This window comes from Eurosta solidaginis, chromosome 1, assembly GCF_040869045.1.
Source record: "Eurosta solidaginis isolate ZX-2024a chromosome 1, ASM4086904v1, whole genome shotgun sequence".
Taxonomy (NCBI): domain Eukaryota; kingdom Metazoa; phylum Arthropoda; class Insecta; order Diptera; family Tephritidae; genus Eurosta; species Eurosta solidaginis.
The window spans coordinates 97,454,448-97,580,498 of NC_090319.1; the positions used below are offsets into that span (position 1 = coordinate 97,454,448).

The 126,051-nt window shown below is 40.4% G+C and overlaps 2 protein-coding genes across 2 annotated transcripts in view; one reads left to right on the forward strand and one right to left on the reverse strand.

Moving 5' to 3' along the window:
• Positions 1-15,776, forward strand: part of LOC137236559 (alpha-tocopherol transfer protein-like) — a 22,861-nt gene extending 7,085 nt beyond the window's left edge. Inside the window, exons 2-5 of the mRNA XM_067759318.1 lie at positions 3,028-3,135; positions 8,570-8,714; positions 8,785-8,998; positions 11,223-15,776. Coding sequence (XP_067615419.1) covers positions 3,028-3,135; positions 8,570-8,714; positions 8,785-8,998; positions 11,223-11,377 — 622 coding nt within the window. The 3' untranslated portion in view covers positions 11,378-15,776. The remainder of the gene's footprint in view (positions 1-3,027; positions 3,136-8,569; positions 8,715-8,784; positions 8,999-11,222) is intronic.
• Positions 15,777-56,900: 41,124 nt separating this feature from the next.
• Positions 56,901-113,262, reverse strand: Zmynd8 (Zinc finger MYND-type containing 8). Its single transcript, XM_067759296.1, has 8 exons — positions 112,160-113,262; positions 99,346-101,149; positions 99,102-99,280; positions 92,895-92,976; positions 73,090-73,267; positions 69,646-73,013; positions 68,202-69,101; positions 56,901-59,508 (listed from the first exon to the last, which is right to left on the reverse strand). The coding sequence occupies exons 2-8, from the start codon at positions 101,077-101,079 to the stop codon at positions 59,182-59,184; spliced, it is 6,768 nt and encodes a 2,255-aa protein (XP_067615397.1). The 5' UTR covers positions 101,080-101,149; positions 112,160-113,262; the 3' UTR covers positions 56,901-59,181.
• Positions 113,263-126,051: the final 12,789 nt, after the last annotated feature.

Sequence of the window (126,051 nt, forward strand, 5' to 3'; positions counted from 1 at the left end):
TAACAAGTTGGTAGCAGTCCGATAAAGGATCGATTACTTTCCGATGACAATCCGATCACTTTTGATAACAAATCGATAACTTTTCGACAATAAATCCATAACACGATGGTAACAAATTGTTAGAAATCCGTAAATAATCGATACATTTTTTATAACAAACCAATAAATAACAATTGCAAAATTTCAACAGCTTTTCTTAAATAATAGATACATAATTTTTCGGTAAAAAAATCGATAACTCTCGATTAATTCCATAACTAGTCTAAAAACGAATAACACCTTTGTTATCGATAGAAAATTTATAACACTTTGATAACTCATCTATACCTCCCGATAACACACATATAACAAATCTTTGATTTCTTTTACTTTCCTCCATTTGACTTTAGTGTCCTTGCCTTACATTGCCAACTGATTTCGGTCATATCAACTATACCAAGTACATTGTTACCACATTATGCTGCATTGTAATGACTACACTTGCGCTTCAATTTTGTATTCCCACTCCCCCACACTACGCCCACAGTTCCCTTACGCGTACATTATATATTGTGACGAATATTACCATCTCTAAGGTTATTATCTAAAGGCACAACAACAGAAATATATGAAAAATATGTGTACACAATTTCATTACGATATGTTAATTTTTCTTCGAGTTACGGCGGTGCCACGCCCATTTTTTTAAATTTGAAGTTTTTCCTATTTATTATGAGAAATCCACTTGGGAAATGAAATACCATTGATATAAAGCTCTTTTTTGCAAAGATATAGCTTATTTTATTCGTCCACGACCTTTTTAAAAATCAAATATATAAAAGTGGGCGTGGTCCTTAACCGATTTCGTTAATTTTTCTTCAAAGCATTCCTTATAGTAAAGGCCACCTCTCTGCCGAATTTTATTACGATAGGTTAAACGATTTTTGATTTATAATAATATTTGTAAAATTGAATTTATCACAAGTGGGCGGTGCCATGCCCATTTAAAAAAAATTACAAGCTACATAAACACATAATCATCATTTACCCACATACATACAAGGCAACGAAGAGATAACTAACATGCAGATGTGGTCATCAGCGAAGTATTACTCACATATACACGCGCATATGACTGTGCGAGAGGCTATAAACGCGTATCTGTAGTTTATAGCTGGTAGCGTATAGCTGGTAACCAAGTAGAAAATTCTACCAGAAGAAACGTCTAGACATTTGGGCACAGAGTATAAAAGCAGGGAAAGCTGAGTAATCTGTATTCAGTTTGATTTAAGCACGCTATCAATTGCGAAGTGAAGTTTAATTGCGAAGTATTTTCAAAGTAGTCTAATAAAGACCATTTTGTAATACAATATATTGGAGTGTTTTATTCAACAGTTTAGCGACACGAACGTAAGCAGAAGTTGCGAATAAGCGGAGTTTCACTAAATTCTTTACAATATTCCCTCATACCGCCAGCAAAGATGTTTACAAATCATGAATTGTTAAAGATGAACCGAATTCAAAAAAATTTGACGTCTTCAATAAAGTAAACGGTTTGGAAAAAAGTAGCCGGGTCTAAGAAAGTCATCGGTATGGAAATTATTCGAAAAGTATGTTCAAGGTCAGCCCATCGAAACTCCAAACTGATCCAGAAACGATCGAAATCGAATCTCAAATAATTCTGTACTCGTTTCATATCGCAAACTTATTTCCAAATGAAGCAAAGATATTCATCACTAACTGTAAAATATTATGAAATCATTCTGCAAACATTCCTGACAATAATAGGGCTTTTATTTTCTTCTTAAGATGTGCAAAAACCATAAAAAAAATAAAAAAAAAATTCTGAGCAAATGTTTTGAACATGTATGTATGTATTAGACAAGATTAGTCATCTAAAATAAAAATATGCCTAACACCCCTTCAATTTGAAGCAAACGTTAAAAGCGTCTCGGCACTCTTTTTGCTATCCTTGCAAGAACCGCCAAAGTTGTGTTCTTAACTGAAACTTTGCTACCTGAGAAGCTCTACATTTTCTTCCAAAGTCCTTTTGAGCTTTGCAGTCGTTTTAACATTGTCGTTTGTTGCATCGAGAAGCATACTAAAAGGTGTTACGATTCGTTTAGAAGAATAACCATGAAGGGAAGTCAGTAACTAGTGGTACAATTGTCTGGGTCGGGACTAGACCTAAAGTGCCAAATAAGTACTAGTTAGTTAGTAGTTATATTTTCTTCAATTATAAAATCGACAATTTGGATTTTTATATTTCTTATTTAACATACACATACATATTTGACAAATACGTCACCAACAAAAAACTGCTACCAGCTTAAGGAGCTTGTTGTTGTTGTTGTTGTAGCGATAAGGTTGCTCCCCGAAGACTTTGGGGAGTGTTATCGATGTAATGGTCCTTTGCCGGATACAGATTCGGTACGCTCCGGTACCACAGCACCACTAAGGTGCTAGCCCGACCATCTCGGGAACGATTTATGTGGCCTCATTAGACCTTCAGGCCATTCCCTCCCTCCCCACCCCCAAGTCATTGAGGAGCTTGGGTCGCCAGAGCCTTGTCTGTTAGTGAAACAGGATTCGCCGCGGATAGGTGAGGTTGACGATTGGGTTTGGAGAAGCTATATATTGCGCTGGCAACCTGAAGGGTTGCGCTACACAGCCCCTTGAATCTGGTATTTTAGTCGCCTCTTACGACAGGCATGCCTACCGCGGGAATATTCTGACCCCCTAACCCGCTGGGGTCTTAAGGAGCTTCGACTGTGAGTATGCCTTCTTTCGCACACTTTCCCACCGGTTCGGAACTATCGAAAAGGGGAATAATATCGTACTTGAAGCAACATGTAGAAATGTTACCAGGAAAAGAACTAGATCTGAACTGTAAATTTTTGCAGTAGTTTAGATACATACATCCTCAAAACATGGATATAGGAGCCAAAAATATATTGTCTATTTATATATATCCTTACATTTATTTTTTTTTTTTTATTTATATATATCGTCTATTAAGGTTTATATATCTATCTCTTATATTTTCAGCTCAATTTGCCCTTTACCACAAACAACGCCGGAAGGTTATCGTGTCATAGTTGGAAAATTAACAGACACTAATGCATCACATTTTAACTTTGCGGATTGCATGAAACTGTAAGTTAATGATTTTAGAAGTTAAATCGCATAAATCTTCAAGGGCCGTTTTCACCATCTGTAGTTAGTCACTTATATAGAAAATATCGAAATTCTCGTTTTCTCCATGCTAACTGAAGCTACGCACCTCAGTTAATTGCAAGGAAAAAGTGTAAATAAAAGTCAAGTGTTTGGCTAGCTTTCGTGTATTGACAATCCGATTTGTTCTAAAAAATATTCACAACTATAGATTTAACGGGGGGTTGGTCATTCTATCTAACAGATTGCTAATTGGAGATGGTCCTAAAAAAAGAGGTCAAATTCAAAATAAAAGGGCAGCATTATCATCGACGACCTCGAAAACGAATATCTTATAACTTTAAACGAGCAATTCTTGTTTGTTTGTGTAGCCGAACGATCTCGGGAACGGCTCAACCGATTTAAATGAAATTTGGCACAGAGATAATGTATCACCTTCTAAGACTTTCTAGCTCGATGTTGCCACTCAGAATGTTTCAAAAGGTTGCCACCTATTTGAAATTAAAAAAAATTGCATGAGCATGAGATATGCCGATATGGGTATCAAACGAAAGGTATTTCACTCCGCATTACAATCGGGACATTTTTGAGTAGGCTTGCCATTTAGGGTTGCCACCAATTCGAAATTAAAAAAAAATTGTATGAGATATGCCGATATGGGTATCACACGAAAGGTATTTTACTCCGCATTACAATAGGGAAATTTTTGAGTAGGGTTGCCACCTATTCGAAATTAAAAAAAAAATTGCATGGGATGTGCCGATATGGGTATCAAACGAAAGGTATTTCACTCCGCATTACAATAGAGATATTTTTGAGTAGGGTTGCCACCTATTCTAAATTTAAAAAAATTGCATAAGATATGCCGATATGGGTATCAAACGAAAGGTATTTCACTCCGTATTACAATAGGGACATTTTTAGTAGGGTTGCCATTTAGGGCTGCCACCTATTCGAAATTAAAAAAAAATTACATGAGATATGCCGATATGGGTATCAAACGAAAGGTATTTCACTCATTACAATAGGAGCATTTTTGAGTAGGGTTGCCATTTAAGTTTGCCACCTATTCTAAATTAAAAAACAAAGAAACGTTGCCAGCACAACGAAACGTTCCGAGCAAAGCTCGGTCGCCCAGGTACTAAGGTTATTAAAAACCAAAATCTATAACAGTTTCCCAGGACTTAACAGTATTTCAGTTAGAAATTTTTTATCTGAAAAAATCTGAAATTTCGAAATTATGACTACCTCCGTGCCTCCCAATTCAATACCTATAGAACCGTTCATTCGATTTACTAACCACTTATCACCGATAAAAGGCGTTGTAAAAAACAACCATTGCATGAGCGCATATAGGAGAGGAAGCCAGTTTACTGAATATTGCAGGTTTTTTAGTTTTTAGTAGTGCGTGTGCGATTTCAAAAGGCAGTTTATGGGACCCTAACGAACATTTCCAAAATCGGTCTAATGCAGAGGTCGTCAGGTAGTGGAATATTTGTTTGTGCTCATTTCATACATATTGTAACGAATTTTGGAAAATTCGTGTTATTCCAAACCTTCTGCTAACGTTCGAATCGCTAAACTGTTGAATAAATAACTCCAATATTCAATAATGCAAAATGGGCTTTATTAGACTACTTTGAGGGTATTTCACAATAACACTTATACTTCACAACCAATAGCGTGCTTAAATAAAAACTAATTCTGACTACTCAGCTTGCGCTGTTTTTATACTCTCCGTTGCTTCATTCGCATATTTCTACTAAAGTCTAGACGTTTCGCCTTCTAGAACTGCTGTATCTCGTGCTTGGTAATGGAGCTACATATATGCGTGTGTATGTGTGAGTAACAACTTCGGCTGATGACCACATATACATATGTGTGTGAAATTTCTCTTCGTTGCCTTGTATGTATACGTATAAATGATGACTGATGTATTCATGTATAAAAGTGTTGCTTGCTTCATATTTTTGTTGTTGCGTGATTATTTACTAACAGCCTAGTGATGTCAACATTTGCCACAATATTATTATTCTCTTTCGTTTGGTAGTCGCTGAACAAACAGAGCATAGTTTAAAGCAGAGTAGCAACATCGAAGGAAGGTACTATTTATATGCTCATTTCCAACAGCATATTTTGCAAACAAACTCTCATGTGCACATTGTTTTAACCCTTTAATGTTTGCGATATATTTTGTTTTAGTTTTTTGTTAGACTCAAGCACTAAAATAATATTTATAGCATATTAACGATATTTTTTTGGGTGTTAACAAACATGCGTGCATACGTCTAGCCTCTTTGCTAGTTAATCAGCGACTTAATCACTACAACTACTATGATTTTACTCTTACCAACACAGCCACAGTTTCCACTTTAGTGACCACAGCTCTACATCTTGCGCTCGTACCAACACTTTTAAATTTTCTTCCTCTTCCCCCTCGATCTCTTTATTTTCCCGTTTCCGTTATCCGTTTTTTCTTCTACTAGACAGTCATTTATATGTTTTTGGGAAACAAATCTGATAAGACCTAATCAGCCTGATGCAGTTTTTACAAAGCTGGTCTTCGCTTATTGTAATTGTATGACAATAACTGCCTGTTTATTCGATTCTATAGGTTTGCTTCCTTAAGGTCCCGATTCAGTCCATCCTAGTGAACTATGTAGCTATGCCCTATTTGTCAGAGTGAGTTTAAACTCCAGTTAAAATTGAAACATCAAAAATTTAGAAAGCAGTATTTCTAAGCGAGGTTGTCCTTTTATTTTATTTGAATATATCATACACATATTTAGCAGGCGAAGCTCTGGCGACCCGAAGTTTCTCATGGAGATGGTCGGGCTAGTACCTTAATAGTGATTTGTTACCGGAACATACTCGGGGAGTGTCTTTATCGTTAATATAACAACAGTCAACTTTAACGAAGTTTACACTAGCACTAAAAAAACGGGCCTTCGTGAAGTAACAGTTCGCACACGGGTCAAATTTAACTGTCAAACTGTCTAGGAACCAAGATTTCAATATTTAAAAAATGTTAGATGAAGCTTTAGCAGGCTAATTAAGTGATCATATATGTAAATATAACTTCGACGTGAATTCGCATTCGCGTGCAATCTAAATTAAAGTTGAGGTTAATCAATTATGAGAATATGATAAAAATATGTATGCAGTTTAATTTTTTGTATTTACTTATGCATCTAGTTTTGGACTAATTCCCTTGGGAAGAGCACTAAAAAACTGTTCGATTAGCTACAAGAACTGTAATTGCGCCCTGACTTAGTCTGTAAAGAAATGACGTTTATTTAATCAAACGAAAGTTAAACGGGAACCTCACTTTTTATAACGTCCATTGCCCTCTCCATTTATAACCAACTCGATGGCAATGTTGTCTCGATTAGTCTGCTATGGATGCATCGAGACTTAAAATTGTCATTCGAGAGATCTGGACTGAATCTTCAGGTAAATAAGTTGTGTTGATTTGGCCCGTTAATAAGGACTTTACATTGCCTCTTACCAGAATTTGTTCGACGACTAAACGGAAAATCCCCAATTAGTTTACAGGACTTATGTTATAGAAGAACTCCGTCCTCGTGGCAAATACTAAAACTTTTCTAAGAGCTAGCTTATTTGCTGCCTGGAGATCTAGCAACTCCCGTCCCTAGTAGCTAGAGCCTTGACCTGGCGAGCACAGAACATGAACACAGAACGCCCTCAATTGTTTCTTTTTGCAGCTAGCACTTCCTACATCTGCTGTTACTGACGAGGCCTAACCTATAAGCAGGTGACGCCATAAGGCAGTGTCCAGTTATTATGCCCGTCATGAGCCTCAAGTCTTCGCTCTTTAGAGATATAAGCAAGTTTGTGGGTCCAGTTTCGTAGGATTTGCACATAATTTTAGAAATTTGTTTGTTTCTACCAAACGGATTGGGACGTTTACCGCCGATTCATACCCCTCCTTTACCAACTCATCTGCCTTCTCGTTACATTCTATCACTTAATGACCGGCAACCCAATAAAGATGTATGGCCCTGCCTGCGCGAGGTCGCTCCAATGGTTATTTGCATGCCATGACACTTCTTGATGGAGTACTGTGTGAGGTTATTGCCTTAATCCCAGCCCGACTATCATATATATGACGCGAATTCCGTTTAAGTATAATATCTCCAGAGTTCCTGCTGCTTTCTTCACGGCTACAATTTTCGCCTGAAAGTCAAGCAGTGATCTGGCAGCTTGTAGGATCTACCTATTTCTGAAGCGACACAGTAAACAGCAGCTTCGACCTCTTCCGTTAATTTCGAGCCATCGGTATACACGTGTATAGTATGTTCTCCCATTTCTGTACTCTTTCGCCAACCCTCCGACTCTATTGTGGCACCAAGAATTGTTTCGAAAGTTGGGCCCTAGATTCGATGGCGCTGTACTACTATGGCCATATGACCTACACTCAAGCAGCCCCGAGACCTTTAGCCTGGTCCGCAGACGGGATGTGTAGAATAACATGCAAGGCTACTGTCGGGGTAGATTTTAGGGCTCCTGTTATGTTAATTGTTGATTATCTGCATACTCCCTCTAGTTTTTTGGCAGCTAAACCATTTCTAACTTAATTTTAATCAACTCAAATGTAACCTCACAAATCCTTGACATGGCGACCAAAAAATGTTTGGATCACATTTGTTCGATACTTTGAGAAGCACGGCTTTTCGAAACAACAGTCTTCCTATGGAGGTTACAGAAAATAAGTTTGGGAGAACCCATGAATCAAATAACAGATATTTGACGCTTAAACGGTATCCGTCGCATAAATGACATAATAAAGAAAGAGATAATGTTGAAATACTTACTTCTTTGGCGCTTAAATGTTTAATCAGTATTTGGTTTCCAATAAATTGTCTTAGTCACTTGTATATTCTGGAGCCTGCCGTAAATCGGGAACTTCCAGAGTTGTTAGATCGCTCTTCACTAAGTACTGCCTCCCAAGTCGGGTTATGATAAGAATACCTGCTAGGCTGGTGCATGTTCGTCCACATGGCCAACCAAAGCAACAGCTGGGTCTGAATTTATCGAACTACGTGAATGTCTACGTAAACGCATACAGCTCATCGTTAAATATTATTCGGTAAGCGCCGGCGCCAGCTCGTACACGTCGATGAAACTTTCGAAAAACTCGCTCCAACACGCACCATACAATCTCATCTTCTGTTGTCAGCGTGAATGCGTTTTAATCTTAGTTGATTGTTATCATCATATTAACACCGCATTGGTATGATGACCAAAAAATCTTTCAAGACCTAACTATGTAAATCATATGAAAAATCGTTCTATAGCACATTTCAGAGCTAGAAAAGTAAACTCATTCCTGAGCTAAGCAGGCTAATTTGCAAGATTAAATTTAGTTCATCGTTCATCTAATCTCGCTTTCCAGATACTGCATGATTTTTGATCATTGGATGTATGAGGATGGCATACGACCCGGTCACATTATAATTATGGACTTGAAGGGCGTGACTTTGGGCCATGTCGCACGCATTGGGCTCTTTCAGGTGAAGAAGTTTCTGTTCTATTTGCAGGTGAGTAATTTTTTTTTTTTTAATTTTGAGTAATTTAGTTTTACATAACGGTTATTCATTCGCTTCACAGGAAGCAGCTGCCATTCGCCTAATTGGGTTCCATTTCATTAACATTGTACCGTTCATGGATCGAATTTTGGCTTTAATGACGCCATTTATGAAGAAAGAGCTCACGAGCGTTCTCTATGTGCACAGCAATATCGACGATTTTTTCAAACATGTGCCGCAGAGTATTATGCCTAAAGAGTATGGCGGTGAAGAGGCGGAATGTTCACAACTGAAAGGTAAATGGTATTATTAAGCTATAAACTAGAACGAAGTATGCGATTACCATAAGAGCTAAGCATTTTTCGGTCAAGAGGGAGAACAATAAACTCCACACACCACAAGTATCTAAATCCTTCCTTCCATCAACTAAAGAAATCTCTGACCAGCAACTTATGCAATTGAGACTTGCACAAAATATAGAGAACCACATGTAAAAGTATGTTCTTCTTGATTGACTTTTACTCACCTAGTGGTATCTAAGCCCCAAAAACTTTCCGGATATACGAAAGTTTTTCATCTTAAACCTAATGTAACCCTTTGGCAAGCACACCGAGTGTGTTTCTGCCATGAAAAGCTTCTCAGTGAAAACTCTTGCAGATGCCGTTCGGAGTCTGCGTAAAACATTTACATAAACCGCTCGGCCTAAAATCTCTTCGGAGGCTATCGCGTCTTGCATTTGTGTATTTATTTTAATCCTTAACAAACTAAAGATGCTTTATATTAAAATCCTTTTTGGACTGTGGGGACGAAATAATACCTGATGTGCCTTTAAATGTTTTTATTTTGAGAAAGCGTCTCTTTTCCCTCTTCGCATCACGAAAGTGCTGGTATACAGCTTTGCTGGTTCCATACGCAGTGCTGTCAAAGCGATTCGACCAATTTTCGGACTCTGGAACCCTCTCTTATCCACAGCGGTGGTATATAGTAAGTAACAAATGTGCACGTATTGTTGTTAGTTCGACCATAAGATATCAATGAGAGCCAAGTAGAGATATAATTAGCTGTGTGTTTAGCGAGTAGCTTCTCAGGGGCAAACTTTCTCTCTATCACCAGGCGCACTGTCTTAGGAGCACAAAGGAATGCGCGTATCTTGTATACGAAAAGTTAAAGATTCGAGTGGGTCATCATAGAGTGCGCTCATCCACTATGCCGGCTATCGATCTCGACGTAATCGATTATGTTTTGTGTTCTGTGATCAGGAGATAGCCAAGTAAATTGATGAATATTTTTATGCTAGAGATCAGCCTCGTCCCCGTTAGAGTCGTTGCATAGTGGATGATGAAGGTTCCGCCTCTGTTACCAAAGACCTCTTGCTTGCCCATTCTGGCGGTCAAGTCGCCAATGTGGTGGGCAGCGATATTTTTGTTGTTATTGTAGCGATGTGCAGCCATCGTACGCATTTTCAGCCTTCCACTTATATCCTTCTGGTCACTATGATAGCCGTCGCAAGCCCCTTTACTCTTTCTGCCGCTCCCCGTGTATCGTCTTTGCTGTAGAGCGGTGACATCAGCCTTTGCCTTCAGATCGGCAGCAGGTACATGTGCTCAAATCATAGTCCTTCAAATGTAGTCCGTTTTTACGTGGTGGCCCAAGCTCAGGATTAAATAGCAGTCATAACTTCACGCAAGATATCTCCGAGACTAAGGCCAAGCTCCTCCATCGATCTGTAGTGAGCTGCTATTTCATACAAATTTCTTCTGGCAAAGCTTGGCCTTAATCTCGGAGATATCCTCAATTGGCAAAACAAGGCCTGCCAATCCACCAACATATCCCCAGCGGGTTAGGGGACTTGGAATATACCCGCGGCAGGTATATCTGTCGTAAGAGGCGACTAAAATACCAAATTAATTCAAGGAATTGTTTAGCGCAACCCTTCCAAGGGATTTCCAGCGCAATATGTAGCTTCTCCAACCCAATTGTCAACCTCACATGCCCGTGGCGAATCCTTTCTTTAACAGCCGAGGCTCTGGCGACCCCGAGTTCCTCATGGATCAAGGGGGTGGAAGGGTACCTTAATGGTGCTTATTTCAGGAACATACCGGATCTGCATCCGGCAAAGGACCTTCAACATCGATAAGACTCCCCAGGGCCTTCGGGGAGTGTCCCTATCGCTACAACAACAAAAACAAGCACCAACATTTGAGCAAGAATTTTGATATTAAATTTCCCGTCGCTCGAGTCAGCGGCCATTGGTTAGTTGGCCCAATACAGTACCACTTTAGCTGCTTTAATTGACGACAGATATGCGTATGCCTTGTTGCAGTCCGTCGAGGTTGTCCGTGTAGATCACTTTTATCATCTCCCAACTTTTCTCATCTCCCTGATGATGACGCTCTAGATGTTTTAAAAGGTTCCACAGTTCAAGCAGCTTTTGCATAAATGTGACTAGTAATCATAAAGAGTATATCATAATAAATATACATACATAGTATATTTCTTTGTATTGTTTTTTTTTTTCAGAAATATTTTACAAGAAGCTCAAAGACGATCGTGCTGAGATATTGGAGTTCGAGAAACGTCACCAGGTCAATGAAAAATTACGTCCCGGAAAGGCGAAAGATGCTTCCGACTTGTTTGGCATTGAGGGGAATTTCAAGAAATTAAATATTGACTAGAATGTATAACTTATAAATAGTTATATTTAAGGAAAGTAGTTTCATTTAAGAACAGTGCTGCCAACTAAAAAATTTCGCCGCTTAATGTTTACACCCTGAGCTACTTACGCTGAGGAAATAAAATGAAAAAAAAAACTTTTTTAAAAATAAGCTCTTATTATTGGTTAATAAAATTAACTAAAAAGTAAAAAATAAATTGACTGTAAAGAACTATAACACCTTATAAGTTCTTTGTAACCTTTAACGATAATTAGGCTTTTTCGTCTGCGACAAAAAAATTCCATATTGTACATAATTATATATTTTTAACATTAAAACTTTACACTTAAATTATTAAATCTTACAGTTTATAGCACAGTCCTAATTGTTCTAATAAAAAGCGTGTTAAATTTTGATGGTATGATTAAGAACATTTAGGACCTCCTTTTCTTGCTATCACAATGTAACACGCTTTTATTAGAACAATTAGGACTGTGATATAAACTGTAAGATTTAATAATTTAGGTTTAACGTTTTAATGCTAAAAGTATATAATTATGTACAATATGGAATTTTTTTTGTGGCAGACGAAAAAGCCTAATTATCGTTAAAGGTTACAATGAACTTATAAGGTATTATAGTTCTTTACAGTCAATTTATTTTGTACTTTTTAACATAAATAAATGTAAGGCGCGATAACCTCCAAAGAGATCTAAGGCCGAGCTTCTCTTCCAATTTGCGTCGTGCTCCTCTTGATTTTCCCTATAAATTGGCCGGACTACATGTTTTATGCCGACTCCAAACGGCATCTGCAAGGCAGATGAGTTTTCACTGAGAGCTTTTCATGGCAGAAATACACCCGGAGCGCTTGCCAACCACTGCCGGGGGGCGACCCCGCTTAGAAAAAATTTCTTCTAATTGAAAAACCGTATTTCTAAAATTTTGATGTTGCTTTGTCCAGGGTGTGAACCCAGGGCATACGGTGTGGTAGGCGGAGCACGCTACCATCACACCACGGCGGCCGCCAATAATGAAAGCTTATTTTTAAAAAAGTTTTTTTTCTTTAATTTTATTTTTTACTTTTTAGTTCGTTTTATTAACAAGTAATATAAGCTTGTTCTTAGAAAAGCTTTTTTGTTAAATTTATATTTCATATTTCTTTATTCAGTATATGATTTACAAGAATCTTACAGACTATATTAAACATTATTAAACATAAGGTTTATTTACAGTAAAGTTAATTTAAAATGGAAAATAACATATTTTTAAAACTTCGACGAGATATCGAAAAATCAATACAATAATTATTATTGATTGAGTTAATAGCAATTAGAGCGTGAGTGATCGGGCCATTAAGTGCGTAATTAGATCTAAACTGGTCAATTACAAACATAGTATATTGGTGCAAAGTCCGTGATGGAACATAAAAGTTCAAAGACTCTAACAGTATTGGGCAATCAATATTGCCATTGGAAATATCATAAATAAACATTATAGATGTAATTACTCTTCTAGTTTCTAATGTGTGAAGATTAATTAGCTTACACCTAGAGATATATGGAGGAAGAAGCAGATCGAAGTTTATATCGTATAAACAGTACTTCATGAATATTTTTTGCACACGTTCGACTCTCTTATTGTGTACCTCATAATAAGGGCTCCATATTATGGAACCATACTCAAGCCTTGACCGTACAAAGGCATTGTATAATAGTTTTTTAGTATATGGGTCCTTAAACTCGGATTCATTTCTTTTAATAAAGGCCAGTAAGGAATATGCGTTGGGGATAATAAAATTTAAGTGCTCGCTGAATGTAAAAGACGAATCAAATACAACACCTAAATCCCGAATTTTATTCACCCTAAATAACGGCTTATTAGAGACATAGTAAGACGAAATCAATTTATTACATAATTTAGAATAAGTTATGTAGTAACATTTGTGACATTCAGCGCAAGCTTATTTTTACAGCACCACTCATTAAAATTATTTAACTCAGATTGTAGTATGAGAGTATCAGACTCGTTCTTGATTCTGAAAAAAATTTTCAAATCATCAGCGTAAAGGAGATAATTGCATTGCTTGAAACAAGCATTTGCATCATTGATAAAGAGAATAAAGAAAAGCGGGCCAAGGATACTACCTTGGGGCACACCTGAGGTTGCTACGTAAGGTGATGACTTTACGTTGTCAATAACAACAAAATTTATCCTATTGGATAAGTATGAATAAATCCATTGTAAAAATGTTGAGTGGAAACCCATTTTTCGCAATTTAGCCAAGAGAGCTTTGTGCGAAACTCTGTCAAAAGCTTTGGATATGTCGGTATATATGCAGTCAACTTGACAACCATGAGTAAAAGACGAGATGCAGTAATTCGAAAAAATTAATCACCCCTATTCTGCATTTCGATTACGTTCCCGTTCCACGCTCCGCTTTAATCCAAGTTGGGTATTCTGCATTACGACGGAATCGTAACGAGAAGAGGAAGAACAAATGATTTTTCGAAATCAGCTGTTTGTACGGAATGTGTGAACATTGGAACAAAATAAATTAAAGAAAATTTGTAAACAAAACACTGAAAAACGTTAATATTTTATTATCCACGCAATTTTGTACAAAAAAAAGCAATAGTTATATTTTTTTGAGTGAAGTGCTTTCCTAATTGTAAGTGCGTTTTTGTCCTTCTTTTGACTAATTACCTGCAGTGGCCACCAAGTTTTGTTAAAACGGATTCCTGTACGAATATAGTTGACATTTTCCGAATTTTATGGATGCTAATTTCATTGCACTGGCCTAAAATACTTTATGAAGATTTATTTATTCTTTCCGCAAGGATTGTTTACGTTTTCGCTTCATCTTCCTCTACTCCGGCAGCTTGCTTTGGCATATAACTGAACCCAACGAACAGACACAAATTATAGCTGTCTATTATAATGGAATCAATAGCCGCGGCATTATTTGTGGAGTTGGAAAGCAACGCATACGAAAATGGCCAGGCGAGAATGGAAAGGCAAATATTGCGAGATTTGTGCAATCCGTTTGAGATGAGTGACGAATTGTAAGAAATTGAACTTAAAAGTGGTAAAGTTTAATGACTTATTTTCTTATTTAGGTTCAAAAAAAAACTTTCGACTTAAGGATGCTTTCAAGTATGTGTTAGATACCTTTGCGGGGCAAAGGTCCAAGGACTTCGACATCGACATGTTGATTTTGACCTGGATTTATATAATCACCATCAAGCCTTCTACGTTTCTTAACAAGTTTTACTTACTTTTTTGTTAAAAATCTATTATAAATTAATAAAAACTAAAAAGAAAATATTTTTCCGCCACCTAATTTGCAACTTAGAAAAACGGAACTACGATCGAAATGCAGAATACGCAAAATCGAACGATTCGAAGTTGGATCGAAAGAGATTGGAACACAGAATACCAAATTTGCTAAATCGAAAAAATTCCAATCCAAGTCGAAATGTAGAATAGGGGTGAAGTTTTTTTAATTTTTAGTAAATTAAATATTGTTTAAATTAGTTATGTAATCTTTACTTAGTTATTTGTAACGTTTCTCATCATATCCATTTCTTTTAATGCGTGAACATTACAAGGTTTCTTCGAAGTCAACTTTGAACAGTCAAGTTCTTCTATTCGAGTGTTAACTAACTTAAAATCATATTTTATTTTGACTTTGCCTATGTCGCGTTCAATTTACAACTACTGATTGCAGATCTCTGCTCTGTTCCATCGCCAAAAATCTGTAAAACAAAATCAAGTGCGCAGAAAAGTATGCAACAAAAGTATGCAACAAAAGTATGCAACATTTAGCGATAACAGCCTAACTTCTACGTTTCTTGCATACACAAACAAAGCGAAGTTACCTGCGTTCTTGAGGACTTAGGCTTTTATTCCCTTGTGAATACAAATCTTTACCGATAACTCTGTTATCGATTAATTTATCGAATTATCGCAAAGTAATATTGCATTGTCATTGGAGTTATACATGTGTGCAAAATTTCAGCTCAATCGGACACCGGAAAGTTTATCAAATTTAACTTCCAAGTTTTGATTACAAACAACAGCCAAGTGAAAGTAAATAAAAGCTTATAAAATAGGAAAGATTTTAATTATTTTGACGAGACTCTAAAGAAAATGGAAATCATTCCTTTCATAGAAATATATAGTTTGCTGGAATTTATATATGTACATACTTAGTTAAAAACAAATATCTGGCAGCACTGGCTCATATATTTGTCACATGATGGTGATAGCTGAAAAAATATATTTACATTAGTTAATTCGTTTAAATAAATGTTGAAGAATAAAATTGGTATTACTTCAAGCCTGTAATGGCATTACTTCAAGCATGTTGGTATTGCAGACGCACCGATGCGTTATTGAATTGGGTGACATAAGGTCAACGGCCGAAAGGTCAATTGACGCTTCAAATGGTCATAACATCAATTACGCTTATGACCCATTCAAATGGTCACAAGGTAATAAATAGCTGTATATTGGAACGATTTTCCGTTATCCCTTGTCAAATTTTGTTTTGAGACAAACCGGTTTCGGCGTTTCTCGTGAACGAAAATCGACACTGATGATGGCACAAAGCCGAAACCGGTTTGTCTCAAAACCAAATTTGACAAGGGATGACGAAAAATCGTTCCAATATACATCTTTTATCCACCCTGTTCGAAAATCAACAAAACAAAATAAGTCAGTAATAAATAGCCTTTGTGGTCTTTCTTTATATGACTTAAAGGCCATTTAAGAAATTTTCGTTTGGTCTTATGACCATTTCGGGAAAATACAGCAATTTCAAATCAGCACAAAAGCAAAAAACTTATGCAGGATTGGTTTGACGATAACTTGTTCTGGTTATTTCAAAGGAATCCTCACCGGCTCAGCTTTTAATCCGATTTTGCACTTCTATGAAACCAGAATTAGGAAATAAATAAAAAATGGGGGTGAGACTTTTCACTAGAATGGGAGCAAATATAGGAAAGGGAGCGCCGTATCCGAAAATTTCAACAAAAAAATGCTCTTTTCATTCGACTGCACAAAGATTTAGCGAAAACAGTAAAAAATAACTGTAATTCAATAGACGCACGGTGGGGTATTTGATCAATCTAGCTGGCTAAAAGTCGATTTTTCAAAACATTCCAATTTTTTTTAAATATGTATACTCCCTGGCGTTCCTAATAGTATACATACCCCAAAACTCATCTGCAACGTCAACGGAGCTAACCGCACGCATCTTAAGTTGTATAAAAATTGCGTGCAGTTCGATGTATTTTTGGATTAAAATGCAATATACCCTTCTAACCTAAATACTTGTTCACTTGTTTAGCCTTAATCAAATCTAGTTACATCATTTTTTAGGACAGGTAAATGTGTTTTTAATTCGTATGTTAGGTTTTTATACCGCATGTTCAGAGTTGGGATTGTACCGGGTATTTACCATTGCTATGGGTAAGTACCAGGAAAATATACGGAATATTCCTTTTTTGTATCTTTTTTTGGGTATTTAAAAATCATTTGAATCGAGGCTGCTTGGTATTACAATTAAGCAATTAAATTTATACGTCATTTGAAATTAAAAAATGTTCGTTTTGATTTTAAACAAACAACCCAGCAATCACTCGGTGGCAACAATTAGTCCGAAAGGAGTCCAAACTTTGGATCGTTTGAACTCGTTATGAACTCATTTAGGAGCCTCTCACATAAGTCTTATACAGGCCTCCTTCCGATATCAAATATGAGCCTTATTGGCCTCATATACTGCCAATTTTGAGTTCTTTAATGACACTACTTCAGGGCTTTTATGAAGAATTTTTTACACATATCCAAAGCGGAAAACATAGGGGAGAAAATTGTGATAAAACTCCCATGAGGATAAGATAGAAATGAAATAAGTATTAGTTAAATTAATTATTTATTTGGAATAAATTTTCGCAGAAAAATTTCTGAGTTTTTATTCCAGAGCTGCCTACATAGTTTACTGATTTTAATATTTTTCTTTTGTTTCATATTCATCAAGTTGGAGTCATAAAAGGCTCTAAGGTGATAGCATTTTTGAAGCTGATAGAGAATGTTTATAGGATACACACATTTACGCAAACAAAGCTACCCCTCAAACATGCTCACGACGCTCATAATTTAAGAATCACAAAACGAGTCCAAAATAAGTGGGCAATGTAGGAATCAGAAAAGAAACACGTAGGAGGGTTAAAGAAAATTTAATTTTTTCCATTTATTTAACGGCTTGAAATCTCCTAACCTATCATGCAAAAATTGTCATTTATCAAATATTTATGTTCGTCAAAGCGACAATTTTTCATTTTAATACAAAATGAATTACATTTGTACATAATTGTTCCCTTGCTATTCTTTTTTTGTATAAGCATTGACGTTTTTCCGCTCATGGATGCTTCTCAATATTTTTAATGTGACCGCAAAGTTGCCACGCTCTGTCCTGGTGTGTCGAGCTATATATGCCCCCAATAAGCGCTGACGTTGCCTAATAAATAGGCCATATAGGTGTCAGATAATCACAGTTTATTAGAGTTAAAAATGGCACCAGAGAGTTCCAGTAAATTATAATATGAGCTGTTAAAAAACGTTTTAAGACTCATGTCGGACTCTTATTTAGGGTCATATAGGTCATAGAGGACGACCTTCCAAGAAGGGAAATACATTTGTTTCGGTCTCCCAAATGAGCTCATACCGACTGTAAACGCCCCAATTTAGATATTTTTCCCGACTCTTTCTTGACTTAAAATGTTTACTTGGTAAACTTAAATTTTTGCAACGGCATATATTATTGGCTAAATATTTTTGAAAAACGCTGGATTACAGATTAACACTAATTCAACCGATAGCGTAATGGATAACTACCCACCAATATAGGACAAATTGGGTACATTTTGGATTGAATTTGTGTGTTTGTTTCCCATAATTTCCAATAGATTATTTTTACCCTTCTTTTGAGTAAATATTTGGGTATTTACCCATTTTTACGATATATAATCAATTTACCGGGTATTTACCATTTGGGTATTTACCCCTTTCCCATCTCTACGCATGTTTTAACTGAGTTATTCTACTTGTAATACTACTACATTTAAATATTAAATTTTTTAAAAATCTTGCAAACAAAAAGATATATCTTTTTTTCATGACATATCATGCCAATAATTTTTTGGCAATACATAAACTTGTGTTTGTTTCTAAGTTTAATAACAAAAACGGATGCGCATACCCGTCCATTTTTTGAGTGGTGATCAATTTTGTAAGAGACTGATACCCTTATTGGCATAAGGTGGCAACCTTGTGAAATCATCCTCAGTGGCAACACCTAGGTGAAAAGTCTTAAAATGTAATACTATACCGATGTACCAAATTTGATTCAAATCGGTTAAGCCGTTTCCGAGATAGTAGTGGATATACAAAGAAATATAAAAAAGGTGAGGTGGCAACCCTAAGTGGAACCCTGCTTAAAAGTATCAATGGAAATGCGGAGTAAAATACCTCTCGTTTGATACCCATACTGACATACATATCTCATGTAATGCCAGAAAATGAACCCGGGTCCGTCCGAAACCAGGAGATCGATCCATAGTAATTCTGCGCGGAACACTGTGAATTTACTGCCCAATTTTTCCTTTCATAACAATGAAGTGAGACAACTACTTTTTTAACAGAAATAACTGCTGTTTTAGTTTTGGGCAGCTAGATTTATCAAATACCCCACCGTGAGTCGTTAGAATTTTACTAAGTGAAAACGGGCGGAACAAAAAAATTGACCTGATGCCAACTTGAGAAAAAAGGATTTGACCTTATAACCATTTTGGTAAAACAGGGCAGTCAGTCAACATCGTTGACATTGTAGCCATTAAAAATTTTACATTATGACCGTTTCATATGGTCATAACTTCAATTGGCTTTGAGGCCACTTGAAGTGGTCATCACTCCTCCGCGTTGTTGTGCTCTAGTTCTGTGGAAACAAATCAGGCGCACTATGTAGCTTCGCGGTTCTCTGTAACCTCAACTGGACGAGGAGAATTGTACTGAAAGAAATCTCTTCATAGCTAAGACAGTCTATCAGGGCTATTGTTTTCGGAATCGGATTTAAAAACGACAAAATAATTACTTTGGTGTCATGAAATCCAATGTTATCGGCTTAATGTTCGAATTGGAATTAGTGTCGGTTTTAGGTGTCACAGAATCCGATAATATCGATTTTGCTATCGGAAACAATCCAATCAGTTAAATGCTGTTGGATTTCATTTTTTTCTAGTTGTATTTCTCTTGTAGTTAAGTATTTTCTAAAAATGTAAGTAAATAAAGGTTTATTTTATAAAAATAAATGTAAATTTACATATATTTTCATTCTTAATAGGGGAAAGCATAACAATTCAATGCAAAACAGTATTTTGATTGAATTTATGGAGAAACATCCAGATATTGCAAAGGGCTTCACGAAGCACATCATCTAAAATCGTTGACACCGTGCTTCTTCCTACACTCATGTTAGAATCCTTGCCAACTGATCTTTGATAGGATCCTTCAGCTAAAATCGTAACGTAGCTGCTAGTTGCAGCACTGGCAGAACTTTCGAGCGAGTTAAGCGTCCTTCAATGGTGTCGAATACCATTCGGAAAGCGATAGTATGCAATGTAACTGCAAATACACTATAAACCCACATTAAGAAATATTTTTAATTACACTGTCTCTGGAAACACAAATGGATTGCTGCGATCTCTCTAAATTTTCCTTTGGACCTTCTCGCAACTTTCTTCTTCCAATAATATAAATGCTACAATTGCTGATGCCATTTTGATGTCAATAAATTTGTTTATTTCTGTTTAAATGCACAAAACCACTATTTTATAAAATTTTGCCAAAAAAATTAACATAAAAATTGCCGGTGCACTGCAAAACAGCTGATTCGAACATCGGTTTTATTTACATTCGAAAATAGCAGAACCAAAACGTTTTTATGACACCAATTTAAATCAATATTGGTTTGTAATTCCGACAAAACGCAAAACCGACTTGGATTCCATGACAGCCCTGTATATTCGCTTTTTATTGTTGTTGTGCGATAAAGACACTCCACGGAGGTTATGGGGAGTGCTATTGATGTGGATTGACCTAAATCCCTAAGTTCTGCTCCTACTTTTTTCACGAATAACAAAACAAGCTCCGGTTTTGTGGTGTTCACTTTCAGTCCACTTTGCCCGTACCATCGCGAAATATCGCAAAGTACCGGTTCCATGAGCTCATTAATCGTTGGAAGCAAGTGATCAGTATCGTTAAGCTGTCAGCATATGCGACTACTCTGGGTTATTTTGCTTCAAATTTTTCTAGGATTTCGTTAACTACCAATATCCACAGGAGAGACGACGCCCCCGGGTAATCATTCTACATACCGACACAGCGCCTTAAGTTGCGTTGAAGCCCCTACTCCTTCGCATATAACCAATGCATGCAACTATAGCCTTGGGTTCTAATACCTACAACTGCCCTGCAAACGGCCTACGTTTTAACAACTTCCCTGTCCAATGAGTCATATGTGACTTACAAGAGCGAATTGAAATAAGTTCATGAGTCACATATGACTCACTTTTTTATACAACTTAAAAACACTTTCTTGGTACGGACGTGTCGTTATATATTTGTGAATTCTATGTGAGCGTATATCAAAAGACCTAAACTTTAGGAAAATGAAGGAAAATTTCGAAATTTTTTTTCTGATACCTTTTTCTCATTTTCTTCGATTTTTGTATATATTTCTAACTTCAATAACACGAAAAAGCACACTAATACACGCTTTTGACATTTATATATCAATTTACCGTTATTGTGATTAAAAAACTTAAATTATTTCTTATGGTCCTATATTTTCACATGTGACTCATTAAACGTGGTAAACAAAATTGTTTTTGCTACGTTCAGGAGTCACATTTGACTCACAAAATAAAATAGCTAAAATAAGGTAAATATATGTCAAACTATTTATAAAAATACTAGCCTTTACCCGCGGCCCCGTCCGCAAGGAGAAAATAAAATATATGTGCTATTCACGTTAGCCTGCTTATCAAGTTGTCTGTTTAAAAATTTTTTCTGTCAATGTATTTTGATTTTTAATACAGTAAAAAAAAGAACTAACTGAGCTGATGGGCACGCTTACATGAATAGTACAATACACTTTTTTCGAATTAAAAAAAATACATTTTGTTTCTAAGTTAAATTAATTGATATGACAGGGGTGAAAGAATTACTACTCATAGAACAAAGGAGTGAAACTACAATTAGCTAAAACCAAAAAGAAGTTTTTAAATGAAAGCAGTGTTGCTTTTTCGGGTATTTAGTTGGTTAAAATATTACAAAAATTTTAATTATAGTTGTAATAGTTCGTTACAGGATTCATTTAAAAATAGAACGAAAAAGCTGTGATATATTAAAGATAAAACATACCGAATTTTAATTACGAATAATTTACCGTAAATCCACGGCCATGTGTGCTGAATTACCGGTTTCGAAGAGACCTAAAATGATCCCGGAAGTGTCCCTAAATGACACCAAATAGTCACGAAATGATGCCGACGGGATCCTGGACAAATCTCGAAAACTATCCAGAAATGATGCCGGAAGGGTCCCAAAATAATCCCGAAGTAGTCACGAAAAGTCCCGAAATGACCCTGACGGGATCCCGGACGGATCCCGAAAACCATCCAGATTTGATTCCTGAACGGTCCGCAAATGATCCCGATATAGTCCGAAAAAGTCCCGAAAAAACTCTGACGGGATCCCGGACAAATCCCGAAAATCGCCAGAAATTATCCCGGAGGAGTCCCAAAATGATTCCGAAATAGTAGTCACGAAAAAGGCCCGAAATGATCCTGACGGGATCCCGAAAACCATCCAGAAATGACTCTGGAGGGATCCCCAAATGATCCCGGAAAAGTCCACAAACCATCCAGAATTGATCTCTGAAGGTTCCGCAAATGATCCCGAAATAGTCCCGAAAGTCACGAAAAACTCAGACCCATCCCGAAAATCATGAAGAAATTATCCTAGAAGGGTCCCAAAATTACCCCGAAATAACTCTGACGGGATCCCGGACAGATCCCGAAAATCATCCAGAACTGAGCTCTGAAACGTCCCCAAATAATCCAGAAATAGTCCGGAAAAAGTCCCGAAAAAACTCCGTCGGGATCCCGGACAGATCCCGAAAATCACCCAGAAATTATGCCGGAGGGGTCCCAAAATGATTCCGAAATAGTCCCGAAAAAGTCCCGAAATGACCTTGAGGGGATCCCAGACCGATACCGAAAACCATCCAGAATTGATCTCTAAAGGGTCCGCAATTTATCCCAGATAAAGTCGCGAAAAAACTACGAAGGGATCCCGAACAGATCCCGAAAATCATAAAGAAATTATCCCGGAAGGGTCCCAAGATGATCCCGAAATAGTCCCGAAAAGGCGCGAAATAACCCTGACGGGATCCCGGACGGATCCCGAAAACCACCCAGAAATGATCTTTAAGGGCAACTGACCCCGAAATAGTCGTGAAAAAGTCCCGAAATTACCCCGACGGGATCCCGAAAACCATCCAGAAATTATCCCTGAAGGATCCCCAAATGATCCAAGAACAGTCTCGAAACTCCCTGACATTTTCCCGAAAAAGTAAAAAAATAAACCCGACGGGATCTCGGACGGATCCCGAAAACGATCCAGAAATGATGCCGGAAGGGACCCCAAATGATCCCGAAAAATTCCCGAAATTCCCCCGATGGGATCCCGGACGGATCCCGGACCATCCAGAAATGATGCCGGTTGGTACCCCACAATGATCCCGAAATAGGCCAGAAATTACCCCGTCGGGATCCCGGACGGATCCCCAAAAGTATACAGAAATGATGCTGGAAGGTGAAATGATCCCCTTAAAGAAAGATGAAAAATGAAATGATCCCCTTATAGTTCCGAAATGATCCCGGAAACTATCCAGAAATGATGCCGGAAAGGTTCCCAAGTTATCCCCAAATAGTCCCGAAATGACACCGACGGGATCCCGGACGGATACCGAAAACCATCCAGAAATGATGCCGGAAGGTACCCCAAATGATCCCGAAATAGTCCCGAAATGACCACGACGGGATACCGGACGGATCCCGAAAACCATCCAGAAATGATGCCGAAAGCGTCCCAAATGATCCCGTATTCGTCGAGAAAAATTCCCGAAATGACCCCGACGGAATCCCGGACGGATCCTCAAAACCATATAGAAATGATGCCGGAAGGTACCCCAAAGGATCCCGAAATAGTTCCGTAATGAACCTGACGGGATCCCGGACGGATCCCGAAAACCATCTAGAAATGATGCCGGAAGGTACCCCAAATGATCCCGAAATAGTCCCGAAATGACCCCGACGGGATCCCGGACGGATCCCGAAAACCATACAGAAATGATGCCGAAAGCGTCCCCAAATGATCCCGTATTAGTCGAGAAAAAGTCCCGAAATGAACCCGACTGGTTCCCGGACGGATCCCGAAAAGCATCCAGATATGATGCCGAAAGGGTCCCCAAATGATCCCGTATAAGTCGAGAAAAAGTCCCGAAATGACCAAGACGGGATCCCGGACGGATCCCGAAAACCATCCAGAAATGATGCCGAAAGCGTCCCCAAATGATCCCGTATTAGTCGAGAAAAAGTCCCGAAATGACCCCAACGGGTTCCCGGACGGATCCCGAAAAGCATCCAGATATGATGCCGAAAGGGTCGCCAAATGATCCCGTATTAGTCGAGAAAAAGTCCCGAAATAACCCCGACGGGATCCCGGACGGATCCTCAAAATCATATAGAAATGGTGCCGGAAGGTAACCCAAATGATCCCAAAATAGTTCCGAAATGACCCTGATTGGATCCTGGACGGATCCCGAAAACCATCTAGCAATGATGCCGGAAAGTACCTCAAATGAACCCGTATTAGTCGAGAAAAAGTCCCAAAATTACCCTGAAGGGATCCCGAACGGATCACGAAAACCATACAGAAATGATGCCGAAAAGGTCCCCAAATGATCCCGTATAAGTCGAGAAAAAGTCCCGAAATGACCAAGACGGGATCCCGGACGGATCCCGAAAACCATCCAGAAATGATGCCGAAAGCGTCCCCAAACGATCCCGTATTAGTCGAGAAAAATTCCCGAAATGACCCCGACGGGATCCCGGACGGATCCCGAAAACCATCTAGAAATGATGCCGGAAGGTACCCCAAATGATCCCGAAATAGTCCCGAAATGACCCCGACGGGATCCCGGACGGATCCCGAAAACCATCCAGAAATGATGCCGAAAGGGGCCCCAAATGATCCCGTATTAGTCGAGAAAAAGTCCCGAAATGACCCCGACGGGTTCCGGACGGATCCCGAAAACCATCGAGAAATGATGCCGAAAGGGTCCCCAAATGATCCCGTATAAGTCGAGAAAAAGTCCCGAAATGACCAAGACGGGATCCCGGACGGATCCCTAAAACCATCTAGCAATGATGCCGGAAGCTACCCCAAATGATCCCGCATTAGTCGAGAAAAAGTCCAGAAATGACCCCGACGGGATCCCTGATGGATCCCGAAAACCATCTAGAAATGATGCCGCAAGGTACCTCAAAGGAACCCGTATTAGTCGAGAAAAAGTCCCAAAATGACCCTGAAGGGATCCCGGACGGATCCCGAAAACCATTTAGAAATGATGCCGAAAGGGTCCCCAAATGATCACGTATTAGTCGAGAAAGGGCCCCGAAATGACCCTGACGGGATCCGGACGGAACCCGAAAACCATCCAGAAATGATGCCGAAAGGGTCCTCAAATGATCCCGTATCAGTCGAGAAAAAGTCCAGAAATGACCCCGACGGGACCCGGACGGATCCCGAAAACCCTCCAGAAATGATGCCGAAAGGCTCCCCAAATGATCCCGTCTTAGTCGAGAAAAAGCTCCGAAATGACCCCGACGGGATCCCGGACGGATCCCGAAAACCATCCAGAAATGATGCCGGAAGGGTCCCCAAATGATCGCGAAATAGTCCCGAAATGATTCCGGAATAGTCCCGAAAATGTCCCAAAATAATCCCGACGGAATCCCGGACGGATCCCGAAAACTATACACAAATGATCCCGGAAGGGTCCCAAAATAATCCCGAAATAGTCCCGAAAAAGTCCAGAAATGACCCCGGCGGGATCGCGGACGGATCCCGAAAACCATCCAGAAATGATCCCTGAAGGGTCTCGAGATGACCCAAACGGGATTACAAATAGGGTGAAGATAATTATAAAACCATGTTAATAAGGCAACAGGCGCGTTGGAGCGAATGAAGAGTTACAAAGAAACATACAGGTAAAGCTAATAAAAGCGTGCTAATAAAAGCAATTGAAGGAGGGCGGATGGCGGGAGGAGGAGAGTACCACTGATCGTTTTTCCAAAATTGTTTAGATCTCGATCTGTATGAGCCAGATACCAAAAATTATTGATTTTAGGACAAAATTTACATTGAGTTATAACAATTTATAGATTTTGCACGAGAGGGGAAAGGGGGGGGGGGGGGGGGGGGGGGGTGTATCACTGCTCACTTTGTAAGCCCTCGACTTATTTCACCCATTGAGTTTGTAATATTGGTGAAGGTCAGTATACGTAAAGTTATAAGGTGTGAAAATTGTTTAAAAAGTAATTATTCAAAGGGGTCGTGGGACCCCTTCCCCCCTTTCCATGTTCGAAAAAAATTTCGCCAGTAGCCTATTATCTCTGTCCCAAATTTCATCAAAATCCGTGAAGCCGTTCTGGCGTGATTCAGTCGCAAAGACAAAAAAATATAATAATTAAATTATAACTGTTCCTAGGGGGCGGAGACCACGCCCCTTTAGAAAAATATATAGCTAGTAGATCCTTCTAGACTATTGGCTATATGCATGCCAAATTTCATACAAATCCGTCCAGCCGTTCTTGCGTGATTGAGTCACAAAGACAAACGTCTGGACAAACATCCAAACATCCAAACATCCAAACATCCAAACATCCAAACATCCAAACATCCAAACATCCAAACATCTAAACATCCAAACATCCAAACTTTGCCATTTATAATATATATTAGACTAGCCTTTACCCGCGGCCCCGTCCGCAAGGAGAAAATGAAATATGTGGGCTATTCACGTTAGCCTGCTTATAAAGTTATCTGTTTAAAATTTGTTTTCTGTCTAATGCATTTTATTTTTGTAATTGAGTAAAAAAAAGAACTTTATGAGCTGATAACCTGATAGGATCCCAAAATGATAACGAAATTATCCAGAAAAAGCCACGAAATGACCCCGACGCTATCGCGGACGGATCCCGAAAACCATCCAGAAACGCCCCGGAAGTGTTTCCAAAAGTTCCCGAAGTAGTCCCAAAAAAACCCGAAATGACAACGACACGATTCTAGACTTATCCAGATAACCACACAGAAATGATGCCTGTAGGGTACCAAATTGATCCCGAAATAGTCCCGAAAAAGTTCCGAAATTACCCTGACGGGCTCCCGGACGAATCTCAGAAACCATCCAGAAAATATCCAGGAAGGGTCCCTAAATTATCCCGACTAACTCCAGAAAAAGTTCCGAAATGGCTCCGAGAGGATCCACGATGGATCGCGAAAACCATACAGAAATGATTCCGGAAGGATTCCAAAATGATCCCGAAATAGTCCGGAATTGACACAGATTGGATCCCGCACAGATCCAGAAATGATCCCGGAAGGGTGCAAAAACTATCCCGGAAAAGTAACAAAAAATCCCGAAATGGCTCCTACGGCATCCCGGACGGATCCAGAAATGATCTCGGAAGGGTCCCAAAATGATCCCAAAATGGTCCCGAAATGACCCTGATGGATCCGGCAAACCATCAAGAAATTATGCCGAAAGGGTCCCAAAATGATCCCGAAATAATACAGAAAAAGTCACGAAACGACCCCTAGAGGATCCCCAAATGATCCCGTATTATCCCCGAAAAGGTCCCGAAATAACCCCGACGGGATCCCGGACAAATCCCGAAAACCATCCAGAAATGATGCCGGAAGGAATCCCAAGTGATTCCGTAAAAGTCCCGCATTGATTCCGACGGGATCCCGAACGAATACCGAAAATCATCCAGAAGTGATGCCGAAAAGGTCCTCAAATGATCACCTAATAGTCCCGAAATTACCCTTAAGGGGTCATGGACGGATCCCATAAACCATCCAGAAATGATCCCGATATATTCCCGAAGAAGTCCGAAATGACCCTGACGGGATCTCGAACGCACCCCTAAATGACCCTGACGGGATCCCGGACAGATCCCGAAATCCATCCAGAAATGATCTTGGGAGGGACCCCAAATGATCCCGAAAAAGTCCCGCAATGATTCCGAGGGGATCCTGATCGGATACCGATAACCATCCAGAAGTGATGCCGGAAAGGTCCTCAAATGATCACCTAATACCAAAATGACCCTGACAGCATCCCGGACTGATCCCAAAATCCATCCAGAAATGATCTTGGGAAGGTCCCAAAATTATCCCGAAATAGTCTCGGAAAAGTTCAGAAATTACCCTGACGGGTTCCCGGACGAATCCTGAAAGCCATCTCTAAATGATCCCGAAAAAGTCCCGAAATGACCCTGACTTGACCCCGAAAGGATCCCGAAAACTATCCAGAAATGATGCCGGAAATGTCCTCAAATGATCACCTAATAGTTCCGAAAAGACCCTAACGGGATCCCGAACGGATCCCGACAACTATCCAGAAATGATACCGAAAGGGCCCGCAAATGATCCCGTATTAGTCGAGAAAAAGTCCCGAAATGACCCCGACGGGATGCCGCGCGAATCCCAAAAACCATCCAGAAATGATTTTGGAAGGGACCCCAATGATCCCGAAAAAGTCCCGCAATTATTCCGACGGGAATCTGAACGGATACCGAAAACCATCCAGAAGTGTTGCCGGAACGGTCCTCAAATGCTCACCTAATAGTCCCAAAATGACCCTGAGGGCATCCCGGACAAATCCCGAAATACATCCAGAAATGATCTTGGGAAGGTCCCAAAATGATCCCGAAATAGTCTCGGAAAAGTCCAGAAATTACCCTGACGGGTTCCCGGACGAATCCTGAAAGCCATCCTTAAATGATCCCGAAAAAGCCCCGAAATGACCCTGACGGGATCCCGAAAGGATTCCAAAAACTATCCAGAAATGATGCTGGAAAGGTCCTCAAATGATCTCCTAATAGTTCCGAAATGACCGTGACGGGATCCCGAACGGATCCCGACAACTATCCAGAAATTATGCCGAAAGGGTCCGCAAATGATCCCGTATTAGTCGAGAAAAAGTCCCGAAATGACCCCGACGGGATCCCGGACGAATCCCAAAAACCATCCACAAATGATGCCGGTAGGTATCCCAAATGATCCCGAAATAATACCGAAATGACCTCGTCGGCATCCCGGACGGATACCGAAAATTATCCAGAAATGATGCCGGAAAGGTCCACAAATGATCCCCTAATAGTCCCGAAATTACCCTGATGGGATCCCGGACGGATCCCGAAAACCATCCAGAAATGATGCCGGAAGAGCCCCCAAATGATCCCGAAAAAGTCCCCAAATGACCCCGACGATATCCCGGACGGATCCCGAAAACCATCCAGAAATGATGCCGGAAGAGCCCCCAAATGATCCCGAAAAAGTCCCCAAATGACCCCGACGAGATCCCGCACGGATCCCGAAAACCATCCAGAAATGATGCCGGAAGAGCCCCAAATGATCCCGAAAAAGTCCCCAAATGACCCCGACATACTCCAGAAAAGGTTCCGAAATGGCTCCGAGGGAATCAACGACGGATCGCGAAAACCATACAGAAATGATTCCGGAAGGATCCCAAAATGATCCCGAAATAGTCCGGAAATTACCCAGATGGGATCCCGCACAGATCCAGAAATGATCCCGGAAGGGTCCAAAAACTATCCCGGAAAAGTAACAAAAAATCCCGAAATGGCCCCTACGGCATCCCGGACGGATCCAGAAATGATCTCGGAAGGGTCCCCAAATGATCCCAAAATGGTCCCGAAATGACCCTGATGGATCCGGCAAACCATCAAGAAATTATGCCGGAAGGGTCCCCAAATGATCCCGAAATAAAACAGAAAAAGTCACGAAACGACCCCTAGAGGATCCCCAAATGATCCCGTAATAGCCCCAAAAAAGTCCTAAAATGACCCTGACGGGATCCCGAAAGGATTCCGAAAACAATACAGAAATGATGCCGGAAAGGTCCTCAAATGATCCCCTAATAGTCCCGAAATGACCGTGACGGGATCCCGACAACTATCCAGAAATGATGCCGAAAGGGTCCGCAAATGATCCCGTATTAGTCGAAAAAAAGTCCCGAAAGGACCACGAGGGGATCCCGACCGAATCCCAAAAACCATCCAGAAATGATGCCGGTAGGTATCCCAAATGATCCCGAAATAGTCCCGAAATGACCTCGTCGGCATCCTGGACGGATCCCGAAAATTATCCAGAAATGATGCCGGAAAGGTTCCCAAATGATCCCCTAATAGTCCCGAAATTACCCTAATGGGATCCCGGACGGATCCCGAAAACCATCCAGAAATGATGCCGAAAGGGTTCCCAAATGATCCCGTATTAGTCGCGAAAAAGTCCCGAAATGACCCCGACGGGATCCCGGACGGATACCGAAAACCATCCAGAAATGATGCCGAAAGGGTTCCCAAATGATCCCGTATTAGTCGTGAAAAAGTCCCGAAATGACCCCGACGGGATCCCGGACGGATCCCGAAAACCATCCAGAAATGATGCCGGATGAGCCCCAAAATGATCCCGAAAAAGTCCCCAAATGACCCGACGAGATCCCGGACGGATCCCGAAAACCATCCAGAAATGATGCCTGAAGAGTCCCCAAATGATCCCGAAAAAGTCCCCAAATGACCCCGATGATATCGCGGACGGATCCCGAAAACCATCCAGAAATGATGCCGGAAGAGCCCTCAAATGATCCCGAAAAAGTCCCCATATGACCCCGACGAGATCCCGCACGGATCCCGAAAACCATCCAGAAATGATGCCGGAAGGGTCCCCAAATGATCGCGAAATAGTCCCGAAATGACCCCGACGGGATCCCGGACAGATCCCGTAAACTATACAGAAATGATCCCGGAAGGGTCCCAAAATGATCCCGAAATAGTCCCGTAAAAGTCCCGAAATTACCCCGGCGTAATCCCGGACCGATCCCGAAAACCATCCAGAAATGATCCCGGAAGGGTCTCGATATGACCCTTACGGGATTACAAATAAGGTGAAGCTAATTATAAAACCATGTTAATAAGGCAGCAGGCGCATTGGAGCGAATAAAAAGTTAGATAGAAACATACAGGTAAAGCTAATAAAAGCGTGCTAATAAAAACAATTGATGGAGGGCGGATGGCGGGAGTAGAGGAGAGGACCACTGATCGTTCCTCCAAAATTGTCTAGATCTCGTTCTGTATGTACCAGATACCAAAAACTATTGATTTAGGAGAAAATTTAGATTGAGTTATAACAATTTATGGATTTTACACCAGAGGGGGAGATAAAGGGGGGCGGGCGGAGGGTGTCACTGCTTACTTTGTAAGCCCTCGACTTATTTGACCCCTTGAGTCTGTGATATTGGTGAAGGCCAGTATACGTAAAGTTATAATGTGTAAAAATTATGAAAAATAATTTCTCGAAGGGTCGTGGGACCCCCACCCCTCTTTCCATGTTCGAAAAAAATTTCGCTAGTAGACTACTGTCTGTGTCCCAAATTTCATCAAAATCCGTGTAGCCATTCTGGCGTGATTCAGTCGCAAAGACGAAAAAATATAATAATTAAATTATAACAGTTCCTAGGGGGCGGGGACCACGCCCCTTTTGAAAAATATATAGCTAGTAGATCCTTCTAGACTATTGGCTATATGTGTGCAAAATTTCATCCAAATCGGTCCAGCCGTTCTTGCGTTATTGAGTCACAAAGACAAACATCCAAACATCCAAACATCCAAACATCCAAACATCTAAACATCCAAACATCCAAACATCTTAACATCCAAACTTTCCCATTTATAATATATACTAGCCTTTACCCGCGGCCCCGTCCGCAAGGAGAAAATGAAATATGTGGGCTATTCACGTTAGCCTGCCTATAAAGTTATCTGTTTAAAATTTTTTTCTCTGTCTAATGCATTTTATTTTTGTAATTGAGTAAAAAAAAGAACTTTATGAGCTGATAACCTGATAGGATCCCAAAATGATAACCAAATTATCCAGAAAAAGCCACGAAATGACCCCGACGCTATCGCGGACGGATCCCGAAAACCATCCACAAACGCCCCGGAAGTGTTTCCAAAAGTTCCCGAAGTAGTCCCAAAAAAACCCGAAATGACAACGACACGATTCTAGACTTATCCAGATAACCACACAGAAATGATGCCTGAAGGGTACCAAATTGATCCCGAAATAGTCCCGAAAAAGTTCCGAAATTACCCTGACGGGCTCCCGGACGGATCTCAGAAACCATCCAGAAAATATCCAGGAAGGATCCCTAAATTATCCCGACTAACTCCAGCAAAAGTTCCGATATGGCTCCGAGGGGATCCACGATGGATCGCGAAAACCATACAGAAATGATTCCGGAAGGATTCCAAAATGATCCCGAAATAGTCCGGAATTGACCCAGATGGGATCCCGCACAGATCCAGAAATGATCCCGGAAGGGTGCAAAAACTATCCCGGAAAAGTAACAAAAAATCCCGAAATGGCTCCTACGGCATCCCGGACGGATCCAGAAATGATCTCGGAAGGGTCCCCAAATGATCCCAAAATGGTCCCGAAATGACCCTGATGGATCCGGCAAACCATCAAGAAATTATGCCGAAAGGGTTCCAAAATGATCCCGAAATAATACGGAAAAAGTCACGAAACGACCCCTAGAGGATCCCCAAATGATCCCGTATTAGCCCCGAAAAGGTCCCGAAATAACCCCGACGGGATCCCGGACAAATCCCGAAAACCATCCAGAAATGATGCCGGAAGGAATCCCAAATGATTCCGTAAAAGTCCCGCATTGATTCCGACGGGATCCCGAACGAATACCGAAAATCATCCAGAAGTGATGCCGGAAAGGTCCTCAAATGATCACCTAATAGTCCCGAAATGACCCTTAAGGGGTCATGGACGGATCCCATAAACCATCCAGAAATGATCCCGATATATTCCCGAAGAAGTCCCGAAATGACCCTGACGAGATCTCGAACGCACCCCTAAATGACCCTGACGGGATCCCGGACAGATCACGAAATCCATCCAGAAATGATCTTGGGAGGGACCCCAAATGATCCCGAAAAAGTCCCGCAATGATTCCGAGGGGATCCTGATCGGATACCGATAACCATCCAGAAGTGATGCCGGAAAGGTCCTCAAATGATCACGTAATACCAAAATGACCCTGACGGCATCCCGGACTGATCCCAAAATCCATCCAGAAATGATCTTGGGAAGGTCCCAAAATTATCCCGAAATAGTCTCGGAAAAGTTCAGAAATTACCCTGACGGGTTCCCGGACAAATCCTGAAAGCCATCTCTAAATGATCCCGAAAAAGTCCCGAAATGACCCTGACTGGACCCCGAAAGGATCCCGAAAACTATCCAGAAATGATGCCGGAAATGTCCTCAAATGATCACCTAATAGTTCCGAAAAGACCCTAACGGGATCCCGAACGGATCCCGACAACTATCTAGAAATGATGCCGAAAGGGCCCGCAAATGATCCCGTATTAGTCGAGAAAAAGTCCCGAAATGAACCCGACGGGATGCCGGACGAATCCCAAAAACCAGCCAGAAATGATGCCGGAAGGGACACCAAATGATCCCGAAAAAGTCCCGCCATAATTCCGACGGGATCCTGAGCGGATACCGAAAACCATCCAGAAGTGATGCCGAAAAGGTCCTCAAATGATCACCTAATAGTCCCAAAATGACCCTGACGGCATCCCGGACAGATCCCGAAATCCATCCAGAAATGATCTTGGGAGGGTCCCAAAATTATCCCGAAATAGTCTGGGAAAAGTCCAGAAATTACCCTGACGGATACCGGACGAATCCTGAAAACCAATCTTAAATGATGCCGAAACAGTCCCGAAATGACCCTGATGGAACCCGGAAAGGATCCCGAAAACTAACCAGAAATGATGCCGGAAAGGTCCTCAAATGATCTCCCAATAGTTCCGAAAAGACCCTGACGGGATCCCGAACGGATCCCGACAACTATCCAGAAATGATACCGAAAGGGCCCGCAAATGATCCTGTATTAGTCGAGAAAAAGTCCCGTAATGACCCCGACGGGATGCCGAACGAATCCCAAAAACCATCCAGAAATGATTTTGGAAGGGACCCCAATGATCCCGAAAAAGTCCCGCAATTATTCCGACGGGAATCTGAACGGATACCGAAAACCATCCAGAAGTGATGCCGGAACGGTCCTCAAATGCTCACCTAATAGTCCCAAAATGACCCTGAGGGCATCCCGGACAAATCCCGAAATCCATCCAGAAATGATCTTGGGAAGGTCCCAAAATGATCCCGAAATAGTCTCGGAAAAGTCCAGAAATTACCCTGACGGGTTCCCGGACGAATCCTGAAAGCCATCCTTAAATGATCCCGAAAAAGTCCCCAAATGACCCCGACGATATCCCGGACGGATCCCGAAAACCATCCAGAAATGATGCCGGAAGAGCCCCCAAATGATCCCGAAAAAGTCCCCAAATGACCCCGACGAGATCCCGCACGGATCCCGAAAACCATCCAGAAATGATGCCGGAAGAGCCCCAAATGATCCCGAAAAAGTCCCCAAATGACCCCGACATACTCCAGAAAAGGTTCCGAAATGGCTCCGAGGGAATCAACGACGGATCGCGAAAACCATACAGAAATGATTCCGGAAGGATCCCAAAATGATCCCGAAATAGTCCGGAAATGACCCAGATGGGATCCCGCACAGATCCAGAAATGATCCCGGAAGGGTCCAAAAACTATCCCGGAAAAGGAACAAAAAATCCCGAAATGGCTCCTACGGCATCCCGGACGGATCCAGAAATGATCTCGGAAGGGTCCCCAAATGATCCCCTAATAGTCCCGAAATTACCCTAATGGGATCCCGGACGGATCCCGAAAACCATCCAGAAATGATGCCGAAAGGGTTCCCAAATGATCCCGTATTAGTCTCGAAAAAGTCCCGAAATGACCCCGACGGGATCCCGGACGGATCCCGAAAACCATCCAGAAATGATGCCGGATGAGCCCCAAAATGATCCCGAAAAAGTCCCCAAATGACCCCGATGAGATCCCGGACGGATCCCGAAAACCATCCAGAAATGATGCCGGAAGAGCCCCCAAATGATCCCGAAAAAGTACCCAAATGACCCCGACGATATCCCGGACGGATCCCGAAAACCATCCAGAAATGATGCCGGAAGAGCCCTCAAATGATCCCGAAAAAGTCCCCATATGACCCCGACGAGATCCCGCACGGATCCCGAAAACCATCCAGAAATGATGCCGGAAGGGTCCCCAAATGATCGCGAAATAGTCCCGAAATGACCCCGACGGGATCCCGGACAGATCCCGTAAACTATACAGAAATGATCCCGGAAGGGTCCCAAAATGATCCCGAAATAGTCCGAAAAAGTCCCGAAATTACCCCGGCGTAATCCCGGACCGATCCCGAAAACCATCCAGAAATGATCCCGGAAGGGTCTCGATATGACCCTTACGGGATTACAAATAAGGTGAAGCTAATTATAAAACCATGTTAATAAGGCAGCAGGCGCATTGGAGCGAATAAAAAGTTAGATAGAAACATACAGGTAAAGCTAATAAAAGCGTGCTAATAAAAACAATTGATGGAGGGCGGATGGCGGGAGTAGAGGAGAGGACCACTGATCGTTCCTCCAAAATTGTCTAGATCTCGTTCTGTATGTACCAGATACCAAAAACTATTGATTTAGGAGAAAATTTAGATTGAGTTATAACAATTTATGGATTTTACACCAGAGGGGGGATAAAGGGGGGCGGGCGGAGGGTGTCACTGCTTACTTTGTAAGCCCTCGACTTATTTGACCCCTTGAGTCTGTGATATTGGTGAAGGCCAGTATACGTAAAGTTATAATGTGTAAAAATTATGAAAAATAATTTCTCGAAGGGTCGTGGGACCCCCACCCCTCTTTCCATGTTCGAAAAAAATTTCGCTAGTAGACTACTGTCTGTGTCCCAAATTTCATCAAAATCCGTGTAGCCATTCTGGCGTGATTCAGTCGCAAAGACGAAAAAATATAATAATTAAATTATAACAGTTCCTAGGGGGCGGGGACCACGCCCCTTTTGAAAAATATATAGCTAGTAGATCCTTCTAGACTATTGGCTATATGTGTGCAAAATTTCATCCAAATCGGTCCAGCCGTTCTTGCGTTATTGAGTCACAAAGACAAACGTCTGGACAAACATCCAAACATCCAAACATCCAAACATCCAAACATCTAAACATCCAAACATCCAAACATCTTAACATCCAAACTTTCCCATTTATAATATATACTAGCCTTTACCCGCGGCCCCGTCCGCAAGGAGAAAATGAAATATGTGGGCTATTCACGTTAGCCTGCCTATAAAGTTATCTGTTAAAATTTTTTTCTCTGTCTAATGCATTTTATTTTTGTAATTGAGTAAAAAAAAGAACTTTATGAGCTGATAACCTGATAGGATCCCAAAATGATAACCAAATTATCCAGAAAAAGCCACGAAATGACCCCGACGCTATCGCGGACGGATCCCGAAAACCATCCACAAACGCCCCGGAAGTGTTTCCAAAAGTTCCCGAAGTAGTCCCAAAAAAACCCGAAATGACAACGACACGATTCTAGACTTATCCAGATAACCACACAGAAATGATGCCTGAAGGGTACCAAATTGATCCCGAAATAGTCCCGAAAAAGTTCCGAAATTACCCTGACGGGCTCCCGGACGGATCTCAGAAACCATCCAGAAAATATCCAGGAAGGATCCCTAAATTATCCCGACTAACTCCAGAAAAAGTTCCGAAATGGCTCCGAGGGGATCCACGATGGATCGCGAAAACCATACAGAAATGATTCCGGAAGGATTCCAAAATGATCCCGAAATAGTCCGGAATTGACCCAGATGGGATCCCGCACAGATCCAGAAATGATCCCGGAAGGGTGCAAAAACTATCCCGGAAAAGTAACAAAAAATCCCGAAATGGCTCCTACGGCATCCCGGACGGATCCAGAAATGATCTCGGAAGGGTCCCCAAATGATCCCAAAATGGTCCCGAAATGACCCTGATGGATCCGGCAAACCATCAAGAAATTATGCCGAAAGGATACCGATAACCATCCAGAAGTGATGCCGGAAAGGTCCTCAAATGATCACGTAATACCAAAATGACCCTGACGGCATCCCGGACTGATCCCAAAATCCATCCAGAAATGATCTTGGGAAGGTCCCAAAATTATCCCGAAATAGTCTCGGAAAAGTTCAGAAATTACCCTGACGGGTTCCCGGACAAATCCTGAAAGCCATCTCTAAATGATCCCGAAAAAGTCCCGAAATGACCCTGACTGGACCCCGAAAGGATCCCGAAAACTATCCAGAAATGATGCCGGAAATGTCCTCAAATGATCACCTAATAGTTCCGAAAAGACCCTAACGGGATCCCGAACGGATCCCGACAACTATCTAGAAATGATGCCGAAAGGGCCCGCAAATGATCCCGTATTAGTCGAGAAAAAGTCCCGAAATGAACCCGACGGGATGCCGGACGAATCCCAAAAACCAGCCAGAAATGATGCCGGAAGGGACACCAAATGATCCCGAAAAAGTCCCGCCATAATTCCGACGGGATCCTGAGCGGATACCGAAAACCATCCAGAAGTGATGCCGAAAAGGTCCTCAAATGATCACCTAATAGTCCCAAAATGACCCTGACGGCATCCCGGACAGATCCCGAATCCATCCAGAAATGATCTTGGGAGGGTCCCAAAATTATCCCGAAATAGTCTGGGAAAAGTCCAGAAATTACCCTGACGGATACCGGACGAATCCTGAAAACCAATCTTAAATGATGCCGAAAAAGTCCCGAAATGACCCTGATGGGACCCGGAAAGGATCCCGAAAACTAACCAGAAATGATGCCGGAAAGGTCCTCAAATGATCTCCCAATAGTTCCGAAAAGACCCTGACGGGATCCCGAACGGATCCCGACAACTATCCAGAAATGATACCGAAAGGGCCCGCAAATGATCCTGTATTAGTCGAGAAAAAGTCCCGAAATGACCCCGACGGGATGCCGAACGAATCCCAAAAACCATCCAGAAATGATTTTGGAAGGGACCCCAATGATCCCGAAAAAGTCCCGCAATTATTCCGACGGGAATCTGAACGGATACCGAAAACCATCCAGAAGTGATGCCGGAACGGTCCTCAAATGCTCACCTAATAGTCCCAAAATGACCCTGAGGGCATCCCGGACAAATCCCGAAATCCATCCAGAAATGATCTTGGGAAGGTCCCAAAATGATCCCGAAATAGTCTCGGAAAAGTCCAGAAATTACCCTGACGGGTTCCCGGACGAATCCTGAAAGCCATCCTTAAATGATCCCGAAAAAGCCCCGAAATGACCCTGACGGGATCCCGAAAGGATTCCAAAAACTATCCAGAAATGATGCCGGAAAGGTCCTCAAATGATCCCCTAATAGTTCCGAAATGACCGTGACGGGATCCCGAACGGATCCCGACAACTATCCAGAAATTATGCCGAAAGGGTCCGCAAATGATCCCGTATTAGTCGAGAAAAAGTCCCGAAATGACCCCGACGGGATCCCGGACGAATCCCAAAAACCATCCAGAAATGATGCCGGTAGGTATCCCAAATGATCCCGAAATAATCCCGAAATGACCTCGTCGGCATCCCGGACGGATACCGAAAATTATCCAGAAATGATGCCGGAAAGGTCCACAAATGATCCCCTAATAGTCCCGAAATTACCCTGATGGGATCCCGGACGGATCCCGAAAACCATCCAGAAATGATGCCGGAAGAGCCCCCAAATGATCCCGAAAAAGTCCCCAAATGACCCCGACGATATCCCGGACGGATCCCGAAAACCATCCAGAAATGATGCCGGAAGAGCCCCCAAATGATCCCGAAAAAGTCCCCAAATGACCCCGACGAGATCCCGCACGGATCCCGAAAACCATCCAGAAATGATGCCGGAAGAGCCCCAAATGATCCCGAAAAAGTCCCCAAATGACCCCGACATACTCCAGAAAAGGTTCCGAAATGGCTCCGAGGGAATCAACGACGGATCGCGAAAACCATACAGAAATGATTCCGGAAGGATCCCAAAATGATCCCGAAATAGTCCGGCAATGACCCAGATGGGATCCCGCACAGATCCAGAAATGATCCCGGAAGGGTCCAAAAACTATCCCGGAAAAGGAACAAAAAATCCAGAAATGGCTCCTACGGCATCCCGGACGGATCCAGAAATGATCTCGGAAGGGTCCCCAAATGATCCCCTAATAGTCCCGAAATTACCCTAATGGGATCCCGGACGGATCCCGAAAACCATCCAGAAATGATGCCGAAAGGGTTCCCAAATGATCCCGTATTAGTCTCGAAAAAGTCCCGAAATGACCCCGACGGGATCCCGGACGGATCCCGAAAACCATCCAGAAATGATGCCGGATGAGCCCCAAAATGATCCCGAAAAAGTCCCCAAATGACCCCGATGAGATCCCGGACGGATCCCGAAAACCATCCAGAAATGATGCCGGAAGAGCCCCCAAATGATCCCGAAAAAGTACCCAAATGACCCCGACGATATCCCGGACGGATCCCGAAAACCATTCAGAAATGATGCCGGAAGAGCCCTCAAATGATCCCGAAAAAGTCCCCATATGACCCCGACGAGATCCCGCACGGATCCCGAAAACCATCCAGAAATGATGCCGGAAGGGTCCCCGAATGATCGCGAAATAGTCCCGAAATGATTCCGGAATAGTCCCGAAAATGTTCCAAAATAACCCCGACGGGATCCCGGACGGATCCCGTAAACTATACAGAAATGATCCCGGAAGGGTCCCAAAATGATCCCGAAATAGTCCCGAAATTACCCCGGCGTAATCCCGGACCGATCCCGAAAACCATCCAGAAATGATCCCGGAAGGGTCTCGATATGACCCTTACGGGATTACAAATAAGGTGAAGCTAATTATAAAACCATGTTAATAAGGCAGCAGGCGCATTGGAGCGAATAAAAAGTTAGATAGAAACATACAGGTAAAGCTAATAAAAGCGTGCTAATAAAAACAATTGATGGAGGGCGGATGGCGGGAGTAGAGGAGAGGACCACTGATCGTTCCTCCAAAATTGTCTAGATCTCGTTCTGTATGTACCAGATACCAAAAACTATTGATTTAGGAGAAAATTTAGATTGAGTTATAACAATTTATGGATTTTACACCAGAGGGGGAGATAAAAGGGGCGGGCGGAGGGTGTCACTGCTTACTTTGTAAGCCCTCGACTTATTTGACCCCTTGAGTCTGTGATATTGGTGAAGGCCAGTATACGTAAAGTTATAATGTGTAAAAATTATGAAAAATAATTTCTCGAAGGGTCGTGGGACCCCCACCCCTCTTTCCATGTTCGAAAAAAATTTCGCTAGTAGACTACTGTCTGTGTCCCAAATTTCATCAAAATCCGTGTAGCCATTCTGGCGTGATTCAGTCGCAAAGACGAAAAAATATAATAATTAAATTATAACTGTTCCTAGGGGGCGGGGACCACGCCCCTTTTGAAAAATAAATAACTAGTAGATCCTTCTAGACTATTGGCTATATGTGTGCAAAATTTCATCCAAATCGGTCCAGCCGTTCTTGCGTTATTGAGTCACAAAGACAAACGTCTGGACAAACATCCAAACATCCAAACATCCAAACATCCAAACATCCAAACATCCAAACATCTAAACATCCAAACATCCAAACATCCAAACATCTTAACATCCAAACTTTCCCATTTATAATATATATTAGATTAGATATTAGACTAGCCTTTACCCGCGGCCCCGTCCGCAAGGAGAAAATTAAATATATGGGTTATTTACGTTATCCTGCTTATCAAGTTAAAAAAATAACTAAATGAGCTGAAAACCTGAAAGGCACGCTTACGTGAATAGTGCAATACACTTTCCTCGAATTAAAAAAATACATTTTGTTTTTAAGTTAAATTATTAAGTTATATTTGTTCCCAAACTAATTATGTGATCTATTGTATACTGTCATAAAACCAACTTAAATACGGAAAAGCACACATACCCCACTTATTGAGTTATATTTGCTCCCAAACCAATTATGTGATCTATTGTATACTGCCATAAAACCAGATTAAATACGGAAAAGCACACATACCCCACTTATTGAGTTATATTTGTTCGCAAACTAATTATGTGATCTATTGTATACTGCCATAAAACCAACTTAAATACGGAAAAGCACACATACCCAACTTATTGAGTTATATTTGTTCGCAAACTAATTATGTGATCTATTGTATACTGCCACAAAACCAGCTTAAATAAGGAAAAGCACACATATCCCACTTATTAAGTTATATTTGTTCCCAAACTAATTATGTGATCTATTGTATACGGCCATAAAACCAACTTAAATACGGAAAAGCACACATACCCCACTTATTGAGTTATATTTGTTCGCAAACTAAGTATGTGATCTATTGTACACTGCCATAAAACCAGATTAAATACAGAAAAGCATACATAACTCACTTATTAAGTTATATTTGTTTGCAAACTAATTTTGTGATCTATTGTATACTGCCATAAAACCAGCTAAAATACGGAAAAGCACACATACCCCACTTATTGAGTTATATTTGTTCGCAAACTAATTAAGTGATCTATTGTATACTGCCATAAAACCAGATTAAATACGGAAAAGCACACATACCCCACTTATTGAGTTTTATTTGTTCGCAAACTAATTATGTGATCTATTGTATACTGTCATAAAACCAGATTAAATACGGAAAAGCACACATACCCCACTTATTGAGTTATATTTGTTCGCAAACTAAGTATGTGATCTATTGTACACTGCCATAAAACCAGATTAAATACAGAAAAGCATACATAACTCACTTATTAAGTTATATTTGTTCGCAAACTAATTTTGTGATCTATTGTATACTGCCATAAAACCAGCTAAAATACGGAAAAGCACACATACCCCACTTATTGAGTTATATTTGTTCGCAAACTAATTAAGTGATCTATTGTATACTGCCATAAAACCAGATTAAATACGGAAAAGCACACATACCCCACTTATTGAGTTATATTTGTTCGCAAACTAATTATGTGATCTATTGTATACTGTCATAAAACCAGATTAAATACGGAAAAGCACACATACCCCACTTATTGAGTTATATTTGTTCGCAAACTAAGTATGTGATCTATTGTACACTGCCATAAAACCAGATTAAATACAGAAAAGCATACATACCTCACTTATTAAGTTATATTTGTTCGCAAACTAATTTTGTGATCTATTGTATACTGCCATAAAACCAGCTAAAATACGGAAAAGCACACATACCCCACTTATTGAGTTATATTTGTTCGCAAATTAATTAAGTGATCTATTGTATACTGCCATAAAACCAGATTAAATACGGAAAAGCACACATACCCCACTTATTGAGTTATATTTGTTCGCAAACTATGTGATCTATTGTATACTGCCACAAAACCAGCTTAAATACGGAAAAGCACACATACCCCACTTATTAAGTTATATTTGTTCCCAAACCAATTATGTGATCTATTGTAGACTGCCATAAAACCATCCAGAAATGATGCCGGAAGTGACACCAAATGGTCCCGAAAAAGTCCCGAAATGACCCCGACAGGATCCCGAACGTATCCCGAAAACCATCCAGAAATGATGTCGGAAGGGACCCCAAATGATCCCGAAAAAGTCCCGAAATGACCCCGACGGGATCCCGGAAGGATACCGAAAGCCATCCAGAAATGATGCAGGAAGGTACACCAAATGATCCCAAAAAAGTCCTGAAATGGCCCCGACGGGATCCCGAATGGATCCCTAAAACAATCTAGAAATGATGGCGGAAGATACCCCAAATGATCCCGAAATTACTCCGACGGGATCCCGGACGATCCCTACAACCACCTAGAAATGATGCCGGAAGGTACCCCATATGACCCCGATGGGATCCCGGGCGGATCCCGAAAACTATCCAGAAATGATACCGGAAGGGACCCCAAATGATCCCGAAAAAGTCTCGAAATGACCCCGACGGGATCCCGGACGCATCCCGATGACCATCTAGAAACGATGGCGGAAGGTACCGCAAATGATCCCGAGATACCCCGACGGGATCCCGGACGGAACCCGAAAACCTTTCAGAGATGATGCCGGAAGGGACCCCAAATGATACCGAAAAAGTCTCGAAATGACCCCGCCGGGATCCCGGACGGATCCCGAAAACCATCTAGAAATGATGCCGGAAGGGACCCCAAATGATCCCGAAAAAGTCCCGAAATGACCCCGACGGGATCACGGACGGATCCCGAAAACGATCCAGAAATGATGCCGGAAGGGATCCCAAATGATCCCGAAAAAGTCCCGATGGACGGATGGATCCCGGAAACTATACAGTAATGATCCCGGAAGAGTCCCGAAAAAGTCCCGAAATGACCCCGACGGGATCCCGGACGCATCCCGATGACCATCTAGAAACGATGGCGGAAGGTACCGCAAATGATCCCGAGATACCCCGACGGGATCCCGGACGGAACCCGAAAACCTTTCAGAGATGATGCCGGAAGGGACCCCAAATGATACCGAAAAAGTCTCGAAATGACCCCGCCGGGATCCCGGACGGATCCCGAAAACCATCTAGCAATGATGCCGGAAGCTACCCCAAATGATCCCGTATTAGTCGAGAAAAAGTCCAGAAATGACCCCGACGGGATCCCGAACGGATCCCGAAAACCATACAGAAATGATGCCGAAAAGGTCCCCAAATGATCCGGTATTAGTCGAGAAAAAGTCCCGAAATGACCCCGACGGGATGCCGGACGAATCCCAAAAACCATCCAGAAATGATGCCGGAAGGGACCCCAAATGATCCCGAAAAAGTCCCGCAATTATTCCGACGGGATCCTGAACGGATACCGAAAACCATGCAGAAGTGATGCCGGAAAGGTCCTCAAATGATCACCTAATAGTCCCAAAATGATTCTGACGGCATCCCGGACAGATCCCGAAATCCGTCCAGAAATGATCTTGGGCTGGTCCCAAAATGATCCCGAAATAGTCTCGAAAAAGTCCAGAAATTACCCTGACGGGATCCCGGGCGAATCCTGAAAACCAATCTTAAATGTTGCCGAAAAAGTCCCGAAATGACCCTGATAGGACCCCGAAAGGATCCCGAAAACTATCCAGAAATGATGCCGGAAAGGTCCTCAAAAGATCTCCTAATAGTTCCGAAAAGACCCTGACGGGATCCCGAACGGATCCCGACAACTATCCAGAAATGATACCGAAAGGGCCCGCAAATTATCCCGTATTAGTCGAGAAAAAGTCCCAAAATGGCCCCGACGGGATGCCGGACGAATCCCAAAAACCATCCATAAATGATGCCGGAAGGGACCCCAAATGATCCCGAAAAAGTCCCGCAATTATTCCGACGGGATCCTGAACGGACACCGAAAACCAACCAGAAGTGATGCCGGAACGATCCTCAAATGATCACCTAATAGTCCCAAAATGACCCTGACGGCATCCCGGACCGATCCCGAAATCCATCCAGAAATGATCTTGGGAAGGTCCCAAAATGATCCCGAAATAGTCTCGGAAAAGTCCAGAAATTACCCTGACGGGTTCCCGGACGAATCCTGAAAGCCATCCTTAAATGATCCGAAAAAGTCCCAAAATGACCCTGACGGGATCCCGAAAGGATTCCGAAAACAATACAGAAATGATGCCGGAAAGGTCCTCAAATGATCTCCTAATAGTCCCGAAATGACCGTGACGGGATCCCGACAACTATCCATTCCGAAAGGGTCCGCAAATGATCCTGTATTAGTCGAGAAAAAGTGCCGAAATGACCACGACGGGATCCCGGACGAATCCCAAAACCCATCCAGAAATGATGCCGGTAGGTATCCCAAATTATCCCGAAATAGTCCCGAAATGACCTCGTCGGCATCCCGGATGGATCCCGAAAATTATCCAGAAATGATGCCGGAAAGGTTCCCAAATGATCCCCTAATAGTCCCGAAATTACCCTGATGGGATCCCGGACGGATCCCGAAAACCATCCAGAAATGATGCCGAAAGGGTTCCCAAATGATCCCTTATTAGTCGCGTAAAAGTCCCGAAATGACTCCAACGGGATCCCGGACGTATCCCGAAAACCATTCAGAAATGATGCCGGAAGTGCCCCAAAATGATCCCGAAAAAGTCCCCAAATGACCCCGACGAGATCCCGGACGGATCCCGAAAACCATCCAGAAATGATACCGGAAGAGCCCCCAAATGATCCCGAAAAAGTCCCCAAATGACCCCGACGAGATCCCGGACGGATCCCGAAAACCATCCAGAAATGATGCCGGAAGGGTTCCCAAATGATCGCGAAATAGTCCCGAAATGATTCCGGAATAGTCCCGAAAATGTCCCAAAATAACCCCGACGGGATCCCGGACGGATCCCGAGAACTATACAGAAATGATCCCGGAAGGGTCCCAAAATGATCCCGAAATAGTCCCGAAAAAGTCCCGAAATTACCCCGGCGTAATCCCGGACCGATCCCGAAAACCATCCAGAAATGATCCCGGAAGGGTCTCGATATGACCCTTACGGGATTACAAATAAGGTGAAGCTAATTATAAAACCATGTTAATAAGGCAGCAGGCGCATTGGAGCGAATAAAAAGTTACATAGAAACATACAGGTAAAGCTAATAAAAGCGTGCTAATAAAAACAATTGATGGAGGGCGGATGGCGGGAGTAGAGGAGAGGACCACTGATCGTTCCTCCAAGATTGTCTAAATCTCGTTCTGTATGTACCAGATACCAAAAACTATTGATTTAGGAGAAAATTTATATTGAGTTATAACAATTTATAGATTTTACACCAGAGGGGGAGATAAAGGGGGGCGGGCGGAGGGTGTCACTGCTTACTTTGTAAGCCCTCGACTTATTTGACCCCTTGAGTCTGTGATATTGGTGAAGGCCAGTATACGTAAAGTTATGTGTAAAAATTATTGAAAAATAATTTCTCGAAGGGGTCGTGGGACCCCTACCCCTCTTTCCATGTTCAAAAAAAATTTCGCTAGTAGACTACTGCCTGTGTCCCAAATTTCATCAAAATCCGTGTAGCCATTCTGGAGTGATTCAGTCGCAAAGACGAAAAAATATAATAATTAAATTATAACTGTTCCTAGGGGGCGGAGACCACGCCCCTTTTGAAAAATATATAGCTAATAGATCCTTCTAGACTATTGGCTATATGTGTGCAAAATTTCATCCAAAACGGTCCAGCCGTTCTTGCGTGATTGAGTCACAAAGACAAACGTCTGGAAAAACATCCAAACATCCAAACATCCAAACATCTAAACATCCAAACATCTTCACATCCAAACTTTGCCATTTATAATATACTAGCCTTTACCCGCGGCCCCGTCCGCAAGGAGAAAATGAAATATGTGGGCTATTCACGTTAGCCTGCTTATAAAGTTATCTGTTTAAAATTTTTTTTCTGTCTAATGCATTTTATTTTTGTAATTGAGTAAAAAAAAGAACTTTATGAGCTGATAACCTGATAGGATCCCAAAATGATAACGAAATTATCCAGAAAAAGCCACGAAATGACCCCGACGCTATCGCGGACGGATCCCGAAAACCATCCAGAAACGCCACGGAAGTGTTTCCAAAAGTTCCCGAAGTAGTCCCAAAAAAACCCGAAACGACAACGACACGACTCTAGAGTTATCCAGATAACCACACAGAAATGATGCCTGAAGGGTACCAAATTGATCCCGAAATAGTCCCGAAAAAGTTCCGAAATTACCCTGACGGGCTCCCGGACGGATCTCAGAAACCATGCAGAAAATATCCAGGAAGGGTCCCTAAATTATCCCGACTAACTCCAGAAAAAGTTCCGAAATGGCTCCGAGGGGATCCACGATGGATCGCGAAAACCATACAGAAATGATTCCAGGATTCCAAAATGATCCCGAAATAGTCCGGAATTGACCCAGATGGGGTCCCGCACAGATCCAGAAATGATCCCGGAAGGGTGCAAAAACTATCCCGGAAAAGTAACAAAAAATCCCGAAATGGCTCCTACGGCATCCCGGACGGATCCAGAAATGATCTCGGAAGGGTCCCCAAATGATCCCAAAATGGTCCCGAAATGACCCTGATGGATCCGGCAAACCATCAAGAAATTATGCCGAAAGGGTCCCAAAATGATCCCCAAATAATACAGAAAAAGTCACGAAACGACCCCTAGAGGATCCCCAAATGATCCCGTATTAGCCCCGAAAAGTTCCCGAAATAACCCCGACGGGATCCCGGACAAATCCCGAAAACCATCCAGAAATGATGCCGGAAGGAATCCCAAATGATTCCGTAAAAGTCCCGCATTGATTCCGACGGGATCCCGAACGGATACCGAAAATCTTCCAGAAGTGACGCCGGAAAGGTCCTCAAATGATCACCTAATAGTCCCGAAATGACCCTGACGGGATCTCGAACGCACCCCTAAATGACCCTGACGGGATCCCGGACAGATCCCGAAATCCATCCAGAAATGATCTTGGGAGGGACCCCAAATGATCCCGAAAAAGTCCCGCAGTAATTCCGACGGGATCCTGAGCGGATACCGAAAACCATCCAGAAGTGATGCCGAAAAGGTCCTCAAATGATCACCTAATAGTCCCAAAATGACCCTGACGGCATCCCGGACAGATCCCGAAATCCATCCAGAAATGATCTTGGGAGGGTCCCAAAATTATCCCGAAATAGTCTGGGAAAAGTCCAGAAATTACCCTGACGGATACCGGACGAATCCTGAAAACCAATCTTAAATGATGCCGAAAAAGTCCCGAAATGACCCTGATGGGACCCGGAAAGGATCCCGAAAACTAACCAGAAATGATGCCGGAAAGGTCCTCAAATGATCTCCCAATAGTTCCGAAAAGACCCTGACGGGATCCCGAACGGATCCCGACAACTATCCAGAAATGATACCGAAAGGGCCCGCAAATGATCCCGTATTAGTCGAGAAAAAGTCCCGAAATGACCCCGACGGGATGCCGGACGAATCCCAAAAACCATCCAGAAATGATTTTGGAAGGGACCCCAATGATCCCGAAAAAGTCCCGCAATTATTCCGACGGGAATCTGAACGGATACCGAAAACCATCCAGAAGTGATGCCGGAACGGTCCTCAAATGCTCACCTAATAGTCCCAAAATGACCCTGAGGGCATCCCGGACAAATCCCGAAATCCATCCAGAAATGATCTTGGGAAGGTCCCAAAATGATCCCGAAATAGTCTCGGAAAAGTTCAGAAATCACCCTGACGGGTTCCCGGACGAATCCTGAAAGCCATCCTTAAATGATCCCGAAAAAGCCCCGAAATGACCCTGACGGGATCCCGAAAGGATTCCAAAAACTATCCAGAAATGATGCCGGAAAGGTCCTCAAATGATCCCCTAATAGTTCCGAAATGACCGTGACGGGATCCCGAACGGATCCCGACAACTATCCAGAAATTATGCCGAAAGGGTCCGCAAATGATCCCGTATTAGTCGAGAAAAAGTCCCGAAATGACCCCGACGAGATCCCGGACGAATCCCAAAAACCATCCAGAAATGATGCCGGTAGGTATCCCAAATGATCCCGAAATAATCCCGAAATGACCTCGTCGGCATCCCGGACGGATACCGAAAATTATCCAGAAATGATGCCGGAAAGGTCCACAAATGATCCCCTAATAGTCCCGAAATTACCCTGATGGGATCCCGGACGGATCCCGAAAACCATCCAGAAATGATGCCGGAAGAGCCCCCAAATGATCCCGAAAAATCCCCAAATGATCCCGACGATATCCCGGACGGATCCCGAAAACCATCCAGAAATGATGCCGGAAGAGCCCCCAAATGATCCCGAAAAAATCCCCAAATGACCCCGACGAGATCCCGCACGGTTCCCGAAAACCATCCAGAAATGATGCCGGAAGAGCCCCAAATTATCCCGAAAAAGTCCCCAAATGACCCCGACATACTCCAGAAAAGGTTCCGAAATGGCTCCGAGGGAATCAACGACGGATCGCGAAAACCATACAGAAATGATTCCGGAAGGATCCCAAAATGATCCCGAAATAGTCCGGAAATGACCCAGATGGGATCCCGCACAGATCCAGAAATGATCCCGGAAGGGTCCAAAAACTATCCCGGAAAAGTAACAAAAAATCCCGAAATGGCTCCTACGGCATCCCGGACGGATCCAGAAATGATCTCGGAAGGGTCCCCAAATGATCCCAAAATGGTCCCGAAATGACCCTGATGGATCCGGCAAACCATCAAGAAATTATGCCGGAAGGGTCCCCAAATGATCCCGAAATAAAACAGAAAGTCACGAAACGACCCCTAGAGGATCCCCAAATGATCCCGTATTAGCCCCAAAAAAGTCCCAAAATGACCCTGACGGGATCCCGAAAGGATTCCGAAAACAATACAGAAATGATGCCGGAAAGGTCCTCAAATGATCACCTAATAGTCCCGAAATGACCGTGACGGGATCCCGACAACTATCCAGAAATGATGCCGAAAGGGTCCGCAAATGATCCCGTATTAGTCGAAAAAAAGTCCCGAAAGGACCACGACGGGATCCCGGACGAATCCCAAAAACCATCCAGAAATGACGCCGGTAGGTATCCCAAATGATCCCGAAATAGTCCCGAAATGACCTCGTCGGCATCCCGGACGGATCCCGAAAATTATCCAGAAATGATGCCGGAAAGGTTCCCAAATGATCCCCTAATAGTCCCGAAATTACCCTGATGGGATCCCGGACGGATCCCGAAAACCATCCAGAAATGATGCCGAAAGGGTTCCCAAATGATCCCGTATTAGTCGCGAAAAAGTTCCGAAATGACCCCGACGGGATCCCGGACGGATCCCGAAAACCATCCAGAAATGATGCCGAAAGGGTTCCCAAATGATCCCGTATTAGTCGCGAAAAAGTACCGAAATGACCCCGACGGGATCCCGGACGGATCCCGAAAACCATCCAGAAATGATGCCGGATGAGCCCCAAAATGATCCCGAAAAAGTCCCCAAATGACCCCGACGAGATCCCAGACGGATCCCGAAAACCATCCAGAAATGATGCCGGAAGAGCCCCCAAATGATCCCGAAAAAGTCCCCATATGACCCCGACGAGATCCCGCACGGATCCCGAAAACCATCCAGAAATGATGCCGGAAGGGTCCCCCGAAAATGTTCCAAAATAACCCCGACGGGATCCCGGACGGATCCCGTAAGCTATACAGAAATGATCCCGGAAGGGTCCCAAAATTATCCCGAAATAGTCCCGAAAAAGTCCCGAAATTACCCCGGCGTAATCCCGGACCGATCCCGAAAATCATCCAGAAATGATCCCGGAAGGGTCTCGATATGACCCTTACGGGATTACAAATAAGGTGAAGCTAATTATAAAACCATGTTAATAAGGCAGCAGGCGCATTGGAGCGAATAAAAAGTTAGATAGAAACATACAGGTAAAGCTAATAAAAGCGTGCTAATAAAAACAATTGATGGAGGGCGGATGGCGGGAGTAGAGGAGAGGACCACTGATCGTTCCTCCAAAATTGTCTAGATCTCGTTCTGTATGTACCAGATACCAAAAACTATTGATTTAGGAGAAAATTTAGATTGAGTTATAACAATTTATGGATTTTACACCAGAGGGGGAGATAAAGGGGGCGGGCGGAGGTGTCACTGCTTACTTTGTAAGCCCTCGACTTATTTGACCCCTTGAGTCTGTGATATTGGTGAAGGCCAGTATACGTAAAGTTATAATGTGTAAAAATTATTAAAAAGTAATTGCCCGAAGAGGTCGTGGGACCCCCACCCCTCTTTCCATGTTCGAAAAAAATTTCGCTAGTAGACTACTGTCTGTGTCCCAAATTTCATCAAAATCCGTGTAGCCATTCTGGCGTGATTCAGTCGCAAAGACGAAAAAATATAATAATGAAATTATAACTGTTCCTAGGGGGCGGGGACCACGCCCCTTTTGAAAAATATATAGCTAGTAGATCCTTCTAGACTATTGGCTATATGTGTGCAAAATTTCATCCAAATCGGTCCAGCCGTTCTTGCGTTATTGAGTCACAAAGACAAACGTCTGGACAAACATCCAAACATCCAAACATCCAAACATCCAAACATCCAAACATCTAAACATCCAAACATCCAAACATCTTAACATCCAAACTTTCCCATTTATAATATATATTAGATTAGATAATTAGATATTAGATTAGATTATTTTATAATATACATATATTCATATTATTCAATTAAGTAATACAAAAAATTAATGGGCGTGGGGCATTCTCAAAGCGCTTTGTATGGGGACAGGGAAGTTGTTAAGGTTATCGGAGCCACCCTTAATGTAGAGGACTTTCCAGGGTGAACTCATTATAATTCATAGATTTCTCTATGGCGAGAGGTTTTTGGCCAATTTGCATTTCCGGTATGGGTGCTGAGATGCATTCATCCATCGAAAATAAGCATTGTCCCTTATGTGCAAAACTATCGAGTATCTATATTTCAGGATGAATGAAGAGAAGCTTTAGGTTTAGTTGTCCTGTTTCTAGTAGCATTTTGAAAAAATGCCAACTTGAAATAGTATCAACTTGTGGACAGCTGCTTACAACATGGCCGGTATGGTATCACCCCATCTGAACCCTTCGTTTTGTAAGTCTCGAATGACGTAGTTGTGACGTCGGGTTTAGGAAAAACCCCTTTTCTGGTGATGTGACGTACAAAATAGAACTTGGCATTACAGGGGTTGTGTAGGCGTAGGCTAACCCTTTCAAGGGGCAACCCCTTGCAATTGAAAGCTTCTACAATCTAATTGTGACCTCACACGTGGCAAATCCTGTTTATCTAGCAGCCGAGGCTCTGGGGAACACAATTTCCTCAACGAAAGAGGAGGTTGAATGATCTAGAAGTTTCGACGTTGTTGAATCAAATCGTTTTCAAGAGGGCCGGGTTAGTATCTTCATAGTAAGGGACTATCAACATACATAAAGTTCTCCAAAACCTTCCTGGAGTGTCCTTATCGCTACAAGAAGAAAAAGAAGGCCTTAGGAGTTTTCTGTCTGGTCATAATTCTTCTTTATGCCAATTGGAACACCGTTTGATGCAGATAGTAGTTTCCGAGTTTTTGATGTGCCATTTATTGTATCTAGGTTTTCACAGTATTGCGTTTATGATTTCATCTGTAAGCAACCCAATCCCCTTCGAGTCGGTTATTTTTAACTTTGTTAAAGATCTTTCTCGTCATTGACCTAAGTTGCCCTAGCACTGCGTTTCACTTAAATGCCTAGATTGCATGGTCTTGTTTGGGAGTAGCAGAGTTCAAAGGGGTTCGTCAGTATCGTTGTTAACCAATTTACCGCCATGTAAATATTCCCGTACCCATGAAAACCTGTTTCAAAAACACCTTATCTCAGCTCAAAATATATTGAAATTCGGAGAAGCTATTTTTGAAAGAAATTTTGAACTAGACCTTCTTCAAACAAATTCAAATATAGGACGTTTTTCAAGAGCCTCCTTAGACAGGGCGTTTCCGGAGCGGCAGCCGAGATAGGGTAACATTCCACTCATCCGATTTTGAAACTTTTTTTGGTCAAGTACTAACCCGGATATGAACTGCGCTACTAATTTCTAAAAACCTCAATAAGTAGACGATGATATGGTCATTCTCAATCAGCCAGCACACTACATGCCAAATATAAGATTTTTTATATAACGAAAGATGACACTAAAGAGGCACAATGCCGAAACCAATTTGTGTCTTAACCAAACTTGGCAAGGGATGACGGTAGAACATTCCAGTATACACCGTTTTTAGATACTGTAAAATATTGCCGATTGAGTTTTTTCTGGAATCTTCTATATATTGTAACGAATTTACTGCAAATCCTCTTATTTGCAACCTTCTGCTAAGTTCGAATCACTAAACTGTTGAATAAATAAATCCAATATTTAATAATGCAAAATGGCTTTTATTAAAGTACTTCACAATAAATAAATCTACTATTGCTCGACAGATAGCTTGCTTAATCAAAACTGATTGTAGCACCTCTACTGTCGCTGCCTTTTATACTCTTTGATTTCCTCGTTGCATCTCCTAGGCGCTTCTGTTCTAGAATCTACTAGTTGGTTATCTGTTATAATTATAACTACTGGTTCTTATACTGCATAATCCTTCTCTGCATATCGATCCTGATGTCATAGTCAACTAAGAAATCCACTCCCAATATGACTTCATCAACGATCTCTGCCGCAACGAATTTGTGTAGAACCATGACCTCCCCAATTAAGACTTCACATACCACTTCTCCCTGGACTTGGTTATACTCACCAGTAATCGTACGCAATCTTGCTCCAGGTAATGGCTTTACTCTCCTGTTGACCAAATCGGATCGGATTAAAGATTCGAAAGCTGGGGCAAGTTTTCGATCTTTACATTTGACTCGCTCTTGCTTATCTCCTCCAGCTTTGCGTTTACGACCAGCCAAGTTGGAACTACCGTGACCGGTGCTGCAATGACGTGCAATGTGACTTGGGTTACCGCACTTGAAACACTTCATAACTCCGGCATTGTTTTGTTGTAATCCCTTCAGTGCTTCCAAAATTGTGTCTACCCAATCTGGCCTTTCCACTTCCACGCGATGAGCTTTGTATGCGGGCTTACTCAAAAGTGACGCTGTTTCCTGAGTCAGTGCATGGGATACCGTTTCAGCAAATGTTGGCTTTGGGTTCGCGTATGTGGCTCGCTTCGTTTCGACGTCCCGTATGCCGTTAATAAAACTCTGAATCTTTACCCTTTCAGTGTATTCCACGGGTGCGTCCGCATTTGCAAGATGAGCCAATCTTTCAATATCCGAAGCAAACTCCTGTAATGTCTCATTTGCTTTTTGGTAACGGTTTTGCAACTCAATTTGGTATATCTGTTTTCTATGCTCGCTTCCATAACGTCTCTCGACAGCGACCATCAATGCTTCATAGTTGTTCCGCTCTCCTTCGGGAATCGTCTGTAGGATTTCGGCTGCTGGCCTTTCAATGCTACGAATAGAGCAGCAACTTTATCTTCAGCATTCCAGTTGTTCACTGGTGACGTCTTCTCAAATTGAAGCTTGAATACCTCGAAAGGAACAGAGCCGTCAAAAGATGGAGTTTTTACCTTCGGATTGCTCGCTGGAACAGCTGGGCGATTTAGTTGTAACTGTTGCATAAGACATTTCAACGCTTCTATCTCGGCATCAATTATGTCCTCGAGTTGTAAAATTTTTGCATCCTGCTCTTCCAGTTTCCCAAAGAGCTGCGATGATACCTGTTCCGAAATTTTTGTCTACATTCCAGATATACGTGCCTCTTGCGCTTCCAGTTGAGATGACATATATGTATGTCTTCTGTTCTTCCAATTGAGATGACATTTGCGACGCCATTTCTGAAATGCGTGCCTCCTGTGACTCCAGCTGAGATGCCATTGTCGATGTTTGTACAGATATTGTGCTCATCACTGTCTGCGGTGTTTCATTTTTTTCTTCCATTTTTGTTGTTGTTTTGTCGCTATCATAATGAAAGACATACTCCTCAGCATTGATGATTCCTTCAAATATCATAGGTACACTTAGTCGTTTTTGTAGCTGGGATTTATCGCCAAAAGTAGCCAATCCACGGACTTCCAACTCCTCCTTAAGTTGCTGGATCGTCAATTCACTCAATTTTGCCATGTCCAAATTGTATTCCCAATCTTCGGAATTTATTCAACAATTCCTCTTCTGACACCAATTGTAACGAATTTACTGCAAATCCTCTTATTTGCAACCTTCTGCCAAGTTCGAATCACTAAACTGTTGAATAAATAACTCCAATATTTAATAATGCAAAATGGCCTTTATCAAAGTACTTCACAATAAATAACTCTACTATTGCTCGACAGATAGCGTGCTTAATCAAAACTGATTGCAGCGCCTCTACTGTCGCTACTACTCTTTGATTTCCTCGTTGCATCTTCTAGGCGCTTCTGTTCTAGAATCTACTAGTTGGTTATCTGTTATAATTATAACTACAGATGTACGTGTATAGCTCTCATATGCGCGTGTGTTTGTGAGCGACACTTCCACAATTATAATTGCATATCTCAGATAAGATATCTGCATGTGTTTGTGCGTTGCTTCTCCGCTGCGTGTACGTACATATGTGTAGACATAATGATTGATTCGTTTATGTAGATACATAATGATTGATTTATGGATGTGCATGCAAGGCGCTGCTTAGCATCGCTTAGAGATGACAGTACCCCTTAGTGTTTCTAATATTCGTAACAATATAAAAAATAGGGCGTGATGATAGATCGACAGATTGTTCATTTTCATTGAGAACCTTTCTTATAACAATAAAAGTCTTCTTTCAACTTTCAATACAATATGTTAATTTACACGAAATTTGTTGCAAAAAGGTACGTGCAAATAAATTGTTGACGGCTGCACAGGGGCGGACGAGCATTATTTTTGGTATAGCTCCTAATGATTTCTCGGTAGCCGCAACCCAAACGTAAATCGAAGCCACAACGCAAATTTAGCGATGGTAAAAAATGTTTAAGAATACAGATTTTTCAGTGATTGTCGAAATTTAGCCACTAGCAATGAATGTTTTGGTGATAGTGTACAACTTTTTTTCAATACCATTAAATTTTGAGTGAATATCTAACACCTTTAATATTTTTATTTGTATATTAACCCAGCCAGCATTTTTTGAAAATTTTGATCAAAAAATATTTAAATACCACACCCCAAGATGATTAAAAGCGTTCAAATTTAAAAGCATTTTCTGTGCGAAAATTAATGTATCGTCGGGAGAAAAATGTACCTTAAATGTGATTATTCTTGAATAATCATTTATGATTCCTATTTCGAAACGCTTTTTATTCATATTTGATATCATTGTAAAATTCAGCTTTAATTGTTTTAGAGTAATATTTGACTGCTTTTCACAGTCAGTCTGATCATATTCGTGAACATATCTCAATCGTTTTGGTTGAGATTTTTGAATAATTTATGAAGTGAGCGGAAGTGAGCTATTTGCACCACAGGTCACTCGCAAACAAACTTGACTGATATTATCCTGCGACTACAACATCCAATATCAGCTGTGATCGTCAATATCTTAAAATAAGATACGGTACGGGATGTCCTTTGTATTGTCCAACTTATGTATTTTCTGGGAAGCGGGAGGATGAGAAATATTTGGGGAAATCTTCGGTCGAGCAGCATTTGCATTATATTGTGTCTTAGAATTTCTTAATAATAAAATTTTTATATATGTATGTACATATTTTTTCTGAACTTCGTGATTGAAAAAATGTGTGTATGTGAAAAAAATAAGATTTTTAATGAAAAGTAAAATTTTAGCTAGTATAAAATTCATTATTCTGTCAACAAATTTGGTCAGAAAAGATTCAGAAAACTGAATTAAAAATGATTATGAATTTTTGATCACCTAAAGTAAACACATTTGATTCAAATATGATTCCAAAATGTGATTGAAAAACTATACTCAGTTTTTGATCATCAAAGGTAAGCATATTTGATTATTCTTTTTGTTGGTTTTTATAAAATATTAAAATTTAATCATCAAAGGACTTCAAAAATGATTCCAAAAAGTGATCGAAAAATGCTTTTCAGATTTTGATCATCAAAGGTATGCATATTTGATTATTTATTTTGTTCAATTGTATGATAACTCATTATTTAGTCAGAAAGAGTAATCAAATTGTATTTATGTGTAGGGAAATTCAAAATTTAAGCATCTAAATGCTGAATTGAATCTAAAAATGTTCCAGTTTTATTTTAGAAAGAGTATGTCGGGCTTTAGAATAGTCAATGGGATGTTAGAAAGTGTTAGCTGGATTTGCGAATCGTTAACTTGGGTTCTAAAAAAAAGTCGTTGGATTTATAAATAATCAGATTTACGCGTGTTTTTTCGGAAGCGATTTTAGAAATGGTCAATTGGTTTTCTCAGAAGATAAAAATTTTATTTTTTTAACATTTTTTAAAATTTTATTTTTTTCTAAATTTCAACTGACTCTTAATAAAATATAATTGGAAATAGTTTAGAAAGTAATTCATGTTCATAAACTTCACATAAAGATTAAGTTTTTTTTAACTAAAAAATAAGTTAAATAACGTTTATATTTTCATTTAATGCTTCATCTTTTATTTTATAGTAGCAATCATTTAAATCCACAGATTTTAACTTCATTACTTGATTATTTTGTGAACTTTTTATTTGTAAATTAACCTTTTATTTTTTTTTTTACACGCGGAAAACGAGTTTTTGTAATATCTTATACTCATATTATTGATGTTTAAACTATGTAGCACTTAGTAGTCATAATAATAATAAAAATATGTTATATGTATTAATTACATTTACTTTTTATATAGAAAAAATACATCGGTGTGTTTGTGTTTATTAAATATCTTCGGCTTGGAGTGCAAAACTGCTAATTTACATATCAGGCAGAAAACTATTTAAACCTTTCATTGAAAGCATATACAATGAACTCATCAAAAAGTTGATTTACTTTGTGTTTGGCCAATATTTGCTATTACGATGCATTAGCTCCTGCTCTGCAAAACTGCATAAATAAGAAATTTTTGGAAAAAGGGTACTTAGCAGGTTCGCACTCTAAGCCGACGATATGTATGTATTTTTTCATGTACTTCTATTTTGTGTAGCTCCTCAGCCAAAAATGCATATGCATGTGAAACTACAGATTTTACATAATAATACTGCACACACAGTATTTATTTATTTATTACTGCCCTAAGCCGTGTTACAAGTGTGATTCATGAAGAATTCAAAGTTAAAGGACTAGCATTTTCAAAAACATTATATAAACATTAAAGTTAAAAAATCTTAAATACATGAAACGATTTTGTGAATGCGTAAAACTGCAGTCTTTTTCAAAATAAAATTCATAGTAAAAATCTGCATGCGCCAAATAAATATATAAAGTCTATAGTAACCCATGCATATTTTCTATCGCAAATCGTTTTATAAAAAATATAAATAACATATCGACGGTCAAGCGAAAGATCGATGGATCCAACTCAGATGGAAGTTTGGAAAAGTAAACGCACAATACAAACATCCGGTTCCAGAAGACCCTACCTCTTATTTGTTTCAAAAGACGCTCAATGACAGCTGAGAACTTATTGAGTTACATTCTAAGTTACAGTCCCTTCCCTGATCGAGCGATCTTTGCTCAGCCGTCGATACATGCATACATAAATACATATGTATGTATGTGGTGTGTGATATTTATATTTGATACTATTTAAGGTTAATTATAAATACATATTTCGTTTCAAGTTTAGCCATACTTTTAAAATAATTAAACAAAATAAACACTATAAATATTCTTTTTTAGTTTCATTGTTATGTAGTGTATATATATTTATATTTTGTATATATATGTATGTCAATACGTTGCAGTGTATTCGTGTTTATGTACATATGATATATATATGTATATGAATATGCACATGCAAGCTTTGCTTCTGTAGTACTTCTCGATGAATATGAATATGAGTATGACAAATTTTATTGTATAATTTTAGCCATAAATGTATGTAAGTTTGCTAGTATGTATGTATGTCTCTGTATGTTTCAACATACAATTATAACTTTTTAAAATTCAATATACTTTAATTACGAAAATATGACCACTTATTTACAAATACTTATAATCTAAAATAAGTAGTATTATCTAACATTAAAATTAAATCAAAATGCGGTATTAAATAAATAAATTATGTCGGTAAATATTTACATAGTCAGAGTGCACAGCACTTCGTTGTTTTAGTGTTGATATGAAGGTAAAATAATACAGCTAAACTGATCACACTTCAAAGTGTAATACTCTGAAATTAATACAGTACGACTTTTGCCTTCCATTCAACTCTCATCCAGCTTTGTAGTGACCTACTCATGAGAGAAATCGACATGCGGCCGCAATTGCCCGATCAAGATGGGTTGATAAACAATTTTTTCCATTGCTCCTGCAGCTGATACAGCAGCTCCTCCTCATCCTTCTCCCCCTGCTGAGCCGGATGCTGCTGCCATTGCTACTGCCTGTGCTATCATTGCATTTTTGACTCTTAATGCCATTAATCGTCCTGCTCCGTTACTGTAGCTGCTGTTCGATCTGCTGCTGCTCGTATTTAATACATTTTGTGTAGTACGACTACCGATATTTACATTAGACTCGATTTCAGCGCATAATCACATTTTTGTCGGCCGGATAACACCACAAGACGTTGCAGCTGTGGATGATCCACCACTTGTGGCGGTGCCATGCATTGTTTGTTGCATAGCAGCTGAACGATTTCTCGAATTTCCCCTGGACATTGACATATTTGATGTTCCACCACTGCCACTTATCATTCGCTGTTGATGTTGTTGCTGAGATGTTAGCTGCGATAATGCCGGGCTTACATTTGATCCTGGTGCAGTTAATGTAGCCATGTTTGTAATACCCGTATTGTTGTTTGGTGCAGCACTTGTCAATTCCCAACTACTGCCGCGTTGCACCAGTGCTGTGATGGGTAACTGTGCGCCATTAGAAATAAGAAAAATAGGTTTTAAACAAATATATATATATATAAATATGATTTTAGAAAGAATGTATTTTAGCAGACTCGTTAGAGCTTGCCCCACGACAGCCAGTATTATTCGGCTTTTATCCGACCAATGGTCGGTATTTTAGTATATTCCGTTTAATCCGTTCATGAACAGCCACCAGCTTAGCATGTTAAAGTACTGCAACAACAAGAATAACCTGTTCTGTCCAAACATTTACCTGTCTGTCTATTCTACTTTCTCGTTCCCCTCATTTCCACCTTAGTTATTCCCACTCTACCGTCCCTTTTATGTCTCTACATCCCCTATCATGCACTTACTCTTAACTTCTGTACGTCCCTCACTACATCTCCTATTTCCTCATAGGTTTGCATAACCTTCCGGAATAACTCCATCCCATTGTCTCTCTATTTCTCTCTTCTCCATTTTTCCTGAACTCTCAGTTTTTTTCTATTCTCTATCCCTACCCACTCCTCTCCCCGAATTTTTAAATCTTACATACTCTCGCCCTCTTTCAAAGTTATACTCTTTTCTATCTGCCCTCTCCCCCTCTCTCCTTCTCAAACTTCAACCCCTCTGCTATTTCTTCCTTTTCCCATCTCTCTGTGTCTTTCTTTCCCTCCATACCTTTTTTCTCATTATTTCTCCTTTTTCTTCTTGTAGCAGTACTCATCGGTTCTCATCTCTCTCTTTCTCTACATACTTTCCGGCTTGCTATCTTTTTTTTACTATTTCTCTCTCCTATATATGTTCTATGTCCAAATTTCTGCTTCTATTCTATTGCACACAGAGTATATTAACTTTGATTGCATAACGGTTGGTTGTACAGGTATAAAGGAATCGAGATAGATTATAGGCTTCCATATATCAAAATCATCAGTATCGAAAATAATTTGATTGAGCCATGTCCGTCCGTTTGTCCGTTCATCCGTCTGTGCGTTAACACGATAACTTGAGTAAATATTGAGATATCTTCACCAAATTCGGTACACGAACTTATCTGGACCCAGAATAGATTGGTATTGAAAATGAGCGAAACGGATGATAACCACGCCCACATTTTAAATATACAACATTTTGGAAAACAAAAAACCTGATTATTTATTAAATAATACACCAAGAATGTTGAAATTTGACATGTGGACTGATATTAACTCTTGATAAAAATTAAAAAAAAAATGCTTAAATGGGAGTGGCACCGCCCACTTGTGATGAAATCAATTTTACAAATATTATTAATCATAAATCAAAAATCGTTAAACCTATCGTAACACAATTCGGCAGAGAGGTTGCCTTTACTATAAGTAATGCTTTGAAGAAAAATTAACATCGGTTAAGGACCACGCCCACTTATATATAAAAGATTTTTAAAAGGGTCGTGGACGAATAAAATAAGTTATATCTTTGAAAAAAAGAGCTTTATATGAATGGTATTTCATTTCCCAAGTGGATTTATAACAATAAATAGGAAAAACTTCAATTTAAAAAAAAATGGTCGTGGCACCACCCCTTTTATGACTAAGCAATTTTCTGTTTCGGGAGCCATAACACGAAGAAAAATTAACGGATCGTAATAAAATTGGGTACACAAATTTTCCGTATAGTAGAAAATATTTCTGGAAAAAATGGACGAGATCGGTTAAAGACCACGCCCACTTTTATATAACAGATTTTTAAAAGGGTCGTAGACGAAAATAATAAGCTATATCTTAGCGACAAAGAGCTCTGTGTCAATAGAATTTTACTTTCTAAATTGAATTATAACATTAAATTGGAAAACACTAAAATTTTTGAAAATGATTGTGGCACCGCCCTTTTATAACTAAGCAATTTTCTATGTTTCGGGAGCCATAACTCGAAGAAAAATTATAGCAGAAAATATTTCTAGTAAAAAAGGACGGGATCGGTTAAAGACCACGGCAACGTAGATATAAAACAAGTTTAAAAGGGTCGTAGACTAGAATAATAAGTTATAACTTAGCAAAAAATTGTTTTGAATCAATGATATTTCACTTATCAAGTTGTATTGTAAGAGAAAATGGGGAGACATTTTTTTTAACGGACGGTACCACGTGTTATGTAGAAAAGTAATTTATCTGAAATGAAATGTACAATTGAAGCTCACGCTGAGTATATAATGTTCGGATACACCCGAACTTAGACACCTTTACTTGTTCATTGAGTTGCAAAATGTGCCCCCTGCTCCAGAAAAAATTGAATTTTCCACCGATTCGAAGTACTTATACGACATGGCCCATGCAATTTCTAGCGGCGTGGTTCCGGTGGATCTGGCTAACATCAAACCAGGGAAAATTGTACATTCTCGGAGGCTCACCAAGGCCGCTAGATTATTGCGATTATATGTGACAACGGAAAATCCAGATGCAAATTTAAGAATTCTGGTTGAATTTATAATTAAATGTTATGTGCCAATGTACTTCAATATCAAGTATTACAGCTCTGTCGTGTACGGCAGTGCATTATTTTTCAAGTTCATTGGTTGGTCACGATTTCTAGAACCTCGTTTAAGCAAAATTGTCAATCAAGTAATTAAAGATAATTCATATTATGCGTATTCGGAAATATCTTGTTATCAATGTTGTTTGATGATAGCAAAGAAAAGCGCGACTGTGCCATCAAGAAAATTCTACGCTATCGAACCGATGTTGACGAGCCAATGGAACTTAGAGTTTATAAAAAACCAGATATAAACTTTAATTGCACAAGTTATACGGAAATGATCAATTTGAATGATATAAATATCGTATTTGAACCACCATTCACGCGAAGCATTCCGTACGATACATTGAAAGAATATTTAAATCAAGATGATCCACCGTTTAATGATCCAAAAATTCCATCACACATACAAGGAACGGAACGACATGTTCAATTGCTAGCTAGCGTTTCCAAACGGGTTATACCGGAAAATGTAGAGGCTGTTATGGCGACGACATTAGAGAGCCGTGCGAAATTGCCCGGACTTGAAAGTAAAAGTCTTCAAACAATAATTTTTTTTGGTTTCTTTTCTATAACTCACTTAAATTAATATATATATTATTCTGTTTTATGAGCTCTAGGCCTGTTTTAAATAAAACAACTCCGTTTGTTGCTTATATGTATTTAATTTCGATATTTCGATCTCAATCTGAGATCATCATCAGGAATCTTCCGCTGTGATGCAAACAGGCCTAGAGCTCATAAAACAGAATAATATATATATTTATTCATTAACGGCCAATAAACAAATTAATTATGTCACTTAAATTAATTTTTTCATTTACATATGTTCTGACTAAATAAATTTCTTAAGAGAAAAAATAGATATTATAATAAATAAATAATAAATATTATTATAAATAAATAAATGAAAATAAAGAAAAAACATAGCCATTTAGCTGATTTTTTCATGTAAAGTGCAAAACCGGCGATTTTTTGAAATGTTTGTATGGTGAACCCCCAGGGGGGTTCCAGGGGGTGTGCCACTGGCATCGGTGGGTCGGGCGTCCAAAGATAGTGGGGTCGGTCATACATTTGGACTCGATTGGAGCACCGCTTCCCAAGGCAGTCGGTTCTATGTACCGGAGCGACTCGGGATTTTTCCCGACCAAGGACTGTCATTTCAGTGTGACCCCATTTAATTTGTTTCGTCCTTCCCACAAATTGTTACCCTCCCAGCAGCTCCTTGCAGCAGGACTGCATACATATTCTCTTCCTCCGGGAAGGTATCGAACCCAATCCGGGTCCGTCTCCTGACCCCGGTCCCTAGAAATGGTTTTGCTGCATTTGCCAGAAAAGAATCTTTTTAGGACGGTCATATTCTGTTCAGTGTGTCTCGTGCAAGGGATGGTTGCATCGGACAGGTTGTTCTGGGCTTGATCGCAAAACCCGACGTCCACGTAACTTTTATAAATCTTTTGTGGCTCCTTGCTGCTCACGCCCAAGGGCGTCCCGTAGTCTACGCCTAAGCGCCCCCCCCCCCCCCCCCCCCCACTACCTTCTAGCAGCCTCGCTGCTCAGCAAGCCACAACAAGTACCCGCTGCTGCTCGCGCCCCACGGCGCCAACAACTCAAACAGCTGTAACCACTCATAACTACTACCTTCGTAGTAAAGCTGGTAGCAATGCTGAGCATTAGCCCCTGCCCCCGTCTTATTCTCCCCCCTCTTTTCTGGCAGCAATCATGCAGGTCAGGGAAACAGACTCTTAATCCCTACCTCCGTTTGCACGGTCTGCCAGCACAGAATATATAGGTTTGCGACATCCGCTCAATGCAGCTCCTGCCTTGGGTGGTGCCACTTTCCTAGATGTTCTGGTCTCCGCGACGGCAACCCCTCGACGGGTTTCATCGCGCCATGTTCCCTAGAGTGGCGGCGTCACCCCTCATGCACTTCAGAATTCTGCAGTTAAACTGTAATGGACTAACTGGGAAGATTACGGAGATAGTCGATTTCATGAAGCGGCACAACATCCGCATTGCTGCGATTCAAGAGACTAAAATCACAGCAAGATCTGCATTGCAGACCTGCTCTGGGTATAATGTCCACAGGAAAGACCGCGAGAGCGGAAATGGAGGCGGCCTTGCGTTTATTATACACCACTCTGTGCAATATTATATATTTGATCCTGGCATCGACCGCAGGGACAATGTCTTAGAACGTCAAGGCCTATCTGTTCGGTCAGGCGATGCAAATCTAGAAATCATCAACATCTACATCCCTCCTGTCACCTGTTTCCCCAGTGGATACCGCCCTAATATCGAGGCCTTACTCACTGGCAACAATCGCATTATCTTAGGCGATTTCAATGCCCATCACGACCTATGGCATTCAAACTTGCGGGCGGACAGTAGGGGTGAGATGTTGGCGGATCAAATAGAAGAAACGACGTTCTGCACAATAAACGGAGACGCCCCCACACGTATGGTAGGAAGCTGTCATAGCTCGCCAGATATCTCAATCGTGAGCGCAGAACTCGTAAACTGCGTCAACTGGCAGCCGATGGCAACATTGGCATCCGACCACCTGCCCATACTTATTTCGTTCGAGCGTACCGCCGACTTCATCGTCACCGAAAAACGCACTTTCATAAACTTCAAAAAAGGAAAGTGGGAAGAATATAAATCTGCAACAGACAGCAGCTTTGCTGCCCTCCCTATCCCGACTGATGCCCGCCAAGGGGAGCGTGCCTTCCGTAAGGTCATTGAATCCGCCTCGGCACATTTCATTCCCGCCGGGAGAATTCCCGAAATCCGGCCCACTTCCCGGCGGAGGCCGCGAGCTTAGCGAGGGAATGCGACCTTATAAGACAGCTTGATCCAGGCGACCCCCAAATAAGGGATATAAACCAACGCATCAGATTGCTTGTGGACGAACACAAGCGGGCGAAATGGGAAGAGCACCTAAGAGGTTGTAACCTCTCTACCGGTGTAGGTAAACTTTGGTCCACCGTAAAGTCCCTATCGAATCCGACTAAGCACAAAGACAAAGTTTCCATCGCCTTTGGCGATAAGGTGCTGTCGGATGCGAAAAAATGCGCGAGCGCTTTCTGCCGACAATATATAATGCATCCTACGGTTGACAAAGATAGACGGAGAGCCAACAGACACGCACATAAACACAAATTCAGCGCGTCACCAGTCACCATCACCGCTAGAGAGGTTGAGGACGCCAGTGGTCGCGCTAAACCATCCAAAGCAGTGGGCCCAGACGGCATAGCCATGCCGATGCTTAAAAACCTAGGGAAAGAGGGTTTCAAATATTTAGCGCATGTCTTCAACCTGTCTCTTTCCACCTTTGTCATACCCGAGAAATGGAAAATGGCCAAAGTGGTCCCGCTACTAAAGCCTGGGAGACCAGCTAACATAGGTGAGTCATATCGTCCGATATCTCTCCTATCGCCAGTGGCAAAGACGCTTGAAGCCATTTTGCTCCCTTATTTCCAAGCACATTTGCAGCTAGCCCCTCATCAGCATGGCTTCAGAAAACTCCATAGCACTACCTCCGCGCTAGATGTCATTAGCACCCAGATAAATTGCGATTTGAATCAATACCCCCACCATAGAACAGTACTCGTAGCGCTAGACCTATCAAAAGCCTTTGATACGGTCAACCATGGCTCGTTACTGCAAGAACAGGAAGGGTCTACCCTTCCCCCATGTCTTAAAAGGTGGACCGCAAATTATCTGGGTGGTCGGCAGGCATCGGTGCAATTCAGAAACGAAACATCAAAACCAAGGAGAATTAAACAGGGGGTGCCACAGGGTGGTGTCCTATCCCCACTTTTGTTTAATTTCTACATATCTAAGCTACCTTCACCACCGGAAGGAGTCACAATCGTTTCCTACGCCGATGACTGCACAATAATGGCCACAGGCCCAGGCCCAGAGATCGATGAGCTTAGCAATAAAATAAACGGCTATCTCCCTGATCTCTCCAGTTTTTTCGCCTCGCGAAACCTGGCATTGTCACCGACTAAATCTTCCGCGACCTTATTTACAACATGGACGCCCCAAATGTCGACCATATTGAACATCCACGTCGATGGCACTACGCTACCGACTGTCCTACACCCCAAAATCTTGGGTGTGACGTTTGATCAGGATCTACATTTTGGTGCGCACGCAACCGCAATTGTTCCGAGAATTCAGAGCCGTAATAAAATCCTCAAATCCCTTGCTGGCAGTACCTGGGGAAAAGATAAAGAAACGCTCATGACCACATACAAAGCAATTAGCCAGCCGATTACGTGCTACGCGTCACCCATATGGTCGCCAAGCCTAAAAACTACCCACTGGAAGAAACTACAGGCCTGCCAAAATACTGCTCTCAGAATCGCCACGGGCTGTCTTCTTATGTCCCCAGAACACCATCTGCATAATGAGGCGAGAATACTCCCCATCAGGGAGAGAAATGAGATGCTGACCAAGCAGTTTCTGTTGAATACCCAGAAACCTGGGCATCCCAACAGACATCTGATTGACGAACCAGCACCGCCTAGGGGCCTAAGGAGTCATCTCCGTAAGCATTTTGAGGAAATACGGCACCTGAGAACCCAGCCGTATGAAGCGAAAAAACACAAGCAGGTCCTTGGTGAACTCCATAGACAGGCGTCGGACCTTTATGTCGGGAATTGCCCGGTGAATCCAGTACTTGAAGAAAAATATCCAGAACTCGCGGAAGAGGAACGCATACTCCCCAGGGAAACGCGTGTCACTCTTGCTCAACTTCGTTCTGGATACTGTAACAGGTTAAACTCTTACCTATCCAGAATCAACCCCGACATACAAAATGTATGCCCCGCTTGCAATGTGTCCCCACATGACACCAACCATCTCTTTAATTGTAATGTGGAACCAACGCCTCTAACACCCCTTTCCTTATGGTCCACCCCTGTTGAAACGGCAAGTTTCCTTGGACTCCCGTTAGAGGATATTGATGACAATTTGTGATCGGTCGCGGCTATTAGGTGGGGCGAGCATTGCTACAACAACAACAACAACATTGGAGCACTCTAAATGGGTCAAAGTGGGATTTTTCAAAATTTGCCCCTACCCAAAAGTTCGACCCAAATTGGGGGACATCAGAATTCGTTTTAGAGGTATGGTTCCTTCGGCAAAGTTTCTTATTTTGATCCCTAGAATCGACCCGGCCTATTGTTGAATCTCTAGTTCACTCATAACTCTCTATCTCAACTGTGGTTTACTTGGCCGTGTGGTTGCTTTGCAAGGAAAGCCCTGATAAAATTACTACAGCTGGTTTGTAAATATGCAGTTCAGGGAGTAAATTCTCTCCCAGACTCATACCGTTATTATAAAAGCCTTCGTTGAAAGACCGGTAACCTTAAGGGCCTTTTGACTTATTTTTTTTCTGGGCATATCAAAGAAAATCTATGGCGTGTGGACCGCCTAGCCCTTAATTCTATTTCAAAAATATTGCTATCAAACGAAGGTTATTGGGAAATTTAAAACAAACAAAAAATAATAATTTCAAAAGAAGGTTTAACCAGTTTCGTAGAATTTGACTTAAATGTGATATGGAAGGATTGCTGCAGAAATTTAGGACAAATAACCAGAGAACTGCAAAAATCACAATTTTCTTGATATAATCAAACACTAAAACTTGCATTCACATTCAATCATGCGAATAAACTCATAATTGAATAAACTCAGCATCTGTCTTTACTAGACTCCGTTAGCATGATTGCGATCGAATGACCGAACAGGTTTTGCGTACGATTGTATTGATCAAACGAAGTCAAGCGGAGAATATAATCAAAGCACGAGAATTAGTATCGTTTAGTTCGGCAAAGAAACAGAATCGAAAGCAATGTTTATATGTAGCTTGTCGCCGTGACGTAAAGGCAGAAGAATCATGCAAATATTCAGACGCACGGAGTTTTCATATTTGCCTTTCCATTCCGATGAATGTAATCGCTGTTGAGGCAAACGAGCAAACGCCTGAATTGATTATATTCACGCATGCAATAAGTTGGTTGATTTTAAATCAATGTCGATTATGTTCGTTTAAGCAAGTTGGATCATTGAACACGATCATGTTAACGAATGTAATCGAACGTTGTAGTGTTCGATTTTTGTTGTTCTCTGAACATAACATCTGCTGGCTCTTCGAGTAATCGTAGTAAACACAAATTTCCATTACTTACCGGTATATTGACACGTTGCACTGCATAAGTTGAGCCGCGTATATTAGCACCACCAGCACTACTGTTATTATTGTTATTATTACCACATTGTGGCACTGTACGTAAATATGTATTCGAAGGTAATTTAAGTAATTCATTTGCTGCGCTTGCCGCCACAGACACACCAGAAGCATTTGAAGTGGCTATTGTGGCCAATGTATTGCTAGCAGCAATAGAATTTGCAATAGATAGCTGATGAACTATTTTAGACGATGTATGTTTATCTTTTTTGTTGTTGATCATTGCACTTTTATTGTAATGCGTTATCGTTTGCTGGTGTGCCATAGCCATTGAAGTTGTTGATGGCGTTACAGTCAATATGCCACTACTTGAAACCTTACCCACAGCAATAGTTTGTTGTTGCACCTGTTGTTGTTGATGGCCAAGTGTCGATACAGTTGTTGTCATAGTGCTGGCTGGTGGTTTTGCTAAACTATCTGCGGCACTAACAGTTGTAGGGCGTGTTTGTGCGCATGTTCCTGAATGACGTGACCAATGCATTTGCTGGCATGGATAATCACAATATGATGTATTCCAACAACAATAAAATTGTGCTTCACGTCCACAATTCGAACACCATTGCTTCTTTTTAGTCTCCTCAATGGAACGTAAACGCTCTTGTTCACATTGCTTGCGTATCTCGTTGGCAATGCGTGTTTTCTCATTTTCCATACTTTTACGCATTTCACAAATCATCAAATCTGAAGTACGTTTAAGTTCTGAAATCTCTTGTTCATATGTCTGTTTGGTGCGTTCTAACTCCATTTTCAGCAGCGTAATTTTTGCTTGCAAGACGGGTTCTTCTCCAACAGACATCTCAACCATTGTGTCCTCCATGACTGATATGAAAAAATCCGTTAGCTAGCAAAGAAATAGATACATTTTATAATGCAGAAAGTACTAAATCAAAGTTGTTTCATCTGTTACTCAGAGTAAGATTGTAAAAGTAAAAAATCAAGGAATTAATTTACAAGATTGCGGGCTCGAATCGAGACGCTTTGATAGCTGAATGCTTAAAACAGCGGCGCCTAAACGTTGCCGATGAAGGAATTTAGCAGTTCCCGAAATGGATCTATACAACGAGCTTTGGCAGTTGTCTAAATTTTTTCTTTCTTCTATTCTAATTAAAAAATTTTTTATTTGCAAAAATAATTTATCATAACAATAGTGATAAAATAATTATTGTTAGGCCTTGTAGCTCGATTCGAACCCGCGATCAATAGGACTATATAACAACAAGAATTAATTTACTCAACCTCCATTGTTTAGGCGGTCCACGTGACCACCACACCACGGCGGCCGCGGTTTATAGGTAATGATAACAGTATAATAATATTTAGGATGAGACTCAAATTCTACCCTGATTTTGCTTATAAAATCTAAAAATTAACTGAATCCCACTCACCTTGTGCGCATTATCTACCAACGTTTGACAGACCGGCCCCGCTTGCGAGGGAAACATTGTTGCGCCTTCCGATTGCAAAGGACCATTGGGACGTTTTATCATTTTTGGTGGGCCACGACAAATCGCATCAGTAACCATTGCCGCCATTGTGGGTGTCACAAAATCAGTATACGAGGTACTTGCCATTCCGCTTATGCTGCTCGTGCTGGCAATAACTGTCTGTGCAGATAACTCAATTGCTGATGATATGGATATGGAGCCGCTAATGTTACTACTGCTACTACTTATGTTACTGTTGGTGCCCAATATTGGTAAGCCAGCTGCCATAGAAACGACAGATGTGGGCGCTAATATATTGATAGATGGTTGTGAGAGACCAGCCAATGGTGGTGGTGCTGACATGGTGAGCGGTGTTAATAGTGTTGGACCATTTGAACCCAAAGTCCCATTGCAGCTGACGATTGGAGTGGCTATTGGTGTACTATTGATAGTAACATTGCCAAAGGAGGTGGAGGAATTGCATGACAAATTTGCATTATGGTTAGTAGTCGAATTTCCTGTAATATTGTTGTCACCACTCAAGGAAGCCACAACTGTGGGCATCTTGGAGACAGCAGTTAATGGTGGCACTGGAATTGAATGCGTGCTGTGGCTGGCGGTATTGTTGCTGTTGCTGCTCACGTTGGCATTACGTTGTGATGATTCATGCGGCGACCACGCTTGCCTTGGTATGGATACCATACTATTCTTTAGCAATGTTCGTTTCATATCGTTGTTCGGCATACAAGGTGATGTCGAAGGTGTCGGCAAACCTGTTGGTGATGGCTGTGCAGCCACAGAAATTATTTTGCTCGCCGGGCTAATATCGGGTGTTACACGATTCGTAAACGATTTTCGTGCGCGCTGCTGCGAAACTTGCAATGAGGATGTTAAGGGTGCGTGCACCGGTTGTGCTATCACTTGTGGCGGTGCTGTTTGTTGTTGTTGCGGCTGTTGTTGCTGCACTAGCGTACGATTTGTTGTATTATTAAATGTAACTGTACTTTTTTGTGCCGGTGTATGTGCCACCGCCGATGCTGGCAACGGACCATAGGGGACACCACGCGCAATCGGTCGTCTGACAGGCGGGCTTGTATTCATAGCTGCTGCAACAGCTGCTGTCGCTGCATCCATTGCAGCAGCCGCTTCTTGTGCTACCTGCGCCTGTGATTTCAATGCAATTAAAGTTGGCTGCATGCTACGCGTGTTTTTTACATTAACACGTTGGATCATAGTATCACCCACACGTACTGCATCCGTCAAAGTAGGTGGAATCGCTGCATTTGTTGTTTGTGTTTCGCATGCCTTATCGCCAGGTTGCGCTGACACACTAAGGGACATTTGCGTAGTAGAAGCAGATGATGAACCGGTTGCTCCTACGGCAGCGTTTGTCGCCAATTCCTCTTCATCGGACATAACTTCCTTCTTCACTAATGATAAGTTCGGTTGCAAAGTTGATGATGCTGGATTAGGTAGCAGGGGGGCCGGCATAGCCGGTTTCGGTGCCGGCACAGCTACTGTGGCAGGTGGAGCGGCAGTTGTTGCTTTTATTTTAATGTCCGCGCTTGTACGCGTCTGCTTGCCCGATTTCGCAGGCATTTGTATATCCGTTTCATCATCCGAAGCAACTTCTTTTTTTATTTCCACAAATGGCACCAAATCTTTGAGTATATGTGTGGTAGCTGCAGATTTTCCCGCAGTTGCACTATCATTCTCCTTTTTAAGCGGGCAACTAGTAGCACTGCTATTGGCTTTCTGTTTGTTGCCACTACTTGTGTTGTTGTTGTTATTTTGTTGTTGTTTACCATTTGCCGGATCTACTCCTGGATTGTTTTCTTCGGCTGGTAACTGCGCCTGAGCGTTATTTGTATTTGCAGTCGCCATTGCTGATATCATTGGTTTAGCCGGTTCACCATGCGACTTCTTGCCTCCATCTTTTGATATTTTCTTAATTGTCACACCATGCTTATTTTTCACTAATATTTGCATCATCGCTTGAGCATTCTTCGTTTGAGGCGTTGCTGGTGACGTTTGTACTGTTGCCGATATAAATTCTTCCTTTGCTACATTCGTTGCCGTTATCATTGTCGGTGTTTTCCCTTCCCTCGTTGTTGCATCCAACTTCGCTGAGCTAACAGTACTATTGTTAGAATCAGATGTTGCTGCAGGGGGAGCTGTTCCTTTCGACTCAACGTCAGAGACCAATTCATTTGCTTTCGTCTTAAGTTTAATCAATGGTACACGAGGCGGGGTCTCGTGTTTCTCATGTTTCGCATGCTTCGAACGATGACGCTCAGTGTCAGCATTTTTAGTCGTAGCACTGCAGCCACTACCAACACTACCAATGCTTGTATTTGGGCTGCCAGTATCTGTGCCAAGCTTCCGCTTGCCGGTCGCAATCGTATTTGCGCTGCCACTTGCATTGTTCACGTTTACTTTCTTTCTGGTAGCTCCTTCCTCTTCATCAAATTTAATCATTTTCGGCAATGGTAACTCTAGATCTTCGCCACCAGCCTCTTTTTTTCGTTCGCTACTCGATTTTCGTTTTAATATCACTGCAGTCACTTTTGATGTATTACTTTCGTCGGAACTAACTTTATTAACAACCTCATATTTAGATGCAATCAATGACGGCTTTATTTCATTAACACTGCCAGAAACACTGTTTGCGCATGTGCCGCCGCCACCACCCGATTTTTTACTCGGACTACCAGAATTGTCCGAGTCATTTCCTGATGATTCTGTAGTGCTTGCTTTCTTAATAATCGACAAATGATTGTCTGCCGTTTTTACAATTTTATACTGCAGCGGAGGTTTTGGCAGCAAAGCCTGTTGCTTCTTCATATACTCTGTTACACCTGGCATCATCATTTCCAATTGTTGTAACTCTTCGGCTGGTTCGTATGGTGTTTTTAATTTGGCATACTTGAACGTACCGACTTTTGATTTTATTTTTGCAATATGCAATTCCACTTCTTTAATGCAATCGGCCAATTCGCGTGCAGATCGCTTTCCGGTTTGTGTATTTGGATCCTGTTCAGAGTAGAGGAAGCAATCTTTCACTGGCACAAACGCCCGATCATGTTCGCCAAAGAAGCGTACATTAACATGTGACAGTCCTTGTCCCGGTCCCATAGCTTTGGCTGGCCAATAGGGAAATCCTTTCAATTTTGCCCAAAGTAAGAGATGTGGTTGGGAGCATACATCTACAAACCAATCGGTACGTGTATTGGCATTTAAATAACATTCACCGCAAGTGTCGATTTCATTGGTTTCCTGACGGCATACCTTGAGTATGGCCTTGGCGGTGAACACTTCTTTGCTGGAGGCTATATTTGGGAGGGTAAAGGCGACATTTAGTTAGGAATGATATTCGGTTCTGTTTTTTTCCTATTGATTACTTACTGCCGCTGCTTAGTATAAGTGCGTTATGCAAAATCCATTTCGTTTCGTTAAGAAATTCTTCGGGACACCGAAAAACGCGTTTCTCTATCTTATCCTGTAATGTTGTGAATGTAACTGGATTTACAATGTACTTGGAGTAATGCATAAGATCCTCCTCGGTGTATAGGAACATGGAGTACTGCAAAAAAGAATTAAAATTAGCCCTGGCCAAAATATGCCTTCAAGCATTTATAACCTAACAGATAGAGTATAATGTACTAAAACCCTCATTTTGGTAGTAACAACAAAAAGAACGCAGTCGACCTCTCGTTCACTTGGTAGTTCCCCTCCAATTAAACTCCTATTCTCCTTAGGCCCGGTTTTTCAGTAGTTGGTTAAGCTAAGCTTAAACTAAGTTTGCTTAAACTCTAGTCAAATTTAAACTCCAGTTAATCTACTGAGCAGTTTTTCAGTCACAGTTTAAGGCAGCCTTTGAGGTATGCTTTTTTGTGCGGCAACATTGGTTTTTTTATTATCTAGATAATTTGTAGATACTGTTGACGTGCTGGATTTTGTTTACCCAACAAACATGAAAAAAAAATTCTCCAGCGAAATATATATCTAGTTCCGGAAGTGATATCTAACATCTTTATTTAATTATCTTTAAACCAGATAGTTCTCGAGCTGATATCCAACTTCATTCTCTAATCACTATCAACTTTTGAAAAATTTTTTGAAATTAAAAGTTTTTGAGTTGATCTCCAACGTCATTAATATTTTCCAATTATTATCCTAATTTCGACAGATTTTGAGAAATGTACAGTTCTCAAATGTATATTCAACACATTTCTCAAGTTGATATCCTACTTTGCATATCGAGCTGAGGTGGAGTTGAAAAAAATCTCCCAGGTGGTACCACCAACACCATTGTCAGAAATACGCCTGGTTGATAGTAGTAATGAAGCGTAATTAATCAGTTTTGCCATCAGCAATACATTTTTTTATAATGGCGCGCTGCAAATTCAACAAAACTAACAGGTTAAGCCTAACGAGCGTTTGCATGTTTTGAAGCCGACTTCTTAGTAGAGGTTTACGCCGATCACTTTATTGGCGGTGGCGGCGCCCTCACGTTAAACAACTTGATTTTCTTATTTGAAAAAAAAAAAAAAATATTTAGGAAAGGTTATGTTTATATGTAGGTATTAAAAGAAATCGACGTTTTGGCCATTTTGGACCTCCCACGGCAACCGGTTCTATATTCTAGAGTGATCCGGGGTTTTTGCCAGGACCAATGGCTGACATTTCAAGATAATGCGGTTCAAATTCTTGCGGATCGATCAAAAAATTTCAGGAGTAGATCCTTGCGGAGGGACTGTATTACATTCACTTACGCCGTGGTGTGATGGTAGCGTGCTCTGCCTACCACACCGATGATCCGGGGTTAACTCTCCGGCCAAAGAAACATAAAAAATGGTTGAAACAAGTTTTTTCAATTAGAAGAATATTTTTCCAAGCAGTCGCCCCTCGGCAGTGAAAAGCTCTCAGTGAAAACTCATCTGCCTTGCAGATGCTGTTCGGAGTCGGCATAAAACAAGAAGGTCCCCGCCAATTTGTAAGAAAAATTAAAAAGGAGCACGAATCAAATTGGAAGAGAAGCTCGGTCTAAAATCTCTTTGGACGACGTCTACCACGCGATTTCTTTAAATCGTTTGTGGCTCCTTGCTGTTCACGTAAAAAGGCAACATACGGCCACTATTAATGGTCTATTAATCGTCATGATTCTCGTGGCACAGTCTTAACGATTAGCATCAATGCTAATTGTAGATCGCGCCAAAGAGCCCCACCAGTTTTTCGGCTGTTTTTAGAGCTACAATTTCCGAAGTTCAAACAGCGGCAATCCCGACCACCAGTCACTACCGCGCCTCCTAGCCCCCTATGTCAGCACATAACCTATAGGATTGCGACTTCAGGTGTAGCTCCGAAGACTTTCTAACGGATGTTTAAGTCGCGCTATGCTGTCGACCTACATAGCGCACAAGAGACTATGCGCATCACCATGGAAACACCTTGAAACGTTATGGGGAAGCTATTTGGCCAAGGATGCCGCCCTCTAAATCATAAGCTGTCTAAGTGAATACCATTGCGTAACTCATGGCTGAAAATCGTATAATCCTCGGCGCATTCACGCAATTTCAATTTGACAAGGACCTTGTATACACATTTTTAAATATAAGCCAAAACTTGCAGACGTTTGTGTTTGAAACATTGATTTCAACAGTCATCGTTAAATGAAAAACATATTTTAAAATGAAAGTCGAATAATTTTAAGTTGAAAGATGTTAATGGATATATGGTTAGGTTAGGTTAGGTTGCAAGGTCTGAGCTGGACACTATGGTAACAGCTCACTACTTAGGTCACCAATGGGCCCATTGTAATACCCTATACCGGCTCAAAGAGGACCCCTACCCTGCCTAAAGCGGGTCTAACCACCTCGTGGAAATTATAAATTTTGCTTCATAGCAAGAGACCTCAGCGAGGTCATGTAGAAAAGGTTTACCAAGGATAGCCATCCTACGCCTACTTAGCGCTGGACAGTGACAGAGAAGGTGCTGGACGCTCTCTTCCTCTTCTGTACATCTGCAGCTGCGACAATAGTCGAAGGTCGTTACCCCCATTCTAGCACCGTGCGTGCCTATTAAGCAATGCGCTGTTAGAACCCTTATCAGGGACGATAGAGCTGATTTGTTTAAAATCAGAAGCGCTTCTGTGCGCCCCTTGTCATATGAGGACCAGTTTTGCCTGGATGTTTCACACGATGATATGGCTGACCATAGTCCATTTGCAATTCTTATAGTGCTTGCGTTCACACGAAGCCTGAAAGTGGCCATGGGTATACCTACCGAATTATTTCCCAGAAGGATATGGTCGGTGGTGCTTCTTCTGGCCAGCTCGTCTGCTCTGCAATTGCCTTCAATATCCCTGTGCTCAGGTACCCATATAAGGCTGATACTGAAGTGCTAAGCCATCTCGTTAAGAGATCTGCGGCATTCAGTGACGACTATGCGTTGTCGACGAATGAGTCCAGGGCCTTTAATGCGGCCTGGCTGTCTGAGAAAATAAACAGCAGTTTACCATCATTAGGTATAGACCCGAGATGGTTCACAGCCCTGTGTATTGCCAGAATTTCAGCTTGGTAAACACTACAGTGATCTGGTAGGCGAAAAGAATCCTCTGGACCCAGATCCGGCGAAAAGAGGCCTGCAAGCTTAGAACCATCCGTGAATATGTTGATGGCACCCGGTACCGTATGTTGTCTGGTATTCCAGTCCTGTCGCGATGGTATATATATACTATAGTTTTTAACGAAGACGTTCTTTGGCGTGCAGTAGTCAGTGCGCACCGGTATTGGGACTGGGACGTTTATGCCCAGGATTGTTGCGTGTCCACTAGATCCATTTGACCAGAGACCTGTTTCCCTTATGCGCAGAGCGGCGATGACCGCTATTTCCTTCGCCTTTCCTTTGGAAGGTATAGCATTGTGTGGAGTGCTTCTGATGGAGTGGAGCCGAGAGCCCCGGTGATGCAGAGCCCCGAACTCCGTTGCACCTTTTGAAGCGTTTTAAGATAGGTAGTTTTAGCTAGTGCAGGCCACCAGACAAAGGCACCATAAAGAAGAATCGGGCGCACAATGGCTGTATACATCCAGTAGGTCACCTTAGGGGAGAATCCCCAGGGGGTGCCAATTGCCCTCTTGCAGGTGAACAGCGCTGCTGCTGCCTTCTTGCATCGCTCCACTATATGGTCACTCCATAATAGCTCCCTATCCAGAATGACTCCCAAATACTTTACTTGATCGCTAAACGCTAAAAACGTACCCCCAATTCTTGGCGGTGTTAGATGTGGTACTTTATACCTCCTCGTGAAGAGGACAAGCTCGGTTTTATCCGGGTTGACTTCCAAACCTGTGGCTGTGGCCCAGTGCGAAATTTTGGATAGTGCCCCTTCCATTAGGTTGCAAAGAGTTTGCGGAAATTTCCCCCGCATGCTGACGCAGATGTCATCTGCATACGCGATCACTTGGTGACCTTCTGATTCCATGAGGCGTAGTAGTTAGTTGACGATAACCACCCAAAGTAACGGAGAGGAAACAGCTCCATGCGGAGTGCCTCTGCCGACCGGTCTGCGGATAACGCATCCACCCAGCTCAGTTTTAATCTGCCTACGCGTAAGCAGATTGTATATAAACTCCACCAGGCACGCGTCCACCCCCAGATCGGTAAGCGCCGAAGTGATGGCCTCCGGGAGAACGTTGTTGAAGGCACCCGCTATATCTAGAAATGCCGCCAATGTGTATTCCTTGAGGTCTAGTGACCTTTCGATAACGGATACCAGTGGGTGCAAGGCCGTGTCAGTTGACCTGCCCTTAGTATAGGCATGCTGAGCCTGCGAAAGAAGCGACGGCTCAATCCTCCTCCTTATGTAGTCCTCTAGGAGTCTTTCGAGTGCTTTAAGCAGAAAAGAAGATAAGCTTATAGGCCTATAATCATTTGGTTTAGAGTGGGCGGGTTTCCCTGCCATGGGGATAAAGACCACTTTGACTTCCCTCCACGATACTGGTACGTAATTGAGCCTAAGACAACCTATAAACACCCCTTTAATCCAGGGCCTTATAAGTTCGGCAGTATACTGTAGCTGAGCCGGAAAAATTCCATCCGGACCCGGCGATCTATAGGGCTTGAAGGTCTGTAAAGCCCAATCTATCCTTTTATCATCTGTGATTTCGCTTATCAACTGATCATTAGGTGACCCTCCGCTGACAATACTTGAAGACACGCCCGCACTTGCTGGGAAGTGCGTATCCATTAGCAAGTTTATGGTTTCAGCGCTGGAGTCCGTCCAGTGCCCATCCGGCTTTTGGACGTGACTTAGCTAAGTTGGAGATTTCGATAGCACCTTCCTTAATCGAGAGGCCGCGGATGTGGATTCAATCCTGCCGCAGAAATCCCTCCAGGAGGATCGCTTTCCATTTCGGATTGCTTTTTTATATATATTTATTTTCACTTTATAAGCAGCCCATGAGGATTCATGTCCATCATGCTTTGCTTTATTAAAGGCCGCCCTACATGACTTCCTAAGCTTATCAAGATCGGACGACCACCATGGTGGTTTGTGAGTTACCAAAACCTTTTTAGTCGGGCAAACCCTATCTAAAGCATTCCTACATTTTTGACTGAAATTATTTACAAACACGTCTAGCTCCTCCTCGCTTTCTGGGGCTCGCACCTCTTCAGATAGCTTTTTACCTATTATCTTCTTATAGTAGCCCCAGTTCGTTCTTCTAATATTTTGTAATGGATATAAGCTCGTCCAAACTGTTTTTACCGCCTTTATGCTATAAGAGTTCATTATGGGTGACCGAGTAGCTTCAGTTTTCCGACTAGTTAGACTGTCCACTACGTAAAGTTAGTTCATTTGTTCGACTGTCTTGGGAAAGCTTTTGCTTTAGCCCTTTAGAGCCTTCATAGGAAGGCCAAAGCCTCACCTGGTAAATATACATGCCTACATATTCACATTTGTAAAAGAAGCCGTAACGTGTAGATGATATATAAACTTGGTTAATAGGCTATAATCAATGTAATTCGCTCCAAGAGAATAATTGGGAAAAGGGCCGCCAACTTCAAGAAATGTCAAACCGGGAGATGTGAATTTTGGTAATAATCAAGTGTGAAAATCGAAGTGAACATTTCCGACGCTATTTTATAGTTTCGCAAATAAACAACAAAGGTTTCAATAAAATGCCAAGAGATTTTTCAAACGCTTCTCGTACGCACTTATATCTTCAACTTAAGTATGAGATGACAATCATTTCAAAAGGGTATTTAAACCCCATTGAGTCTCCAGGCGAAAACCTGAGGGCTGGCAGCCCTGGTTGGAGTAACTGTAGAACAATAGTATCCGAAAAGAGATTAATCTGTGGTACCCTTTTTTGGGAAGGAGTTACACAATTTTTTGCAGGGATGCATACATGCAAATGCAAAATTCTTCCAAATGCGTATTTCGTATTTTAGATATGGATCGCTCCATGTCAACTAAACCTACCAAAGGACTTGGCATTTCGACATAAACAATAGACGGCCTATACAGTCTTAACCCTTTCGCCCCTACTGGGACAATACGTCCCAGCAAACTTCAAATATGTGTATAACTTTTAATTTTTATCCAATTACGCATTGAAATAAGCCCAAAAAACCTTGTAGCCTTCTTTGATGATCAGTAACCGCATTCCGTCATTATTGACATCAAATTTCCCGTTACGCAATATTTTGCAGACATGTCGGGAAATTTCATCAGTAACGCGTTGTATTTCAGTGTGAAACGTCTATCTGGTACCGTTTTTATTCGTAATATACCGCTTGTTGTAAAGTTTAGGTATGAATAAATATTATTCCTTCGAAATTGGAAAGAAATTATAATGAAAAAAGTAAGTTTTTTATATTTATAACTGCATTGGGACATATAATCCCAATAATGCATTTGTTTGGGATAATAATATCCCAATATTTGTTTATACCTTTAGATGTGTACAAATTTTTGGCCCTTTTGGTATTATTGGGACTTATTCGTCCCACCTATAAATGTTAATAAATGTTATTGGGATTATATATCCCAGGATAACGGTATGGATTCAGGTATGCCAAACATCTTATATTTTAGTCATATTACAGGATTAGCTGTCGTAGTGATGAAAACACCGCCCGATTTCGAAAAAAAACTCAGGGGTGAAAGGGTTAAATGAGTAGGAAATATTGCTACGCGCCGATAGTTTTGACATTCGGCGGCGGCGTGCGAAAAACGATGAAAATCGGCGGCGTATATCTCTACTTCTTAGGGTACGCTTACACAGCCACCGATAAACCGAAAAATTGCAATCAGCTGAGGAAATCGACCGGGCTGATGTTATAATTGCAACCGATTATCGGCCGGCAGCTTTTTTTCGTACATTTTACTTTTTCGCAAAAATACGCTTGCTTTTATGCTTTTATGTGCTTATCCCATAAAGGGCGCCTGTTTTGTACCCAATTAATTAATTTTTCACTCCTTCGCACAAATAATAAATTTTTCACAGTAAATGCACACAATTTATCGGACGATAAAATTCAACACGCGCGAATTTATCGGCAGTTAAAAAGGACAACGGCTGACAACAATTCGGTGATCGATTGAAATGTACTCACGCTCGTCTAAATACATGTGTTTATTTTTATCGGACGATTACGACCGGCATCGGGCGATCAAAATCGGTGGCTGTGTAAGCGCACTCTTATTAGTCTAATGCATTTTACAGCGGATACCGGAAAACTGTTGGCAGGTGTCTGAAAAATTGTCTATCTTCTATTCCAAATTAAAAAAGATAATTTTTCAACTATAGAAAAATTAAAAACAATTATTAAATTAAAAAGTATTGTACCATGCCTTGAGCTTGAATTCGAACCTGGAATCCTTTATCAATATGCCGATAAACCAGAAAAATTGAAAAACTGTTGTGATAAAAAAACTTAACTTAATTTTGACCGCAACTGTACATACATAAAGAAAAATAGTTGGAGCGATTTACATATGTATACCCGAGTAGTTTTAGGCCAAGTTTCAAAATTCAAAAACTCCATATTGCATCGTGCTCCTTTTTTCTTTTTCCATCAAATTGGTGAAGCCTGGACCTACATACATACTGTAACGAATTTCGGAGAATTCTGCTTATTTGCAACCTTCTGCTAACGTTCGAATCGCTAAACTGTTGAATACATCGCTCCAATATTCTGTATTGCAAAATGATCTTTATTAGACTACGTTGGGAGTAGTACAATTATACTTCACAATTAAACTTCACTTCGCAACTGATAGCGTGCTTAAAGCAACTGATTACTGACTATTCAGCTTGTTCTGCTTCTATACTCTCCGTTGCTTCACTCCCTTATTTCTACTAAGGTCTAGTAATTTCGTGAACTTCTTGCTTGGTTACCAGCCATCTACGTACATGTATATTTGTAGTTTATAGTCTCTGGCATAGCCATATGCGTGTGCATATGTGAGTACTACTTCGCCCGATGACTGCAACTGTGTGTGAGTTTTCTCTCCGTTGCCTTGTATGCATGTGGGTAAATGATGATTAATGTGTTTGTGTAGCTAGAGTGGCAGCTTACTTTATTGTTGTTGTGCCTTTATTTAATAACCGTCTAGTGATGTATCACTTAGTGATACTAATATTCGTCACAATACATATGGTTTGCCTACTCCGAACGGCAGTAGCAAGTCAGAAGAATTTTCACTGAGAAGTTTTTCATGTCTCAAATAGACTAAACGCGACCCCGCTTGGAAAAACATTTTCTAATTGAAAAAAAAATTTTTTGTTTGAGTTTTGAAGTGGTTTGCCCGGGATTTGAACCCAGGACCTTCATTGTGGTAGGCGGAGCACGATGCCACCACACCACGACGACGGCCACCGAACACAAGCCATACATACATATATCATTGGTATGCAGCTGTATCCGATTACCTGCGATTTTATATACATATATATGTACAAATATGTCTACATAGCCCAAATGTGCAGTTTTGTTTTAAAAAATCAAACCGAAAGTAGCAAAATACAAATGTCAATAATATTGAAGAAAAAACAAAGAATAAAAAACCAACAAAAAAACATGTTACTTGCGCTCTTAGCCACCAAATTCGCCGCATACAATAAAGACAATACTGAGGTAAAAACTAAAAGAGATTACCGAGTGCGCAACCTAAGAGAAATAGTATAAAATTACAAAGAACTTATAGGCATACATATATATATGAAACATAAAAATACAAATAGAGTAAATGATTTAACATGACAAAACGAGTTTACCATAAACTAACGAGTGCACGAAAATCTAGTAAACGTAGGAATAAACCAATTGCACCTCAAGCCAAATGTGCAAATATTTGTTGCATATCTACGTATGTACATACATATATCACGTTGTATTGTAAATTGATGTAAATCCAAAATTTAAATTTTTTGAAATATTAGCTTAAACTTTATATGGACTTTATATTACTGACAAGTGCATAACCCTAACTAAATTTATAAAATTGTTTCGCAGAATATTAGTGCTGCATTATACTCAGTTGCAACTGCACCGGGTCTCTCCATTTTATCTCTACACTCTTCTCCACTTCTATGAACGAAAAGTGTGTATGTCCATGATTCATCGCTACCGATTGAGCTATAGGCTAGACACTATGGCCCGGTTCTTCAGTACAAGTTCAACTCAGTTTGTCAGTTAAACTACGCTTAAACTTATCTGCAGTTTTTCAGTCTACTTTAACTGAAGTTTAAGCTGAGCTTAAGCGGCCGATCTGGCAGGGTTAAACTCTAGTTAACCTATCAGTTATTTGTGTTCGTTCGAAATGGCGTCGAATATACCCAACAAACATTTGGGCTTGAATACCATTAGAGCTCATGTTGATAACTAGGCATACTTCTAAAATGTCAAAGGTTGTTCCGAAACAGTGGCTCAACTCGAGAATCATAGCGTACCAAAAGAGGGAATTTTTTATAAAGCAAAAAATGTAATTAACAACTTGCGGTTCTCTAACTGGACTCAAATGTAAGATTCCATACTACAGTATTTTCACGAAAATAAAATGAATTATATATAATTTAAAAAATAAATAAATGTGACGCGACAACAGCGGGTTAGGGGATCAGAATATACCCGCGGTAGGTATGCCTGTCGTAAGAGGCGACTAAAATACCAGATTCAAGGGGCTGTGTAGCGCAACCCTTCAGGTTGCCAACGCAATATATAGCTTCTCCAAACCCAATTGTCAACCTCACCTATCCGTGGCGAATCCTGTTTCACTAACAGACGAGGCTCTGGCGACCCCAAGCTCCTCATGGAACTTGGGGTAGGGAGGGAGGGAATGGCCTGAAGGTTTAATGTGGCCACATAAATCGTTCTCGAGATGGTCGGGCTAGCACCTTAATGGTGCTATGGTACCGGAGCGTACCGGATTTGTATCCGGCAAAGGACCATCACATCGATAACACTCCCCAAAGCCTTCCGGTAGCAACTTTATCGCTACAACAACAACAACGCGACAACATCCGAAGAGATTTTAGGCCGAGCTTCTCTTCCAATTTGCGTCGTGCTCCTTTTAATTTTTCCTACAAATTGGCGGGACGGGACCCACTTGTTTTATGCCGACTCCGAACGGCATCTGCAAGGCATATGAGTTTTCCCTGAGAGCTTTTCTGGCAGAAATACACTCGGAGTGCTTGTCAAACACTGCCGAGGGGTGACCCACTTAGAAAAATGTTCTACTAATTGAAAAACATTGTTTCTAAAATCTTGATGTTGGTTTTCCCGGGGCGTGAACCCAGAATCTCTGGTGTGGTAGGCGCAGCACGCTACCATCATACTCGAAATTACGATAATAATTGGAAAATAATGACGTTGGAGATCAAATCGAAAACTTTTAATTTCACAAAATTTTTCAAAAGTTGGATTATGATTGGAGAATGAAGTTGAATATCAGCTCGAGAACTATCTGATTTAAATATATTTAAATAATTATCAATTTTTGTTGTTATATCGGCCTACTGATTTGTAAGATCGCGGGTTCGAATCGAGCTCAAGGCCTAACAATAATTTTATTATCATTAAGAAAAAATTTAGACAACTGCCAAAGCTATCTAGATAATAGAAAAAAGACCACCCCAAAGGCGGCCTTAAACTGTGACTGAAAAACTGGTCAGTAATTTAAATGGAGTTTAAATTTGAATACAGTTTAAGCAAACTTAGTTTAAGCTTAGCTTAACCAACTACTGAAAAACTGGGCCAATCACCATCAGAAGTGCGTGTATCCGCTAATAAGCACAACCCATTTTGTAGCGGGTTATTTAACCACTGCCGCGAATTTTCATTAAATGCCCCTAGATGGGTCTCCGAAGCGTTATCTAAGTGATGATATGCATTTTTTAACCCGCAAATGTAGATGTATATACATGGTAAAAAACACGGCTATTATGATATATATGTACATATTGTTACGAATATTAGCAACACTAAGGGATACTGTCATCTCTAAGCCGATGCTAAACAGTGATATCATGCACATCCATAAATCAATCCTTATGTATCTACATAAACGAATCAATAATTATATCTACACATATGTACGTACACGCAGCGGAGAAGCAACGCACAAACACATGCATATATCTTATCTGAGGTGCTCACAAGAGAGGGCAATAATTTGTGCAAGTATTACTCACGCGCATATGAGAAGCCATAAACGTAGTTGTGGCTGGTGATTTTGTAGCTGATAACTAACTAGGAAGTTCTGGAATGGAAAAGCCTAGAAGTATGCAACGAGAAATCAAAAAGTATAAAAGGCGCGACAGTAGAGGCGCGAGAGTTAGTTTCATTTAAGCTATCAATCAGTTTGAGGTAAGCAAGTTATCAGTAAGCGAAATATAAAAGACCCGACACATAAGCACTTTTTCATATAGATGAGTTTAACACAAGCTTATGCATTATGAGTAGATTGCACGCATTTTTATGGAGAACGGTAGAATGAGCGACACTGGCGCCATCTGATATTGAAAAGTAGCCATCTCCCAAATTTTGTTACAAGCAAAGCATAAGAAGAAGAATGTGACATTTGTTTTGGTTAAGGGTGTTGTCACACTTTGCAAGCGAAATTATTTTTCCCTCTGGTTGGTAAATTTTCTAACATTTTTCGCAGGTAAAAACTGTATTATATCAAAACAATACAACACAAAATATGTTAGCAAGTATCTTTGTTGTAAGGGGATAATGTTTATACCAGTGCTTCGCGAAATTTTGTATGTGAATGGGCAAGGCGTAATAAACTTCAATTGCCACGTCTGAAGTTCTTTCATATTTACAAACGCAACATCTTGGTTGATTGGTGCGATGTTATTGGAATGCATAAGCTTGTGTTAAGCGCATCTTTATGAAAAATGTCATTGTGTCACGGCCTTAAGTGTTATTGTGAAGTACTTTAATAAAGGCCATTTTGCATTATTGAATAGTGGAGTTATTTATTCAACAGTTTAGTGATTCGAACTTAGCAGAAAGTTGCAAATAAGAGGATTTGCAGTAAATTCGTTACAATATGTATTCCAGAGACACAATTTAATTATTATTTCAAATTTTCGATTTGAAAACGTTGCCCGATTTCAAAAATTTATCAAAAACGATGCTTTTCCTATATGACACTACTTAATTATTTGTTTAATTAAATTTATAATAAATTATAAGATTTAATTAGGTTACAGCGCTAGCTACCAGGCAAAACACAGAAAATGAGAGTCCGAAGGTTTTGCTGGATAGGTGACGTTGATACACTTCTGTGAAAGTCTTCACTGCAACAAGGCGCGGCAGTCGCCTCTCTCCTCTGCTAACTGGCGCCAATTGGTCACACCAAAGGAATTTACATCGTTTTCCATTTGGTCCTTCCAGCGGATTGGGGGCCGCCCTCTCCCTCTGCTTCCATATGCGGGTTCCGATAGAAACACTTTCTTGTCCGGAGCGTCATCTTTGATTCGCATAACATGGCCTAACCAGCGCAGCCGCTGCGTTTTAATTCGCTGGACTATGTTGATGTCTGCGTAAAAAGCTCGTACAGCTCATCATTTAATCTTCTTCGGTACTTGCCGTCGACGAACACTCCCAGATGCGCTTCATCTGTTGATTTATGTTTGCCGAGAGAGGACTTTACTTTTCAATTTTCTACCTACCACAATGTAGCATTTATCGACAAGAGTGATTCTTCGCCGGATAACAGCGCTAGGTTAAAAGCGAGCACAACAAGAAGAGTGTGTGCATTCTACCGGGAGTTGAAAAGGGAAGCAAGAAGCCTTTTCAGGAAGAAAAAAGCAGATGCAGAAAGGCGTGGGCGCGAGGAGCTTGAGCTTCCTGCCACCAGGAATAACGCATGCAAATTTTACCAAAAATTTCGGTGGAAGACGGAAGGCTTTAGGTCCGGGGCAAACTCCTGTAAGAACGAAAACGGCGACCTTGTAACCGATGTCCAGAGAGTACTTAAATTATGGAGGGAACACTTCTCTGCTCTCCTAAATGGGTTGATGAACCCGATCCCACAATCGATGATGATGGAGTTAATGTCCCCATTATGACGACGTCAGAGTAGCAATAACCACAAAGGCCGCGGACGCTGATGGATTGCCTGCGGAGCTATTCAAATACGGCGGCGAGGAGTTGGTAAGGTGCATGCATCAACTTCTTTGCAAAATATGGTCGGGCGAGTGCATACCCGACGATTGGAATTTAAGTGTTCTTCGCCCAGTCCACAATAAGGGGGATTCTACAAACTGCAGCAAATATCGCGGAATCAACCTTTTTAATATCGCATATAAGGTGCGAAAGATTGCAGCCAACCGTGAATCGGCGGATTAGACCTTATCAGTGCGGCTTCAAACCTAGTAAATCTACCATCGACCAGATTTTCACAATGCGCCAAATCTTGCAAAAAAAATCGCGAAAAGGGAATTGACACACGTCACCTCTTCGTCGATTTTAAAGCCATCTTCGACAGCACGAAAAGGAGCTGCCTTTATGCCGCTATGTCTATTTGGTTTCCCCGCAAAACTTATGCGGCTGTGCAAAATTAAGTTGAGCAACACTAGTCAGAATTGGGAAGGACCTCTCCGAGCCGTTTGAAACTAAACGAGAATTTCTTTAATTTAATGCTAGAGAAAGGTATACTAGCCACAGAATTTAACCGCTTTGGAAGAATTACTGGGGTATGCTTATGACATTGATATCATCGGCCTGAACACCCGCGTCGTAAGTTCTGCATACTCCAAACTGGAAAAGAAGAGGTAAAGATGGGTTTGAATGGGGTGAGTGAGGACAAAACGAAGTACAAAGAGTCAGCACATTTGCGCCTTAGCAACCACGCTACTGTTGACAGCCATAATTTCGAAATAGTAAAAGACTTCGTATATTTGGGAACCAGCATTAACACAAACAACAACAACAGCTCTGAAATAAGAATTATCAAGCAACGTAAAAAATAAACGTTGACAGATAATTATTGTTGGAAAAATAAAAACTAAACGTTCATGATGAAATGAATATTCAGGGGGGTGTTCTCATCCCGTTGATGTTTCCCTTATTCGGACAAGTTCGGCATGCATAATTTAAAGGGTTGTCTATCATACATAACTGCCTTTGAATTCTACTACGATCCTAGTAGATTTTACTATACGTTTAGAAACATAATAACTATAGAAGTCGCTACCAGAATTTTTTAGACATAAAGGTTATAGATAAAATTTAGCAGAAAACTTATTTTTTGAGGAAACTTGTACGAAAAATGAAGCAATCAAAATTTATTACTTTTGTAGAACAAGTTAGTACTGGCAAATAGAGCTGCCGAAAAAAGTGAGCATGGTGGAATAACCAGGTGAAGTAAGCCGTCAATTTTCTTGCTCTAAATTCTTCTTTGTTCTGTCATTCGGCTATCTGAAAAATGTTCACCAATGTTGTCCCCGCAAGTGTTGTTTTTTGCATTTTTCAGGAGTGAAATATGCTACCGTTAGTACTTTTTTTCACATAAACTATAAGGGGGATTTCGATGGATTTACTGGATTTAATAACAGAGATTCATCATTTGGGTATCTTTGGTGTTGGCTTCCATAAGTAAGGCCGTGCTTAACTATTACACCCACAATAATGATGTTTCCATTAAATATGTATAATAATAATAATTGGACGTTGTGGCAGCGCACTGCCCTCAAGTGGCCCAATGACACCAAGCTAATCCTGTTCAATAGTTTTTTTTTTTATTTATTAATTTTATAACATTCCGCTTATTTGCAACCTTCTGCTAACGTTCGAATCACTAAACTGTTGAATAAATAACTCCAATATTCGATAATGCAAAATGGTCTATTAGACTACTTTCAAAATAACACTTCTACTGCTCGACAGATAGCGTGCTTAAGGGCTTCATTCTGTATTGCGAACTGGATCCGTCAAAGAACAATCAACATCGATAACACTTCGGGGAGGCATTGTTGATGTTTAAGGCCCAAGAACGGAAAGTTATCTTTTTAGCTCAGAGTTAGCCTGACATGAGGGGGTTGACTCATACATTTGTGACAAATTTTTCAAATTAACTCTGAGTTAAAAAAAATAACTTACTTTAGGATTAGTACAACACAGCATATAGGAATGCAAGCTAGGTACCTGGTGCTGTATGTACACTAGACTGGGCCGATTTATTAACCGATATCGCGCCATCGATTTTTCGATAGGATTTGGGCTCAGGAAAAAAAGTTCCACCACGCATACCCAAAAAATAATAATTTTCGAGCCTACGAAAACAAAATTGCGAAACGGTAAATTTTTCGACCAAAACGCTCCCCAAAACCCAAAAAAAAATATTTTTTTTTTTCAAGAAACTGTTATCGCCAACGTTTTTACAACAGTTTTTTGAAAAAAATTTTTTTTTTTTGGTTTTGGGGAGTGTTTGTGTGTTGTTGTTGTAGCAGTGCTTCGCCGCATCCAATAGGTGCGGCCGATCACAAATTGTCATCAATATCCTCTAACGGGAGTCCAAGGAAACTTGCTGTTTCAACAGGGGTGGACCATAATGAGAGGGGTGTTAGAGGCGTTGGTTCCACATTATGTCATGTGGGGACACATTACAAGCGGGGCATACATTTTATATGTCGAGGTTGATTCTGGATATGTAAGAGTTTAACCTGTTACAGTATCCAGATCGAAGTTGAGCTAGAGTGACTCGTGTTTCCCTGGGGAGTGTGCGTTCCTCTTCCGCATGTTTTGGGTACTGTTCTTTGAGTAGTGGATTCACCGGGAAATTCCCGGCATAAAGGTTCGACGCCTGTTTGTGGAGTTCACTGAGGACCTGCTTGTGTTTTTTGGCTTCATACGGATGAGTTCTCAGGTGCCATATTTGCTCATAATGCTTACGGAGACGACTCCTTAAGCCCCTAGGCGGTGTTGGCTCATCAATCAGATACCTGTTGGGATGCCCAGGTTTCTGGGTATTCAACAGGAACTGTTTGGTTAGCATCTCATTTCTCTCCCTGATGGGGAGTATTCGCGTCCCATTATGTAGATGGTGCTCTGGGGACATAAGAAGACAGCCCGTTGCGATTCTGAGAGCATTATTTTGGCAGGCCTGTAGCTTCTTCCAGTGAGTTTTTTTAAGGCTTGGCGGCCATGTAGGGAACGCGTAGCATGCAATCGGCTGGCCAATTGCTTTGCAAGTAGTAATGAGCGTTTCTTTATCTTTTCCCCAAGTACTGCCAGCAAGAGATTTGAGGATTTTATTACGGCTCTGGATTTTCGGTACAATTGCGGCTGCATGCTCACCAAAATGTAGATCCTGATCAAACGTCACACCCAATATTTTGGAGTGTAGGACAGTCGGTAGCGTAGTGCCATCGACGTGGATGTTCAAAATGGACGTCCAAGTTGTAAATAAGGTCGCGGATGATTTAGTCGATGATAATGCCAGGTTTCGCGAGGCGAAAAAACTGGAGAGATCAGGGAGGTAGCCGTTTATTCTGTTGCAAAGCTCATCGATCTGTGGGGCCGGACCCGTGGCCATTATTGTGCAGTCATCGGCGTAAGAAACGATAGTAACCCCTTCAGGTGGCGAAGGTAGTTTTGATATGTAGAAATTAAACAAAAGTGGGGATAGGATACCACCCTGTGGCACCCCTTGTTTAATTCCTCTTGGCTTTGATGTTTCTGAATTGCACCGATGCCTACCGACCACCCAGATAATTTGCGGTCCACCTTTTAAGACATGGGGGAAGGGTAGACCCTTCCAGGTCTGCAGTAACGTGCCATGGTTGACCGTATCAAAAGCTTTTGATAGGTCAAGCGCTACGGGTACTGTTCCATGGTGGGGCTTCTGATTTAAACCACAATTTATCTGGGTGCCAATGGCATTTAGCGCGGTGGTGGTGCTATCGAGTTTTCTAAAGCCATGCTGATGACAGGCTAGCTGCAAATGTGCATTGAAGTAGTGGAGCAAAATGGCTTCAAGCGTTGTTGTTGTTGTAGCGAAAAGGTTTCTCCCCGAAGGCTTTGGGGAGTGTTATCGATGTGATGGTCTTTTGCCGGATACAAATCCGGTACCATAGCACCATTAAGGTGCTAGCCCGACCATCTCGGGAACGATTTATGTGGCCACATTAAACCTTCAGGCCATTCCCTCCCTCCCTACCCCCAAGTTCCATGAGGAGCTTGGGGTCGCCAGAGCCTCGTCTGTTAGTGAAACAGGATTCGCCGCGGATAGGTGAGGTTGACAATTGGGTTTGGAGAAGCTATATATTGCGCTGGCAACCTGAAAGGTTGCGCTACACAGCCCCTTGAATCTGGTATTTTAGTCGCCTCTTACGACAGGCATACCTACCGCGGGTATATTGTGATCCCCTAACCCGCTGGGGTAAAGCGTCTTTGCTACTGGCGATAGGAGAGATATCGGGCGATATGACTCTCCTATGTTAGCTGGTTTCCCAGGCTTTAGTAGCGGGACCACCTTGGCCATTTTCCATTTTTCGGGAATGACAAAGGTGGAAGGAGACAGGTTGAAGACATGCGCTAAATATTTGAAACCCTCTTTCCCTAGGCTTTTAAGCATCGGCATGGCTATGCCGTCTGGGCGCACTGCTTTGGATGGTTTAGCATTACCGATGGCATCCTCAACCTCTTTGGCGGTGATGGTAATAGGAGACGCGCTGAATTTATGCTTATGTGCGTGTCTGTTGGCCCTCCGTCTATCTTTGTCGACCGTAGGATGCATTATATATTGTCGGCAGAAAGCGCTCGCGCATTTTTTCGCATCCGACAGCACTTTATCGCCAAAGGCGATGGAAATTTTGTCATTGTGCTTAAACGGATTCGATAGGGACTTTACGGTGGACCAAAGTTTACCTACACCAACAGAGAGGTTACAACCGCTGTTTGTGTGTGGAACTTTCCTTTGCTGATCCCAAATCCTATCGAAAAATTGATGGCGCTATATCGGTTAACTGTCGTCCATACAAAATGGCCCGACCCAATGTACACTCTAGTCAAAAATGGGTTAAAACGAAATTGCAAGTACACATTTTCTGTCTTTTCTAAACAACGAAAGTAGGGGGTGTATGTAGACTTTTGTACGTCACTGTACATGTATATATAAATAAATATTAAATACCTTAATATGTTTATTTAAGTATGCATCACATGTACTTATTAGTCTAGTTTGCATATACAAATTATTTTGTATGTACGTGCATATATGTATATATATATATATACGCGGTAAACATTATCAACTACAGGCCATATTGAACCTAAAAACAGCAACAATTCTGTACAATTTTTTGTAGTTCCTTCTGCTCTTTGAAAAACAAAACCAATAAAGTTACATATTCAAGTTCGTGAAATATACGATGGCGATTGTGTTGATAGGGAGCATACAAAAGTAGCAAACGTGATAGCAAAGCGACAACGTACCATGTGATGTGGGCAAAAGAGAAGAAAACATACATACATCTGAATGCCAATACAAGTGTACGACGAACGGGCAACAATAGGAACACATGATTTTTTTGTTGGTACTCTGTATCAGGCTCAGTGGCGATATATGTATACGAGTATGAGCCAGATCAAAAATGTGCTTTATATGCTTAGACATACATATATGTATGTGTGTACACATGTTAACGAGTACATTGAATACATATGTATGTATATAGCAAATTGGGTTGATTTCGAAAAATATGATACACTATTTTTCATCATTTTACTTACAAAAGCATTTTTCAAAAATGATTAAATAACTGAATAAACAAATATATGAGATTTTGAAATTGTTATATATTATTCAAGAGGAGCTGTGAGTAGTTACAAAAATGACTAAAGACTCTAAACAGAAAGAGAAGACGAAGGTTTCCAGGGAGTCAAGGGGTTGATAAGCACAACATAAACCTTTATAACATCAAAGGTTCCACAACCCAATTGTCAATCTCACCTACGTGAGGGAAACCTGTTACAAATAGAATGCATCATAGACATATTTAGCAAGCGAGGCTTTGGCGACCCCAAGTTCCTCATGGAACTAGGGAGTGGGGAACGGTATGGCCTAGAAGGTTTAATGTGGCCATATAATCATTCCCGAGATAGTTGGGTGCTTATGACCGGAACACACCATATCTATATCCGGCAAAGGACCATCAACACCGATAACACTCCCCAAAACCTTCGGGGAGTGTCTTAACGTTAATAAAACAACAACTACGAAGGCTTCCAAGTATGATACATCTTACAACGAAACTCGAATACTCAGTCGCCTTGCCTACAAGGGGTTGTTAAGCTAATATAATATAGTTTTATGAGCTTCTCCAAACCCAAGGGCAAGGATTCCAGCGAAAAAAAAATTAAAGTTACCCATTTAAAACTTACTGTAGAGAATGCCGTCTCACGACAGATTCTCTTATCAGCAATCTATTTTAGACAGAAACACATAAGAATTATACTAAGTTTATACTCGAGAACTTAATTAAACGCATTCAGGAAATGGTTCTTAAAAATTCACTGCAGGCACGGAACAAAAGATCCTATTACCGAACTCCAATTTAGCTTCTAAATAGAACATAGGGAGCATGCCCCACATTTCGATGCATCGAGACAAGCGGGTTAAATTGTAAAAAGCTCGTAATGGACAATGGGATGGTTTGGGACTTTTTAAAGAATTGAAATTTACTTACCCCTTTGACCATTTTCATGCGCTTAAGCGCAAACGAAAGCAGCTGACTCAATAAATCCAATGACATCTCACCGCGACGAGAACTGTTAATTATAGAGAGTTATTATTAAAAGTTATAAAATTCGAGCGAGACTGACAAATTAAAAACTAAATAGAATAAAGAACATATTTATTTTATATTCAGGCCGATGGTAAACAAAATTTTTTGTGCATTTTTTTCCATCTCCAAATCCCTTATTCTGAATAAAAAAAACCCTTGAGAATCCGCGCACTTCACCTTTTCTCTCTTTCTGAACCAAGTCAAAAAAGGGAAACCCGATTGAGGGAGAAAAGTTGGCATTATAAATGTGATTGAACGGGAGATTTCGCAGACATTTTTAAACTTCTTTTTCACGAGTTATATTGAATCGAACGCAGCAAAATAGTTTAAGTAAATTGTTTCTTTAAAGAAAAAAATATAAGTTTTACAAAGTGCTTAAATACATAAGTGTAAAATTAAAAAAACCCTTTATTTTAAGTCAAAAAGTATTTAAATAAGCCTATATAAAAAGCTGGATGAATTGAGATTCATCTGATATAGATGTTATATGTATTTCCGAAACCTGGTTTTCTTCATGTCACAAAAATGATTTGGTGCAACTAAATGGATATCAACTTTTCAGGGCTGATAGACGTGGTCATGGTGGTGGTGTTGCTATATATGTTAAAAGTAGTTTATCCTGTAAACTTTGCTGCAGTGCTAGTTCAAGTGATTTTGTCGAATATGTGTTCGTAGACGTGTTCTCTGTAAATAATGAAAGGCTTCTTATCGGCTGTGCATACAGACCTAATCGTGGAGTTGACTTCTCTGGCTTTATTGACTCTACTTATAAGCTATGATAATATAATCATCGCTGGGGATTTCAACTCCAACCTTCTCGTCGACTCAACTCTAAAGCTAAGTATGGAGTCTCTTGGACTTTTTCCCACCAATTTAACTTCACCTACACACTTTACTGACTCAAATTCTTCTTTGCTGGATTTATTTTTTGTGAATGATCCCCTGAAATTGCTCCACTACGATCAATTGTCGGCATCTTGCTTTTCAAAACACGATCTGATATTTCTTAGTTACAACTTTCAAACGTCACACATACAATGTTCCTTTACATATCGTGATTTTAGAAGCATAGATTACAGTTCCCTTAATGCAGCGGTGGAGTCGGTTGAGTGGAGCTTGATTCGTACACTGACATCGGTCGATGATCAGGCATCATTCCTACAGAACCATATTATTAGGCTTTTCGACAACTATGTGCCAGTGAAACTCAAAGCTGCTACACACAATAATACCCCTTGGTTTAGTGCCAATCTAAAACACTTAATTCACCAGCGTAACCTTGCTTACTCACGATGGAAAAGATACAAAACCCTGGAGGCTCACAACTGCTTCAAAATAGCTAGGATCGCTGCAAACAAAGCCATTAGGTCAGCTAAGCAGAAATTTTATAATAACAAGTTTAGTGCTGCTTTGAGTTCGAAGGAAACCTGGAAGTCGATTAAACATATTGGTATCGGAAAATCCAAATGTGATATTTCTGTCCTCCCTGATGTAGACATTAATGAGATAAATATAAATTTTGTAAATCTGCCAATCTCAACTGACAATATATGTGCTGATAATTATTGTATTCGCGCTAATGTTGATTTTGGTCCTCTTGAGTTTGCTAGTGTCGATGATTGTGATGTCGTTCAAGCCATTCTTTCAGTAAAGTCTAATGCTATGGGGTTCGATGGTATATGTCCGAAATTTTTAAAATAATTCTTCCTAAAATCCTTCCTCACTTAACCTACTTGGTTAACTCTGTGCTGACGTCCTGTGTATTTCCCAAATATTGGAAAGTTGCTAAGGTAATCCCAATCCCCAAGCAAAACAAGTAGTATAGGCCTATAGCTATTCTGCCTTTCCTTTCCAAGGTCGTCGAACGAATTTTGCACTGCCAGATAAATACTTATGTGCAGAATAATAACCTTCTCACAGATTCCCAGTCTGGATTCAGGTCAAATCGTAGCTGTAAAACGGCGCTCCTATCGGTGATAGAGGATATTCGAGAACAAGTTGACAAAAATTTTACTGCTTTCCTGACTCTTCTCGACCATTCAAAAGCGTTTGACTCGGTTGACCACACCGTTCTCTGCAAGAAGCTGGACAACCTATTTAATTTCTCCAACTGTGCAACAGCCCTAATCAGATCGTATTTGGCCGACCGAACTCAGGCAGAAAGTGTTGGTAGCAGAAAGTCTGACTTCGTCAGTGTTTTAAGAGGAGTCCCACAAGGCTCAATCCTTGGTCCCCTGTTATTTGTTTTGTATATAAACGATTTGCCTGGTGTTCTCAAGTATTGTAATATTCACATTTATGCTGACGACGTACAATTGCATATGTGCTGTCCTAGTGATCGTACCAGTTCATGTATTAATAACTTAAATTACGATTTGTGTCAAATTGGTACGTGGGCTTCTATGAACGGCTTATGTCTTAACCCTAAGAAGTCGAAATGTATAGTCATTCATAGAAGGTCACTAGATAAAAGTGGAATGGAAAATTTAATTTTAGACAAAACTATTATAGAATACGTTGACACGGCAAAAAATCTAGGTATAGTTTTTAACAAAACCCTGACATGGAAAGATCACATCTTCCGCACAGTGGGAAAAGTGTATGGGATGCTTCGTACACTCTGGCTTACACAATATTTTACTCCGTTACTTAATACCTACGCTCCTTTATGGTTGTGAGGTTTACTCCAATTGTGACTATGTATGTAATAGGAAACTTAATGTTGTGTATAACAACATTGCTAGATACGTCTATGGGTTGAAAAGACTTGACCACGTCTCTCAACATGCTTACAGGTTGCTAAACATTTCTTTCGATAACCTTATTAAACTTAAAACGCTCACTACGCTACATAAATTAATATATATGAAGGAACCTGACTATCGGTATCGGAGGCTAAATTTTCTCCAGTCGTCTAGATCTGTTCTCCTTACCCACTTCAGACATCGTATGCTAATATCTGATCGCCAGTTCTTCATTAATTCCATACGTCTTTGAAACTCGCTCCCTTCTAGACTTAGGCTTATAAGCAATGCTCTGCTCTTCAATAAAGAATTAACAAGTTTCTATAATAACCTAGACAATTAAAATACTGATTCCTTCTAAGCAAATGTACTCTATCATTCCTTTATTTATCTATTTACTATTTATTAAATATATTATTTGTTGTAACCTTTTCTTAGCCATAGTCATTAGCTTTAAGTTTCAAGATTAGATTGTTCCTATTTTATGCCTTTTACCGACTAGCACTGTAAAATAATTTTTGTCAAATTGTTGTGCTGGGATGAATTGCCTAATAAATACAAATACAAATACAAAAGGAGCTCTTAGATGCAAGACCATCCAGAAATTGCCCAAGGTTTTTTTTAAAAGAGGTAAAGAAGGAGGAACCAACGCCTCTAACATCCCTCTCATTATGGTCCATATCCCGTTAGAGGATATTGATGACAATTTGTGATCGGTCACACCTATTGGATGGGGCGAAGCACTGCTACAACAACAACAATAATAATGCTTAAATAGACTTCGGCGTTTGGTGAAAGAAGAGTTGAACTCGGAAAGGTCGCCAGAAGAATGCTTTGCTGAATGAAAGAAGGCAACTACAACGGAGTTGTATTATCGCGCAGCCTTCCTATGTTTATGACATGAAACAAAAGGTACATTGTTTGTATTTGATTTCTCAATTTCAAACAAATTCGCCACAGTAATTAAACTGTTAAATTTCTTAAACCAAAATACACATGCGCAGATAGATAGATAGATAATTAATTGAGGATCGCACTGCGACCATTGGTCTATTGTGCCATCAGCTGCTTCACAGCACCTCATCCAAGCCGACGTCTCTGATGAACCCTAGCAGTTCACCTGGCTTGAGGGATTTGATGTGAGAATGGTCTGGCCATGGTGAGCCCATAAACTTAGCCCTACGCCTTGAGATTGCGTCACACTCCAGGAGTACATGGTCCGCCTTCAACCGACATGTGTTGTTCGATAATATACCTAGCTTTTGCATATGACTGTTCAGTCTACAGTGTCCTGTAAGAATAGCTGTTAGGATTCTTAGGTTATCTTTCGAGAGGCCTATTAATGCCCTATATCGAGTTGTGTTGTAACCCCCTAACAGTAACTTAGATTGTCTCAGGCCTGCCATATTGCGCCAGTGGTCGTCCCTCTTTTCCCTTTCTTCTACTAATAGATGCCCTCTAATTTCCTGCGGGCCTATTGGCAGGAACGGTTCAGGACTCATAGGTCGTGTCGTTGCTGCCTCTCTGGCTAGGCTGTCCGCCTGCTCATTACCCTCAGCTCCCTTGTGGCCAGGAACCCAGGTCAACAGTAGTTCGTTGTGTGCTCCTAGTTGATTTAGCTTTTCAACGCACTCCGACCAGTGCTGATTTTATTTTAGACGCCGAGATCGCCTTGAGGCCGGCCTGACTGTCACTGAGTATGGCCTGAGAATATCATCCCTCGGGAGTTGAGAGATTGGGATCTTCTCTCAATTCTTCCATGTTCCGGGACGATATGACTTTACCTTTGCCTGAGCCCTCCTTGACGATATTCAAGAGGGTTCACTTGGCTGACTGCTCTATCGATATATGCAGCGGGGTTAGATCGAGGATAGCCTCCAGCGCTGTTGTAGGGCATGTGCGCATAGCCCCCGTGATGCATACGCATGCCAGACACTGAAGTTTTGACAGTGCTTGCCTCGACTCGATGCCCAGGCTATCGAGCCATATGTTATCATAGGTTTTACTATCATGGTATGTATCGATCTTAGCACATGTGGGCTACAGCCCCATGATTTGCCTTCTAGACGTTTGCATACCTTGATGGACCTCGTGGCCCTAGCTCTCATGGAGTCGAAGTGTTGTTTCCATAGGAGCTTGATGTCAAAAGTGACCCCCAAGTATTTCACAGCGGTTTCATATTCTAGTGCCACGCCTTCTATTGTTATTGCTTTCAGGGCTGGTAGGACCCTTCTTCTGGTGAAGGGGATGATGGTTGTCTTAGATGGGTTGATGTTAAGCCACACACTGGCGCACCACCCCTTGTAATATTCAATGCTCTTTGTATTATGTCACAGAGCGTACTCTCAAATTAACCTCTTGCAATTAGACGATGTCGTCAGCATATCCTTGGCATCTTATGCCACTGTTTGATAGCTTTTGCAGGAGTTCATCTACTACTAGGCTCCACAGAAGAGGTGACAGGACACCTCCTTGGGGGCACCCGCTCGTGGTATTAACCTTAACTGTGCTGTTGCCTACATGGACTTCAGCGATTCTTGTGTGGAGTAGATTGTCAATCCATCTCTGGATAGGCATCTGAATTCCTCTTCTCTGCAGTGGTATGTGTACGCTTTCGTGAGATGTGTTGTCAAATGCATCCTCAATATCAAGGAACAACGACCAATAAATTTGGACATAAATTCAACCAGATCTTTCGAATTTTCGAAATTGTAATCTTACTGGAAAGAAAGATTCAGCGAGAAAAGTTAATACACATTTACTTATTGTATGTATATCACAACTTTCCACAAATTTTATTCATACGTGTTCTGAGCAACGGCGTGTCTATGTTTAGGTCAGCTTGCAAAATATTGAAATACGATTTTGAGCAGGAGACGATTTGCAAATTAAAATCCATGTGCCTGAAAAAAATGCTTACGTTGGTTTTGTTACTCCCAATAAAATGGTCTCATTCGTGATATTGTTTAAGCAAACAGCTGATACCCTGATACCCGAACTTAAGAGTTCTTTACTCATGAAAATTGCTTAAGATTTGCTTAGATTTTTTCTGAGGACGTTAGATACATACTATTTTTTTCTATTCTACAAATAAATACTACATACTTATAACTAGAAGTAAAAAAATTTTTACTTATATTTAAGAATTCATGAGCTTAACACAGGCTTATAATAACTGAATTTCAATTATTATGTTTTCTAAGAGAAACTGAAAAGAAAGAAACATTTACTGGCATATTCTCTTAGAAAACATAATAATTGAAATTCAATTATTATAAGCCGGTGTTAAGCTCATGAATTCTTAAATATAAGTATAAACTGAACACACCATTAAACAAACATACACAAAAAATTTTTTAATTACCGTCTGTGACCATTCAATACGTTATCCACATTCACGCACTCTGGGCATATCCATGTATCATCCAGTTTTGTAGATGCTGTAATCTTAATGCACGTGCAATGAAAGCTACGCAAACACTTTGAGCACGCAAATAAATCAGCGCATTCGCGACATTTCCAGCAAAAACTATCCCAACCGTGCTTTAATAAATAATTTAGTTGTTCGCACTTATATTGTAATTCATAGTAAAAAATAAATAGTTTACCTTTGGCGGTGGTGCCCAATAAGCCATGAGACGTGCTTCAACACTATCCATATTCAAGGGTATACCACCGTTGTTACTGCCAACTGTCTCCCGTTCCAATGGTGCATCTAATAGAGAACTTGTACTACCACAACCCCCAGCCATCAGCCCGGCAGTAGCCGATGCGTTACTTTCATTTAACAAATTATGTTCGCCAGCCAAAGTTGATTCATCATCTTCGCCACCATTAAGATAACTACGCTCACCATCATCTGCTTCCGATGATACATCACCTTCATCGTGCTTGACACGATTCAAAAACTCTATTTGTTTTTGTACAAATTCTGAATTTTGTGAACGCATGTTTGTACGTTTTGACATTTTTTCATCGGATGGCCAACGTTTTAGTTTTCCGCACGTCGAGGGAGTTGATTCTAATGTATCGATGCTTTTACGATTTACACTCTTGCTACGTGAACGACGTGCTATTGAGCTTGCTGTTGAGCTGCTACCACCCCCATCGCCTTTAAGTGGTGCAAACTTACTAGATTTGCGTTGTTTTTCGGAATGGGAATTGTGATGATGGTGGTGGTGGTGGTGATGAAAGGAAGGTTGTTGTTGATGTGTTTGTTGTTGTTGTTGTTGCTGATGATGTGATGGTGATTGCTCGTTAGCATCTTTTGGTGTACCTTTTTGACGCTTACGTACTGTGTCCGTAACAAATTCACTCAATACTTTCGATTCGTTGACGGAACGTTGGAGAGCGAGAAATTCCCGGGAGAGTGGTGTGCTACTACGTGCAGCAAAAAGTCGCGAGTTTTGTTGTGATTGGGCTTGTTGTTGCTGTTGTTGTGGTTGTGATTGCTCTTGTTGCTGATCTTCTTGCTGTGCAGAGTTCTGTGTCTTTTCTTCTTTTGTTATAAGCTCTTTTTCAGTATCCGATACAACGACTTGGTTGACAGCTACTTTTGTAGAATCATTCAAGTTTCGTTCAACAGTAGATGAATTCAGATTTTTTGTGGTTTGATTATTAACCACTGGTAGTTGATGATGCTGATTTTCATTTGTCATCTGCACCATAATTAGTTTATTATTCTTTGTTTTCACTGGTAACATTTTCGGTTTCACATGTACTGCAGAGACTATTTGAACCGGTATATGGCAAACACTATCAACACTTGGCGTTGGTGGTTCCTCACTGATCAAAATCGGTTTCTTACTATTCTCACTTGCGTTTTCTAATGTCGTTTTTATTGTCGAACTGACCGAAGTTTTGGTTGTTCCAGCATTGGTGGTTGTAGCATCGCAACTCACTTGTTCGAGGGCAGCAATCGAAGAAGGAACTGTATCAACTGATGGTTCAGCCTGCAATACATAACTCAAGCTTTCTTGATTTATACTACACTGCTCATTTTTTTTAACATCATTACGCTCACTGCAATCATCTTCCATTATAAAGCTTCCATCATCACCATCAGCCTGTGCTTGTTCATCTTCTTCCGCATCGTCGTCTTGGTCATCGTCTACATCCAATTCATCTTCAGCCCCGTCAATATCACTACATTCCTCACTTCCCTCCATTTCCGCAACAACTCCGTCAATTGATTCTGGCTCATTATTTACAACTACAACATTATCAGAGATTTTAGTAGCTGACTTTAATGGTTTAGTGGGAGTTGTCGAAATAGGCTCAAATGCTGGGCCCGGAATGGAATCAATGCTATCCTCAGCAGCACTAAATGCGTTTTTCTCCATTACAATGTCGGTATTGATATCATTCCAATTTTGATGAAGTCGGCAGAGTCAATGCTAAATGAATCAAAACCTAGAAAACAGAGAAAAGAAAATAAATAAATATATATATGTAGGTTGATAAAATTGTTCCAAATACAGTAATGCAATCTAATTAAATGTGTAAAAAAGTAAAATAATAAGCAAATCACACACAATCGCCAGCAAAGTGACAATTAAGAAAATGAAAGCAAGCGCAGCAATGAGCAATTGGCAAACTCAACGAATAACCAACTTACAAATATTTAGTTGCTGTTGAATTTTTTTTTTTCCTGTTTTCGTTTAGTCACAATCATCGTTTTTAGCTTTGTCGGCTATCTTCGTTCATCAGGAATAAATATACAGACGCACGACTACACCAAGCAGCCAGACAAGTAGACACTCAACAACAGTGCATAAATTTTTACTTGTGTATATGTATGTGTCCTACAATATGGTGATTGACTTGTTTTTACACCCAGCTTTCAGCGATTAATAATTTAAGTATGCACGTTTCAAAGGAGTTTCGAGAACATGAAAAACATAAACTGGCATTTTTACCGATTTTAGCTCTAAGAGCCATTGGCAAAATTAGGGTCTCACCCCCAATGTATGTAGATGGAATTATACCACGATTATCCGACCCATACTTTTGTATGGGATAGTCGTATGGTGGCCAGCCTAGAGAAAGGCGTAAAACCTAAACATGTTGGGTAAAGTCCACAGATCTAGCATGATCAGCATATGTGGTGCTCTGACATCCTACCATTGGATTTAGCTGGTTATCGAGCAGCGGCAACGTCAGCCACAGCCACAGGACACTCTAGTATCCTAAACAAATACAGTTTTCTTTCTCCTAGCACGGATCACTGTGCGACCACAACAGTTGGGCATTCAAAGGGGTTGTGTAGCGCAACCCTCTCAGGGGGTTTCCAGGGCAATATATAGCTTCTCTAACCCAATTTTCAACCTCACCTACCTGCCGCGAATTATGTTTCATTAACAGGCGAGGCTCTGGCACCCCAAGCTCCTCATGGAAGGGAGGGATGGCCTTGGCGGTAGGGATGGTCGGATAGTTGCCGCGGAGTCGGATAGTTGCCTTGCTGTTGACGGCAGCATTTCCGTACACACGGACGGCTCTGAGCTGAACGGCAGAGTTGGAGGTGGAGTATGCTCACGGGACCTAGATCTCCAACTCTCCTTTAGACTACCCGATCGCTGTAGCGCCTTCCAGGCAGAAGTTTCAGATATCATGGAAGGCGCAGTTAGGATAGGGACAAACACTATCGGTAAAGAAATCTTTATTTTTAGCTACACCCAGGCTGTCGCCAAGTCTCTTGGCTCCTACTCGTTTAATTCGGAACTAAGACTAAACTGTCACCGATCTCTTTAAGAGATGACTCAATTGGGACACAGGGACATTCAGAGAAACCGCATTTCAGACGAACTCGCTAGGTAGGTACGACCAGGTAGATTCTTCATGAATAAGATCGCTCAGGTATGCCCCTTGCCACATCCAAGCTAATGCTAAATGAGCACATTTACCGTCAAGCCGACGAAATATGACCACAAACACCGGGAGGAAACCTGTCCAATTTCCACACTTGTAGAGGCACTAACTAGCACCAATTAAGTAAGTAAGAAAGTGGCACTAACTGGGCATTGCCTTATAGGCAGGGTATTGTTGTCGTAAGAAGGCTCAATGCGGCCATATCAACTCGTTCCCGAGATGATCGGGCTTGTATCTTGATGTTGTTATTGTTTTTCTAACGATAAAGAAACTCCCAGAAGGTTTTGGGCAGTGTTATCGATGTTGATGTTCCTTTTCCGGATATATATAGATTCGGTACGTTCCGGGCTAGTACCTTAATGGTGCTTTTAGCAAAGGTTAGTAGTGCCTTATCGTCGATGTTGCGGAAGTTGTAAAGAGAGGGAAACTGGAGAGATCAGGGAGATAGCTGTTTATTTTATTACAAAGGTCACCGATGTTTGGGCTTGAAGCTGTGGCCATTATTGTGCAGTCATCGGCGTAGTATGCAATGGTGACTCCTTATGGTGGCCAAGGAAGCTTCGATATATAGAAGCTAAACAAAATTGGGGATAGGACACCACCCTGTTGTACTCCTTGTTTAATTATTATGGGCTTAGATGTTGCGTTCCTGAACTGCACCGATGTTTGCCGACCAGACAGATAATTTGCGGTTCATCTTTGGAGACTTGCGAGGAAGGTAGGAGGTTTTGCAGTAACGTGCCACGGTTGACTGTATCAAAAGCTTTTGATAGGTCTAGCGCAACGAGTACTGTTCTGTTGTGGGGTTTTTGATTAAACCCGCAATTTATCTGCGTGTTAATGGCATTCAGCGTGGTGGTAGTGTTATGTAGTTTTCGAAAGCCGTTCTGATGATTGGCAAGACGCAAGTTTGCAGTGAAGTAGGGAAGCAGAATGTCTTCTACTTGGTATTCTTGGCTACTGGCGATAGGAGAGATATCGAACGATAGAATTCTTCTACGTTAGCTGAATTCCCAGGCTTTAATAGCGGAACCACTCTGACCATTCTCCATTTTGCGGGGATGACGAAGGTGGACAGGTGCTAGATAGTTAAATCCTTCTTCGCAAAGTTTTTTAAGCATCGGCATGGATATGCCGTCTGGCCTACTGCTTTAGATGGTTTGGGCATGAACGATGGCATCTTCAACGCGGTTGGCGGTGATGGTAATTCGGGACGCGCTGTGTTTATGTTTGTGTGCGCGCCTGTTGGCCCGCCCTCTGGCTTTGCCATACGTAGAATGCATTACATAGTGTCAGCAGAAAGCGCTCGCGCATTTTTTCGCATCCGACAACACTTTATCGCGGAAGGTGATGGATATTTTGTCGTTGTGCTTGGCCGGTTTCGACAGGGACTTTACGGGGACCATAGCTTACCTACACCGGCAGAGAGGTTACAATTATTTATTTATATTTCATACACAAGCAATCTGATGCATTGGTTTATGTCCCTTAATTGGGGTTCGCCTGGATCGTGCTGTCTTATAAGGTCACGTTCTCTCGCTAGAGCTGGGACCTCCGTTGGAAAATGTGGCCGAATTTCCGCGATTCTTCCGGTGGGAATATAACTAGCCGACGCGGATTCGATGACCTTGCGGAATGCACGCTCCCCTTGACGGTCATCAGTCGGAATAGGGAGGACAGCAATGCGATTGTCTGTATAAGTTTTATCTTACCACTTTCCTTTTTTGAAGTTGATGAAAGTGCGTTTTCCGTAGTGATAAATTCGCTCGAGAGAAAGCAGTATGGGTAGGTGGCCGGATGCCTATGTTACCTTCGGCTGCCAGTTGACCCAGTTAACAAGTCCTGCGCTCATAATGGAAATATCTGGCGAAATATGACAGCTTCCTACCATACGTGTGGGGCGTCCCCGTTTATCGTGCAGAAAGTCGTTTCTTCGTTGGTCGGCCAACATCCCGCCCTCTTTATCACGCCACCGACTTTTACACATATGCCCTTACATAAAGTGCACAACATTATTAGCTAAATGCTAAAAAGGCTTGATAATGTTTAATGTCGACTTCGGATGGAATCTGCAGACAGATGGACTTTCGCTGAGAAGTATTTCATGACAGAAATACACTCGGAGTAATCGACAATCCACTGCCGCGGGGCGACCAGCTTAGACATTTTAATTGAAAAAAAAAACTCCCATCGGGATTTGGGGTCTTTGGATTCGAAAATTACCTCAAGAAATACAAATTCATTTAACCTCTAGTAATAATCAAAACAAAGACGAAATAATTATTTTAGCAGACAAATTGTTCGATTTGATTAACAAACCACAATCTTCAAAATATTTTACAATAGCTAACATTAACAATAACGTTTTAGACCAATGTATTAAAAATTTGACGGAATTAACTACAGCTACTGTTGAGGTATGGAGTGGATGTAGGATGTAGGAAGTGCGGGTTGGAGGAGGAAACGATCGAGCACGTTCTGTGCTCGTGCCCTGCACTTGCCAGGCTAAGACTCCAGCTATTAGGAGCGATACAGCTGTCAGATCTAGAAGCAGGAAGTGGCTTAAGTCCTAGGAAGCTTATAGTATTTGCCAAGAGGACGGAGTTATTTTATAACATAGGTCCTGGTTTTTGATAGGGTTTTTCAGTTTGGTCGTTAAAACAAACTTCTGGTAACACTACGGCCTCAATCAGTCTATATGAGGTCCTCATGGACCGGCCAGTTCAACCTAACTTAACTACAGTTATTTAACAAAATTTAATTAATATTACTTCTGATATCAATGAATTACAAATTCGATAAACATTTATATTTTGGTTGAACATGGTTCAACTATATGGTTGGCTCATCTGTACAAAAACAAAATATGTTAGTTCAGATTGTCAAAATCTGCGTGTTGGTGTTGGTGCGAATGGTATGGAATGGAAATATAAAACTTAGCAGTTTTTGTATGTTGTAAGAAAATGTTGCCAATGTGTTGGTTTCATTTTGAGTTTGCCATCTCCTTTTGACAATCCCATTGACCATGCAATGAAATAAATAAAATCAGCTGATGAGATGAGTCAACCATATAATTGAGCCATGATTTTGAATACAAAAATGTCCATGAATGAAAGTGTACATGATAAAAATAATTTTATAAATTTAAAGTATATAAATTTAAAGTATATAAATTTAAAGTAGATAAATTCAAAGTAGGTGCATAATAATGGATAGAAATTAAAAAATTTCTATTTAATTTTGTATAATATAGTTTAACTTTATTGTTTTAAAAGAATTTTTGTTGAATGAAAATATTTTGGTTTTTTGATAGTTAGCAAAAAACAATCTAATAATAAATTTTAAATTTAATAAAGTATATTTATTACAAGTAAATAACCCTACAGGGGCTTAGAATAGACCCGCGGTAGGTATGCCTGTCGTAAGAGGCGACTAAAATACCAAATTGATTCAAGGGGTGCGTAGCGCAACCCTCTCAGGGGCTGCCAGCTCAATATATAGCTTCTCCAACCCAATTGTCAGCCTCACTTACCCGTGGCGAATCCTGTTTCATTAACAGCCGAGGCTCAGGCGACCCCGAACGCCGGATCTAGGGGGTGGGAGGACGGGATGACCAAGAAGGTTTAATGTGGTCATATAAATCGTTCCCGAGATGGTCCGGCTAGGAACGTATCGGATCTATGTATATCCGGCAAGGGACCATCAACATCGATAACACTCCCCAAAGCATTGGGGGAGTGTCTTTATCGCTAACACAACAACAAATAAAAAAAAAACTTTTTTTTAAGATTTTGATGTGGCTCGAACTTAAACAAGTAAAGGTGTCTAAGTTCGGATGTAACCGAACATTATATACTCAGCGTGAGATTCAATTGCACATTTCATTTCAGATAAATTACTTTTCTACATAACACGTGGCACCGCCCGTTTAAAAAAAATGTCTCCCCATTTCCTCCTAGAATAAAACTTGATAAGTGAGATATCATAGATTCAAAACTATTTTTTGCCAAGTTATAGCTTATTATTCTAGTCTACGACTCTTTTAAACCTTTTAACCTGATTTATATCTAAGTTGCCGTCGTTTTTAACCGATCCCGTCCATTTTTACTAGAAATATTTTCTGCTATAGGGAAAATTTGTGTACCCATTTTATTACGATCCGTTGATTTTTCTTCGAGTTATGCCTCCTGAAACATAGAAAATTGCTTACTCATAAAAGGGGCGCTGCACGCCTATTTTTTTAAATTTGAAGTTTTTCCTATTTATTGTTATAAATCCACTTGGGAAATGAAATACCATTGATATAAAGCTATTTTTGCAAAGATATAGCTTATTTTATTCGTCCACGACCCTTTTAAAAATCTTTTATATAAAAGTGGGCGTGGTCCTTAACCGAATTCTTTAATTTTTCTTTAAAGCGTTCCTTACAGTAAAGGCAACCTCTCTGCGGAATTTTGTTACGATAGGTTTAACGATTTTTGATTTATGATTAATAACATTTGTAAAATTGATCTTATCACAAGTTGGCGGTGCTACGCCCATTTTAAAGAATTTTTTTCAAATTTTTATCAAGAGTCTCAATATCAGTCCACACGTCAAATTTCAACATTCTAGTTGTATTATTTACTTAATAATCTTTTTTTTTTGTTTTCCAAAATGTTATATATATAAAAAGTGGGCGTGGTTATCATCCGATTTCACTCATTTTCAATACCAATCTATTCTGGGCTCAGATAAGCTCGTGTACCAAATTTGGTGAAGATATCTCAATATTTACTCAAGTTATCGTGTTAACGGACACACGGAAGGACGGACGGACATGGCTCAATCAAATTTTTTTCGATACTGATGATTTTGATATATGAAAGTCTATATCTATCTCGTTTCCTTTATACCTGTACAACCAACCGTTATCCAATCAAAGTTAATATACTATGTGTGCAAAGCACGCTGAGTATAAAAAAAGTAAAAATTTAACTACCCTATTTTGCCCTTGTAAGCCAAAAATTAAGTTTTTTTTATTTGAATTAAAAAAAAAATGTAAGGCGCGATCACCTCCGAAGAGATTTTAGGCCGAACTTCTCTTCCAATTTGCGTCGTGCTCCTTTTTAATTTTTCTTACAAATTGGCGGGACGGGACCTACTTGTTCTATGCCGAGTCCGAACGGCATCTGCAAGGCATATGAGTTTTCACTGAGAGCATTTCATGGCAGAAATACACTCGGAGTGCTTTTCGAACACTGCCGAGGGGCGACCCCGCTTAGAAAATTTTTCTTCTAATTGAAAAAGCTTGTTTCTAAACTTTTCATTTCATTTCATTTATTAAAAGAAATATATATTAGTACAATAAGATCATGTATGATCTTTTATAGTACAACAGACATTAAATGACAGGATAATAATAAAACATTCAAGTTTTAAATTTAACACATTAACCTAACATATTTAAGGTATATAAAATAATATATGATGGAAACCAAAACAGATTCATAACAGAATATGCTCACTACAATTCATAAAGGAAAAAAAAAAGAAAAGTTTAACGTTAGCAAATATTCGCTCCCAACGCTTACGAACGCTTACAAAAAACAATTAGGAAAATAAAAACGAACTTAGTATTAAAATCGGTTATATCTAAATATACAGTAAGCCATTTTCGGAAACAGAATTGCTAGTTGGGTACCAGAATACTTAAGATAATAATAATAATAATTGACTAGAAGATATGTAGGTAAACTCAGTTTCAAATCAAGACATTCATTGACGAAAGAACGAATATATAACATTCTTAAAGTTGCTTTTACTTAAGCTATTTGATGTTGCTTTGCCCGGGGTGTGAACCCAGGGCCTTCGATGTGGTAGGCGGAGCACGCTACCATCACACCACGGCGGCCGCCCTAATTATTATTCACATTCTTTACAAATGTTGGTTCAGGATGCGGTATCCATACATCAATTGAAACGTACAAGGATTTCTTGAACATTTTTTGAGCATTTCTTCAAGGGGTCATACCCCCAGGCTTTGATTTATACAACTTCATAAAGAAACAGAATAATAAAATAGGCAAATACACATTTTCAAATAAACTCAAGTTTGACTTCCACGAGGAAAATTAAAAAAATTATTGAATGTTTTCTTGTGAAGTGGACACCGCGCTCTCAAAATTCATCGTTCAATGTCAAAAACTCGACTAGTAGATCGATTCACGTAAAAATGTCATTAGTAAATACTGGAGATTTATCTTCATTTAAGAATTTGTAGATTCGGTTTATTTTTGGAATATTATGTATATACATATATATATTATCATGGGAAAGTGTTCCGAATATTCTAAATTCCATGAATATTTAACGGAAGAGCAGAACCGCACAAAAGCTTAACTCTTCTGTCAAAGTCAAGGCCAGAATATAAAGTTTTAAGACAATAAGCCATTTTCTTTTATTTTGGTTTTGTCAGTCCATTGGGGCTGCTGAGTACAGTACCAGCCCATGTCGGCTGCCTGTTAGAAATCGTCCTATCTCAAAATATTAATTAAAAATTTCCCAATTCAGGGTTTGTCACAACAACGACAATTTTCGCTGAAGGGGATTGAATTATTCCCCGTTTTCCCCACTTCATAAGAGCAACCCGTCCAGATTTTAAATTTCGGAGTGTCAAAGCTCTGTCATCATTGGAGAACAACCCTCTAGTAATTGAATCATGGGTAGTGATGATCAGCGGGTTAGGGGATCAGAATATACCCGTGGTAGGTATGCCTGTCGTAAGAGGCGACTAAAATACCAGATTCAAGGGGCTGTCTAGCGCAACCCTTCAGGTTGCCAGCGCAATATATAGCTTCTCCAAACCCAATTGTCAACCTCACCTATCCGCGGCGAATCCTGTTTCACTAACAGACGAGGCTCTGGCGACCCTAAGCTCCTCATGGAACTTGGGGGAGGGGAGGGGAATGGCCTGAAGGTTTAATGTGGCCACATAAATCGTTCCCGAGATGGTCGGGCTAGCACCTTAATGGTGCTGTGGTACCGGAGTGTACCGGATCTGTATCCGGCAAAGGACCATCACATCGATAACACTCCCCAAAGCCTTCGGGGAATAACCTTTCGCTACAACAACAATAGCATCAATAAATTTTCAAATTTTCAAACTTTCATTCAACGAGTGATATTGTCATAAAATGTAACACTGCTGCAAAAACTGCAGCTGGAGCACATACATAAACTTCTTCTTGTAGCGATCAGGATCTTCCAGAGGATTTCGGGGAGTGTTATTGATGTTGATAGCCCTTTCCCGGATATTGATCCGGTACGTTCTGGAAAATATTACCATTAAGGTACTTGTCCGATTTCATATGACCATGTTAAACCTTCTAGGCCGTCCAACCTCTTTTTCATGTGGAACTTGCGGTCGCCGGATAGAGAAGCTAACATTGCGTTGGCAACCCTTTCAATTCGTTGCGATTCACAACCACTTGATTTTCAGTTGAATAGAATGAATAAACGCGACTCCTTTCATATGTATATATATGGAAATTTTATCAAATGTAGAACAAGGAATAGCTATGCTTAATAAAGATAACATTAAAATGCTCTGTGAGATATGGGGGCGGAGCTTGGTGTGGGGAGGGATGGCCTGAAGGTTTAATGTGGCCATATAAATCGTTCCCGAGATGGTCGGGCTAGCACCTTAATGGCGCTGTGTTACCGGAGAGTACCGGACCTGTATCCGGCAAAGGACCATCACATCGATAACACTCCCCAAGTCTTATCGCTACAACAACAACAACAAAATCGATTCTCCGGAACTACTTTCTCTTCTCCTTTTCTATGCACTTGAGAGGTGTCTAAGGGACAAATACATTTCTGCGTTCAAACGCGTAGAACGAATTTTGCAAATAATGAACCTATTCACAGAATGATTTCCTTATGTAACTCTGTTTGTAATCATACCGATTTTAACTCATGTAAAGAACATTTTAAAGCTGATGTTGATTACTATCTTTTCAATTAATATGTTCCGGTATTCCTATAAATATATAAATGTTTGTACAAACATATGTAAACCGTAGCGAATTATGTATTTATAAAAATGTTTGTTATTATGTCATTGTAATTTTAATTTGTTACCATATATTTTTCTATTTCATTAATTTTTACTAAGTTGTTAGATATCTGTGAGGACTATGTCCGGTAGATAAATAAATAAAAAAAAAAAAGAAAAATATTTCGTGGCAGAAAAATGCTCGGAGCGTTTTCCAAGCCACTGCTGAGGGGCGACTCTCTCTTGGAAAAACTTGTTTTACTGTTGGAAAACTTGTTTCTAAATTTTTTTATGTTGCTTTGCCCGGGACTTGAACCAAGGACCTTTGATGTGGCAGGCGGAGCACTACAACACCACGTTGGCCGCTAGCTAAACTGAAAGAGATATGAAGTTTAAATCTAGCTTGCAGGTTGTTACAGGTTTTAGTGAACCGTTTATCCGGGTCTGGCACCACCTACTTTTGCCATTTGTGTAGCTGCCATAGTAATTTTGAAAGTCTCCGGCAGTGCAAAGCTGTTGCAACGAATGTAATTACGTTTAAACACAAGCATAGCTGCCATGATAACAATGTGATCTATACCTTTCTTAGAATTGCTTTATCATATTCTTATCTAAATTAACAATAGTACTAGTACACCTTACTAGCAAATTTATTATATTTCACATTTAATGAATGCCTATAAGGCATTTTAAAACTGACTCAACTTTCCCGAGATGGCCAGGCTCGTACCTTAATGGTGCTTGTTACCAGAACACACCGAATTTATATCCCGGCAAAGGACAATAAACATCATCAATACTCCCAAACCTTCGGGTGTCTTAATCGCTACAACAACAAAAACGGGTCATAACACCGTTGTATTTGGAACCAAAATAAATTTTTTGTGAAGATATATTTTGAGATATCTTAAGGCAAACGATGCTTCGAAGTCTTGTTTAGGTTCAATTTGTGCCGAGATAACGAAGTATATGCGACTTGTTTTTGTAAACTTGCGTGATGTGCACATACAACTGATTGGATAAAACCTTAGATCTTAACAAAGAACATGTCAACTATCTTTTCGCATAATTTACAACTACTGCGCCTGCTCTTCCCGTTAACTCGTGGAATTTGAGTAGTCGCAACAAGTTATACACATATATATAAAACCTTGCAATGAATTTACAACTATAGCAAAATATTATTAAGTAAACCGATGCCCTCAAAACTGAACTGGACTCATCTGGCCACGCTAATTGGTAGTTATATACATAAAAGTTACGAATGCTCCATAGACGGATCGGGAAATCCATTATTTATTTGCTCCACCACATTTCTAGATCTTCATGCATAGGAAATTATCAGAATAGTGATGGTTAAAATATTAACAACAAATCCATGTATGTACATACTTTTTTCTAGTAGGTAAGTATATATATGTATACTTGGTAGGTATATATACGTAAGCAACATATTAAAGCAAAATTCAATGAAAATTTCCCATTAGATAATAAGTAGTAATCTCAACATTACTTACTTGTTATTTGGTTGCACTAATGTTAACGTGGTATTGATGCTGCTTCTCCTACAGCTTCTGTTATACTTCCCTTTTTCTCTTTAAACTCTGCTGTGGCATTTATAACCATTGACTACCTACTCTAAAATTGTTGTGTGGCGTTTTGTAGCTGGAAGGCCGGCCTGCCTGGACAGTTGAAATGGCCGCCACAGCAGTGGTGACCAGCAGGTCTATTGAGTTATATCGATTTCTCTGATGAGCCAATAGCTTTCATACGTACATATATGAATGCACAAATTCTACAAAATCTCAATATGATTTCAACTACAATTGGAATATTGTTGGCGCAAGAATTTTCCCATACAATTAATAAGTTACATCTGCATTGAATACAAAAATCTCCTAATCTACAAATCCACTTCTTTCAACGCAGTCTACAATGTCATTTCACTGTTCGTGTGAATTAAAAATGTTTGCATTATTTTTTCTTTTTTAAGTTTCAATACTTGAAATCGCTTTTCTTCGGCAAATTTTTGTCGCCTTCGCAAATCGCAAATCAAGTCGTGCACTTAAAAATGTTGTATGCACGTCTGTACATAATTAAATCCATACATACAATCATACAATTAGATATTTGACGTTTCAGCTTTGGTAGATATTTCCTGCCTTCTATCTTGGGCTCAAAATTTCACGTAATTAAATTGCAATTCCAATCAAAATGCAAAATACGATTAATTTGCAAATTTATGATATATTTTCCATCAAAACTTCAATGTATTAACATTAAATATGCATCAATGATTTGTAGCTGTCGTTGATGATGCTTGTTGTTGTTTGACTATCCGCCGCACTGATGACATCGACCGACTCGTTGGTTATTCAATTCATTTCTTCGTTGTTCACTTTGTTTCGCCGCTATTTCACTTTTCGCCGCAGTTATTAACCAAAGTAGATGTTTTTGTATTCAAAGTTTAATTATTTTATTTTTCAATTTCACATTTAAATGATGTATATATTTATTGAGCTTGTATAACAAATGGATTAAGTTTTTTCGTGTCCGACTTATCGCAAAATTCTTAACAATCAACTGTACGATTCAAGTTATTGTTGTTCGCTGTAAAAAATGAAAAAATTTCTACTCGGAGGTAGGAATATTTTATCGAACCAAATTAATCGATGCGATCCAAATTTAAAATATCGTTATATAATATCGAGTAAGAATAAAGAGCCTGGCAAATTTTACATAAGCCCGAATTAAAGTTGACATAGTCATAACGCCATAGTCATAAACATATTTTCACTTATCTGTATCAAATTGGCATCAGTTATTGGTGCCCTTACCTAAAAATCGTGAAAATTTCATAAAAATTAAAAAAACGCAAAAAATTACAAACATATACCACAAAAAATAAGTCTCTTAGTTAAAACGTAAACGTAAAAAAAATCTACGAAAGCTAATAAATTCTCCAACTCAAATATTTTTAGGTTATGGATATGGCGAAAAACCAAAAACCAATTGGTTGGCTATGATACGGTTTTGGCTTTAGCGTTGTGGTATGGCACCATTAATCGATTACATTGATTTCCATGAGGTTGGTTGGATTAGGGGTTTTATATGGATATGGATACGTCAAATTTAAACGGCCCTTTAGTCATAATGCTTTGTCATAACCGTAATCTTACTTAAGCATATCTATCGGCATCGGTTTTTGGTGCCTTAACTTGAAAAATTTTATAATTTCATAAAAAAGAAGAAAATGCAAAAAACTAGTGAAAAATTGCAAAATTAATAAGTTACAAAACGTATGCATAATATATAAATATTTGAGTTGGTGAATTTATTAACATTATGGATATTTCATTTATTGTTTTGAATACGTTATGGCTCAGTGATATTAATTGTGCAATCTGGTATTAGGTTTTTACATTTTCTTTTTTTTTGTTATGAATTTGTCACATATATCAGGATAAGGCACCAATAACCGACGCCAATTGGTATATTAGACCTAGTTACATCCGATTGGTAGGCGAGAGCGCGAGAAGGAAGGAAAACGGCTATGGGCAACTCCGTGCTCGTTACTCTGCTTCGTCGGTATCTTTGCCTTGAAATCGGCAATAAATTAATCTGTTGTCGCGTTCAAGTTTTCTTGTATGGAACCGGAAATTTCAAAAGCAATGGAACTGCTTTCCTCTTAGTCAAAATCAACTTTTTTATATAGATGCATTCAACACAATCTTATGCACGCCTGTAAAGGGTCTGGCAAAGTTCACATAGTCATAACGCCATAGTCATAACCATATTTTCACTTATCCATATCAATTGGCATCAGTTATTGGTGCCTTAACCTAAAAATCGTGAAATTTTCATAAAAATGAAGAAATCGCAAAAAATTACAAAGATATACCACAAAAAATAAGTCTCTTAGTCAAAACGTATCCAAAACAAGAAATAAAATCTACAATAAGTTAATAAATTCTCCAAATCAAATATTTTTGGGTTATGGATATGGCGAAAAACCAAAAACCACTTGGTGGGCTAGGGTTATGGTTATGGCTAGGGCATTATGGTATGGCCCCATTGACCAATTACATTGATTTCCATTAGGTTGGTTGGATCAGCTGTTATATATGGATATGGATACGTCAAGTTTAAACGGCCCTTAACATCGCCACAATCATGTAAGATTCTGCAGTTGTAAATATGAAGAAACTTCATACTTAGCAATTGAAATTTTTTTCGCCTTGCACATTACATACAAAATATCGCGAAACACTGTTAAAAATTTCTCACTAAACGAGAAAAATACTTGCTATTTTGTCTCCTATTCATTTGTTAAATTGCAGTTTTAACTGTGAAAAATTTTAGAAAAGTACCAACGAGTGGGGAAAAAATTTTCACTTGCAAAGTGTGAAAGCACCCTTAAACAGAGCAAATGTGGATTTCTAATTCTTATGCTTTACTTGCAACAAGTTGGCTTCTTTTTTGGCGCCAGTGTTGCTCGATCTGCCGTTTTTGGTGAAAATATGTGCAATCTAATCATGAATAAGATTGCATAGGCGGCCACCGTGGTGTGATGGTAGAGTGCTCCGCCTATCACACCGAGTGCTCTGGGTTCACACCCAGGGCAAAGCAACATCGAAATTTTAGAAATAAGGTTTTTCAATTAGAAGAAAATTTTCCTAAGCGGGGTCGCCCCTCGGCAGTGTTTGGCAAGCACCCCGAGTGTATTTCTGCCATCAAAAGCTCTCAGTGAAAACTCATCTGCCTCGCAGATGCTGTTCGGAGTCGGCATAAAACAAGTAGGTCCCGTCCCGCCAATTTGTAGGAAAAATGAAAAAGGAACACGACGCAAATTGGAAGAGAAGCTCGGCCTAAAATCTCTTCGGAGGTTATCGCGCCTAACATTTATTTATCTTTATATGAAAAACTGCTTATGTAGCGGGGCTTTAAGGAACATTTGAGTTTATTTAGTCGAAAATTCAGTGACTCAAATCGCTTATCGAGAATTCTTAAAATTCACTAGACTATGGCGTGAAAAATATCGGTATATGCCAACAAAGTATCGAAATGCAGAATGAATTAGCGAAGAGGAGTAAGAAAAAGCGAATTGAGCTCGCTTGATTTATTTCTACCAAAGGCGAATTCAGTATGGATTCGCCTTAATTTCCACTCTCTTGTATTTGTCGAATTGTCGCCGCCGGCAAACTACTCTCTTGCAAGCACTTGTAGCTTGTGTAACGCAATTGCCTTCTCTTAAATTTGTTTCCGGTAGATTTAGTAGAACCCGCGATTTATGTGGAATGTGATTACTGACTTATAAATCTGTCCCAATTTTTATGTGTAGAGGCGATTTTATAGTGGTTTAAGAGTAACATTTCAATTTAAGAGCAATGTTTGAATACAAACAGGATAATTACCGATTAGTCTCATTAAACGGAGAATTTTGGTTAATATATATTCAATTATCTCGGGCAAATATTAACTAGACTTCTTTCAGCAGCATGATTGAATCATGTTTCAACAGTACCATCGAAAATATCATTTTGATTTTTGAAGACTTCAGTTATATTTCAAAAAACGTCAGTTTAATTTTATAATGTATTGTATGGACTTTAGAAGGAATTAGGGTGAAATGAACTTTAGATAAGTCAAGTGCACTTTAGAAAATACTAAGTTCATCTAATCAATATTTAAATTATTTATTAAAAAAGGCAAATACAATTTATATAATTCTCCAGTACATTTGGTATTATCGAAAGTATATTTGATACTTTCAAAAGAACTTTCGATACTTACTAAGTACATTACATACATATTCAAAAAGTGTTGACCAGCTTAATCAAATCTAAGAATTTTCGGAAGGCCTGCCGATACAACAAAGCATATAAAATATTTTGTAATCACACTAGAAACAACAACAACGTGCACCAATTTCATAATGAAGCACTATTATAATCATATAAAATACAAATATGGAGAGCATGTTTGCATAACACTAAAACACTATAGTAAGCAAAAACAAAAACTTGCCAAGCAATTAAACCAATTGAAATTCTTGCTTGAATGCAAGAAATACGATTTAATCCCGAATCATCTCACTACTATCACTAAAGGACTTACTATTAAAACTACATCTGAGAGGGTTAAGCAACAGCTCGAAAGATCCAAACATCAGTTTCTCAAAAAAGTAGTAAACGTAGAAATAACGCAAACAAACATAAACATAAAAGCCATTAGGAATAACATATACAACTCCGATCAACAGATAAAACGATACATGAATGATGGAGATTACCGCGCGTTTGTAGATAAACAAGAGTTACTGTACAAAAGAATAACTAAGGAGATAAAAGAAACACACAATAAAAAATTAAAAAAACTTAATCATGAACAAATTTCCAACATGGGAATCCATATGAACAACGATTGGTTCGTAAACAAAACGGACATTGTTTTTCCAGAGGAAGTCAAGTGGCTACTCTCTCTGGGTAGGAAGTTCACTATCCCAACGACTAAAAGAAATTTTACACCAATACATGTCATAGCGGAAATGGAACAAATAATACAGACCTTTGACGATGATAAAACGAAAGACGTAATTAGAAACAAGCTAAGTAATAGAATACTACAATTCAAACGAGGTAATAAGCATAACTCCAAAGAAAAGTTTATTTTGGAAACATTTAAAAAAACCAAATTATTTTTGGATGCACACAAAAATATTATTATAACTGATGCCGACAAAGGAAACAAAACCGTGGTACTATACAAAGAAGAATATACCGAAAAAATGAGTAAAATAATAGACGACAAAAACACATATAAAACACTTAGGAATGATCCTACTAATGAACTCCAAAGGAAAAACAATAGATTAGTAGAAGACTTATACAAAAACAAAGCCATTACCTTAAAAGAAAAACAACAGCTTATGTGCTCAACTGCTAATGCCCCCAGAATGTATGGCTTGCCTAAAATACACAAACCTGGTCATCCATTCCGTCCAATAGTATCGTCCATAAATGTACCATGTTACAGATTATCTAGATATGTTGGAGATATCCTCAAAGATTTAATATCTGATGAACTTAATATAAAAAATGCCTTTGAACTCAAAGAAAAAATCAACAATATAAATCTTTCCGACGACGACATACTGGTGTCGTTTGATGTAGTATCATTGTTCACTAATATACCTACGATGCTCGCGATCAAGATAATAATGAAAAAATGGGATGAGATCTCCAGAAGAAACTCCATCACAAAAAAACAATTTCTGGGATTACTGAACTTTTGTTTAAAAGATAATAATTATTTTCTGTGGGGCGATAAGCTTTACGCTCAAACCTATGGAATGCCGATGGGAAACCCACTCTCTCCTACTATAGCCGACTTGGTGATGGATGACCTATTAAATTACGCTATGGCAGAACTTAAAGAAAGGTCAAATATAAATATAAAATTCTTATGCAAATACGTGGATGATATATTTGCTATCGTGAAGAGAAGGGACTTAGATCAAATCCTACATACCCTCAACAAGTACCACAACAAACTCAATTTCACGGTGGAAGTTGAAAATAATGGCAGCATCCCCTTTCTAGACACACGTATCTTCAGAATGGACAATAAACTTGTGCTAGATTGGTATACCAAACCCACTTCATCTGGGCGTTTAATTAATTATCTTTCAGCCCAGCCCTCTAAATATAAAGTGAATACCGCAAAAAACCTCATATACAAAGTGCTGAAAATTTGCCACCAAAAATTCTGGGATAAAAATTTGAAAAAAATCACTAATATATTAATACAAAATAATTACCCTCACACACTCATACAAAATCTAATAAAACAGGAAATGGAACAGATTTAACACACAAAAATCAACAACACTACAGAAAATACCGATGGCAGACCTAAACAATTTTACAGTGTAACATACATACCTAGGCTAACAGACAATTTTAACAAAAGCTTAATCAAAAGCAACAACAACGTATGTTTGGCATATAAATCTAACATAACCCTGTCAAGTATCTACACCAAAACAAAAACCCCGATTCCAACGTCACAACAAAACAATGTAGTTTACGAAATCGAATGTAAGGGAACAGAAAACCAAACATGCAATAAAACATACATAGGAACAACAAAACGTACACTAGGCGTAAGATTAAAAGAACATGCTGCAGACATTAAAAACAACAAAAACAGCACAGCACTATCGCAACATACAACAGCCACTGGCCACATAGCTGACATAAGCAATGCGAAAATCTTAGACAAAGAAAAAAGAGGAAAAGTCAGATTGACACTGGAAAGCTTGCGAATAATGCAAAACAGAAGCCGAACTGTAAACAGGAAAGAGGACACTTATGACATTTCATCCGCTTATTTATTATGTTTATAATTGTTGGTTTTTTCTACTTATGGATCAAAGTCCAATTTGACAAGTATACCTAAACAGAAGGGTATCTAAACATTTTAAATTTTGACTTGCATTTAATTTATTTATTAATTACAACTGTGCATTATGTAAATTATAATTACATATTTATACACATAAATTGTAAGTTTTTTATCTTAATGTGATATTTACACAAAAAGTTCTTCAATTTTAAGTTCTATAATTTTCTATTTTCATGTTTCATGTTCAACGTTGTTGTTTGTGGTGTATTATACTATTATTTAATAAATGCAGTCTGCCCCTGAAGAAGCTAAGAAGATTAGCGAAACGTAGGGCTTGAATAGTGGAGTCCTTTGACTTGCACTAAACCAAATTTTGGTCATTGCAGCCTATTTCTATTACATACATATTCAAAAAGTGTTGACCAGCTTAATCAAATCTAAGTACATTAGGGAGTTTCCACGAGAAAGTAAACCTATAGGTATGTAGATGCGGGGAAAAGTTGTCTTATAAAACTGGAGACAGTAAAGATACAAAGGTTGGAAAAGCTTTCAATCGAGCTACTATAAACTTAATTCTTTGAATGCACTTTCAAGCATAGTTGAAAATTTTGATTGTATTACAATACCTACATATATAGAAAAATTTCAGTGCGCACTATTAAGATAAGATTCCTGTGTTGCAGCTGCCGGTTCTAGCGGGTACGACCCTGACGCTGAGGGGCTCTGCTAAATACCTAGGAGTAATTTTGGATAGGAAACTATCCTGGAGGAAAACGCTCAGGTGCGTGCGAGGAAAGCAACGGTGGCACTGTACAGATGTAGGGGAGCTGTTGCACGAAGATGGGAACTATCGCCGGATACTACCCTGTGGCTGTACACTGCTGTGGTTAGACCAATCCTTCTATACGGGGCTTTAGTTTGGTGGACGAGCTTAGATACAAAATCGAACCTACGAGTATTCCAGAAGGTACAAAGAAGTGCTCTAGTCTGCGTGGCGGGCGCTCTACGCACCACCCCTGCGTAGGCGCTGGATACTCTTTTTTAATGTGTTGCCAATAGATTTAATGGCTAAGCAATGTGTGGCCTTTACTGCTCTACGGCTGCGGGAGTTATCCGGCTGGAGAGACAATGTGGTTCGCCATGCAGCCATCCTTAAGAATCTGGATTCGCCTTTGTCGGACTATTGCGCTCAGACTGTATTTTTGGATATGAAGTACGAGGTTGTTATCCCGGATAGGGATTATTGCAGATATATACTGACGGCTCCAAAAGGTGGCCAGCAGGATCTTTGCATCTCAACTAGGGTGGAATCTATTCTTTAGCCTACCCGATCATTGCAGCGTCTTTCAGGCGAAAGTGGCTGCTATAAATGAGGCCGATGATCACATGAGGAATGCTGTTCACGGCTATAATAAAATTTGTATTTACTCTGACAGCCAGGCTGCACTAAAACCGCTTGGATTGGTCACATGTGAGAAGTGCCGCAAATATTTTAACGAGATCGCTGAGCAAACTTCCCTCAGTCTGGTACGGGTGCCTGGACACTCGGAAATACCGGGCAATGAGATGGCTGACGAACTTGCAAGAGGGGGCACATCCGCTCCGCTTACGTCGTCTTGGAAGGGATTGAGCATGCCGCTCGCTACCTGTAAGCTCACTTTGAAAGGATTTTTCCTTAGGGAAGCGGGTGTGAGATAGAGCAATCTCGTATCATGCTACCACTCTAAGCTCGTGTGGCCTGAATGGGACGCGAGACGTAGAAGAAGTTTCCTTCTTCTGGGAAGGGGGGACATATCTCTGGTGGTTTGACTTATAACCGGCCACATAGCAATCGGGAAGCATGCACAACGGCTGGGTGCTCCTTATAATGATTACTGCAGGAGCTACTAAGACGAAGAAGAGATAGAAACAGTCAAGCATTTTCTGTGCGACTGTCCTGCGCTTTGGCGCAAGGGGAAGAAATCTGTGGGATATCCCTTCTTTGTCGATCTTTGTGATCTGGCTAAGTTGGAACCTAAGAAATTCCTGACCTTTGCTGAATCGACCTGTTGGTTTGAGTAGGGGAGAGATCCACGTGGTATCACAATGGGACCTTTTGGGCCTAAGTGCACTGGTGCTCGCACCGGTGGCCAGTCTAACATAACCTAACCTTTTTTTATCACTATAGTGATAGTGCTGTGTTGCAGTCATTTTATTTTTTCACTACCACTCAGTTGGGTGAAAAACAAAAAATACCGTTATTGGAACGGTATGCCTCCACTCAAATAAGTAAAGAAAACTGCTTTTGCACTAAGCTGAAGCTGAAAATATTTTCACTACCAGCTTTTAAATTTCAATGAAATTTGGTATGTAGGTTCCTGGGCACTCATCTGAGATCGCTATTTAAAATGAACGAAATCGGAGTATAACCACGCCCACTTTTTCGATATCGAAAATTTCGAAAAATCGAAAAAGTGCGATAAGAAAATCTCAAAATGTGTCTTTACTAAACTTAGTTCACGTACTTATCTGAACTCACTTTATCTTGGTAATAAAAATGGGCGAAATCCGACTATGACCACGCCCACTTTTTCGATATCGAAAATTTCGAAAAATGAAAAAATGCCATAATTCTATAACAAATACGAAAAAAGGGATGAAAAACGGTGATTGGATTGGCTTTTTGACGCAAAATATAACTTCAGAAAAAACTTTGTAAAATGGGTGCGACACCTATCATATTAAGTAGAAGAAAATGAAAAAGTTCTGCAGGGCGAAATCAGAAGCCCGTGGAATAATGGCAGGAATACTGTTCGTGGTATTACATATATAAATAAATTAGCGGCACCCGACAGATGATGTTCGGGGTCACCCTGGTCCACATTTTGGTCGATATCTCGAAAACGCCTTCACATATACAACTTAGGGCTACTAGCTTTTAAAATACTCCTTAACACCTTTCATTTGATACCCATACCATACAAACACATTATAGAGTCACCCGTGGTCCACCTTTATGGCGATATCTCGAAAAGGCGTCCACCTATAGAAATAAGGTCCACTCCCTTTTAAAATACTCTTTAATACCTTCCATTGGATACCCATGTTATACAAACACATTCCAGGCTTACCCTAGGTTCATTTTCCTACATGGTTATTTTCCCTTATTTTGTCTCCAAATCTCTCAGCTGAGTATGTAATGCTCGGTTACACCCGAGCTTAGCTTCCCTTACTTGTCAGTTTTTCGCGATATCCCTAATCTATGAATATTTGATTTAGTGAATATACGAGTATTAACTTTTTGGATATTTTATTTTTTGACTTATTAATTGTACAATTTGTTACAAGTTTTTTTGCATTTTCTTCTTTTTTATGAAATTATAATATGTTTTAGGTTAAAGCATCAATAACCGATGCCATATACTATATGTAGTTCAGTAAAATTACGGTTATGGCTAAGGTGTTATGACTGTAAATTTTCTTAAATCAGTCATAAGCTGTGACTTAACACTTAATGAAGCTGTTTTAAATACCAAATTATAAAAGTCCTACATTCTATTCTTTGTCCCAGACGCGACAAAAAATCAAAAAATCACAAATTTTGCATATCGTTCTTTTATTTCATATTCGTTATGCAGTGCTAGAAATTCATTTTAAATATATCAAACAATTCAGTTTTAGATTAGTAAGGAATTATTCAACCATGAAGTATGCCCACCTATAATAGGAACGCAGAAACAGTTGTTGAAAGTGAGTAGGCATTTCTCATATTCAGGGCCGTAGAGAGAAAATCCGGGCCCGGGACTAAACAATTTACGGGCCCCCTATAAAAATATACTAATACATTTGATTAACATTTTGATTCAACACAACGCGAGGCAAGTCCTGAAACTCGCTCTTGGGATGAACACGATCTATGAAAGTTTTTGATTCTTGAAAGGACGCTGAAGGAACGTTCTGCACTAGCTGCAGTGACAGTAAAGCAACACAAATGTTGGGGAAAATTGTATACAGATTTTGAACATAGATGGCGTTTAGCAATTCCAATGGTGACAGACCTTTATCAAAATTTGCTTCGTAAATGTGTTTCAAGTGAATTATTTCGTATTTTAAGCTTTGTTCGACTTGTATTTTTCGACAAGTTTTACTGCGCTCGCCCGAACGGTAGTTTCATCCATGTCTTCAAATTGCCACAAAAAGGAAAACGTCTCGCTCAAATTTCTCATAGCTGCAAATCGTTCAGTAATGCCAGTGATTGAATCAACGATCACCAGGAATTTCATTTCATTTTTCATTTCATTTCATTTATTTAACAAATTTGTACAACCAAGAACTTAAGTCTTTTATATGTACATCAACTGACATTAAAAACTTATGCTAATACATTTTATGTAAATGGGAAGTTCACAATATAAAAAAAGAAAACTAAAATTTACCTACTGACATAAAAGTATGCGTTTAATATATGCACTTACTTAAATTAATCTTATAACTATTACAAATTAATCGAGACACATGAATAGCAGAGGTACAGAAAACAATGAAAGGAGAAGCAAGGAAATTAGATGACATAAAGATTATTTTAGAAATAGTATTTTAGTCAAAATATAGAGGAAATATCAACTTCTGCGAAGTATTTCAATATAATGCTTTTGAAGTTTCTATTATTCAGCCCTACTTTAATTGATTCGGGAATAGCGTTCCAAAGTCTAACAGCGCTAATAAAAAACAATCTGCTAGACGCTAAGTATTTGAACATCGGAACCACCAATTTACGGTTTCTTTGAGACCTGGTAAAATGCAGTTTGTCATAAAGATAACTGGGGAGCTTACATTCTAATAGTTTAAACATGAACATGCAGTTTCTGGCAGCCAAGTAATTAAGGATGTTGCATCCCAGAATTTTATCCCTCCAGGGTGATATGTGATCGTATCGACCTAACCCATACACGTACCTGGTAACATTATTGAAGGTTACATTGATCTTGTTGGCTGACTCCGAGTCAAGTTTAGTATACACAAGTTCAAAGTATGTGAATTGGGGTACAATTAGCTGCATTGCAAGCTTGCGACGAGTTTCCTGTGGTGTGAACGGTGCCGATATGCGTAAGGTCCGCAGTATAACATAAACATTGCGGACTACTTTATTAACGTGGTCGAAAGAAGTTAATTTGTTATTTAATACAAAGCCTAAATTTTTAACTTTGTCAGTGGTACTAAGTGCCTGCGAGCCAATCTTTAAAGATGGAATACTTTCAGGGTCGATTTCATTTTTGGATATCGGCATAACGTACGATTTTGCAGCGTTAAGACATAAAGCATTGTTTTTAGCCCAACAGAAAACAGCAGACAGATCACAGTTTACTTTGAAGCATAAGTCTTCAACGAGGCCAACACGATTAGAAAGGTACAACTGAATATCATCAGCATATGCGTGGACGTTAACATACTTACACACGGAAAACACATCATTGACAAACATACTAAATAATAGAGGACCAAGAATTGATCCCTGAGGAACACCTGCTTTAATGGATTTGAATTCTGACGAAGCTTTCTCTCCTCTGACCTTTTGTTCCCTACCTTGGAGGTAACTAGCCATGACTTTAATGGAACTATCAGAAAAGGCAAAGAAGTGACGGAGTTTCCAGCACAATAGCTCGTGGCTGACCGAATCGAATGCCTTAGAGAAATCCAACATGCAAAGAATGATTAGGTCGCCATTATCAAATGGCCCTCTGATGTCATCCATGATTTTTACCATAGCAGTGGCACAACTGTGTTTAGGCTTAAAGCCAGACTGTAGAGGTGAGAGCAAGTTGTTTTCTCTAACAAAATTAGATATTTGTTCAGCCATTAAAGATTCACACACTTTTGAGAACGATGGTACGATACTAATCGGTCGGAAGTCCGAAGGATCCGCAGCAAGCGGTTTCTTAGGCACAGGCACAACTATTGCTTTCTTCCAAGCAGAAGGAAAACAACCACTGGTAAAACAGTGGTTAATAATGTGGGTCAGAGGATTTACAATAAAAGGAAGAACAATTTTTACGAATTTTAACGAAACCCCATCATTACCCACGGCACACGATTTTATAGACAAGATAGACTTTATTACGTCACACTCACTAACACACTTAAACTCAAACGTATTAATAAAAGTATTGACAAGTTCAGGCATCCTCTCAGGAGAGACAGAGCTGGAGTTGTTGCTGGAACCGATGAAAAAATTATTTAGTATGTCAGGGTCAATACTGCATTCCACCTTATTTCTCCCATGGACCTTTAGGGTTTTAAGGTTACGCCAAAGCGCTTTTGATGGCAGAGAAGGATCCAATTTGCTATGAAAGAAATTCTTTTTGGACTGCCTAATTACGGCAGTCGCTTCGTTGCGAGCAGCTTTGTACAAAGCCCATGAAGCATCATTTCGGGACCTTCTCCATTTGGCGTGCAGCTTATTGCGCTTTTTTATTGCACAAATAACTCTTCTACTAAACCAAGGCCAAGATTTATTTAAAACATGGACAGTACGTGTAGGGACATGACGATCAAATATGACATTTATGTTTTGGTTAAGATGTTCAAGTTTCTTATCTACCGTATCTAAATACCAACAATCGTACCAAGGAATACAGGAACAATCGCTGAGCAACACTTTGGTATCCACAGAACGGAAATCACGATATACATAAACATATGGCTCAGGACGATTAAACCCAACGTTAAAAGTACAAAAAATTAGGTCATGGTCTGATACAAAACAAAGCTGGTCAAATTTAAGAATATATGTCAAGTCAGATATCATAAAATAGTCTAATAAGCTGGGATTGGAGTTGTTAGCGTACCTCGTAGGCATTGTGTCATTTACTATGACTAAACTATGACTAAACCAGTTGAAACTTGATCACACAGTTTTTTACTATACGAGTCATTTACAAGTAAATTAACATTGAAATCACCGCTAATGACGTAACATTCATAATCAATTATATACACGGACAGGGCAGTAAAAAAACAATCTAAC

Bases quoted from the DNA above. Each gene is read 5' to 3' on its own strand.
- Zmynd8 (XM_067759296.1), bottom strand. From the start codon at position 101,079: ATGGAGAAAAACGCATTTAGTGCTGCTGAGGATAGCATTGATTCCATT. The intron at 99,281-99,345 runs GTAAACTATTTA...TATTTATTAAAG, and splicing joins ATTGGGCACCACCGCCAAAG to CACGGTTGGGATAGTTTTTG. The intron at 73,014-73,089 runs GTAAGTAATCAA...TCCCAAATATAG, and splicing joins ACTTATACTAAGCAGCGGCA to CCTCCAGCAAAGAAGTGTTC.